We start from the raw sequence: 111,590 nt of genomic DNA, 5'->3' as shown, positions 1-111,590 counted from the left end.
ATCTCGATTGAGCTCGGATGACTGAGATATTGAAGCAGAGGTTGACAGTTGTTATGCATGACTCACTCGAACGGCTTCATGGTAGATGAGGATATGTGATAAGATGCTTCTCGAGATTCCTGCTCAAAATATTATCGGCTGAGATGAACGTGGACGTGGCCCTGCCAATGGGTCGGATATGATTTGATACTGACCCAAATCAAATCCAATAAAAGAGTTTTACTCAGAGAAATTGTTTCAGGCGTACAGACCTAGCTGCGCTGGCTCAACCTACCATACTATGGTCTCTGTCTATATCAGCGTAATGTCGAACCAAATATGGTCTAATTAATGTACAAACATAAGTTTGCTTTATAAATTTTCAAACTAGACTTTAATTGAATGGGTTCTAATTAAGGCACTGTTTGAATGATATCAAAAACCCAGTTTTACCTGTTTAAATTTGAGTTCTGGTGTGTGGTTGTACCAATTTTTTTTTTTGAAAACCAAGTTTTTACCAAAACTAAGTGAAAAAAAAAAAAACTTCCCCTCAAGTTGTAAACTTGGTTTATCGGAAAGGGCTTTTCACCGCTGGCCCCACTCCTTCCCCACCCCTCCTCCACCTCAACAGCGGCCTACCAATGGCCAGGAAGTTTTTTTTTTTTCATGTTAAAGCATTGTTGGTCATTTTCTGACTGGTGGGTGGTCAGAAAATAGCCCAACAATGCCATCCCTTTTTTTTCTAAGATAAAATGGTGGTTGACCATTTTACGGCCAGTCACTGGCTGGGAAATGGCTGGACACCTTTTTTATTTTTTTCATTTGGCCAGCCATTTTCCAGTCAGCCACTGGCCAAATAATGGCCTGACTCTTTATTTTTTATTTTTTATTTTTATACCAAAACTTGGTTTTGGTCATTAAAACACTTTGATACGTACACAACTAGCCTCATGCCGTCCAAGCAGCCCTTTATATTTGCTACACTAAAAAAAACAAGATTTTACTAGATGGGTTTGCACTAGGGGTGGCAATCGGGTCGGGTTGGTGGGTTGGGTTGGCGGGTCAGCATACCTCAACCCGAACCCGACCCGTTTATTAAACGGGTCGGCTGTGGCAAACACGAACCCGACCCGTTTAATAAACGGGTAACCCGACACGACCCGCCAACCCATTAAATAAATGGGTTGGGTCGGGTAAACGGGTTTTCAGGTTGGCTGGTTGACGGATCGGGTTGGCAGGTAGGCAGGTTGGCGGGTCAAGTTGACGGGTCGGGTTGGCGGGTTGACGGGTCGGCAGACGGGTTGGCGGTTGGCGGGTCGGGTCGGGTTGGCGGGTTGACCCACCCGCCTAACCCATTTATTAAATGGGTCAGCCGGGTTGGCGGGTTGGCATACCCCCAACCCAAACCCGACCTGTTTAATAAATGGGTTACGTGGGTCGACCCGTTTATTAATCGGGTTGGCTTAAGCCCAACCCGAACCCGCCTAAGAGTCGGGTTGGAGGGTCGTGTCAGAAATTGCCACCCCTAGTTTGCACTATCTACATTGATATTTGGATCTGATTCTACCTATGATAGGTCCTGTCAAACCTATACATGATACAAACACATTTGACTAGGTGCAAATGGACCAGATATGGCCGGATCATAGTATGTATAAATCCAAATATCAACACAATACAACATATCCCAGTCCAACTCAATTCAGTATAGCAAAGTTGAATAGGATTTTAATCTGATGTGATCGCACTGGATTTCAACAAGAAAAGGGTTAACGACAATGTTTTCCAAATCCTAAACTAGACTAAATCCTACCAAAGCAACTGCAACAGAAGTGGATGCCAAATATATATATATATTTTTAATGACATTCTATCATGCATTCTTTAAATGAAATTATACACTTGTTTTTTTTTCAGATATATGTATTGCTGATGCACAATTTACATGTTTTGCATTAAGCAATTATAAATTGAACAAGGCAACAACTTGTTGTAATACAACGGGGGCCGCCTGCATGGCCAGCGGGGTGGTTGTGAGGTTTTCCTAGCTTTCGTCCAGAGTTCCTCGTGTTAACAAAAAAAAAAACTCACTATACCACTTACACCCAAAATTACTATTTCCGAAGTGTCAAACAATTTTCTAATTTTTTTATAATCAAAATGTATTAAACTCCTTTGTGAAAAAGTAAAAGTTGCATGGTTCTGCTAAAGGCATACCCCTGTCACCTATAAGTTTAGGTTTTAATGCATCCTTCATCTAAAACAAAAAAAAAAGAAAAGAAAGAAAAAAAACAAAAAAGTGCACCCTCTTTTTTTCTATTTTTCTTTATATCACTAAATGGATAGGTAATATTTATGAGCCATGCTTGGTAGTTTTCTCAACTACAAATGTAATAAAAAAAAAGTATTTGTTTGCTATAATAAACTACAAATCGTAGAATAATGTGATACATTAGACAGATCCAACTTGTTTTGATTCATTTGTACCCCTAGATAGGGTTCACATCCGTTCTGGGTAGAACCGGCAACCAAAATAAGCTAAGAGATATTCATGGGAGGAGATTATTTTGGTTGGTTATTGGTTTGCCAAAGATACACCATTTTGATGGAAATTTACATTGTGAATAGTGTATAAGAGGATCATATCCTAAATGGTAGTGGAGGAATTGGTTGGGAGTTCCAATCCACTACAAGAAAAATGCTAATTAGCGACGGAAATTTGTGACAGTTTTTTTTCGTTGCAAATTTGCGATGGATTAGCGAGCGAAAACTATTTGTCGCTAACATTTGAAATATTTGCAAAATTAGCGACGAAAATATCTCTGTCGTTAAATCCGTCGCTAATTAGTGATGAATTAGCGACAACATTTTTTCGTCCCCAAAACACTACAAAAAATGCTATTTAGCGACGAAATTAGAGTTTGAGATATTTTCGTCCCTAATTCATCGCTAATTAGCGACAGATTAGGGACGGAAAAATTCTTTCGCTAATTTCGTCGCTAATTTTCGATTTAAATCGTCTCATCTGAAGCACGAAATTTTTTCTCCCCTCGTTCGAAATTTTTCTTCCCTCTGTTTTTCCCTTCCCCCGTTCGATTTAAATCATCCCCACCTGAGGCGCTTCTCAGGATGCCAGAAGCCTCGCCCTTCCTCTGACGACGCACAGCGACCTCTCGCACCACGGAGGGCAGTTGGAAGAGGGCGTTGAGCGGCCGGCTGAACCACGGCGTGGGCAGGAGCAGGGTGGGCCACTACTTCAAGCTCGAGGAGCGTAGGTCCAGCTTCACCACCGAGATCAGGGCGGGGACGGTCACGTTCCTCACCATGGCCTACATCATCGTCGTTAATGCCAGCATCCTTACTGACTCTAGCGAAACCTGCTCTGTCTCAAATCGCGTGTCGCTCTGCAGCGATCCCTCCATCCTCGTCTCCTCCTGCTCGGGCACCAACGGCACCTCCATCCTCTGCGTCGTCGTCCAGCCCGACGCCTCCTGCAAGTTCTCCCCCGTCAACCCTGGCTACGCCGCCTGCCTTGACCGCTCCTCCCGGTGGTGCCCCTCGCCAGTCTCCACCGCCTGTCCCGCTTCTCCCTCGCTGGATCCCGTCTCCACTATGACCCCTTCTCCCGCCGTGACTGGCTCGCTGCGGAAGAGTGTCCCGACGCCGGAACGCGCTGGTTCTGTGCAAAAACAATTGCTCCCTACCGGAGAACGTGCTAGCAGCAAGCAATTTTTTTTTGATTTTTTTTTTAAATTTAATGATGAATTAGCGACGGATATTATCCATCGCTAATTTAAAATAGCAAAGAACTAGCGATGGATCATATCCGTCGCAAATTAGCGACAAATAAGTTCTGGCACTACTTAGCGTCAAAAAATTCATGATGAAAGTTATCCGACGCTAATCCATCGCTAAACAGTTTAGCGACGGATTAGCATTGGATTAGCGACGAATTTAGGTCATAGCTAATCCACAGGTTTCTAGGTTTATCAATGACTACCCCTCCAATTGGAAGGTAGCAATGATTTTAGTTGGTTAGATTAGGTTGTATTGTGCACAATGGATCCATCGGATATATTAAATCATCATCACATTTTATAGCGATGTACATGGGGCCCCATTTGGTTGACAATTCCCAAATGAGACATGTAGAGAGGAATGAATATAATCGACAAATCGGTTATATAAATATAACCTGAACTATCCTTTGATTGCTAGTGCTGCTTTTTGAGAGGAGAGTATATTGAGGTTCATGGAAATGACATCAATTCCTGAGTGTTCTAAAACAATCTAACGGCCTTTTTAAAATTACACCATGATGTTGCTTTCAAGCATGCATTTTTTTTATTCCAGTTGCTTGCAGATTGTACAACAAGCTGAATACTTGACATGTTTGAATATGGAGCTTTTGATGAGACTATAAATGGTTACAACCTCTAAGTGTTTTTTTTTTTAACTCGAAGAAACTGCACCCAGTACGAAGACCTGGTCGCATTGGCTCAGTCTGGCATGCCTATGGTTGTTGTACATGTACTGTAAAACTTTGAGACTAGGACCCCACCTCTGGGGCTTATGCAGAATGTCGGCTTGTGTAGAGGGGTGATGCTCATAGAAATTGAACCCTGACTGCCCATCTAGCAGTCAAGGCCCCACCCACTATGTGAACTCCCCCTTTGGGGCTACAACCTCTAAGCTTAAAATCATAGATTCCAGCATGCTAATGTACTTTTATTTAAAAAAAACATGCTATTGTACTTCAATGGATATATTCAATCATCATCGTGCATCTCACTTGATGGAGATGTGCATGACTCTCTTTGGCACACAATTCCCAATTGAGACAGTGTTGTGAAGAATGAATATATTGGATAAATCGGGTATATACAATATGACCTGAACTATCTTTTGATTTTTAGTGCTGCTTTTTTAGAGTATATTGAAGTTCATGGAAATGACTGCACATGATCCAAACAATAAGGCCATCTTAGAAGCACAAATACCATGGTGATGTTGCTTTTAAGCATGCATTTTCTTTTTTATTTCAGTTGGTGCAGCTTGTATAACAACATGAATACTTGACAAGTTGACCATGGAGCTCTTGACGCTATTGTAGATGGTTACATCCTCTAATTTTTTTTTATAACCCGAAGAAACCACTCTGTACGAAGACCTGATAGCATTGGCTCGGCCTGCCATGCCTATGGTTGTCTTACTGTGGTGTAAAACTCGGAAGCTAGGACCCTCCCATCTGAGGCCTATGCTGAGTGCCGGCTTGTGTAGAGGGTGATGCTCATGAGAATTGAACCCTGACTGCCCATCTAGCAGTCAAGGCCTCACACAACTATGTGAACCCCTTTGAAGCTACAACCACTAAGCTTAGAATCATAGATTCCAGCAGGATAATGTACTTTGCTTAAGAAAAACACTATTGTACTTCAAAGGCCAACAAAAATGCTCAATTTGTTAGTTATCTGCCACTAGAGGTTGATTTATTGTACTCTAGTTAAACTCAGTTAGGTTTTAGGCTGAATTTTTCTTTCAAAAATCAGGTTTGAAAGCATGGTCCAATGACATTTGACCAAGTTAAAACCTATTTCTGTAAAACCTTCTTTAATTACCTAGATTTTTTATTTTGTGGGTCTGTCGAGTGTGCTCTTTAACCAAGTCTGAACCTCCCATCAACTCATCCTTTTTACTACCGCCTTCTCCATTTCACTAGTCAACCACATTTCAACCCAAAATGACTGAACTGGTATATACCATTAGGGAGGAGCATCACAAGAAAATGGTGCTTTTTCTTTTTTGCACGGCGAAGAAAATGTATTACTCGGACAAAGTCTGCCCCTAACATATCAAGATTAGGCCAGCACCATGATGATGCCAAAGGCAGTTGTTTTTAAGAGAGAGTTCCTTCAATTTTTGCTTATATTGATACTATCTTTAATGATGATGTGAAAATTTGGCATCAAAGACTTGGACACATTAACTTAAAGAAGTTGAAGAAACTTGTTGAATTAAAATTAATACCTAACTTTAATTAATCTTCATTTCATAGATGTGAAACTTGTATTTATGAAAAAAATGATAAGAAAACCCTTCCCATTAATTGTTATTAGAGCATCAAAATTATTATAAATCATACACACTGACATTTGTAGTCCTTTAAAAACTCAAACTCGCAAAGTAATGCAATACTTTATATCTTTTATTGATGTTTTTTTTAGATACAGTTATTATATCTTATAACTTATAAATATGAAGCATTGGACAAATTTAAAGAATATAATCAAAAAGTCGAAAACAAACTTGATAGAAAGATTAAAGTTTTACGGTTTGACCGAGAATGAGAATACACATCAAATGAATTTTCTGAATATTGCAGGGCTAATGAGATTAGACTGCAAATTATAACTCGGATCTTGGCACACATCAACAAAATGGTGTGGCCGAAAGATTTAATAAGACTCTCCTCAATATGGTTAGATGTATGCTATCTAATGCTTTATTACCCAAAGTATTTTGGGGAGAAGCAAGACATACAACAACATATGTTTTAAATAAGGTTCCTTGCAAAGCTATTATCTCTACACCTTATGAATCATTGACAAAAAGAAAACTTAATCTAAGACACCTTCGTAGATAGGGTTCAGTAGCTCATATAAAGGTTATAAAGCAATCAAGAGATAAACTCGATATCAGATCTATAAGATGTATATATATTGGATATCCTAAAGGATCCAAATGCTATAAATTTTATTACCCAGATAAGGGTTTAATCGAAAGCCGGGATGCTATTTCCTTTGAAGATCAAAACATGAAAGAAATTATTTTTGAAATAATTGGAGACGATCCTCTTAATTTGCATTATGATTTTGATGGCTCGCAAGAACCTATAAGTAATGGCGAGCATTTTGCAATCTCTTCATCTTCCTCTCACCATTCTCAGGTTGGGCACAAAAGGTCTAAAGTTGCTCTATCTTACTTAGATGATTATTATGTCTACTTGTCGGAGAAATTGTGTTATGCTTTAGACATGGATGGCATGGAAGATAACTTGTCATATGGTGAGGTAATAAACTCACGTGAGTCAACAGAGTGGGTAAAAGCCATGAACCAGAAAATTGAGTCATTTGAGAAAATTCAAGTATGGGAATTAACTGATTTACTTGAGAAAAGGAAATACATTGGATGTAAATGAATTTTAAAGAAGAAATTCAAGTACGATGGTAGTATTGATAAATTTAAAGCAAGATTAGTTGCTAAGGGTTTTTCTCGAAAAGAATGATTAGATTATGTTGACACATATTTACCTGTGGCAAAATTCACCTCGATAAGGATAATTCTCGCTATTGTAGCTTACTATGACGTAGATTTACATTAAATGGATGTTAAAACTGCTTTTCTTAATGGTGAGCTTAAGAAAATTATTTTTATGAAGCAACCTAAAGGCTATATAATAAAAGGCAAAGAAGATAAAATATATAGGTTGAAAAAATCCCTATATAGACTCAAGAAATTACCATGTCAGTGGTACATAAAGTTTTATAAGGCAGTTACGTCATTAGGGTTTGTAGCAAATAAATTTGTCCAATATGTTTATGTCTGAAAAAGTGGGATTAAATTTGCTATTCTCTCACTATATGTGGATGTCGTTCTTTTGACTAGAAATGACAATGATATGATTGTTAAAACCAAGTCATGATTAAATTTTCAGTTCAAAATGAAAGACATGGAAGAAGCATCCTATGTTTTTTAAATTAAAATTAATCGAAATAAGAACTCAAAGCTTTTAAGTCAAGAAATATATTTAAATCATATATTCAAGAAATTTTAAATGAGTGATTGCAAGCCTGTTAGAACACTTGTGGTAAAAGGTATCAAATTGAGTAAGAATGATAGTCCTCATGATGGACAAGAAAGGCTAGATGTCCCTTATGTACAAGTTGTTAGAAGCATGATGTATGTTATACTATGCACAAGGCCTAATATCAACTTTTTTGTTGGCCCCATTAGTCGCTACCAAAGTAATCCTAGTTGGCCACACTAGCAAGCAGTAAAAATAATATTTCAATATTTAAAATAGACTATAAAGTTGAAATTATGTTTTCAAGCTTATTCTTTAGAATTAATTGAGTATTCCAATGCTGACTTTGCAGGCAATAGAGATGGTAGTAAATCCAATTCTGAATATGTTTTTCTCCTTGAAGGAGGAGCAGTTTCTTGTAAGAAACAAGATTGTGTAGCTCAGGATACTCAGGAAGCTGAATATATTGCATGCAATACAGCTGCCACAATTGTTGTTTGAATAAGCTATTTCATTAATGATTTAAAGCATGATATAACCAACGGGCCAGCCCAAATTTATTGTAATGATCAGACTGCCATCTCTCTTATGAAGAATGGAGCAGCTAATTCTAAAAGCAAATATATAATGATAAAGTACCATTATATTCATGATATAATTGAAAGGAATGAAATCAAAGTCAGTTACTTACCTACATCCTATATTATTGTTGATTCTTTAACAAAAGGCATATTAGAGAAAATATTCTCGAAACATATATTTTGTATGGAATTAAGATATGTCTAACAAAAACATATGTCTGGATGAGAAACTAAAGAATACAACTCATTCTAAGAATGTTAGCAAGTGAAATACTCTAATAGTGAGAGGTAAAATCATGTATCATGATTAGTTTTACATGGTCAAGTGGGAGATGTTGATCATACGTGACCATGTTTCACGCAGAGTCTCACTCGTTGAGGAGAAAGGTGGTTCCACTCTCTCTTCAATGAGTAAAACTGCCCAGAATAGGGCCTTATCCAAAATGAAGCATGTTTCATTTTAGATAAGCTCATAACATGAAACGGTTGCTCACTTTTACGCTAGGTTATCAGATACCCAAGAGGGAGTAAATCCCGAGCTGGTTATCTCTCTTATTTAAAGTGAAAGAGAGCTTAACCCCTCCTTAAGAAGACTGTATACATTATCCTCACGCACATCCATTTTCAATCCATCAAGTGCGAACTTGTCTCTTGACATCAGGACCGAACAAAGCATACCCATGGAGCTGATCCAGAATAGGCACCAATTTATCTGAAGATAGCTGAGAATCAATAATAAAGTTGATATCGGGCTTATGTGCTCGAAGAAAATGTTGCAAATCATGTTGTGTGGGCTTATTCGCCAGCCCTCAGACATTCCATGAAAGGACCTTCATTTGGGTACAATAGGCAGGGGGTAGGTTCACATAAAGGGCCAGCATCCAGCCCATCAGATGTGACATCCATAGTATTTGCCAAAAAATGATCAGGTGAGCAGAGCAGCTCCTCAACAGAACATGGGTCCTCCCTGATAGCAGACCGCTTAGATAGCCGAGGAGGATGGAGAGATCTCTCAAGAAGCTGAAAAGATCAGCCAGTGCAACCCGTTTCCCTCTTCCAGGCTGCTTGTGAGGTTGAGTGGAAAGGCAAGTTCGAGGTCTTGGATCCATGGCCCTTGTGGATTCTCGTTGGGCAAAAAGAGGAATCAGGAATACCTGGAGGGATAGTTTAGGCATGGAAGATGAAAGGAGATGGGTATGGGTTGGTTGTGATGTTAATGGAGTTGGTGTCACCAGAGCCACTGAACATGCTCATGGATTTGGGTTTGGGTTGAGTGACTGCTGGATCGGATCGAGTGTTAGATTGTATGGGTTCAAAGTGTGGGAACGGTTGGGGTTGGTGGTTACCGAATAGAGGGGTGAGTGGGACAGGTGGCAGGAGGGGGGGTAGTGAGTGCTATGTCTGCCATGGACGAAAAAGTGGGCTTACCTGATGGGGACGGTTGTTGACAGGATTCCGGCGGGTCACTAGTGAAAACGCTCACCGTGAGCAGAGGAGTCACTAGACCAGGCTCTGCACCATTATGCGGCGTCACGATCACCACACTAGTGGGAGACTGAATAACTCATGGTTGCGATGCACTCGACTGTTCCATCATTTGCTCACATGGTCGATGACCATCTCCTTTAAATCCAGGCGAGGCTTCTATGTTCATGGCGTTCAGTGGCTGCGAGTGACTAATTTTCGAGTCCATAGAAGGACGTTCATTATCGTGTCGTGTTGATCTGATGATAAAGCCTGGAATCGATTGGCTGGTGCCGAATTGGTGGTCGGGGAGTTAGCTTTGCGGTTTTGCTTGGTCATTCGCACAGAGTTCCCAGCCATCCTCAGATGGCGACTAGGGGTGGCAATCGGGTCGGGTTGGCGGGTCGTGTCGGCGGGTTGGCGGGTCAGCATACCTCAACACGAACCCGACCCGTTTATTAAATGGGTCGGTTGTGGCAAACACGAACCGACCCATTTATTAAATGGGCAACCCGACACGACACGGTTAACCCGTTTAATGAACGGGTCGGGTAAACGGGTTAGCTGGTGGGTTGGGTTCGGGTAAACGGGTTGGCGAGGACGAGGTCGAAGAGGGCGTTCACGGCAAAGGCGACGACGACGGTGGTGGCTACGCTCGAGCCGAGGCCGTTGCCGAGAGGGAGCCCCTTCTCCAGCAAAACCGAGATGCCGACGGATCGAACACCGAGGTCCCAGAGGGCTGTGATCGCTGCGATTCCCGTGCAGTTGTGGAGTGGATCAAGGGTCAGCCTGGGGGTGCCGTGGACGGCGGTGATGTCCTCGTGCGAGTCCTTGTAGAAGTCGGTCTCAGAGGAGCCACCGGCAAAGGCGACGGCGACGGTGGTGGCTGTGCTCGAGCCGAGGCCGTTGCCGAGAGGGAGCCCCTTCTCCAGCAAAACCGAGATGCCGACGGATTGAACACCGAGGTCCCGGAGGGCTGCAATCGCTGCGATCCCCGTGCAGTTGTGGAGTGGGTCAAGGGTGAGCCTGGGGGTGCCGTGGACGGCGGTGATGTCCTTGTGCGAGTCCTTGTAGAAGTCGGTCTCAGGGGAGCTACCGGCAAAGGCGTTGTGGATCAGGTGGTTCTGGCCATGGGGGATGGTCACGCCGCTCACCAGGAGGGTGAGCACGCGGGGGGATCCCAGCGAGTATGGGCTCAGGAACGAGCCGAAGAGCGACCATCCATGGTGGTATACCAATACCACGTATCTTCCGGTGGAAGCAAACGAAAAGGAGCAAAAGCTGCAAATTTACTGCAGTGCAGGCAGAAAAAATTAATGCCATGTCTTCTCGCGGCTTGTTTTAGTGTGTTTTCTTTTTTCTCCCTACATTTTTGGTTAATGGCAGATATGGTCTTGGACTCTTGGTGTTTATTAAACGGGTTGGCGGGTTGGCGGGTTGACATACCCCTAACACGAACCCGACCCGTTTAATAAACAAGTTAAGCGGGTCGACCCGTTTACGACACGAACCCGTTTAAGCCAAACCTGAACCCGCCTAAGAAGCGGGTTGGTGGGTCGTGTAAGAAATTGCCACCCCTAATGGCGACGAAGTTTTATCATCTTTGGCCCGCTTGGGACAGGTTGGAGTGATAAGGTGAGCCACACTCTTTACAAAATTTAACATAGTTCTCATACTCGATAGTTTGCTCTCAGAGTCGCCCTTGTTCAATTTGAATTTTAATACATGGCTTAGGAGTGAAATCCATAGGAACATCGATGCTAATGCGAGTGAAGTGCCCTCGGCTAAGAGGGTGTGTGAAGTGATCAATTTCCACAAGATTACCATTGAGATATTCAGCAATCCCCTTCAAAGAAGTCCATGTTCCAAAGCTCGAACGAGAGATGGGGCAAGCGAACCCAAATGGGGCCACGGTTTTGGGGTTGAAGTTGGCATGCACGGCTTCTAATGGTTAGTCATGAGGGTGTGTCCTCCAACATGCCATCTTTCTCTTAGCAAAACCATCTTCAAGTCTTCTTCATTGGCAACTCGTATAAGAAAGAGGTTGTAAAGCTTTGGATTTTCAAAACAAAACTTTATTCGAATTTCATGGATTTTTTTTATAGCGGAATTTAGAAAAGGCTTTAGCACTAGAAATAGCGATAGTTAGTCGTCGATTTTAGGAGATGCCGAGCAAGTCACAGGTATCTTGTCAATTCCTCATTGTCCACCAAAATATTTCATTTAAGCAAATCAAAACAAGTTATTTATTAAAAACAATATTGTTTGGTAAAACAATACTAGATAAAAATGGGTTTGTAAACGAAATGTCCAACACAATCTAGAGAAACCCTGGATCTTTATGCTTCCTAGCTCTGCATTTCACACCGTAGATTCAATACCTGTATGCCCCATAAAATAGGGGTAAGAACCATTTCTGGTTTAGTAGAAAAGTATTTCAATTCTAACAAGTAAAACATTGTGAAGACATGAAAAACCACTTTGAGGCCGCAGTTGAATTCATCGTAGCTCAAGTTTTCATGACTTAGCATATTAGTATCCCATTAATCGAAGCAAGAGCTACTAAGCCTAGCTTAGCCATGTAGATACAATTTGAGTCTTTCGCCCGGTCAGTCCAATAGTGTACCAAAATCAATACCTTATACAAGTGATGCACGAGTAACACTAACGCACATTCATTCATTCATTCATTCATTCATTCATCGCTATACTTATAGCTAATGCATTATTTTGATAATTACCAGTTCACCCCTTAGTACGCAGAAAAACTTAACTTCAGCATCAAACGAAGCCATTTGAGTATTTATTATGCTATGTATTTTTTTATGCCCAAAGGATTGAGTGGCCATTTTTTGTAGTAGGGCAACAATTTTCATGCTGGAACAAACCCCACTAGGCCATTTCAAATGCACCATTCTAATTTAGCACTGGGGTTGAATCTCTATATCGTAAGGATAACCCGGCATCCTAACCTTCATGTGACTGACAGACCGCCTGAACTCTCTGATTCATAATATAATGTGTCACTCAAGATTGTATCATCATTGTCTGCCTCAATGAGCGTAAAACCTTAAAGGGGTTCAACGACATAATCTTTCTTATTAGGACATTGAGTGTCACATAGGCAATCTAGTGCATTCTGCACAAAAGAAATATGAACCCAACCTCAATCATTTTTTAAAAGCAAGGGTCGGTTCTCGTGAAGTCAGGGACTACCTTTACGTTTTGTTTATATGCATGCAAACATCACTCTTGGCACCTACGGCCTTTACGAGCGCTTCACCCCATGCGGGTGAAAAACTAACTCTTTTACAACAACGCTTATGAGTGTTATTATTGTACAGTGTTTTACAGAGGCATGCATAAACATGGATAACTTTGAATCGACTGCTTGGTGTATTTAGCTACATCGAGCTCTGACCAAACAAGGTGCAACAACCCTTATGTGTATGATGTCCTTAAAAGCAAAAATGGAATGAGCCATCCAGGCATGATTCCAACAATGAGGGCATCATCGTGCCATCCATACTAGCTTAGGTGAGCATTTTGCCAGAAATTTCGGTTGCATCTCCCCTGTTTAATAGTGAAAACATGACGTTCATTTTAGATCAAAGAGTATCTTGTCAAAAATTTTGGTAGAATCTCCCATATTTATCGAGAAAAACATGATGTTCCTTTTATCTTAGAGAGCGTCTTATCAAAAAAATCGACAGCATCTCCCTTGTTTAATGGAAAAATCACTACATTTATTTTTTGATAGATTTGCACTGTTATGCGTACTTTGCATCTTTTATGGTTTATTGGAAGCCTAGGCCTTCATTAGGCTTTATGTTGGTGACTTAGATGTTTACGTAAATGCAATTTTGCTCAAAACCAAAACCTTTTCAATAAGGGTTTATTCGCCAAATAATGTTTTGAATGAGTCGAGACATTTGGAATTGCTTTGGGCGATACAAATCAGTCACCATTTGTACACTTATTATAGTGCAACTATATTTAGTAAAAGCATGAGTTTGTTCACATAACAACGTGATGTCAAAGTAAAGTTCCTAAAATAAGGTCCGATGAATGAAACCATACATTAGGCTAAGTAAAGTGTGTAAGTAGGGCTCGGTGAATGAAACCACGCATCAGGTTAAGTAAATTGTGTAAAACATGAGCCTGTACATATTATAATGCAACAATAAAGTATAGTGTGTAAAATAGGGTTCGGTGAATGAAATCATGCATCAGGTTAAGTAAAATATGTAAAGCAATGTGTATGTATATTTTTACATATAAATAGTAAATAGAGAAGTAATCTCAAAGATACATGCGTGAACACCGAAACAAGCTTGTTGTGCCTTAGAGGACGTAAACCAAGAACTAAGTCCCTATGACACTTAATTTGTCATAAATATCGAGCGATAATCACAAGGGTATACACGTGAACACCAAAGCAAGTTTGCGGTGCTCTAAAGGGTGTGTGTAATAATTGATAATTTTTCTAAAATTTTGTTTGAATATAATATCTAAGGTAATTAATTAATATATTTTGACAACCTATTTTATGATTTTAGATTGCACGATTGCAACCACATCAAAATTTTAAAAAGAATGCATGATATCGTCAAAATCGAGTTCATACACTCGCAAAACATGCCCAACAACCTCAAGGAAAAAATAGTAATGTTAAAGGTCGATGTTGTGAGTTTTGAACACTTGCTTGCATTCGTATTGAAAATCCAAGAAGAACTATTCTGATTTCATCAAAATCGAAGTTGTAATGCACCCTGAACGCTCCAAGCAAGTTTTGGGGGCATAATGGTGATTTTACCAAAATTTTGAGTTAAATTCAAGAATATTTTTTACCCCAAGGTCATAGGCATCGAATCCCATGTTCACGGGCAGTAAACTCTGTTTAAAAACTTTTCATACGTACATACATAAATATATATATATATATATATATATATTATATATATATATATATATTATATAAACTCTTAGTGACATTATTTAAAAAGGGCTTAGTTAATATAACTAAAGGTTAAACCAGTCCAGCTCAGTTAACTGGACTGGTTAGGCCTGAAACCATGGGTTGGATCACACTAGGTCCAAGCAAGGCCCATTTTAGGTCAAACAAGAGAAGCCCATTGTTTTCGGCCTCTTGTTTTTAAGAACTTCACCAGGCATAACATAATGTTCCACTAGGAAGGTTGGCAGCCCCTCCCCCAACCTATATAAGGCCCCCCTCTTCCCCCCCTTCTCGTTCACCAGCTCCCTCTCATACACTCCTCTCACTTCTCTACTTCCTCCCTCGCCCATTTCAGCCTCTCTCCTCTCCCTCACCACCATAGCTAACCCAGCCACCCTCCTTTTTCTTTTATCACCACCATTGGTGGTAGTTGAACCACCATTACCTACAACCACCTAACCTAGCCATCAAACTTGCTCACTAAGTCAACCCAGCCAAACCGAGATCCAGCTCACTTGTTCGCTGCACTCATACTCCTCCCTTCCACGCAACACCGAACTCTTCAAATACGGTTTGCTCTCACACATCGATGGTTCAACTTGGAGGGAAAATTCTCTCAGGATTTTTTTTGTCTATTATCAAAGCACTATACAAGGTAAGCTCTATCAAAATGTGTGTGGATTTTGAATATTTAAATATATTTTAGAAGCATACATGTTTGCTTATATTTAAATTGTTATGCAAGATGTATTTATTTTGTCTCGTGAATATAATATATATATATATACGCATTGAATTTTGAATAAAGTAGTTTTGATATGTGTCATACTTCGAATAAAATAAATATATTTTAAATAAAATAATATGTTTTGGTAAGTATCCTACTTAAAATAAAATAATAGTTTTTGTTCATACCATACTTTGAGGAAAATGATTATATCTCAAATAAAATAATAAAATAGTAGTTCTTGGTATGCATCATACTCTGAATAAAATATTAAAAAGATGTATGCATATATTTTGAATAAGATAACAGTTTTTGCTTATATTCCGTTTTGCGAAGATAAAATATTGGAAGCTTGCATAGAACAATGTGTATCTCTGCTTAGCTCAAGAATAGAGCTATGGGTTCAGAGAACCCAACTGACAATATAATAGTCCATTTCAAATAAAAAAGAAAAAGGAAATGGTTGTAGCTCAAAAGAGGCCAAGGTTTTGGAGACCTTTCTGATACATATTAGTATGTAGGGCATACTTCCGTTCTAAGATTGGTCTATGCATGAGCTTGAAATAAATTAACTCTCAAAGTGCGAAACAAAGCAGTATCTAATAAATAAAACATGCCTATACACAAAACTCAAGATATTGATCCGCAACATTGGCAAAATGCTCGTATATATAGAGCAAGTACTGATTGAGTCAGGTACACATACATAACTCAGTTTATTAGTCAAAAAATAGGTACATGGATTACCAAACCCCATTCTAGCCTACACAGTGTAAGGCACTTAAAATAATCCCTGTAATAAAGATAACTCTTCTGATCCATTTTGTTCTAATCTCTACCTTGGAGAAGGTAGATGGTATAACCTCAAGTGATTCTGTTCTGATTTTTTGGATCGAGGCGTCTTAGTGGTCTCCACTCATGTACATCTACGAAGGTCGGGCTATCCACATGTCCTATGTAATGGATCTCTAACTACTGCAATAGTCCAGGATGCATCCTACTTTCTGTTCTGCCTTAGCGGTGATTCTTTTGATAACGGACCGCCCGCTTTGGGTCCGCTACAGTCAAGTACTCGAGATTAAAACATTCGAGAATAATATACCCCCCCCCCCCAGAAAGCCTCATTTGTTTGTGATGGTCTTCCCCCATATACCAGGGTGGATGGCTAATTATCGAAATAAAGACCCTTTTTAATTACAGTTTGAAATGAAAATATACCCTAATTATGCAAACGATTATGTTTTGTATTCCGTCTTACTTTTCAATAAAAATGTTTTATCTGAATTGACTGAATATGTTTAGTATTCTGAATTACTGAAATTGGTATAGACTTACGAGACTGTCAGAAGTCTGGCCCTTTAATGGGTTTTGTTAAGGTACAAGTCAGTGAATGCAGCGAGGCAGGAGCGACATCGAGGAATTAGTACTCTCCAGAGGATTTAGGGACCAACTTGAGACTTTTGTTCATAATATTTTATATTCCCAAGTTTTGAACTAACTATACATTTTGTTAAAAATGATGTAAATAATATTTTTGTTTTTTACTTTGATAATAACGTTGTCTTATATCACCTCTATGGCTCGTTCAAAATTTTTAAATTCAAACTCGATATTAAATCATCTTTCGTTATCAATATTTAAAAAGATTTTTTTTCAAAAATTTTGGTAAAATTTCAGGGCATTACAGCGTGAATTAAAGACTAGAACCAAATATTGTTTTAAAAAAGTATACGGTAAGGAAAATCCTATCGTACACAATAGTTAATCCAACAAATAACTTGAAAGACAGAGAAGAACAAGCAAACCTACCAAAATTTGGCAATGGTAGTTTAGCGTAGCATGCATGCGTTCTTAAGTCGTGGCTGACACGTCCTTACGACCGCTGCAGTTACAACCAAAAGTGATTCGTGCAGAACTTGTCGACAAAGTGAAACGATGAGGTATAGGTAAAAAATGGATTGGACCTAGCTTAGGTCTAACTGGGTTTGAACATATTTCAAGCAGGGTAGACTAGGAGAGATAAGTTGGACCTAGTCAAGGAAAATATAAAGGAGGTCAAGCTATCAGGGCCAAGAGGTCTTGACCCAATTGGATTCAGTCTAAGTAAGGTGGGCACCTCAAGTGAGCTAAGTCTAGGTCAAGTGGGTCTGACCTATGCTAAGACCAAAAATAAAGAAAGAAAAAAAAAACCAACCTGTAGATCAAGTGGACTTCACTCAGGTGAGCTCAAGCTAGGTCAGACAGGTCTAAGCTCATCTCCAATAGGCTTGATCCATGTTAAAACCAAGAGAAAGAAATGAGAGAGGAAAGGAGAGAGGAGAAAGAGGTTAGAGAGAGAAAGTTGAGAGAGGGGAGGGGAACAATTTTTCTGAAGAAGGTCTCCTCCTATTTATAGCCAAAACTTTAGATTTTGGATATGTGTATGGATTGGATTTGATCCATCTATACCATCTAATCCAGATCCAAACTTAAGGCTAAAGTAACGTAATGACATTATATTCCTATGAGACCTACATAATATTTTCATATGATATTTATATAGGGTCCACAAAATATGTTTGTGAGATATTTATGTGAGGCCTACCAGATATTTTTGTGGAGCTGGCCTATTTTTGAAATTTTGCCAATATTTTTTTGTGAAAAAATTATCATTCTCTTCATCTTGACGAGACAAAGCGAATTGTCTTTGCAAAATTATCTAATTTTGCCCAGAGAGGAAGATATGACTCCCTTACTATTTGAGTGTATACCTCTAAAGATATATACGTCCTTAGCATAATTGACTTTGCAAAAATTTTTAGTTTCCCATTTTTTATTAATATAATAATTTTACATAAAAATACATTTTATTTTTATTCAAAAATTTTACTGAAAATTTACGGATCTTACATAAGTCATTTTCGAATTGCGTAAACCTCAAGTGTGAAAACTTGGACCAATGTTGTTGCAATCTCTAAAAGATAAACTTAAAGTCCAGTCGATTGAACCTGTTGCCACGCGAAAGGCCAGCAATAACGCACCACCGCAATGGCTGAAGCATGCGAGCATATTTGGAAGCCGGGATGAACATCTGACTTCAGTTGGGTCCCGTGGTGATCTTCACATGAGGGGTATCATCCTTAGACAAGGAAGGGTAACCACCTTAGGCAACAATGGAAGCCCAGGAGCGCCTAGACGTTGACATGGATCTGCAGGCCTGAAAGCCGTGACACCCTTATCCGGAGGCAATGACGGGGGAGGGGGTGAGAGGGGTTCATCTCTATCACGGACTTTACTAGAGGTTAATTTACTACTCTTTCAAAACGATGCCCCGGTAAGGTTTTGAGCATCAACTGGGTTTTTCTTTTAAAAAATCAGGTTTGAAAGCAGGTATGGAAAGCATGATTGGATGACATTTAACCAGGTTAAAACCTAATTCTGTAAAATAAAAAGATTAGGCACCATGATGATGCCAAACACAGCTGTTTGAGAGAGAGAAAAAACTATGATGGTCATTTCCCCTGTTATCGTAATTTTTCTTCATGGAATGCTAGACTACTAAAATCTGAAGACTGATCCATTGTTAAATGTACAGATCATTTGATTTGCTAGCCAATATATGTACTGCTTCAATTTCAATTGGGTTGAACAAAGTACACTGCTAACGATTTATCAATAATCCCTTTGCCAATCTCAACAAACGACTGGATTGTTACGTGAGACAAGTCAAATCCAAACCAAGCGCAGATTCTTTAACAAAACCCATGGTACGAAGTCCATACATATATGACTAGTTTGGTTCTTGAAAAGCTAACAATGTTTGGGAGTTGGTATTTGGCAAGAAAACGCCAATTCTGGTTCGCAAAGAAGAGGCGGCATTGTTAAATACATCCAAGTATCTTATATTTAGCAATTCCACTATTTGGCATTTCGTTTGCCAAATATAACTTCCAAACAGAGCCTAAGTACACCTACGCTGGTGTCAGTGAAGGGCTATCAGCAGATAGGATATTTGACCCATCAGAGTGCACCCAAATCCGTGAAATCAACAAGCAGTCAGGTTGGAGTTCAGGTTTGCCTTTTCATCTGTGGACTTGGGACGGTCTGACTGGGTGGCAAGTTGGGATGAAACCGGTTCGGATTTGGGATCAGAAAATACATTGGCGCGTCGGATTTGATCGGATCTGGGACAGCCAAAATTTGCAAAAGCCCCTGAATCGGACCCGTTTGCAACCCTGAAGATAAGCACTGTAAAAACGAAAGGCGCTGTTTGGGGCTGGTAGCTGAGATGGGAGTTGAAGATTTAGGAAGGAGCATAGCAAAACTAGTAAGATGATGGTTATTTGGAAAAATGGTGTTGAAGAGGTAGTTGAGAAAGGAGGTGAGACATCCTCTCATTTGTACTGCACTAAAAGCTAGAACTGCTTACCACTACCTCTAGGAAAGAATGGTAGCTGCTAATTTCAGGAATTGATGCATTCCAATTCAAATCCATGAACTCCCTCTGTCTTCCCAGCTCCCAAAACAGAGCCTTTTTGCTCCAATTCTAGGAAGCCACCAATTATCTTATAAATAAATGGCATCCGCCAAATGTCTTGTAAAGATACGAAAGAAAATGATTGGGAGTGAATTAGACCTTGGAATTATCTTTACAGAAAGACATAGGATTCAGATCACCAACGCTTTTTAGTTTTGGAGATCTTTATTCTGTGTTGAGAACTGAAAGTTTCAAAGAAATTGATAATTATCTCGCTTGTACAGAATCTTGTCGGGGCGGTTTCGCGCATACTTTTATTCGTTTGCTTCAATTCTTTGATGTTAACCATGAAAAGAAAATCCTTGACCACCCAAAACTCTGATTCCCTCTTCCAGAACAGGCTCTCATATCTCAATCATACCGGATTTTAAACAGTTCATCTCTTAAGATTACTGGCAAAAGAGAACACTATTATATTGTATTCAACATCAGGCTATGTACGAGGCATCTACAGAGAAATCAAGACCAAAGCAAACCAACCACAGAGAGAACTCCAAGAGAAAATAACCGGAAAATACGAATCTTTTACAGCGGCGGGACATGGTGACCGTAGAAGTGAGACTCAGAGGGCCCAGCAACTAATCTCGACGGCCTTTTGGAACCGTTCAGCGAGGGAGAGAGTCTCGGGTACGTTGGTGGTAGTTGCGGGCAGTTGGAGAAGGTCACGAACCCACTTGCCAGGCAGTTTCACGCCGAGAGGCTGCTGTTGAGCAATTTCATGGTTATTGGTGGTGGTTGGCTCAGCCTGGAAGGGGCGCTTCCAGTCGCTCCAAAAGCTGAAAACAGAAGACGACGTTGCAGTTGATGGTGCCATTGATGTTCTTGGTCGAAGCTCAAAGAAAAGAAACAGAGCTATATATGAAAGAGAAAGATTGGAGCGCAAGATATCTCCTTTGAGCAAGATTGGTAATGAGACGGATGACCAAATGGGAATGGCGTCGGGGTACTTAAATGAGTTGTGGATTAGGATTAGGACTAAGGAAGTTGATGGGGGTAACCCGCGGCGCTTTTTGGAAACCGTGGGTGGTGGGGGAGCTTTGTTTTAGCTACTTTATATTATTGGGCCGGCCTCTCCGTACATTTTGCATTGGAGCCTGTTTCTTCTTTTTTTTATTTTTTATTTTTTATTTTTTTGGAAGACCAGCTGGGGTTAGGCAGACCCATACCAGATATCTCTTCAGTCCCATGTGGCAGACGGATTCGAACCTGGGCCTTCAGCTTGGCACAGGACCCCGTTTACCACATGGAATACCACTTTTGATTTTTATTTTTCTAAAAAGTTGGAAGACATAAACTATGGGTGACACTGGTTTTATGAATCAATCCATTTTAGAGTCGGTTGGGGGGCATGTGGGCGCCTACTGCATGTGGAAAATTAGGCTTCATCTAGTGCCAAGTTTCCCGTCGGATGTGACCTTGATATTTTCGTGATTGATCCTTGTTTTTATTGGTGCAATCAAACTAATTAAAGCCATTGCTTACGGTTCTTTTTGTTTAGGTAGGCAAGCTGGGGGTTAACCCTTTGGGAGTCTTTTTAAGGTTATGAGTTGACCTATTTGACTAATTAAAAAAAAAAAAGCTTTCTGAAAGGAATCAAACTAAATAAAGCTTTTGCCTTACGTTTTTTTTTTGGGGTTACCTAAGCTGGTGATTAACCCTGTGTGATTCAAACACAGAAACTGGTTTGGTGGGTCGGCTTAAGGGGTTCAAATTGAAGGATGTCAAGAGATCGATGTCTTTAATGTGCGTTTATGTGGCCAAGCTGAAGCTGAAGCCGACGGAAAATATCCTCAGTAGAAATAGGGCATATTCATTGAGTTCTACTTCGAATTTGAGTCAAGAATATATAATTTTTTTGCTGCTATAAAAAGTTTTTTTTTATCATGCCCTTTGTTATGAAAGAAGCTTTCTTTCGTAGGAAACAAGGCCTCTTTGCTAGAAAGAATGAAACAAACAATTCCATTAGAATTAAAATGGGTTCATACTTCCCTCATAGGGAAGCACTTTCTCTCCAAAGTGTCCTTTTTAAAAGAACATCCCTTAGGTGTGAGCGTGCCCCTAAACAAATACTGGAGGACTCCTCCAATTTTTCTTTGATTAGCCAGCATTGACAACGAAATTAACTGGACTAGTGCAACCACAATTGCCTGGGCCAACCAAACTTATTGATGTAAAACCCCAATGTTCCCTTTGTCTACCAGGGAGTACACCCAGCTTCAGCCTCGTGGAAAGGGGACACATACACTTATATTTCAAACTCATGACATCCCTTCAACTTGGTGAAGTTCAGGAGTCACCCCTACCATCTGAGCAGAGCCATCATAGACTCAATTCTTGGTTATTGTAAGAAGGCAAATCACCAATTTCTAAACTATATCTAGCATATTCTTGTAATTCTCTGGTGAAATAAATTTCTAACAAATTGCACCTTGCAATATCTCTTCTGTTAGTGAGATCGCTATTCGGAACAAATATCCTGATAGTATCTAAATGGATTTACAAAAGGCCACATGGTTTGATTGATGAGGACATATATATGATTTTATGCGTATCCGTTCACGTTGGGTGGGCATGTTTATCTAAAACTACTACCACCTTTGACCGTTTGGCATTGGCTATTGAGGGCCAGAAGATTCCTTCCTAAGGATAAAGATCATTCAGTCAGATCCATCTATGTTGGATGAATGTGACCATCCATGAACAGGTGAATTACCTGGCATCGAAAGTGCCTTTATGGACCCCATTTCATTCCAAAAGGCTTTTAGGTGTGAAATGAGTGGGTCCCACGTGCTCAGGTAGAAATGTCTCTTTCTTAAAGAATTTCTCTTGCAATCAAACGTGACCTGTAGTGAATTGGTGGCTCTTGCATTCCATTTATAGATCCTAAAAAAATCAAACGTGACCTGTAGTGTATACTGTGTATTATTGGCCCTTGTATTCCATTTATAGAAATGGGACAGCCATTTCAGAGCCAACTTTTTGGGTGATTTGCATATATGCGCTTAATGTAGGCAAATTTACCTTTGGCTACCGCGGTTCTCAAACATTTAATATAAATGTAGATCTTTTTAAGAAAATACTTATATGATCGTTTCTGTACTTTTACCCTCTGAAATTACTTATTTGCCCTCCCTAGAACATCCAGACCACACCCGGTATGGCCCTTGTTCTCTACCACTAACATGCCTTAAATATGTCAAGGTGCATGTGGATTTAGATATTCAAACATAAAACTACATGGAGATTCATGGCCTTGGACATAAATCATGCCAGGCACATTTAACATCTCATTATTACAAATAAACACACAAGTTTTACATGGATTTAAATACATACAAGCATGAAGAGAGACCTATTTGAAAAATATACAAATGGATGATCGAGCAAACCATTTCTACATATTCTTTATGAACCCATATGCAGCCAAATGTTTGTCACAGCATTCTGCATCCCATGATAAATCTTTTGATATTCCTTCCTTTATCTTCCAAGTCCATCCTACTGGATCATTCACCTTCAAAATGAAACAAAAGAAAGAAAAATGAATTAAAAAAAAAAAAACATGTTTTTGTTGATGTGTTAAACCTGAACAGCTGATATACATAAACATGTGATCCTCAAAAAGGGAGCTAAAGTTATGCTTAAAGAAGTGCACCATATGATCAAGTGCTTGGCCCAGAGACATATCTGCAAAAGAAGAAAAAGTATGCTGCAACAAGTTCAAGCCACCAAACTGATGCCTATGAGGATGCCTGGACAGAATTTAAAAACCGTTGAGAAGACAGTTCCATTTCCTTTGACAAGTAGAATCTTCAATAGCAATTATTACCTCAATCCTTCAACAGTCATGTCAAACAAAACAGGTGCAGCACCATATCTCAGTCCTTTGAGCTGCACATGGAAACAATGGATTATACAATGGCCTACAATCTTTAGGGAATCCTAAACAACCACAAAATTTTCAACTAATTAAAGAAAAGTTCTGCAATTAGAAAATAGTGTAAAGAAAATTATATAATCTGATATCTGAATGGCAAGTCCAGTGTTATGAACAAAAAGGGGTTCAAAACACCAAATGCAAAAGCATGGCTACTGAAAATTTTCCAACCAGAGAATAGTTCAAGGAAAATTATACAATTTCAAGATACCTACATGGCAAATCCAGTATTCTGAGAAAAAATGGATTCAGGTGCAAAAACTAACAACCAGTGATAATAGGATGTAAGCAAATGGAAATTTCTAGATTTGATGATCGGATTAATGTAAACAAAAGGTTGTAGCATGAGCATGTATTGTGGCTTCATACCACAAGAGATGGATTATAAAGGGTATGGAACCATGATATTTGGTATTATTCTTTATGATACCCAGTGTCCTTCATCCTTTGGTCTTTATTGACAAAGTCAACAAAAGCTAGACCTAGCTCTAGAAGTTTGTATGTCTATCTACTATCCCTGGCTGATTATATCCAATAAGTTGTAGGTGCAAATTTTAAAGAGAATAAAGATTCAATGGCCCATATCATGCTAAGATAATCATGGACAAAATAAAGCCTAACTTGTAGTATAGGACTCAAAACATTCTAAATAGGCAATACTAGACATATCAGATTGCTAATTACTCAAAGATTCCCTACCCACTGCATCTTACTGTAATCTTGGGTGGTTGGCTAAAAATACCTGTGCAGAAATTTGACAGTCGGAAATTTCTTTTTCAAATACCAGCCATCAGTTTGTGGGAGGGGAAAGACGATTGTTAGATCTGCAAACTGCAGATGTAACTTTTCCTGAAAGTTAAAATTTTTTAGCCATGGTTTGCCATGATGAATTGGCAGTGGTTTGTTTTTTCAGGAATCCTTGTTTATTTGGATACAAAGAAAATCATCGGTCAACAATTTCTCCATAAATAAACAAACTTCTTAATAATTCACTTGTTATCTAGAGATAAGATATCAGCATTATATCCTCAATATTTTCATCTTGAGCTTCTCAGTTTTTAAATCCTTTTCTTGTAAAAGATGCCTTACTTTTTGTGTTTTTACAGTGTTAGTTATTTTTCTAGCAGGAAGCATGTTTCTATCACCTGAGTGCATTCAAAGTGCCTCTGTGTGTGTGTGCATGCATTTGTCTGTGAGAGAGGGAGTCTTTATTTCTGTGTCTCAAAGGTTTTCTTTCTTTTTTTTGGTCATATATACTGCAGTCTTCTACTCATCATTTTATTATTTCTGCGCTATTTCTATTAATTATGCAGCTCTGCTTGTTTATTCCTCATTGTACAATATTACGGGCACCTTCTGTATGATGAAGGCCAGCAGTTCAAACAATCCTGAAAAATATGAATTATTTTGTAAGAGACTTCTCTGGATCACGACAATCATTCTTTTGTATGATTGGATACAGCTTCATATTTTTGTTTCTTCCCTCTTCCCTCATATTGATTTACCAGCAACTGTAGCTCGGGATCATGGAATGGACACAAGATGATGTCGGAACCAGCCAGTACTAGATGCAAGAAGGGCTCATCGTACTTGTTTATGAATCTCAGTTGTTTCTGCAAGAACAAGAAAATAACCACTTATCCACTGATTGAAGATCGAATTGAACCATAAAATTCAACAATGACTAAATATTGACTTAAATAATATGAAGAATTTCAATGCACAAGATCAAATGCAAAGTGCTTGAACAGACAAAGAAAGTGTCCAAGATCATAGTGAGAAAAATCTCATAGCTACGGTATCCAATATAAGTTGGTCATATACAAAAAAGTACATCGCATACATATAGCATATGCCATAGACCAGTGATTATGTTATGTGACATCTAAAATTTAATAGGTATTTCATAAATACATAATAAATGAATTCAGTCTCACTAAGTTACCCTCTATGGCGGGGTGAGTGGTCCTCCACTCCTTATGATTCAGCCCCAGCATCCATTCCTATCTTCTGGATGGACATTGAGTTCAGTTGCCTCATCCTGCAATTTCTTCAATGGAGACCACTACACAAATGTCCCTCTGAGGTAGGCCAGTCAACAGGAAGGGTATGACATGATTCCAACCTGGATCAGATCCAGCAGGTCCTGAATTTGGTAATAAAGAAATGCCTCCAATTAATTATTCGGGTCAGAACCACAGGTTCCATGTAGTATATTGATCCAGGTATGGTTTATGAAATTTCATACCAGACCCAGTTCTGAGTCCTGACTTGTTCTCTAACTAAGATCCACACATTTTCAATGTAAAAAGTATAAAAATTTAATATTTTCCCTGGACTGGTTTGTGCTATGTTTTACTATATGCTAGAGCCAGTAAGACCTGGACCTAGTACCAGCACTCTTAGAGTCAGATCTCCACTGAGTCCCGTGTAGGTCCAACCATTGACATCCTTACTCTGCAGTGTACAGGAATTGCACAGCACTCATCATCTGCTTAGCTGAGAGATGCCCAGGAATGAGGGGATTACGGTTTGAAAATTAATGGATGTTAGCTTGTTCTTGTTGTCCAAGCTAGTCTGTGAGACAAAATCCAGGGATAGAACTGGTATCAACTAAATATGTTAAGAGTTAAATAGGCACGTTTCAGCTGGTGTCTGGGCTGGGGACCATGGAGTCGGCAAAGCATCATTTGATTCATTTCTAGTATTTGCATCTTAGAAGGACATAAGTGGAAGGTGATTGGTAGTCACAACAGTGAATTATGGTTTGAACCATAGTTAGGGCAGTTCTTGTTAATCGCTTGCTGGAAGGGAATGTCATTGGAAGGGAATATAAAATTCTATGGTTTCAGTCAGTCAGTAGTATATTAGAGGGCAGTTTTGATGCCAAAAAATTCCACCAAAGATTCTTGTAACCCGTAGGCAGTCAATGCTTTTGTCTTTTTAACATTTCTTCACAGGTTCCTCACAATATGGGGTGAGTGATTGCCGCTCCTTCTCAGATTTCTGCCACAAAAGAGAAACTGGTGTGGGAACCATCATCTCAATTCACAGCCAAGGCAGACTGGAATCTAACCCTGAAAAAGGTGATTCCTTTTCCCCTAGCAAATGAATTTGGTCCAAGTCACCTGTACCAGCACTGCGTTAACCATTTGCATGGCAGTTTCCCACAGGTTGCCAACACAAGACAAACTCCATGGTCTGGAATGTTGGCCCCTGGTGCAACGAATCATATTCATAGGTCTCACAAACACTAGTTTGGTGTTTAAACTGCCCATTAGCAAAAACTATCCAGAAAAAGGTAGTACACATGCATCATGGAAATGGCAGCAGTACATAGGCTAAGGTAGGACGCATGCATCATGGAAATAGCAGCAGCACTTAGGCAATTAGCAAGTTCAGGAAATTGCAGAATTGATAGTTGGTGCAATTTCAAGTAATTATAAAAAAATATGAGATAGCATAATAGAAGAATGATAGAAAATAACAATGAAAAGGATATGGAAGCAGTGCCAGAAATATTCAATGCAGTGAGAGAATAAATGTTCCATGTCGTAAATTCAATGGTCCACCTTTCTAAACAAAGGCTATAAATGTCGGTTGTTATCCTCCTCTGCGATTGCAAAGGTAAATTTATTAGTATTGGCTGGATTACAAAAGGTTAAGAAACAGAAGAGAGCCAAACTGGTGGCCGCCAATTCTTAATGAGGTTGGGATGGAATATTGTATCAACTTGGAATCATCCAAGGGGCAATCGATGATGATGTTAAATGTAGGGACAGACTAACATGGTAAATTAAGAGGTACTATCATATATCCACAGGTTTCAAAGGTTCTCACTTAATCATGTACTGAAAGAAAAAAATTTCCTAGCAAGGAGTCTAGACCATTTAGGCATCATTCGTCAATACAGGGTTTCAAGTGGTTCCCAGCTTATCTGACTTGTAAGTTTGCAACATCACTGCAACTTCAATTCCACCCTAATGAATTGGTAAATGCCTGCCTAAACCCAGATTTTCAATCAAAAAATAAGAAAGTTACCATCCTTTAATATATGCATTTATATCATGATAAAAATAATAATTATCCAACCTATGGCATATATTCAATTTGCCATTCCAAGTACCACCTAAAACCAAATGCCATGCTATCAAATGGTAGCATGGTCTGCAAACTGGCTGGGTTGACATCAAATTAACTGGATATAATATGGATTAACCAAGGCATATTAATTTTTTAGTTGGTTGAACTCAAATGAACAAGACTTAAATTGATCTACTTATATAACTCGTTTCATTCAAGGCCTGATAAGGCTTATCATAGACAGATCACAAGTCAATCCATTGGAACATCCACAAACCATTTTCTTAGACATGCTTAGCAAGGAAACTTTTTGGAGAATATAAACAAATTGATTTCTCTTGGAAAAAAACATGGCAAGAACTCTAGGGCAAAATATATACCACATATTATCATGAAATTGAAATTCATATTTATATGTATAAGAGTATCCGGGGCAAACCCAAGCCAAGCCAGCACATGCAGATCCACATCCAAAATATGTGTTCAAACAGTAAACCCAACTTAGGGCATTTATCACCAAAAAGTTTCACAATTATTGTAAAATGTGTAGCTACACATCTAATATTTTGAGATATCCCTCTTCTATATGAATCAGTATCACATGCTAATGTGTTTCTGTCTATGATGAGAACATGACCAGAATATCATCCCTATTGTATCCAGGGACATCTCTCCTTGTGGCTTAAAAGCTATATATTATCTTTTCTTTTTAAATTTATTCCACCAATTATGTTCAACCACTTGCTGCTTGTCTGAAATATTATGTAACCAACATAGGTATCTTCTTAGCTGCCTTACCCAAGGTTGTAAGTATTGTATCGTAACCTATATCGGTTGAGCCCAAAGTTAGATATGTATCATATTGTATTGTAAAAAATCATAAAGTTTTAATAAAAAAATAACAAAATTTTCTAAAAAAATCATAACACGTGAAAAATGATGAATTTCACAAAATACAATCATAAAATCACATATGAATCATTTATGTCTCTATGAGCTGCATAAGACATCATCAAACAATGATGAATTGCATAAGATAAAACTATAATATTACATATCAAAACAATTATGTGCTATGAATGGCATGCATAAGACATCGAACAATAAATAATCAAGATAATACGATATAAACGACAATCTCACAATTATGTGCTATGAATTTCGCTTAAATTTGAAAGTCGAAAATTATACTTTTTCTCACGTTTTGATTGGCTCGTCTCGACCTAGCTGATGAGACCTGAGCCAAGCCCAGACTCAAAAACATCAATCTAATAACGAGGTCCAAACGATTTTTCTCTCAGACTTAGCCAAATTTTCGAAAAATCTGAAAATGACCAAGTGTGAAAATACGCGACATTACATGAATTGAGTAGATTGACTAACAAAAAACAAGTTCATGAAAAGAGAAGGAACCAAGAAAACTTCAGATATATTGAGGGTTTCACAAGGATTGGAATCAAAAGTGATGCAACTTTAGAGATATCCATGAGGGAGCCATCTGCAATGTGAAAGGCACCACAACATGGCCTACAATTAGTTAATATATACTCATTAGACGTCATATGACATGATGCTCTTGAATCTATCAACCAACCAAAACTAATACTAGAGATACCTGCATAAGAACAACCAGAGGTACTAGAAGGTATAGCTGAACTAGATGAAGCTGATAGAAAGAGATGTTAGACTTGAAAAGAAGTCGTCATTGGGTCTTGGACCCAAACCCGACCAGATTCATGCATCGGATCGGGTCAAGATCCAATCTCTGTACAGTGTATTTTAAAAGTTTATTAGAGGGTATTTTCGTACCCTAGTATTGTACATTAAATATATAATCAATTGAATGGGAGACGCAGCTAATCTGACGTCTTTTTCCCTACAGACTCTTCTCCCAACATCTCTTCTCTTCTCTCTCTTGCAGAAGTCAGCGTGAAGGCTCATTTCTGACATGGTATCAAAGCAGTAAATTTCTGGGTGTGAAATCTCGTACTCTATTCTTTGTTTCCAGTCCTCATCTCCTCGTTCTTGTCAGCGAGTGTAGAACCGACAGAACAACACCATTTCCTGGCGTGAAGAGCAGTCTGAAATACCGATCTCTTCTCTACGTCGACAGTCTGCTCCATCAACGTGAAGTGTCGACCTCTTCTCCTCGTCGACAGTCTACTCCATCATCGTGAAGTCGTCGCCAGCGTGAAGTCTGCAGGACTTATCTTCAGCGACAGAATCTCTTATTTCTGTCAAGTTATTCTAACGTGAATCTGAAACTCATCCTACTGTCATCTTTAATTTCTTGTTTTGTTTCTGTTAAATTACTGTTGTCATTTTATACATTATGTGTTTTCACGCTAAAGCTGAACCGAGTTCTGCCATATTATTTTCTCTCACGTGACCTGCATCACGTCAGTCTAAACAAGGCCGAACCAAGTCTATTTCTCCATTCACCTTTCATATCTGAACATCGTTTCAGATTCACCTTTTCCTATACACAGTTCTGAAGTCATACCTTTAATCTTTTATTTTCATTCCTATCTGAATATCTGAATATTATCTTTTTCCTGACCAAAGTTAAACAAAATATCCCCATTCTAAACATTACTTTCTCTGTCCAAATCTTCTCCCAAGCATTCAAATGGATTCACATCATCCACAGTCAGGACTTTCTTCCAATTTCCTTGAACAATTAGTCTCTGAAAAACTGAATAATACCAACTTTTTAACTTGGAAGAGACAAATTATTTCATTTATAAAGAGTCAGGATCTCTCTGGCCATCTGGATGGATCAGTCACACCTCCTCCAGAATTCACTTAGCAGGAAAGAACGGACGATAAAGGGGCGCAATCTATTGTTCTTCTCAAGAATCCCGAATATGTCACTTGGATGAAAAAGGATCAATCGTTAGTGGCATATATCACTTCAACTCTCTCAGAGGAGGTTCTTGTAGCCATTCCTGATGACTGTTCGGCCAAAGAGCTGTGGGATAAGCTAGTTCAAACATATTCACAGATATCTGAGGCGAGAATCATGTTTCTCAAACGAGAATTTCAAATGCTGAAGAAAGACTCCATGTCTATTATGGAATATCTGAACAAAATGAAAGGTATCACGGATCAGCTGGCTATTGTGGGGTGTCTCGTCAGTGAAAAGGATAAGGTACAACAAACCTTGAGTGGGCTGCGACCAGAGTATCATGTCATGACGACGACTTTATTATGTTTACCAAAACTTGTGAAGTTTGAAGATCTTCGCGCGAAATTGCTGCAATATGAAATGACTCTGAAAGGATCTTCTGAAGATCTTCATGGACATCCAGGAACCCAAGATGTGCTCGCCACGGAAATGACTTATGGTAGAGGTCGAGGAAGTTTCTTTCGAGGAAAGGGAGGCCCAGCGAGAAATGTTTTTGGAGGCCGTGGTATACTTCCAACGCCCAATGTACAAGGACAAAGGCTCATTCCCACATGTTTTCTATGCAATAAGAAAGGACATATTAAAGCAAACTACTGGTTCAACCCTCAAAACAAAGGAAAAGGTCCACAAGCAGAAGCTAGGAAGGATGGAGAAGTAAAAGAGTTGTTGTTGGCAGCATTGGCAGACTTGAATATGAAGCAAAATGATAAAGGCATTTGGTACGTCGACTCCAGAGCAGCTACCCATGTCACGGGTGATGCGGGTAAACTCTTGACTCTTACTCCTTATGTTGGTAAGAATAGCATAGTCACGGGAGATGGCTCTCATCATTCTATCTCACATATTGGAAATGCCATTATATTCATGTCAAAATCTTCTCTTAATCTTTCAAATGTTATTCATGCTCCTAATATTCAGAAGAACATTGTTTCTGTCTCAAAACTTGTTGATGATGTTAATGCTTCAGTTGAATTTACTCTCTCTTTTGTCTATGTTAAGGATCTTCGCACGAGGAAGACATTCGCTGAAGAAAAAAGATGGGGCAACATGTACATTTTTCAAGAAGATTCTTCCTTTGTTCGGTCTGACTATTCATCCTTGAAGCCTCACTAACATCAACTTCATGTTTCTTCTGAGTCTGTGTTTGCCATTTCTGAATGTAATAAGCCAAGACTTTGGCATAGTCGTCTCGGCCATTGTGGTCGTCATTTTATTGAAAAACTTGACTCGAATAATCTCATTCCTAAGTCCAGTTTGAGTTCGGAAGTCATTGATATGAAGTGTTCTAGTTGCCATTTATGTAAGAGTCATGTTTTGTCATTCAATTCTATTAATAAGAGAGCTTCAAGGCCCTTTGAGGTCATCTGTTCTGATGTCTGGGGTCCTGCCCCAATTACTTCTTTTTCTGGCAGTAAATATCACCTTATTTTCATTGATAGTTACTCTCACTATATTTGGATATTTTTCATGAAACACAAATCAGAAGTTTTTGAATTGTTTAGGAAATTTCATTCCTTTGTTCAGAATCATTTCTCTACCAACATTCTCAATTTTCAGTATGATGGAGGAGGTGAATTCTCCTCGAGTGACTTTGTTAATTTTCTTCAACATAATGGGATAAAGAGAAGAGTGTCTTGCCTACATACACCTCAACAAAATGGGATTGCTGAGAAGAAGCATCGACATATTGTTGAGAGTGTAATGAGCATGATGCACGGGAGCAATCTTCCTGTAGCATTATGGACTGAAGCTTTTCATTCCACAGTTCATGTGATAAATCGACTGCCAATGACCATTTTAGAAAATAAGTCACCATATTTCTCTCTATTTGGCATACAGTCTGATTATCATGAATTACGTGTGTTTGGGTCTATTTGCTATGCTCACATTGACAGCTCTTTGAGACATAAGTTTCAAGAAGACTACAAAGGATATAAGTGCTATGATCCTTTGACTAAGCGCGTCAAAATATCGAGAGATGTAGTTTTTGATGAAATGAACTTCGATGATCGGCCGCCTAATTCAAACCTCCATGTTTCTCATTCAAGTCCTAGCGTTGAGGTATACCATCCATGGTTAAATTCTGAACTCTTCTCCAGTGCTAAAGAAGACTGCCCAGTAAACTGCAGTCAGAAGGAGATACATGAAGAATCAGCAAGTGAAGTTCAAACGGAAGAGATTGTTACTCAAGACTTGGAGCCAACAAGGTATAAGGGCGTTGTATACACCCGGCGAGAGAAAGAGCCCTCATCCATCACTTGTACAGGTTCGGATCCTCCTGATCCTGCTTCTCAGATGATGGATATCAGAAGATCCTCACAGATTCGACATCCGCTTGACAGGTGGGTAAGTTATAAAAAAAATTCATTGGATTTTCAGTTATTTTTGACATCCATAAGTAAAGAGGATGGGCCTTTCATGTTCTATCAAGTTGCAAGTTCTAGAAGGGTTGAAGCAATGAATGAAGAAATGAAAGCCTTACATGAATGTGGGACATGGGAGATTGTGCCTAGACCACCAAACAGAAATGTCGTTGGGTCAAAATGGGTATACAAGATAAAATATAAACCAAATGGGAGCATCGAAAGATAGCCAGATTAGTAGCCAAGGGATTCACACAAGAACAAGGACAAGACTTTGATGAAACCTTCAGTCATGTAGTAAAGATGGGGACTATTCGCATTGTGCTGAGTCTAGCCAATGAACATGAATGGACATTGAGTAATTTGGATGTTAAAAATGCATTTCTACACGAGGACTTAAAAGAAGAAGTCTATATGGAACAACCCACTGGGTATGCAGAACGAGACACCAAGCAGTATGGATGCAAGCTAAAGAGGGCACTATATGGATTAAAACAAGCTTCTCGTTCTTGGTTCAACAGTTTTTCACTAGAGATACAAAAGCATGGCTTCTCTCGATCCTTTCTTGATCACTCGTTATTCATTCACAATGAACAAGGCGTCACTACTCTTTTGTTGATATATGTAGATGACATCATCATCACAGGAAACTGCAAAGATCACATTGAGAAGGTAAAGAAGTTACTAAATCAGAGATTCAAAATAAAAGATTTGGGAGAGTTGCGATATTTCCTTGGGGTGGAAGTTGATAAAAGATATGATACACTTACACTTACTCAACACAAATACACGTTGGACATTCTCAGCAGGGCAGGCATGACAGATTGTAAGCCATTAGCAACTCCAAGTGTCATTCATCAGAAACTGAGTTCTAGAGAAGGGGATGTATATGGAGATCCCACTAAGTATCGTAGCATAGTTGGCATGCTACAATATTTGACTTTTACTAGACCTGACATAGTGTATTCGGTTAATCAGGTGTCTCAGTTTATGCATGAACCTCATATGTCACATATGGAGGCAGTCAAAAGGATACTTCGTTATCTGAAAGGTACATTTGGTGATGGCCTGGTATATAAGAAAAGAGAATTAGATCCAAGCGAGGGTCATGAGATCATCATTTATGCTGATGCTGATTGGGCAGGTGATCCAGATGAACGTCGATCAGTATTTGGTTATTGTAGCTTCATTAGACCGAACCTGGTATCTTGGAGCAGTAGAAAACAAAAGGCGGTTGCTAGGTCGAGCACTGAGGCTGAATACAAATCGATGGTTGCTGCCACTGCTAAGGCTACATGGATAAGACATCTTCTAATAGAAATGAGAGAATCGATTGCTCGATCACTGTTACTGTGTGACAATCAAAGTGCCATCAATATGTCCTTCAATCCTATCCATCATAGTCGAGCAAAGCATATTGAGATAGATCAACACTTTATTAAGAAAAAGGTTGAAGAAAAGGAGATTGAGCCCATGTTTGTGCGAACTGAAGAACAAGTTGCGGACATTTTCACAAAAGGGTTGACAAAGGACAAATTTTGGTTTCTGAAAGACAAGTTGTTCATGGTCCAGGACCATGCACAACTTAAGGGAGGCTGAAAAGAAGTCGTCATTGGGTCTTGGACCCAAACCCGACTCGATTCATGTATCGGATCAGGTCAAGATCCAATCTCTGTACAGTGTATTTTAAAAGTTTATTAGAGGGTATTTTCGTACCCTAGAATTATACATTAAATATATAATCAATTGAATGAGAGACGCAACCGATCTGATGTCTTTTTCCCTACAGACTCTTCTCCCAACATCTCTTCTCTTCTCTCTCTTGCAGAAGTCAACGTGAAGGCTCTTTTCTGACAAGACTTGCTGCATCAGTTAATCAAGCCTAGAGGCCACAGAAGCTTGAACATCAAAATTGGAGGTAGAGACAACTGTAGGTATTTTTCTCATCCTCCTTCCCTATGATCTTTTCACCACCATTTATACTAGAGGTCATACTAGACATCGCAACACTTCTACCCATCTTTACATTCTTCCTCTTTAATGTTGAACAAGACTTTTTCATGTGCCCCATTTCCTTGCAATAGTTACATTGCACACCACACATATCAATCTTGGGTGCCCAACCCTTGGGCCCGCCATAGCTACTCAACTGCTTAGATGCAACCATAATTGAATCACCAGTAGGATATAACTGAAGAGACTTCATTTTAGTCTCTTCCACAATAAGCTCAGAAAGAGCATGAGTGATAGGGGGGAGGAATGTCCTGTGAATTATGAAACATCTCAAATTATCGAATTCAGGACGAAGTCCCATAAGGAACTCTATCACCCTCACGGTTTCCTTGGCCTGAATTTCTACATCCATGTAGGCCTTACAATCCTTACATTTATCGCACTTCTTGTTGCTCTCAATCAAGGCCAATAAATCCCACGATAGCTGCATCTCAAAGTGGTAGTCCTCAATAGATTTGCTTCCTTGTCTCAAGGACCTCAAGTCTTGCATTAATTAGTACTGTCGGGCCCATTTTTCTTGCATATATACCTACTTCAAATAGGGGTGTCAATGGACCTGGTTTACCAGGACCCGACCCGAACCAAACCCTATAGGGTCCGGGTATGGTGATAAATAAGAAGACTCGATTAAGACCCAGGTCCAGACCCGAAGGTCCGATTAATACATGGACTCGGGTATAGTTCGTGAAATTTTATACCAGACCAGGACCTGACATAAGTTCCGATTAAGACCCGCAATTTTTCAATGTAAAAATGATAAAAATATGGTTTTACCAGGTATGGTCCCGGTTTAGTTCATGTAGTTCTTATCGGGTTCGGGTATGGTTTTTCTTACAGTGGACCCGATTAGACCTAGGTCCGAACCTGATACCATACCCGAAAATCTGGTCCAAGTCTGGTTCCACCTGGGTTCGAACCAAACCCGACCCTTTGACACCCTTAGCTTCAAATAGCCTCATGCACCTTTGGCTTCTTAAAACTTAGAGATATTCATCACAATCCTAGGCTCTACTGAACCAAGAATCCATGACTTCACCTTTAGCATTATTCATCTTCCATTCTTTCATTGAAGTATCATAATTCGCATCACCAACATTGGGCTTCATGTTAGTCCCATCAAGCGGGGTTAGAATCTCCCTTCTCTATCTACCACCAACTCTGAGACTACAAGGCTGCAAAAAATACCAAACCACAACAACAATACCAACAATGCTGCAAAAGAAACCAATACAGCCCAATAAACAAGCCACAAGAGTTGCACACACAACCTTTCAATGCAACCCACACTACTTACCGATATACAAAGAGTCACCAAAATCTGTTAACAATGCACACCCGCAAAAGCTATCAAGGGAACTGATTTTGCAGATAAATGTGTACAACCAAATACTAATGCAAACCAAGCAGTCGACAATCAATATATACTTCAACAGGTTATCAACAATAGAGAAACCCCAAGAAATTCACCAAAAGTCCTTCAAATCCTCACAAATAGCACCCAAATACAGTCCATCAGGTTTCCAACCCAAAAACTGTGAAAGTATCCTTGATAAGATAGTAGAATCAAGATCTCAATATTCTTGATGACAATCACGTGCACATAAGCACAACAAGAACACATAGAACACTTGTGCACAAAAGCACAATACAAAAACACTCAAATGCTCAAAAGCATACAAAATGAACATTAAAATCTCATAGAAATCACTATTTGGCTTTGACCCAAAGCCTTACTTTTACAAAGGGGAAAGCCCCTGTATATACACACAAGAGGCCTTGGGGGGGCCAACATATAGCTGTTGGAGCCCCTCCAATGGTCACAATTGTGACCGTTGGAAGGGCCCAACAGCTATATGGTTGGGCCCCCAAGGTTTAGTCAAAAAGTCAAAAAACAAAAAAACAAAAAATACAAAGAATAAAAAATGTAAAATTTACATACATGTGAATATGCGCAAAAAATAGGAAATACCTAAACTACCCCTACAGCTAATAAATGAGGAAATACATATTTTATATATATAAAAAGTAAATACATATACATATATATAATATATGTATATGTAGTACCTTTTATCTATATAAAATATATATTGGATTACAAGATTGAGATACATATTTTAACAAAAACGACCAAAATGAACTTATTCTTGATGATCAGAACCCACAAAAACACGAGTGACCAGAATATGCAAATCTGGTCACCCGAGTATCCACGTCCCAGAAATTCTTCAAAAAATCAGCAAAAATCCAAATGGAGGCAGATGATCTTGATTCTTGATTCTACAGGCTTCTAAAATCTAGATGTAGCAGATTTTTGCCTCCACTGATCGAAATCAATCCATCCGTACAGTTCTTGCTGATGTCATCATCGATGCACGAACTCCGATGCAGTGGAGAAGAGAGAGAGAGAGAGAGAGGGGGGGGGGGACTTCATAAAAGAATTAGAGAATACAACATATAGGGGACGTCCCCTTAGGGTTACACAAGAAGACAAACAATGGACTATAATCCCTATGGCTATGTTACAAAAATACCCCTCTATAATAAACATATGGACAAAATTAAGAGGGCAGCATACACACACTTGCAATATGAATATTACATTCCTTAACATGCCGTTTTCATGAAATACAAGCAAACCATCAGCCAAATGGTACATCGACCCCGTACAAGAATCTTTGGAAAAAATAATCTTGAGCTATTAATCAGCTCATCAGACTTATCATAGGGATTTTACTGATTAATCTTGAGATTTATATGGCCCTTCAATATTGTCAGTAGGATATACATCCTTTAGGTGGCTTGTTGCAGTTATCAGAAGGTAGAGAATTTTTGGCCTCTCGAGTTTCTTCATGAGATTATCAATCATTATATGCAGATTCCCCCATTAGAAATAATGGAGGAATTTATCAGTCCAAATGAATTTTGGGTATTCTTAATATATATATATATATATATATATATATATATATATATATATATATATATATATATATATATATATATATAATCTGTATTGTATTAGTTTGCCCAACAGGGGCATTTTAGTCTTTTTACATGTAATTATAGTTGTTTATTAGAAACAACTATATTTTTCTTTTTCTTCATTTTTCTTATTTTTTTCCTCTCTTTTTTTCATGTCATTGAGGGGCCCACTCCATAGAGTCGTTGGGGCCCCAACAGTCATAAATATGACTGTTGGGAGCTCCCCATCGTCTGTACGAAGGGAGCTCCCAATGGCCTCCCTTTTGTTTTGTTGTATATAAATAGGGGAGGTGTTCCCCTTATTTTTCTCAATGCTTTCAAGCATATTATTAATAAAAATCCTATTCTTTTACTTGTTGTGTTGCTCCTTGTTGGCACTTTGTATTGTCCCATAGTGGACTTTTGCTTAAACACTTTTGTGTTTGTACTGTGACTTTGTAATTGTTCACTCTTGGACTTGTATGTGTTTTTGCACTTTGTTCTTGTAATTCTGCATACTTTATTACAGGTATATCGGCCCTTCAAATCTTTGGTGGAAATGTTAATTGGATTTTTAAATAAATTTTTAAAAATTTCAACTAGTTTGAACTTGTACTGCATTTGAAAAATAGGTTTCATAATCAATTTAAAGTTGCAAAGTGATTTAAAATAAGTTCATCAGATTATCATCAACATTTTTAATCAACATATCCGAATCATCAAAACTCTAATTATTAAAGTTGTAATTAGTTACTGGGCATTGTAAATCATAGTTGTTTATTATAACTTAAGAGTGAAATTTTGGACTAGCAAGGATTTTGAAAGACGCATATAAGAAACTTTGACGAGGATACATTGGCAAGAAAATAAAGTGTCCTATCTTGCAACTGCATTATCAATCTATTAATTTTATCTTTTGAATGAATTGTAATAAAAATTGAGCTATTGAATAGAGTTGTATGTTATGCTCTCTAAAGTTCATACTCTTGATTTTCTTTAAAGTTTTCATGGGTCTATTTGATTCATAAAGACCCCAAAACAGACATAAACAACTCAATAGTCACACCCATTTTTTCCACATTTTTCTTAGTTTCAAATTTGTTGATCAATTCCCAACTTCTTTATATGAGTTATATTTGGTCCAACACTTTTAATGTGTTCTCTGTGTCTATAAATTGCTTCCTTGCTTGTTTCTTTCAACACACGTTATGCATCATAAAAATTTATATCTTTCAAAGTCCTTCAAATCATCGGATTCACCAGTCAAATCCTTACAATTTTCTTCTTCTAAGAATAGAAGAAAATGTATTTACCTGGTTACCCATGTAAAACCCGAGATTTTTATTAGAAAATATTTCAAATTATTCAAGTTGGGCCTAGATCCATATTTCGGATCTAGGACCCATAAAGGGGGTAATTAGGGTTATTTGGTTTAAATCTTGAATTAATAATAATAATAACACTAAATAAATAAAAAAATTTAAGTTTTTAAAATGTATCCGAGGATCCACAGTGGATCCATTTGGATCCACAGTGGATCCATTTGGATCCACTTGTGGATCCATATTATTTTGGGGGCCGGGTTACGGGTCCCGGGTTCGGACCCGAGCCCCACCCCATGTCAACCCTTTTAAGAGAAAAGGGCAACCCGATAAGGGTTGCCCGAAACTCCCGTAACAAAAAAGGAAAGGGGGGAAGGGGGGGTTACGCAGGGCGTAACCGACCTTTCCCCCCATCTCGGCGTGAAGAAGGGGAGGGGTCTTGCCCGATAAGAGGGAGTGGAGAGGGGACCCTCTTCACTCAGCCTCATCTCTATCCCTCGCCTCTCTCTCCACTCAGTCCCTCAATCTCCCTCTCCCTGTCTGCGTGCGCGCACCGGAGAAAGAAGAGGTCGCCGGAAAAAGCTGCGGCAACCCGCAGCCACCAGTAGCCACCAACAGCCACCAAAGTCTTCCAGCAAGCTCCCTTCTTCACGGCAGCCGCGGGGAGCAACACCAGCCGTCTGTGCCTGCACGTCTCGAGCCTCCGATCGCCGAAAAAGTCTTCTCGAGGTACGGTTCTTCTTCGAACCTGGGTGAGGAATCGAACCAGGGTTCGATTCCATACGTTGATTTGGGGGTTTTCTTGATAAACCCTAAATACCCAAATCAAATTGATTTGGGGGTTTTCTTGATAAACCCTAAATACCCAAATCAAATTGATTTGGGGGTTTTCTTAATATGCCCTAAATATTGAAATCGGAAAACAATAATCGTATATGCTTATGAAAACAGTAATCGTATATGCTTATAAAAAAAAAATGTGTTGTTTCATGTTGCAGGCCACTAGTGCATGGGTAGGAGGCGACAGGCCCAGCCGACCCAGTCGGCTGGGTGCTGTGTTAGCAGGGCCCCAGCCGACCCAGTCGGCTGGATGCTCTACATCTGGTGGGTCGGGCCATAGCAGGCCCAGCCGACCCAGTCGGCTGGGTGCTGGCCTGTGACTCGTATGAAAAAAAAAAAACTGATTGTTTGCTAATTGGGACTTTAAATGAAAACTCTATGGCCCGATCCATTCCTTTAGAAAGAAAGAAATTTTCTGTGCAAGTTAATGAGCCACCCTAGTTTTTGCTCATGTTTGAAGTCTGTACATTTGTTTGGCTTCTGCTCTTGCTGTTTCCATTTGGGGCATCAAGCCTCAGAAATCTATTTCAATTTTTGTCTTGCCATATCATACTGTGATGCGCCAAATAGAAGAACAGAATTAGTAGATACACATAGCCGACCTCCACTCTTTTGTACAGTCCCCCATCCATACTCGGCATATCATGTAAACAGTACATATTTGTATCATTAGTTCACTGAATTGTTGTTTGTTGCAAGTTCTTATTGAAAGTTCGACGATTTCAGTAATGTGTTCTAAGTTATCCATTTACAGAAGTATTGGTTATTCACACTGATATTTCAGGTTATTCATTAACGAAATCGTGAATGGGTTCATTAGTATTTTTCTGTTAGGCAATCTATTGGCATAAAATGAATAAAATGAAGCATGACTAACTAGTTATACTTGTTAGTAATCATTAATGGGTCAGTTGAATATCCTGGTTTATGTTAAATTTTGGTTTAGTCATGTTATGTTCTATGAACATGATTGAGTTTCATCAGTCTGTGTTCTGAAAGTTTATGTTGAATTGAGTTTTGGTTTGAGAATGTGCAATTTGATGAATTTAAGTAAATTGAGTTGTTCTAAAGTAGCTCATGCTGGTTCTTGAGTGGGGTTAAGCTCAAAGTTGGTAAGATGTAGCGTGGTATCATTGCAACATAACCTGAAAATTTTCAGTTGTGTATAATAGTGCTCAGGTTACACTGTTTAGGGAGGATGGATACATGAAACTGAAATTATACGTATGGAATGTATCTTGCTTGTAGGTCTCTAGCTGGACATTATATTTCTGTCTAGAGTCCATGTGTTATTTCAAAGCTTGGGTATTGGATTGCATGGAAACACTTGTCGTGGAGGTTTATGTTTTCATTTGACTGTTATGGTTATGGTACTCATGGGGGTGAGCATGATTCAGTTATTAATAATTCTTCTTGAACCTGTACGCTTGATTATTGTGTGAATTGGTACATGTACACTCACACACTTAAAGAAACCATGAATTTGGTTAAATATGTGATGTAGGTAACACACACATATTGAAAATGCACATGAATGAATTATGACATGCATATGTTTGGGTTTATATTTGCACGAATATATATGCTTTTGACATTTTTGCTTAGTGTTATAAAGGAAACACTGTTTTGGTTTTGTGATGTGATGCGTCGATGGCCTATTGGCCCATCATCGGCCTGGAGAGCCGTGGGTTTGGTTTCTTTCACATATGTTTCTAAATGCATCACTTGGCACATTACTACACTGTTCTAGTGGTGGATACGGGCTGGAGTCCCGAATGGGTCCCCGCAAGGGAGGATGCGGATTTTTCACTTTACTTTTGCATATTGTGTTGCAAACTTAAAGAATAGAATTAAATAAAAATATAATGAATAAGAACAGTGTAATTTACATTCTGAGATATCTCATCTGAAGTATGAGAATCTTGGATATCCGGTCTTGGGGAGACTGTGAGGATACAAAAACTCCGTGTGCGTTGTTGCCCCTGAACCCGATATTGAGGTTCTTCTCCTGGCCACGGTTTTAGGGAGAGCCCGCCACTTTACCCGGGAGTGGTGTGTTAGTCACAGCTGTGAGTTTATGGTACCAAGGAAGTGGCACTTATGGGCGTGGGGTGTCCCTCGTGTCCCCGACATTAGATGTGGAGGTCTAATGTTCCGATGGATGGTGTTGTTTCCTGATATCGGTCGAGGGCTAAGTTGGAACCCAGTAATAAAATACAAATTGTGTGTTAAGCTACCCTGGGAACCTACTTGACCTCGGGGTTTGTACCCGTTTGGTGTATCTGCGGGCCACGGTAATTAAAAAGAGGAACTTAAAGATGTGTGCATTTAATAGGGCATGCATATGGAAAGATGAAACTTAATTGAAAGATAACAGAAGAAATCATGCATTGCACATAATCATGCATTTTTCTGTTATGCATTAGATCATGCATGTTTGAATCATTCTTGATATTATGACATCATTTGGTGGTAGCATATGATTTATTTTGTGAAATCATGCTGAAAGGTTTGATCATTTAGTTATTGATATTGGACACTGCTTTACTATTCCTGACTGGTGAGCACATGCAATTGTTGGTAGTTATAGATAATTGAATGTTGCAAAATTTTATATCTGCACTCGCTCAAATCACTGCATGAAATTTTATCCATGTTCTTTCTCTTACCTGGTTTCTTTAGAAGTAGTTGTGCTCAGAATTTCGGTTCTGAAACCCTACTTTGTTGGTTTTTCACAGGAAATGGTGAACAGTGAAGTTGGACATTGCATCTGGGGATGGATGAGTTATACTTGGGCTTGTCGGCTTCAGTAGAGGACTTAGTGGCTCTATCTTTTGTCTTTTAGTTATTTTAATTTCTGCAATTGTTACTTTACTTTCAGTTGAAGAAAACCTTGTCTTTGAAATTTTCTTACTCATTAATAAAAGAGTTTTAGTTGGTTGATATGAATGATAATTGCAACTTCGTTTGTGGTGGATGGGCTATCCAATGGAAAGTGGAACTGTGAGGACCCCAGATCTCTGGGAAGTTTTCCGCAACTCTAAATATATATATATATATATATATATATATATATTCCGCATTTTTCAAAGGTAGGAGTTGGGGTCGTTACAACCCAAGTACTTTTACAATCCAAAACTATCTAAAATATAAGGAAAGCACAGGTTTTTCATTGCTTATTCACTTTTTTTGTAATGTTGAAAACTGATATGAAGCCTAAAACGCTTCAACAACCACCCTAAAAGTGATTAGAGTAACTGCAAGGAATGGAGCTCCTTTGAAAATTAAATATAAATAATATGGTCAGCTTTGCATTTGATGGTAATGCAGGATTAAGCATTTCTTTTTTTCCTCTCCATTATACTATGTCAGTTCTAACTCCCATCAATGTTTTGTGTGAATGATGCCACCCACAATTCATACAGGTTCCACATGGTATGCTTCCATGTGCCATAGCCTATGAGCCTTACCTAATTCCTCAAAAGGCTCAAAAGCACATCACTTGGCTTTGAGAGGTTTCTCATAAAGACAATCTGAAAACATTAAAGCAGATGAAAGCTACTTTGACCCAGATCATGCATCAAGGGCTTCAACCAAATTCAGCTACCTATCTACAAGTCAGTGAGTGGAGATAATGGTATGCTTTTGGTTGGACTATGATCTTAAAATAAATGAATGCAAAATCCTAATCGTCAACAAGGACATGAGGGTTTACCTTATATTCATTTTGAAGAACCTTTAATGCAGCTTCAAAGCCCGAGGTTTCACTGGAACCCATGATGACAAACTGCAATTCATGGATCACTATAGAAATTGTAATCGCAAAATATTGAACCAGCCATATATTAAAATATTAAATAATTGATAATGAGGATGGACAACCTGAGCTCCCTTTCCTGTTGCAAGCCAAACTGCAGCTTTTAGATTCTGGAAATCAAGATCTGAAATTTTGGTGCATATGTATGCAATCTGCTAGGTGTCCAAGCATGTGGAGAAGAAACAAGCGAAGGTAAAGTGAAGAAAAAAATAATTAGAACTAGAAGTGTCATGCAATATCTGAAAATAAAGAATATAAGCAAACAAATTTTCAAGTTTCAGTGTTGTGATACAAATGCATATTCATCAATCTTTCCTCAATGAATGCAGTGAACTATATATATATATATATATATATATATATATATATATATATATATATATATATATATATATATATATCAGTGTTGTACGTATCGTACGATACGGCACGATATGTATCGTTACTTTTTGGTTTTGCGATATGATACACACTCGTATGTGTGTATCATACCCATATTGGGTGTATTGCACGATACACTCCTGTATTGTGCCGTATCGTACAATACAAGGCATATCGTATGATACGACATCGGCGCACTTAAAAAGACCCAAAAGTTGTCTTTTTTTATTTTGGGTTTTAAAAGCCTCTTGAAGCCGACTTCTCCATATTCTAGAGGTTGTTAGAAGGGAACCCATGCACCCTAGGAGTTGTGATACACTATCGGTGCACTTAAAAAGACCCAAAAGTTGTCTTTTTTTATTTTGGGTTTTAAAGGCCTCTTGAAGGCCAACTTCTCCATTATTCTAGAGGTTGTTAGAAGGGAACCCACGCACCCTAGGAGCTGTAAGATCAATTTGGGGGGTCGATTCGCGTGCAAGGGAGAGAGCTTTTGCAATTTTCTCAATAGTGCATTTTCACCCATTTTTTCACTCAAGGAAGCGAGTAAAGGTAAAAAATATCTATTTTTTTCTTGTTATTGAGTGTTTTTTGGAGAAGATGGCATCGGAAGATCCAGCATGGCAATGGGGCACTTAAGTAACGAGTAAAAACTGATTAAAAATCAAGTGCAATTATTGTCAAATTTCTTTTTTAGGTCGTATCTATCAGTTGAAGCATCATTTATCCGAGACACATCATAATGTGCAAGCATGCACGTCAAGGAAATTGCCGAATATCGTAAAATGGCAATGCCAACGATTACTTGATGATCTGAGAGGAAAAAGACAAGAAAGAGAGATGAATTAAGTAGAAATGGGGTATGTGGAGCCCTGAAAGGATGTGTATTACGAAGATGAGCTCCCTACTTCTGATCCTACATCTCATAGCATAGGATTAGAAGTAGGAAGTTTTGTAGCAAAGGAGAAAGGTGTGGTTGGTGCCCGTAGTAGTGTCGTCACAGGCACAAAAAGAAGATGAGGGAGTTCTTCGAGATGAGGTAGAGCTAAAGGCTCTATTATGAGCTTTTTCCTTACTAGGACTGCTCCTGTGATGCAGTCCGACATTCGTACTGCTATAATTCCTCATCATTTAGTCGAGCAAGCAGATGTCACGGTTGGAAGATGGTTCTATAATGCATGCATTCCTTTCAATGCGGCAAATTTCTTTCATTTTCAGGTCATGGCAAATGTCATAACCAGTATCGGGCCTAAATACAAAATGCCTTTATATACTGCTTTAAAAGAAAAAGTTTTAGATGCTAATATGAAAGAAGTGAAGGCATATTATGATGAGATGAGGCAGTCATGGAGAGAAACTAAGTGTAGCATCATGGCAGATGGGTGGACAGACAGAAAGTCAAGGACCATAATAAATTCTTTTGTTTATTACCCCAAATGAACTATGTTTTTGAAGTCAATTGATCTGTGTGATACGCCCAAGACAACAAATGTATTGCTCAGAGTTTTTGATCAAGTTGTGCAAGAGGTTGAACCTCAAAATATTGTACAATTCATTACTGATAATGCAGCAAATTATAAAGAAGCAGGCAAAGAATTGGCAAAAAAATTTGGGTCATTCTTTTGGACCCAGTGTGTTGCCCATTGTATAAACCTCATGCTTGAGGACATCAGCAGCATAGATGAGGTACAACAAACAAATGAATGCTGCCAAGAAATTGCTAAATTTATTTACAATCATGCATGGGTTTTTAGCCTAATGAAAGTACACTGATGGTGTCGAGTTGATTTATAGTGCAGTTACTAGATTTGCTACGAATTTTTTGGCAATGCAAAGTTTAGTAAAGAATAGAGCTGCATTAAAAAATTTATTTTCATAAGATATGTGAAATGCATATCCCCATGCACAAAAAAGAAAGCTCAAAGAAATTTTAGATATTGTATTTAGAAGTGAATTATCAAATTTATGCATGAAGTTGTTGAGAATAACTATACCCTTAGTGAAGGTGCTTCGATTGGTTGACAGTGAAGACAGACCAGTTATGGGTTATCTCTATGAGGCTATTGAAGATAATTTGAAGGGGAAGAAAAAACTGTACACACCTATATGGAAGATCATTGATCATAAGTAGATTAGGCAACTTCATCAACCTCTTCATGTTGCAACATATTATTTAAATTATGCATTTAGATACTCTTTTATGTATAAAATAGATAAAAAAGTCAACAAGGGACTTTTGAATTGCATCGAAAGGTTAAACCCTGATTATAGCATTCAAAATCAAATTCATAAGAAAATGAAAACTTATGATAATGCATTGTATGATATGGGGAGACCTACAGCAGTGCGAAATCGTGCCACAATGTATCTAGGTAATTTATTTTGTCTATTTCATATTGTTATTGTCGTATTAATTTGTCGTTGCCTCTTATTTGTTATTGTCTTATTTATTTCTCATTTTCTTGTTTTTTCAGACATGTGGTGAACCAAGTTTAGAAGTGATATTCAAAATTTGAGAGCTTTTGCCATTCGCGTTCTTAGTCAAACATGTAGTGCAAGTGAATGCGAGAGAAACTGGAGTGTCTTTAAGCAAATCAATACAAAAAAAATAGATTAAAGTACAAAAGACTCAATGACCTCGTCTACGTTTGCTACAACTTATGACTGAGGTAGAGGTATATAAAATTATAAAGTTTATTTGTCATTTTCATGTGTTTATTTAAAGTTTTTTTATATCATTCAAAACCCAACTAATTTTAATTTTTTTCATGTCATCTTTTTAGGCAAATCGAAAAGTTATCATCAAGGTGGCACAAAGAGCAATTCGATCCCAACAGTTTAAAACATTTTGATGAATTTAATGCATGGGTTGGAAAAGAATGGACTCTTTTAAATGAAGAGGACATTTAATGGATCAACGTACAAGGAGCACAAGAGGTAGATGATGATGACCTCACGTATCTTGAAAATGATGTAGATGTCGAAGGAGGAGAAGAAGAAGATAATAATGATGAAGAAGATGATTATAATTATTGAGGTTTTATGTAATATGTTTTAGAAAAACTTGGTTATTTAACACTTAATTGTTCATAAACTTGGTTATTTTGTTTATGTAATATAAAAGTTTGAGTTTTGTGACATGTTCTTAATTGCAAGATATTTAATATTTTGTGTTGTTCTTATGAGATATGCATGCAATATTATCTATGATTCTATATTAGTTGATGTTTGATAATGTCTTATGTGGCTTATAGAGACATAAATGCTTCATATATGATTTTATGATTGTATACTGTGCAATTCATCTTTGTTTGTGATATGATTTTTTTAGAACTTTTTCTGATTTTTCTTTGTTTTTTTGGATTTTTTTTAAATTTTTTTATTTTTTTTTTAATTTACGATACAGTGTTATTATGCTATGGGCCTGACCGATACGGGTAACGATATGATACTTACAACCTTGATATATATATATATAGAGAGAGAGAGAGAGATGCTACAATAGTTTGCACCTACAAACAACTCATCAAAACCCTTTTTTATTTTTGGGGTAAATCTGACCACATAGATGTGATCTACATGATCCTTTTAGTAGGGATTAGCTTTTAGATCACCGGAATCCGAAATGTGTACAGGTTTTTCCAGTGATGCAAAAATCAAAGGTCATAAACACACCAAACATGTTTTCTTGGTCAAAAGAAGCATGATCCAAGGGTTGATCCTTATCAAATCAATATTCTGGGGATAGATTTAGTCAAAAACAACTTGCATTGTGAGATCCCAACAAGATTGTAGGTACAAAAGATTGCAGAAAATGCATATATATATATATATATGGCCTCTAATAATAGATAAACTCATATTAGGGTAATTCAGAAATAAATCTAAATTACAAGAGAACTACAGAGTGCCACTCATGTAGAATGACTCAAATGTAAATAATTTGCCAGCCAAAGAAGTGAACAGTACCTTGTGAACAGTAAAAGAACCATGATACCTGAACTATCAAAACTCACCTCTTCAAGACACTGAGAAGTCCATCATTTAAGCTAAGATGTCTTTTGAAAGAGTTGATTTTAAGTCATCACTAACAAATTAGTAGATCTGGGACATGATTGTTTAATTGTTCTTTCTTAGTCTCTTTAAGAAAACCTGGATCCACATGTCTGAGGCATCTCATGTGCCTTATGTACATAGAATGACTCCTGTCCAAATGATATAATTTGAGAGAAAAACTTTAATGTTCACATTTGGAAAAGGTGATATTAACAGACCCAGATGACAAAAATTGATTCCATTGATTTTTTGTAGGAGGGTGAAAATGGGGATCAAAACTAAAAATAAAGGAAAGTCAAGAATAAAATACAATAAGCAGACCAAATGCAGGACTCCAATTGAAAAAAACAAGACAAACAAACTTAAAGTTACGTCTGAATTTTGAAATAAGATGCCAGCAATTTTAGAGATGACATGCTGCTGCCCTTCCCTTTTTCACTTTTTCTATTTGGTGGGAAAGGGAGGGTAGAAGCGGCAGATACCAATTTTCAATGAGATTAATATGATTTCATTGTCTAGTAACAGCTGACCAAAAATTGATGATAGCATAAAAACCAAAAGGGACATGAACAAAAAAGCATATGACATTAAAAGGGTGATTCATATGTGATTAACAATATGGGAGAATCAGATTTGTACTAGTAGACAAGAATAGTGAAAACAAAGAAAAAGAAACAGTAAGAAAGGAAAAGAAGAATAAGATAGACAATGGAGGAATAATGACAGCCTGAACTCATTACATACGTTTTGTTATAAAGAAAGGCATTTTCATGTGATTCATTGAGGGTTAGTTCTATTAGAACATCAAACCTTTTTCTCCACAATGTCAACCATGCAACCCCAGCAATATTAAGTAATGCATCCCAAAAGTATGTTTTAAAGAAACGAAGTGGAAAATTATTTATAAACGATTAGTCAAAGCTCTTACAACAGCAGTAGAAGCATTTTCAGGAATTCCAAGGTGCTTCCTTAGTGCAGTCCTGCAAGTGGCTTTCCCCTTAAGATCTTCTGATGAATACCTTGCTGGAAGAAATTTGTCCGTTGATGGATCCCATTCATTTGCATCAATTCCATAAGGGGCAACAAGCAACTTTTCCCTAACATCAAACAAACAAGATACAACACAAAGACACTGAAAACAAATCCATTGTTTAGATTGCTTAGATGTGAAATTCTAAATTTATGAATGGAAAATATTTCACTCACTTGTGGATGGTCAGTGTTGACTCTAACCCATATCCCATGCTTCGAATTATGTTCTCTTTTGAATGAATGGACGATAATATCATCACTTTGTTTGAATATACTATTCCACCCTGAATATGCAAAGCAGCAAAAGTTGTGCTCAAATCAGCAAGACTCTTTAAAGAAGAGCAAAAGAAGAAATGTACAACAAAATATTTTGAGAAGATAATATTTATGTTCTCCATCTTATGGATTTTCAATTCTAAGACACCTGAAGAAGCTACCTTTATAACTCAGTGATTAACATATCCCAAACAAATGCCAGCATCTATGTCACACGAACTCTTCTAACAGGGCACCGCACCCGCGTCGCACCCGCACCCAGGCGGGTGCAACACTTGGACACAGCTTCCTTTGTGTTAGGTGAAGTCAACCACACTAAGGTCCATTTCTATCCAAAAGTAGATTCAGTTAACCCTAATAAAGTCTATTTTTATCTATATTATATATATACATAAATGCACACAAATACACATAGTGTTAACTTAAAACTGTTAAAAATTATATATATATATATATATATCCTCCTCGCACCCAAGTTTTTTTAAAGTGCCGCAGCGTTGCATCCGCACCCGTACCCGCACCCGCACCTATGTGGCATACGCCAGCATCATAGTGACTAATATCAACATTGTTTTGGAAGAAAAAATGCGATATACTGCTGAAATTTTTAAAACTGCCATTTGACATGATATTTTCAAAATATCGTGTTAATATCGTTTATATCAACATATCACAATTTTATCATGGTATTTATGTTTTTAACAGGAGTTTTTATTAAAAAAAAGAATCATGTATTTAAGATCCATTAAGTAACGAGAATAATTTTTAGGCAAATTAAATGCCACTTTAGTATCATTGATCACTAATTTAATTATCTCTCTCTTTCTGTTACTATTTACTCATACAAGCTCTCTCTTATGCATTAAAAACAAGAAATGCTTTCAAAAATCATACTTTGGAAAGTGGCAACAATTAAGGGAAGAAAGCATTTTTCAAAAATCAACCTTCGAAAGTTTATCTTAAAATTGAGTTTTGAAATAAAGACTTTAATATGGCATCAAGGTTTTATATAATATTACTTTATATATTTTTTATTTTAATTACTCTATTTTTAGCTGAGATATTTCCCAAAAATGTGAGAAAATTTAAAAAAAATCGCACAAGAAAAACAAAGGTGATAAATTCCCGTTATAAACTTTTGTCAATTTGATGTGTTACATTGGCGATAATATCTTTTTTTTTCTTTAACACTCCTACAATTCCTATCTAAAAGCTATGGAGCTAAGGTTGTTAAATCTAGTATTTTTTTTATTATGCTCATACTGAACAAAAATAGATGTTCCTCACTATCAAAGTGCAAAAATATCAATTTTGGACTTCCATGGAAATATATACGTGCAGGAATTTTCATCATAGCTTCGTTGACATGTTCTCACCAAAATTGAGCAAAATATCTATTGTTAAGTTGTTAGTTGTTAGTTGTTATTTGATATTTGAATTGGTTTTTGTTGGTTCTTGAGTTTTAAGTTTTATATATATATATATATAGGGGAATGAAAACCTACTCAATAGAAAACCTCTCAAACCTACCCAATAAGAAACATTTGTCAGATTTTTGGTGTTTTTTCAAAATTCCGACCTTACAGATGTGATCTATGTGCTTGTTTTTATAGGAATCAGTTCTTGGAGCATTTGATTCCGATGCATGGATATGTTTTTATAAGGTTTCAAAAATCAATGGCCTACAATTTCATAAATTTTTGAGGCTCCAAATACCATTTTTTCTATTCAAAATGCATGTTCCAAGTGTCGATTTCTAGTAAATAAATCATGCTGAACACATCTGAAATGTTAGAATTTCTAAAAAACACAGAAAATCCGATAAATGTTTCTTATTGGGTAGGTATGGGAGGTTTTCTATTGGGTAGGTTTTCATATCCTTATATATATATATATATGTGCGTGTGTGTGTGTGTAAGGTTGTAAGTATCGTATCATTACCCGTATCGGTTGGGCCCAAAGTAACACCGTATCGTATCGTAAATTTTTAATAAAAAATCCAAAAAATCTAGAAAAATCAGAAAATTTTATCATAAATTATAAAAAAATCATATCACATAAAACAATGATGAATTGTACAAAATACAACCATAAATTCACATACGAAGGCAACTACATAATTTAAATTAATAACAAACATGATAAGTGATAACTGACAATATAAATAAAAGACAACTACATAATTCAAAATGTAGAGAACTCGGCCTTCAAGAGGCCTTTTAAACCCAAAATGAAAAAAAGACAACTTTCGGCCTTTTTTAAGTGTGTCGACACTGTATCGTATGATACATATAGTATAGTACGATACAGTACGATACATGGGTGTATCGTACGATACACCCGATACGGATACGCGAATGTGTATCGTATCGCAAAACACAAAAGTAATGATTTGTATTATACAATGCAGTACGATATGTACAACTATGCATGTATGTATGTATGCATGTATGTATGTGTGTGTATGGGTAATGTTTTAGTAATGGCGCCATTCGGCACAAACACCTTTGGATACCCTATGCGAAAGTTGTTTTGATCCAATCCAACCTCATAGATGGATCCAACATGTTCGAAATAGTGGGAACCGACATTTGGATCATGTTTTTTCGATGAAAAAACATGATTTTATGAGCCGGGAAAGTATAGGCTGTTGATTTTTTAAGCCTTATAAAATCCTATCTACATGTTATAATCAGATTATTCAACAACCGATTCCCACTAAGTGAAACATGTCGATCACATTTGTAAGGTCAGATTTATGAAAAACAACCAAAAAATGAAAAAACTAAAAATGGGAGGCATTTGTAGGTAATGGTGACAGTAGCACATAAAGGCTATATATATATATATATATATATATATATATATATATATATATATATATATATATATATATAGAGAGAGAGAGAGAGAGAGAGAGAGAGAGGACTGATTCTGTATACTCGAGTATACAATGGGGGTAATACACTCTAAGGTCCCACCCATCCGATGCCCATTTTCCTTGGGAATGGTTTCACTAAGGCGATTAATTGGCACTGTCAACTCGGCGATTGAATACCAATTACCACAAAAAAAACAAAAATTAGACTCTGACCCATCTGCTAGCCTCTTGTCACATCTTTTCTAGTCAGACTGACTCATTCACATCTTCCAATTTTTAAACAACAGATATTGCTCCTCCCATATTTTTCTTCCCACCATTTTTTTGTGTGAAGACCTATTCGAGTGGGGCGGTCTTGGTAATTCTGCTAAGCCTAATTGTTATCATTTGCAACACACCTCAATCCATAATGGATGATTTGGGTTTGAGAAGAATGATCTTGCCAGCCATATTCTTTGATCAAATTATGTCCAGATCAAACAAAAGGGATACAAAAGGTCTTAACTCTAGATCAGAGGAGTTCAGTTGAGCACTTGAGCTCGTGGATTCGATAGTGGCAGGGCCTCAGGCTAGAAGCGGAGACTGCCCACAACAAGTAGTCGAGGTTCTTGCAGAAACCATTGCAGGCATCATAGTGGATTAGGTGGAGGGAAGCAGGCGAGTTGGTTAGGGGCCGAGGAAGCACACATGTGACGAGACGGGTTTAAGGTGGCAGTGACGTGGGGCAATGCGCACCAGGATCAGCTCCCAGCACTCCTCTAGTTGCTCTGAGTTGGGCCAATGCCCACTCCTCTCCTATCCACTTAACCTGCGGTTGGGGTTCTGGGATCAGTGTTACTGGGAAGGAGGATCAACATCAGTGGTGTAGGAAAATTTCATGTTTGGGATACTTTAGTTAAAAATGAGACAGTTATTTGCTGCTTCAAGTTTCAGATTGAATAATAAGAGACTTCAGCGTCAATTTTAATGTACATAATGTTATACTCAAATGTTTTTTTATATAATTTTTCATTTATGTGTATTCAAGGGTGGTCTTTTCTCTTTTTTCTTGGTATCATTATTTAGTTGACGTGTCTTTTGGTTGCTTGAGATGGCATGGCATCTTGATGTACCGATTATGGGTTTGGACAAAGGCTTGTTATTGTTTGATTAAATGTTAGAAGTTTGGGAAGGTGGGAAGAGTTGAAATAACTCAAGTTTTCCTTTTTTCTTTAGAGTACATCGATCAAAATAAACCTAATATTCTTGAATTACCAAAGTCAATCTGCAGATATTAGGGTTTGAGCCGCTGGCAATGTATCTTATCAAGCCAAGTGACTAGGCTTTCCTGATTTATTAGACTTGAATAAAAATGAGAAATGAGATATATTTCCAAAAACTTTTATAAGAAATGATTCATTTCTTAGTTGCATTAACGCACTGCGTCATAGCAATAAAAATGAACACAAATACTAAAGAATGGGCCATGGCAAACTACACAAAGTAACAAATAGGGCTCAATCTGACTTGGTCATTTGAATTGGTTAAAATGAAAACTAGCTGTCAATGGATGAGGGTACAAACTGTTCCATATTCAACAAACCACCTCCTCCTCCACAAGAACAATAAATTAAAGATGAACATACAAAATCAGGTGTTCACACTGACATTCCTGTATGAATTGTTTCTCATGTCCCTTTTTTATTATTATGCAGACAACAGCTACACAAACTTGAGCCTGGAGTTTGCATATTTGCTCTTTTGATTGATGGTGATCACTTATAGCATCAGGAATACTAAAGTCTAAAGTCCACTTTGATATTGATGATTTCTTGATAGATAAAATACGTTGAACCATATGTTACTTTTATTATATTTACAAGTGAATTGATTTACAAGGTTTTGTAAGAAAAAACAATATTTATTAAGCACCTAGTGAAACAAACTCATTCACATGATCTGATCGAAAATGAAAAATATAAGCCTCTTTTTTTGTCAATTCGCACCACAACCCACTTTACTTGCTTAATTCATAACAAAATCAAACTTGGAGAGTTTCCAAGACCCATTAATCAGGAACTTCAAATTTTAAAATATACTAACATGTACAAACAAATCCTTGAAACCAGAAACCTATTATGATCACATGAGCATGACCAGATTCTCGGGGCCACAGGTGCACAACACAGGGACTCTTTGCTTCAGTTATGAGTCTTATGACAATCAGCTTTAGCGGAGCAGGTTCTTCTTCCCTTCTGGGAAACTCAGCAAAGTCACTATATGTGGGTTTTTAACCAAGTCACATGAACCTACCCCAAAAGCTCAACGTCGCAAGGTCTACCCAAAATCATATTTTTTTCTCAAAATCAATGCAATAATCCACAAGCTTGATTTACAGCAAACCACCAACTCGAGAAAACCACAAAACTGCAGAAGATGGAAAGAGATCAAGAGGGAAAAGATTGAGCATCACCTGCAAGTTCGATGCTGGGACCACATATATGGAGATCCAAAGTGGGTGGGCCTTGGACAGCAGAAACCAGGGCTCCCTGGACCGGGTCTGACAAGGAAGAAGCAGTGATGAAAGGGGGGTCTCGTTGCAATCAGGCGCATCACCTTCATTTACTTTTTAAGGCCATGATCGATGTGGCAAAAAGAGTTGAGGATGGCAATGGCGATCAAGCATGGCCACGATGATGGGAATCGATGATAGGAATCGCAAATTGAGAGAAACAATGGGTGATTTTGAGAAAGAGGTGAGAGAGCATAGGAGAGGAGGAGGAGGAAAGGGATCTGAGAGACCATGTAGTGGAGAATCCAGTAGAGCTTTGAAAGTGGATTTGCATTTATGCGTAGGGGCCACGGAAACTCGCAATACATGTCAGAAGGAATGGCAAGAAAATAGAAAGGAAGAAGAAAGCGTGTAATTGGGGTAAAGTCGGTAGGACTGCCAAGGAGAACGGGTGTCGATTAACTAGGCACATCTCGTATCACAAAAAATAGATAAATCGGATGGTAGAGACTCTCGAGTGTACACGACATTTTCTCATATATATACACACACACACACACACCTGTACCTGCATTTTTTTAAATTTCCATGTCGCACCCTCCGTATTTGTACTTGAACCCAAATCCGTACCCCTACCTATGCGACTTAGGAATGGAGAAATAGAAATCATAAAGCCAAACCACGTAGTTGGGGCAAGGCTTGATGACAATGACAACTAATCTTTGATGCTACAATCAAACAAAAGAGCAAGAACAATCACTGGAAGAGTTGGCAGAAATATACCTTCAAAATATTAACTAGATGTAGATTTGTGTTATCCTGCAAACGATCAGAGCGATGAAGTTTCAGCGGATCTAATCCAACTAAAGCTAGTTTTCTCGGTAGCTCTGAACACTGTGTCAATAGCCATGGATGGTTTATTATACTCATCATTATCATGAAAAATCTCTGTTATGAAGAATAAGAGGGAAATGAACTATATACTACCCTTGCCTGTGATTGGAACCCATGGCATGTTAACAGTATTCGAGTACTTTCAAGTCCCTACAAAACATAAACTCACTCTGCAATTTTTATATTCAGGATTTTAATCAAGAACTTATTTGTAAAAGAATGAAGCTCACCATTGGGTACACACTGAGGAAACAAATATTATATTGTTTGCTAAAAAGAAAATACAGGTAAATATCTCATTGCACTCACTGGTGATAAATAATTAAATGAAAGCAAATGACAAAATCACCAAGAAAGGATACATCATAAATTATCAGAAATGAGAAATGCCATGACAAAGCAACTCGTTGAAGTGTATAAAACACAAAGAATCAGGAAAGTGTGAATACTTAAAAACTATGCAAAGGATGGAGCCAGGATCAGGTGCCATCACATGGCACACTTTGAGTGTGCCTCTGCACCTGGCATCCCTCCATCTTTGGCTGACAGTCTGTCAGTTGTGGGGCCCAAAAGCAGATGGAGGGCAGCCAGGTGCAGAGAAACACTCAAAGTGTGACATGTGATGGCACCTGATCCTGGCTCCAAAGGATGCCTCATCTTAAAACTAATACTATCCACACAGGTTAAAATGTCCAGAGCATGTGACTTTCGTTCACACCATGCATTCAATTAGGGTTCAATAGCTTAATCCAAGAGATAGATTAGATTCTGTTATCATCCGCTCCAATCCATACAAAAAATATAGAAGGAATTAGTAAAAAGAACAGATTATGACACTAGAGTTTATATGAGAATTAATGACAGCAAGACAAGTCAGTTTATAGACACATAAATTTTATTGGTCAACCAACTACAAGACAAGGGGTTTCTTTCAAAAAAAACTACGAGACAATGGCAATAAATTTCATCCGTGAAGGTATGCACCATAATAGCATCAATACATGGCATGCCACGAGAGTTAAGTGCATCCCGCTGTGAAGTTTGACACTGGCAAATTTGTTAAATTGTATATACATATAATATATATATATATATCACCAAACCTCTCACTGCTCTTAGATTTCACTTCTTTTTATGCAAACTTTCGGTCATTCTGCCGTAAGTTTGAGGGAGAGTCTTAAAGTGTATATATATATATATATCTAATATATGTGTATCTATATGTATACATATCAATGTATGTATATGTATTATATACATATGTGTATATATATGTATATGTACATATATTTATATTTTCTTTGTTGTAAATATTTTTCTTTTATTTTTTATTTTTTTATTTTTGGAGAAGTATATGATAGCAAAGAAGGAAGCTAAAAAAGTTGTTCGAAACGCGAGGGCTAAGGTATATAAGGAGGTTTATGACAAGTTGGATACCAAAGAAGGCGAGAAGGATATTTATAGGCTTGCAAAGATGAGAGATAGGAAATCGAAGGATTTGGGTATGGTTAGATGTATCAAAGATGAAACGCAAAGGGTTTTAGTCAAAGATGAGGAGATTAAGGAGAGATGGAAAGATTATTTTGATAAGCTATTTAATGATAGTCATGCTCAAGATCTTGGAGACTTCTCCATTCCTTTTCATGAGATAAATCGTGACTTCATGCGCAAGATTCAAAAGAAAGAAATTGCAGAGGCTTTGAAGAAAATGAAATCAAGAAGGGCAGTTGGCCCAGATGGTATACCTATCGAGGCTTGGAAATGCTTGGGAGAGAAAGGTTTAGAATGGTTGACAAATCTTTTTAACTTGATTTGGCAAACAAATAAGATGCCTAATGAGTGGAGGAAGAGTACTTTGGTGCCTTTATATAAGAATAAGGGTGATATACAAGATTGCACAAACTATCGTGGTATAAAACTCATGAGTCATACTATGAAACTTTGGGAGAGGGTGATTGAGTCTAGGTTGAGGAAGGTTGTCATGATATCGGAGAATCAATTTGATTTTATGCCTGGAAGATCAACTATGGAAGCTATACATCTTCTTAGACAACTTATTGAAAGATATAGAGAGAGGAACAAAGATTTGCATATGGTTTTTATTGATTTAGAGAAGGCATACGATAGAGTACCTAGGGACGTTCTCTGGTGGACAATGATGAAGAAAGGTGTTTCTCTCAAGTACATTAGTATAATTAAAGATATGTATGAAGGAGTAGTAACCAATGTCCGCACTTGTGGAGGGGTGACAACCAATTTTTCGATAACGGTTGGGTTAAATCAAGGATCTGCTTTAAGCCCTTTCCTATTTGCGATAGTGATGGATGAGCTTACGAGATCAATTCAAGAAAATGTACCGTGGTGTATGTTGTTTGCTGATGATATTGTTTTGATTGATGAGTCTAGAGCTGGGGTTAATGCTAAGTTAGAATTATGGAGACAGACATTGGAAGCTAGAGGTTTTAAGTTGAGTAAGAGTAAGACTGAATATATGGAATGTCGGTTTAGTAAGCAACGAAGTAGTGATGGGAGTATAGTGAAGCTTGGTGAGCAAGATATACCGGTGAATGATTATTTCAAATATTTGGGATCCATCATTCAAAAGTATAGAGAAATTGATGGAGATGTAAATCATAGGATAAAGGTTGGGTGGATGAAATGGAAAAGTGCTACTGGAGTGCTGTGCGATCGTAGAATCCCATTGGGGTTGAAGGGAAAGTTTTATAGGACGACTATTAGACCCGCTTTACTATATGGTACGGAATGTTGGGCTGCCAAAAGACATCATATTCAAAAAATGAGTGTAGCTGAGATGCGGATGCTTAGATGGATGTGTGGAAATACAATAAAAGATAAGATTTGGAACGAGGAGATACGTAAGAAGGTAGGTGTTGCACCCATTGAAAATAAGATGCGAGAGAATCGTTTACGGTGGTTTGGACATATTCGGCGAAGGCCTAATGATGCTCCAGTTAGAAGGTTGGAGAAATGGGAAAATATATTAGTTAAAAGAGGTCGGGGTAGGCCTAGGAAGACTTGGATGGAGATGATAGGAAAGGATATGAATGCTTTGAACCTCACCGAGGACATGGCGTTGGATAGAAATGATTGGAGGAAAAGGATTCATGTGGAAGACCCAAAATGAATTTCTTTTTTGGTTCATATCGCTGACCCCAATTGTTTTGGGATGAAGGCGTAGTTGTTGTTGTTGTTGTTGTTGTTTTTTTATTTTTATTTTTTGACTAGTCAACCTAAAGTTGAATAGTTTGACTAGCCGTTCCAACGGCTACAAATAGAGATGTTGGACTAGCTCCAATGTCTCTTTGGCTCTCCATGATGTATATAAAAAGGGGTGAAACCCCTCATTTGATGCAATGCTTCTTGCATTTTGGGTTGTCAATAAAATATAATTTTTTTACATTTTGATCCTTGTGTGTGTGCCCCTTGTGCGTTTTGTGAGTGTGCCCTTAGTAGCCACCTTTTGTGCTTGTCCATTTGGATCTTTGGTGGACACTTTGTTCGTAATTAAAGACTCTTGTTTCATTACAAAATTAACATTACTAGATAATTAAAATCAATAGGAGAGTCCACACTCCACACAATCAGGAAATGATATAAAATTGCACGTAAGATTACCATCAAATAAATCAGATAATTAGGGCATGCTGCCCTTCTCTCCAATATCCAGAATGATATTATTGTCAGAAAACTTTAAACCATGAAACTTGTGTCAGTACCCAAAGAGTCAGTTACCATGTGCTGCAACTGAAAATGAGATTCATGTCAGAAAGCCATTATTTCTTCCCATGTAAAGGAGAGACATTTAACAGTTGATGTTTTGGAGATCTTCTGCAACTTTGATTGGTCATTGTCTGGGAATGTACACAGATTTTTTCATAACTATTTTTTAGGTATATCTTGGGTGGAGAAACTGGAAATATGTATTCATCACTTCTTGTTTGCATGTGTTGGAATGTCATCTTATTGCAAATCAATCACACTAGGACTTCTTTTTCAAACAAATATTGGTAAAATGATAGACAAAGTTGTCTTCCAGCACAACAATTGACAAACTTAAAAGATTTCCAAAAATTTGAAGAAAATTTTCTTAGAATTGCTTTGGTCCCTTATAGCCAGTGTTTCCTTCACATGCCTATTCTTTGCAACCACAACTTTCATTATGAAGTTCACCAGTTTTATGAATGGAAGACTGCCTACAATGCAAAATGTCACTGAACGAATAATAAGGTCAAAAAGCATAAAAAAACTGCTAATTTAAAGAATAAGACTTAAATGTCTTAAGCACAAAATGTTTTGACCTATGTCACATTGGGTGCGGATGTGGGTACGGGTGAGAGTAAGGCGATACGGCACTATATATATATATATATATATATATATATATATATATATATATATATATATATATATATATATATATATATATATATATATATATATATATATATATATATATATATATATATATACATATATATAGAGAGAGAGAGAGAGAAATGGGTAAGTTCTAAATGAATATGCTAGAGAGAGAGAGAGTAATGGGTACGTGCTAAATGAAATATGCTAAATGAGTTTTTCAGGGTTTTTTCATTTTATTTTTTAAATTCTGACCGTACAGATGTGATCTATGTACTTGATTTTATAGGGATCAGCTCTTGAAGTGTTCGATTTTGACACATGGGTGGGTTTTTATAACATTAAAAAAATCAACGATCCAAAAATTGTGTAAATTTTTGAGGCTCCAAATATCATTTTTTCATCGAAAACACATGATCCAGGTGTGGATTCCTCGTAAATCAACCATGCCCAACACATTTATGGGGCCAGAACTACGAAAAAAACACTGAAATAGCAGAAAACCCATATATATATATATATATATATATATATATATGACAGACCTGGCTCCTACTGATTCAAACCTGGGTTTACTTTGACCCAGGTCTGAATCCGACTGAGTCAAAGCAATCCCAACAGACCTAAATCCAATTCAGACCTAGGTCTGCTTTGACGCAAGACTGAGTCTGACTTGGGTCAGAATAGGTCCAGGTCCAATTCAGATCTGGGTTGATTTGACCCAAGTCTGAATCAGACTTGGGTCTAAACAGATCCAGGTCAATCAGACCTGACACCTGAGTCTAACCCGGTTAACACCTGGCTGCTTGCTTGCACCAAGTATGTAAACCTATAAAAAAAATAAGAAAAAGAGAAAAAAGGAAAGAAAAAGGGGAAAAGGGGAGAGAGAGAGAGAGAGAGAAAGTCTCGATGTGTAGGCAACAGAGGAGTAAAAAGAGGAGATGGAGGAGGGGCGGAAAAAGAGAAGCAAAAGGGAGAAGGAAGTAATGGAGGAGGAAGACGACCCCAGCCTCTCTCTCTCTCTCTCTCTCTCTCTCTCTCTCTCTCTCTCTCTCTCTCTCTCTCTCTCTCTCTCGTGTTTTCCGCACCGTGTGCCGTGTGCGGCACCCGCACCCGCGTCGACACAGGTGCAAGGGCCCTTTTGTAGAGTCCCTGTGACATAGGTTTTGACTCATTATAGTAGTCTATGAACTTCTTCCTTTTACATTTCCCACCACTACCAATTACCTCCACTCCATGTTCCAGATATGTCTCCCCATTCAGGTGCTGTGAATTTCCTAATTTTCACTACAGCCCTGCTTAAGGCCAGCATTTGTTCTACACTGAACTGCAATGATTTTAAACAATAACAGTGTATTATCAAGTTTTAACCAAGAAGAGTTGGATAACCCTATTAGGTTATGGTTTCAGTCAATTGAGTCAATGAATACTTCTGGGCACACTTCAAGGGAGCCACACAAAAGACTATTTCACAATTACAACTGCAACTGTAAACTTCTGAAATACCCTTTTCTGGTGATGCTTGTGTAAGTTTTTTGCTTCCCTCAAGAATTAAAGCTTTTAAACTAAAAAACATATTTTTCAGCTATGCACACACATGCATTGAGTGTATAGGACTGGAAAAGTACTCTTCCAGTTTCCTGTCATGGTGATGCAAGAAACCAGTGAGGTACACTCCATCCTACAACCAATATCTCACGCTGTCATGGAAAAGTGGCAGTAGAATGTTTCTTTTTTTTTCCTTTGCATGGATACCTTTAGTACCAAACTTTGGGTCGATTTAGTCCTTGTTGACCAAATAAATCTCTCCTTTTGACTGGCAAATCCCAATATGACTTACCTGTAAACTGGTAAAGTGGGTGCCATCCATGGTAGATGACACTACCATACACATATACATCTTTTATTTTTATATATATACTTATTTGTTTATATTATATATTTATATTCTTATTTGTGTATCTTGTTTTGGACTATTGAATGAATGTCCTTAATTACCTAGCATGGATATTGGCAGGAGTTCATGGAAACTGATCTATGGGCTCATGAAACTGCACATTTAACATGGAGGGAGAAACTGGTGGATATTGTACAGGCAAGATGTAATGAAACACAAACAAAGGCTCCAGAGAGCAATACAGTCACAATAAAACAGCCACAAAGACAATACACCAAGAGCCACTAAAGGCTAATACAAGAGCACAATAGCATTCACAAGTACAAGTCACTAATGGGCACACAAAATAGCATAAAAAATATACTTTTTATTATTGAAAATGTTTAGAAAAAGCATACCAAAGAATGGGTTAGAGACTCAAATTTATACAAGAAATAGAGAGAGGAAGAGAGGCCAACCTAGACGTTGGGAGCTCCCAACAGCTAGATGGCCAATGAGCAAAATTCCCTTGAGAAAGGGAAAATATACAAAAAATAAACAAAAAAGAAAATAAATAAATAAAACTATATACAAGCTATATATACACAAACATATTAAGTGTATATACATATCATCTATGTCACATGGGTGCGGGTGTGGCACTTTCAAAAACTTGGGTGCGGAGGTGCGGCAATATATATATATCATTTATGCAGGGGAGGGGTCGAGCCCCCTCCCTGTTGGCAGGGGAGGGGCCGAACCCCTCCCTGCGCTCTCTGTGTGCAGGGGAGGGGCCGAACCCTCCCCTGAAATCAGAGGGAGCAGGGAGGGGGGCTCGGCCCCTCCCCTGCCGACCCAACAAGAGAGCGAGAGAGAGCGAGGGGGGGAAGGATTGGGAAAATATCAGAAGAAGGAAGGGGACGAGGGAGAGGTTACCTGAGAGGAGAGAAGGAGGTGGCTCCGGGCGTCGTCGGGGTTGCGGGTGGGGTTGACGCCGGTGATCGCCGGAGGTCTGCGACGAGGGAGAGGAGGAGGTGGCGTCGGGCTCCCCTGAGAGACGTCGGGAGGAGAGGAGGCGAGCGAGAGAGCAGAGCTGCACGGGAGAGGAGAGGATTAGGGCAAAATTTTGCCCTAATCCACTTTCGCAGCCCTTTTGATTGGGCAAACAAAAAACAATTATGTTCAAAAATTGGACGAAAATGACCTTGGGTGCGGTCAACGAACCCAGGGTCGTGTTGACCGCATCGGGTGCCGCACGTGCACCCGCGTTGCGTCGCGTCGACGCGGGTGCGGCACCTGCTTTGCCGAATCCGTGTGACTTAGCATATCATACTCACATGTATTGTTAAAGGCAATTTCTTAGCGAGGGTATTTCTTGGAGAGATTTTCAAAAGTTGATAAATCTTGGGAAAATCTTGTGAATTTAAAAAATTGAAAAAATATAAATGACAACAAAAAAGCTAAGAAAACAATAAGTTTTGCATTATTTTTATTTTAAAAATATAAAGAAACATGTTTTAAAGGTTTTAAAATATAAAAGAAACAAAAAAATAGGAAATGCAAACTTAAAATTAAAAAATCTCAAAAAATATCGTGATATTATCGCCATCGCGATATTTTGTTTCTGGCGATATTTTGAAAATATCGTGATATATTCTCGATATTATCAGTTACCTTGAAATAGTTGATAATATCGCAATATTTGCAAAATATCGGCGATAGCGGTGATAGTGATACATATATAATATATAATACACATATACTTATGTATATATATACGAAAAATACATAGAGCACATCATATTTTAACACAAGATTGGTTGGTTTCGCTCACCTTTTTTAAGGTTCACTACTTACCTGCAACTTTTTTTATTACTTCTGCATCAGGCTTGGTTAAGATGACTATTTATTTGAAAAATGAAGACGTTGTATTAGAGAAAAACATCACATTTTATCATTCGATGGAGGAGGTAAACTTTTTAAGTACAATATATCTCATATCCGATCTGTACAGAAAGTGTCTTATATTACATACATACATAATATATATATTGTACTACTCGATAATTTTTCGAGCATTTTGCTCAAAAGATAAATATAAAATGAAATGGATGTTTTTTATGACCTATTTTGTAATTTTAGATTACACGGTTGTGACCGCATTGAAATTTTGTAAAGAACGCAAGTGATTTCATCAAAAACAGAGCTCGTACACTCGCAAAACATGCCCGACAACTCCAAGGGCAAAATCATAATTTTTAAGATCTATTTTATAAGTTTTGAACACATTGTTGCATTCGTATCAAAATTTTAAGGAAGACGAACTTGATTTCGTCGAAATCGAGTTCATACGAGCCCGAAACATGTTTTACAAGAATAAGGGCATATTGGTAATTTTACCTGAGAAAAGGCATAACCGGAATATGTGCAATATATAGGAGTATTTTCTGGGAAAAAAAATTTAACAAGATTATAATATATATATATATATATAAATATATATTTATATATATTTGATAAAACAAAATGGTTTTTAGAATAAAGGTTGGTTTTCTAACTAATAGTTAAAAAGTAACTAACCTAAACTAACAAACTTGGTATGTGGGAACTGAATCTGGATCTGAACCTGATTCAGATCCAACTCCTACACCACCATCGCACCTTGTTTCAGCCCCTAGTTTTAAAACTTATAACAATTGTTAGAGACAACATAACACTTGTTGTGTTTCCTCTTTCACGTGAATGGGTAGGGGTTGCTACCTGGCAACACCCTACCACCCTTCCACTACTATATAAAGCCCTTTCCTCCCTTTGTTTTCAGCCATCACCAAAGCCCTCTTGAACTCAACGAGTTCACTCCACTCCCCTCTTTCTACCTTCTTCTTTAGCCTCCCCTCTAACCACCATTACTGGTGGCTATTCCAGCCCCCAGCCACCCCCTGCCTTTTCTTTTCTTCTCCATTGTTGGGGGCTGCACCTAGCTGCCACCACCCTTAGCCCTCTACCCATTAGAGCTCACCGGTTTGCACCCTCACCCGGCCTGCACCTTACCGAACTCGCCTCCCTTCTCGCACCAGTTCAGCTCAACCTGCTACCTCGTCGATTCTGCTATCCACCTAGCTCAGACCCTCCTCCTGACGTCATTCGGTTCCTTGTCAACCCATCTGACCCGGTGTTGTTCGGGTGTGCCCAGACCGAACACACCTAGCTCTGTTGCACCGAATCCCCTTGCTCGGTCCAGTCCTGCTACCTTGTGCACCCGAGCCCACCTGGTCCGTCTGCACCCCCCTTGCGCCCTGCTCAGTCTAGGCCACCGACCTAGCCGAGCCTAGCTAGGTCCTCACCCGGTTCAGGGCTGACCTAGCCCAGTCCAGTTAAGGCCCTTACCTGGTTGGGTACGGTTAGCCCCACTGACCTGATTCCCTTTTGTTAACCAGTCCCATTGGGCGACTTGATTCAGTGGAACCACGACCCTCACCTCCTCAACCCGGTTCGATTCCACCAAACTCTTCAAGTACGGTTTGCTCTCACACATCGGAAGTTCAACTTGGAGGAAAAATTCCCCCGAGAATTTTGGGAATTTTTCCATCTCTTATCAAAGCACTATACGAGGTAAGCTCTATCGCCACATGCATGTGAATTTCGAATATTTAAATATATTTTGGAAGTGTACATGTTCGCTTATATTCAAATTATTACGCATGACGTATTCGTTTTGTCTCACGAATACTATATATATATATATATATATATATATATATATATATATATATATATATATATATATAGGGTACTTCAAATAAAATAACTTATATATATACGCATTGGATTTCAAATAAAGTAGTTATTGGATATGTATCATACTTTGAATAAAATGAGTGTATTTCAAATAAAATAATAAGTTTTGGTACGTATCTTACTTGGAATAAAAATAATCGTATTTCAAATAAAATAATAGTTTTGGTATATACCATACTTTGAGGAAAATGATTATATTTCAAATAAAATAAATAGTTGTTGCGTACATCCCTTCTGAATAAAATAATGTGTATCAAACCTCGAATAAAATAATAGTTTTGATACAAATCATTCTCTAAATCATATAGGCATATGCATGATGTTTCGAATATAATAGTAGTTTTTGTACACATCACACTCTGAATAAAATATTATAAATATGCATCCATCATACTTTGAATAAAATAATATTTTTTTCTTACATTTTCGCAAGTATTCATAGAACAATGTGCATCTCTGCTTAGCTCAAGAATAGAGTTCTAGGTTCAGAGAACCCTAACTAAGAACAAAATAATCTGCACTGAAAATAGTTACAGCCCAAAAGAAGCCAAGGTTCTTAGAGACCTTTCTGGTATCACAAGTACACAGTAGTGTGTAGGGCATACTTCCATTCTGAATTTGGCTCGTGTGCAAGAACAAAATAACCAAACTCTCAAAGTGTGAAACAAAGCACTATCTAATAAATAAAACATGCCTACATACAAAACTTAAGATACTGATCTGCCACATTCGCGAAGTGCTCGTATATACAAAGCAAGTACTGATTGGGTAGGGTACACATACAGGACTCTGGTTATTACCCTAAAAACGGGTACTTGAGTTATTGAACCCCATTCTAGCCTATACAGTGTAAGGCACATAAAATAATCCTTGTAATAAAGATAACCCTTCTGAACCCATTCAGTTCTGATCTCTACCTTAGAGAAGGTAGATGGTATAACCTCGAGTAATTCTGTTTTGATTTTGAGAGCGAGGCATCCCAGTGGTCTATACTCACTCGTAAGTCCTCGAAGGTCGGGGCTATCCACGTGTCTTATGTATATCCCCAATAGTCCAGGATACATCCTACTTTTTGTTCTGCCTTAGCAGTGATTCTCCCGGTCATGAACCACCCGCTTTGGGTCTGCTACAGTTAAGTACCTGGGTTTAAAACATCTGAGAATAATATACCCTCGGAATGCTTCAGTTGTCAGTGATTGTTTTCCCCCACGTACCAGGGTGGATGATTAATTATCGAAACAAAGACCTTTTGAATCACAGTTTGAAATGAAAATATGATCTAATTATGCAAACAGTTATGTTTTGTATTATGCATTACCTTTCGATGAAAATGCTTTATCTAAATTGTCTGAATACGTCTAATATTCTGAATTACTGAAATTAGTATAAGCTTACCAGACAATCAGAAGTCTAACCCTTTAATGGATTTTTGTTCAGGTAAAGGTCAGTGAGTGCAGCGGGGCAGGAGTGGCATCAAGGACTAGCACTCTCCGGAGGATCCAGGGCCCAGCTTGGGACTTTTTGGTTTATAATATTTTGTGCTCTCAAGTTTTGAATCTTCTATATATTTTTTCAAGAATGATGTAAATAATGTTTTGGTTGTACTCTGATAAAAGCTTTGTGTTACCTCACCCTTGTGGTTTGCTCAAAATTATCAAAACCATACTCAACATTAAATCGTTTTCCGCTGTCAACATTCAAAAAGAAAAATTTTCAAAATTTTGGGGTGTCACATATATATATAACGTATAGATGATATTTGGTGCATATAGTTGTACCATAATCTCCAATAAAAAATCATGGTTGCGAGCTTTAGACAATCAATCTGGCCTCACAGATGTGTTTGACATGGTTCACTTGTTAGAAAGTGCACATTGGACCTAGTATTTACATAGTAAAAATATGATTTTCTATTTGTGAATTTTTGGAGCATTGTATCCCATTGATCTTTGAAGCACTTAAAAGTCATGCTTACACAACATAACCAAACTATTCAAAATAAACCACGTAGATAATATCCATAAGCTGATCCTGAAAAAAAAAAGGGGGGGGGGGATGCTGATTGAAATGAATACCCTCTAAAGTAGTGGCATTTTTTAAGACAGGTAAATGCTTTTAGAAGTAAGATTAAAATAGGTAAATGATTTAAGAAGTAATTTCCCAACGGCTATGAAAAAGTAATTATATCCACTTTTTAGGGTGTTGTGGTCATTTTGATCAGTTGATTGTTGCTAACATTATTATAAAGAGTTTAGTGGTAGATTAAACCTATATGTGTGTGTAAATGTATACGCATACTTCAACATCCAATGACTAGTTCCAACCTACCTCTTTTTCGGTCAATTCAATGTTAGCATGGTGCAAGTCAACTGTTGTGGCGTAGCGTAGCGATCCACCAAAAACTGAAGCTAGGCGTAAGCCTCATAATTTTTTTTCTTTAACTTTGAAAAAACTTTTAAAAATATCTACAAATACAACTAAATAATAGAAATGTTTTGTTTATAAAGTAACAATCAATAAGAAACAGAAAATTGCAAATAAATAATGAAATTAACATTTTTTCTTCTTCTTCTACAGAAAAATGCAAATATAAATAGTCTTCTTTCTTTTTTTCTTTTTTTCTTTTTTTCTTTTTTTCTTTTTTTCTTTTTTTCTTTTTTTCTTTTTTTCTTTTTTTCTTTTTTCTTTTTTTCCTTTTTTCCTTTTTTCCTTTTTTCTGTTTTTTCTTTTTTTCTTTCTTTTTCTTTCTTTCTTCCTTCCTTCCTTCTTTCCTTTTCTTTCTTTCTTTCTTTCTTTTTTTTTCCTTTCTTGTCTTTTATTTCTTTCTTTTCTTTCTTTTTTTTTCTTTGTTGCGCTATTTACCTGTGCCTCAAGGCGAGGCGCGCTATTTGCACCTTGAGGTGCGTTTTTGATAACTATGGATGATACCAACTTCATGGTTTTTAATTTCACCATTACCAGAAACTTCTAGGGTTTATGGATTAAATGATAAAAGTAGTTTGAGTGTGTTGCTTAACAATCACCATGAACAATTTGTTGAAGCATCATTAAAAACAGTAAGTAACAAAGCTCTGCCCATTTGTAAATCATGCCAGGATGAATAAGACCGGCAATTGCAACTATAGATTTGTAAATGGCTGGAACTACTCCCTCTTAGATGTTAGTATACAAACAAAAGAGATGAACAGAACTAGAATTATAACTCACCTAGAAGAGAAAGCTAGATAAGTTATACCTGATTGACGAATATGTCCCAGAAAAGTGGTGCAACTATAGCAGTTTGCCAATTGTGTATGTGCAGCACATCAGGCTGTTTTCTTGACTTCACTATGTAATCGAGAGAAGCACGTGAAAAATAGATGAATCTGAAACATTATTGCAAGGGCTTAGTAAGAACAGAACCAAGAGAAAGACAAGAAGAACAAACAATGAAGGCATGCATAGAAGAGTAAAATGCATTCTTACAAACACAAATAGCTACTTCAAAAAGCAAGAAACTGAACTTGGATCTTTTCCATGAGCGAAACTTTCAGCAAAATACCGACAGTGGCAAACACATAAAGAACAAAATAATTTCACAACAAGAATTTGGAAAGAAATGATGTAGTAGCATTACTTATCACTTGCTTAATAAAGGAACAGCAGAGATAGCAAGAAACTTGGCAACTCATCCTGCCTTAAAATATTTCCAAGTCCGCATTCTGGATATGTCAGGCCAACTCAATTGAGCCCCTAAGTGACTCATGCTTCTCAACAAATGGCTCAAGCAACCCCACTCAAGTTGTTCAAGTTGTTTCTTATCTTTGTATAATCTACGAGAATCAGCAAGTTGCTGACAGAGACATTCAGACAAGAAGTCCAGATAATTTGGTAGAAACTCATTGGAAGGCTTCCAAATTATTGTTTTCCCAAGCAAAACACAAATACCATCTCCAAAGTAACAAAAATGTGAAAGAAAACCATAAATATTTTGATAAAGAGAAGAAAGGATAGACCTGGATACCAAACAAGGTTCAAGTAATCCAGGTAAGTGTTCAAACAATTCTATGAGAATGACCATCCAAGTGTCTCAAGATTTGTTACAAGAGAAATATATAGTATGTATACAAGAGCCCTCTAACCAATTAGAGAAACAAGATAAGAAGTTTCAAAAGTATTTGAGAAGAGCTAAGGAGATGGTCATATTCAAGTCAAGCACAAGAATAAAAAAACCATTAAAGACATTATTGGCAATGAACAAATGAACAAATCTTAATACAATTGGTACATTAAGGAGGCTCACATATCAAACATCACATTGATAGATGGGCATCTTATGAGAAATTCCCACATGATCAAAAAATTTTCTTAATGAGGCCATGAAAGATTATGAGTCTACTGCATATGCTACAGCTACCAAAGATACGAGATGGGTGCACGCATGACTGAGAAGATAGAGGCAATGTTGTTAAAATTGGTCTGAATCAGCTGATTCAAATTGAATCACCCCAATGATGATTCAAAAGGGGCTGATTCACAAACCGATTCAATTGTTTTTTTAATATTTTTTAAGAAGGTTAAGAGAATTGTTCAATATTTTTTATTGTTTAATGACGTGTCATCTGATGGTAAAAAATTGTTGATTCACAAACAATTTGATTCAATTCGATTCTTAGGTCTTTTTAAGAAACCGATTCACCCAGTGAACTGATTTTAACAACATTGAATAGAGGTAGTCTATTATAACAAGACATGGAAAACTGTACCTAGACATAGAAACAACAATGCAGTTGGCCACAAATGGTGAAATCAAATATAAATATGATGGCAGCAATCTGTGATTAATGTTCCCTGAACTTTGGATTCCATTCACTTGATTTCTTCAATGCAATAAAAAAGAAATTGGCAACGAATTTCATAAACATATGCACAGACCGTTCCAAATCGTCAGGATAGCCATAAATAGCACCACGGGAGAAAAATGCAACATGGTTTTGGGGTTCAATGAAAGTTACTGGAATGCCACAGACAACCCTGCAGTTGCACATAAATTGAAAAAATCAGCAAGATATGTTATATAGGTTAAATGCAAAGACCACATGATCACGAGACTCATTTAGTTTAAAGCATGATAACCAATATTGGCACTAGTATTGCCTCAGCAGAAATATTCTGAGGAAAATATATTCAAAGTTAAAAGCAAAAAGTTTCAAAGCTCAAAATTTATTGATTTTTTTCAATAATGTAAAATTGTAAACTAATGAATTAAACTAAGCTGTTTTGAATTGGAGAAAAGGGAAAATATAATTGCATATTTGACATTTTATGATGCAGTGACAATTGCGGAAATTTCCAAAATCTCACCACGCATTTCCTTTAACACATTATTATAAAATTGTGAAAAGATAATGTGAGCTTTTTACTGCTTTAAATTGGATGTATCAAAATTTTGTTTTTATGCATGCTGCTATACAGTCCATTTCAAAAAGAACAACAACAAACTCAAAAAAAAAGTAAACAGCATCTCACCCTGTCCAAATTATGTTCTCATGCCAATGACCGCCAAAATAAGAATAAACTCCAGCTTCAATTTTGCGCAATGCATGCACCTCATCAAGGTTCAAGATTGAATATCTGATTATAATGAAGATACCATGAATTAGATTAGCTTAGCTCAGGGAAACACATGCTTCCAATAGAAGCATATGTTAAAATATCAACACAGCCCCAAAGAAAGTATTATGTTAAAATATCAACATATAAAGACAAGTTTACATACACATACATGTACATGTATATATGTCTATGTGTGTGAGTCACACACACACACAGAGGTTCCAAAACAGATTGTGCACTTGTTTCCTTCTTTTATTTTCTTTTTCTTTTACTTTTTCTTCTTTTTTTGTTTTACATACTTGGGCAATATGATCTCCACCAAGTTTCCCTTTCTTTGAAGTGCAAGAGATAACCCTGTTATGTACGATGCCAATGATCCAAAGGAAGCAATTGGTGTCATTTCTGTGCAAATGTGCACTATGTGTAAACCTTTCCTGCATTTCAAGGAGAACAGCAGACATGAGCATAGTGTATAATAAGAAGAAAGAAAATCCTTAAGAAACAAATGCATTCAGATATATAAAGCCAGCATAAGCACAATGAAATTACAGACTTTATTCCCACGTATATACCACTTCCTCACAACAAATCCTCTGAATTAGTTATCAGAAAGTATTATATACATGGAGATGAAGTCTGTAATTTCCAGATGCAAATAGCAAATTAAGATCAGCATACCTAAAATTGTCAAGTCTAGGTGAATCTTGTTAGAGATATCATGCAGTTTAACATAAGGGTACTTCCATTCAAGTTATGACATATCAATGACATTTGTGTTATTTCTCTTGTTAGCATCTACGACTGGGTGAATCTTGTTAGAGATATCACGCAGTTCAACATAAGGGTACTTCAGTTCAAGTTATATCAACGGCATTTGTGCTATTTCTCTTATATTTTGAAAATCCATCCATAATAGCATATTATTATAATACTTGCTGTTTGTAATGATTTTTGTAAGACACCCTGATTAAGGTATTACTTCAGTCATTCAACTTATGACATCATCAATGGCACTTTTGTTTTTTCTCGTGTTTTGGAATGCCAACCATAATAGCATATTATTGTAATACTTGCTGTTTGTAATGCTGTTTGTAAGCTTTGTCACATGGATACTCCATTTTGGCCCATGTATCGCATCCACTTATATACTAGTCATATTGACAACTTCATGATAATGGCTGTATCCCATATCTGCAGCCGTATCCATATGACAGTTTGCAAGGCACCCTGATTAAGGTATTCATACATTAATGAAGAGATTAAGGTGTGGCTTCAAACTAAGAGAATAAAGAGACTATATGTGACTGCCCCTTCTCATCTCAACTCTCTCACACAACCTCAAAGGTGGTACCAGATTTCATGACATGAGAAGGCCTAAGCTAACCCTCTTCCTATAGAGATGTATAAACAGAAGTATGTTATTCCTGGTAATAGTGGTTATCCATACAAAATCAAAGTAGCAATCACAATAAAAAAATATGCAAACATGTCCACACTGTTAAAGCATATAAAGGTGTGTGTCATGATAACTCTAAATATTGCTTGAATAACCATCAAACCTCACGAAATTGGGCTAGTTTCAAACCATATGGCGCATTAATGAAAAGGAATTTAGCAGATGATTATCCAAACAACATACTTAAAGTTAATACACCTCTTCATGAAATTCTCTATTGAGAATGTTGTGCCTTACTTTCATCTATTTGTATGAAAAATTAGAATAATCTGTCAATAAATCAAGATATAAAGAAATTTTCAACCTTACAAAAAATAGTTCAATATATTTACCTTCTGTTGCTCTCCAAAAAGTTACGAAGATTTGACAGTAACTCTTGATCATTTTTTTTTCTCGTATCATACAAAGCATCTATTACAACCAACTTGTTCTCCATTATGAACCTTCTCAAATCTGATGCTTCACCTGAGTCCACAATACCCGAAACGACCATTGAATCGATTCGGAGCATTAGTTCACTAAAAACCGGTGACTTGTCTGCCATGGAAATGAAACGCATGTTGTTCCCAGGAGAGTTGAATCCATCTAATAAAAAGAAACCATTAATCTCTTGACAAAGCAATGGCCTCAGTTCAACCATGAAATAGCTGAAAAAAAAATGTTCCCAAGTTTCAAAAAAGGAAAAAATTGAACAAAACACGGAATTCTTGGGTTTAGAGAATAAAAGCACCACTTATCTTGGGGCTGGTGGACATTTTCCTGATTAATGAGTACACAGGGGAACTGATACTTTTAGCTAAAAGGAGAGAAAAAGTGGGATCATCCTAATCCTAGTTAGCCTTATTTACCACGGTAGGAGTGGAAGTTTTCTCTCCATTTCTTTCCTCTTGCCAAAACCCTAGTCCAAAGTAATTGAAATTTTGTCATGCCCCATCCAGTCTGCAAAAGTAGCACAAAGGTGGCTGTGTGCTGTTGCTGCATTACTTGAGTTGGTGGAGCTCTTGCACACACCTCTAGTAGATGTTAACAAGTTAACCATGAACTTTTACCCTTTGCAAATTTCAAAACAATGTAGTGGCCCCTTAGTCCGTATATTAATTGTCACTACCAAATATAAGTAACTTAACAAAAAGAGTACGACATTCTGACAATTCTACTTTAAAAATATAAGGAACCTTAAAAATTTGCCTATGATATTTTACAATTCATGTAAGAGACCAACACAGCATTTTCAAACTTGCTGGGGGAAAATATAGATCTATGCATATAAGCCAAACTAATAGATTTTTCATTTTTGGTGCTCTATTAGCACCAGTCCTGCTTAGAGAAAAGAAGAAGGTTGCATCAAGTGGCAACTTGCCATATAATTTTTACCTTAGTAAAATGAGTTCTGAGAGAACTATCACTAATGCCAAAACATTTTTCTTAAGTAGGTGCTGCACTGAAACTTGATCGCAATAAGAAGCATACAAATATGCAGAACAAGGCACTACAAGAAAAATCCTACAGTGAAACACGGTCCTAGTGAAGTGCAGACGGCATCCAGATAAGCAAAATGCAACAGCAAAAACTGGCAATAGGGCATAGGATACAGAGTTCTCATATTCATATGACGAGTGTAAGAAAAGAATCTATCCAGAAGATACAAAAGCTAGTGCAGAAAATTTGTTCATTAACAAGAAATGGTGCTTAATTAGAGGCCACGTTGAGGAATGGAAGAAAAAATTTAGTTATACCTAATAAAAACAAAATGAAAAAGAGAAAACTAAAGATCCAGAAAATAGATTCCAGTTTACTATGTAAGAACAAAAAATTCAAGAAATGCAATAGTTGTGTTGCAAAATAAGGTTCTGGACATTCAAAGAACTAGGATTATTAGATTATCTTACATAAAGAGATCTCTAGCATTCTTAGTGCATATTACCACAAACAAGATTAAGTAGATGAGTTGGACAGGAACTTTGACAATTAATGAAAGTCGTACAGCATAGTCATAGGCGGACTTTTAAGTGAATGTATAAAATGGTGAAAAGCATACTTGAAAGAATACAAAAAGGATATGAACATAAAGATAGAAATGTGAAAATTACGAACACTATATCGTAGAAAAATGGACTTAGACACAAAATAGGTAGATGACAAGAACTAGCAACATTTAAGAATTGTAGGTTAAATACCAAGAAACTGCACTGCTATGTGACGCAAAATATTAATTCTATAAGCATATTGATAAATAGATGATAAGAAGAGAAACCAAGAAAGGCCCAATGATTCGGTGGTGGGACCTTAAAGGTGATAAAGTAGAATATTTGAGAAAATTACTCAAGATATGCAGCAATTTTCTATATAGAATGACACTGGTCATGAACTTGAAAATGTGGCCACGAGACATGATCAAGTGACCCAACAAGCATAATGAACCTCAAGAACAATATCAAAAAACTGCTTTTCCGCCAATGCTAAACAAGCAACAATTTCTTGAAACGAATCATAGTAGCATCCAAGCCACAACCACTATCTCATAAACGGTCACAACTTCGGATGCAAAAACTGGAAGCCGGACTTACCTGCCTCCAACTCTTTTACTCTAGCACTAAGCGACTCGTTTTTCTTCTTAATACCGTTCAGCTCTTCCTCGGCCTTAAGACGCAGCTTGTTCAGGTACAATATGTCTACAAAACAAAAACAAAATATCAACACATAATAGAACAATATTGATAACAGATACTGAAAACTAGATTCCTCTTACTCTGCTGAGCATCCTTGAAGAGCTTCCATATGTCGGAACTCTTCGATTCGAATTCTCCGCTTTTCGGCGCAACAGATTCCTTCTAAAATCCGGAATTCAAAACAGTTAACGAAAAAATCGAACCCAAAAAGGAGGGGGGGGGGGGGGGAGAAGATGGTGATATCGTGCTTACCGCGGTTGTGCGATCGTCATTGCCTTCGATTCTGACATGGACAATGATGCAAGATTCAGTTAGGGATTTAGAACATGGGGGGAGGAGAAAAAAGTGCGGAAAGAGATAGTCTGATACAAGAAATCGATCAATGAGAATGAAAAAGAAGAAGTTGGGCTCTTACTTTGCGAAGCAGAATGCGCGAGATTTGAGCACTCCCCTGTTGGTTTCCCAAACAGAGAAGGTCCGAGAAGGAGAGGTGATGCAGGGGGTAAGTAGAACCCCCATTAACGCTGAGTTGCAACGTCAGGCAGAGGCGAAGAGACCGCGCGCGCACAGAGCGAGAGGGTTGTGTGTGCGCGAGTTATGCGGAGGATGAAGGACAGCGTTGGAATCACGGGAGGCGCGAGGTGATGACGTCAGCTGCGAGGGGCGGTTTGGTTGTCTTGGCGTTTTTGACGAACCCCGTCTTACTTAGCGACACCCTATCGATTACGAGGGTAGAACGGGTGCAATGTGATTGTACACCTACTATGTGCTGTTGCACCTGATCACCCACCATCTGACGGATCAGGTGTAACTGCTGCGGTTGAGAATGCACAGAGAAAATATAAGGATAGAAAGAACCAGTAATTGGGGAGACATCCTCAATTACCGGACTCGAGGATAATGTCATTTTGAAGAGCACGAGATTGATAGCAACCTGACCTAACATAAAGTTAAAATTGGATATAGATATCCCTGTTAGATAAATGGGTATGCTGATCCACATAGGTGTATGAAAAATAAGGGTTAGGAGCCAGGAGAATTTAGTCTTTTGCAAATAAAAAGGTCAATAAAGGCAATTTAGAGCATATACAAAGGCAAAAAAAGCACATTTACATGCCTATCGTGTTCTCAGGGGCATATGGGTCCTTCTTCTGGGATGGCATCACTTTAGGGGTAAAATAGGGAAAAAAATCTATGAGATAAGGATAGCCAGCTTGGGTCCTTTATTTTTTGTTAAAGTTGTCTTCTCGTAGAGGCAAAAACATCTATTGAAGAAACAGGGCAATGAAAAAATTAGGTATTGGGTGATTTGTACTCTTATGGAGTACAAAAGAGACTTGACATGTATATAGAAATGGAACCTACTATGTAGTTAAGAGTATAGGTGGCTGACATATTTCACTAAAAAATGTAGCATCAATTTGCATAAGTCGAGAATGCTATATTAAAATAAGAAGCAACAAGCATATACAATGACAGGAAGAAAAGATGTTGCTTTAAGAAAGGTTGAAGAAGTAATGTTCAAAATCTTGTTTCACATCCAAAAAGTAGTGAAAAAGTGCAAGGAGTCATTAACATCTGAATCTTTAGTAATTACTAACATGCATGCTCGGCTGGAGGAAGCATGAAACATAACCACCTACAATTATGAGATGGAGGGGGAAATGTGAACATTGTGAGGATGGAAAGGGCAAAGAAGGAATCTCATAAAGAAAATAGTGGTAAGACTGATGAGAAGGAGATTGTGGAGTAAATAGAAGAACTGCCTCTAGAAAATGAAGAGGCTGATGAGAGGAAAAAGAAGGAACCTCATCAAATTGAGAAGTCGAAGGGTGAGGTGGGGAGTGAGGGTGTGGTCGGTCAAAGAGTAGAGTATGTTTTCCATTAAAAGGATAAGGTTGAGGTGGACAAGGTGAAGCATCCTTAAGGGGTTGAGGTGGAGAGGGTGGAAAAAGATCCTAAAGGGGGCTAAGATGAAGAGGGCAGAGAAGGATTAGGTGGAAGGTCATCTCTTAGAGGAGGAAGTGCATGCTCTAAGGAAAAGGTCATAGCGACAAAGCAGGTTTAGTACTCGTGGACATGTACTTCCTTAATTTGTTAGTGTATGCATTATATTTTTAATAAGTTTGCAATCAATTTCAATGTTATAGTCAATTATTGATTAAATTGTCATATATGTATGTGTGAAACATGCTTGTAAGATAACTAGTTTGAATGTTAAAATTCAATGATTAAATTATAATATAGGTCTGTGAAACATGTTTGTATGATAATGAATTTAAATATTGTAATTCAGTGATTAAATTGTGATACATGTTTGTAAGATAACAATTTGAATATCATAATTCAATGAATAAATTGTGATGCATGTGTATATATGTGAAGTGTCTTTGTAAGATAACCAGTTTGAATATTCCAAATCAATGATTACATTATAATATATGTGTGCAATTATAAAACATATTTGTAAGATAACTAGTTTGAATATTGCAATTCAATGATTAAATTGTGATGTGTGTATATCCAATATCCAACCTGGTTATTGTACAAGCACACACATATACACACATCACAATATTGCAATTCATAGATGAATCAATCACATCTATTAAAATAAATCAATTTGAGTGTTATATTAAATAATTAAATTATGATATGTGATTGATTTCATGCAAATTTTATTATAATTATAGAATATGCAACCACTAAACGCAAATGATTCAATGAGCGTTATGTATTGGTTATACTAGTTCCAAGCATATAAATGATTTTTAACACTATCGAAGAATAATGATGACTAACTAGATTTAATGCACTTATGGCGATTCTTGAAGGTTTCACCATGAAACATTATTCATAGTCTCATAGATTTTATGATACATATGTAGAATCCAACAACAAATATGTTTTAGTTCTCAAAAATTGAGATGGCCATCACCTTGAAAGACGCAACATACATCACATGATTGAAGTGCCATAGAGAGCTAGTGAATGCACATTGGTATATGGATTTCAAGTATCAATGTCAAGTTTATTAGGAGCACATGTATACAAGTTTAAGTCATATGAAGAATGAAAGAAAAAGTTCATCGGCATGTTGTTTTTGTTGGAGGTATGAATATTGATTCACTAATTTGATTAGATTTATATGAAAATATGATTTTGTTATCTCTATATACCGGTTTATGTATTAATTCATGTATAGATCTTTGTAGGTTTGGATACAAGATCACATATCCATTGAAAGACTCCTTAGATGTCATCAAGTCCTAGGTTTTCATGTATTGTTATGTAAAGTAGGTCAAACAAAGAAAAAAACTTAAATAAAGAGGAAAATAAAGAGGGAATTAATGGAAGATTGATAAGGGTTCTTTGCAATATAAAGTTTTATGTGTTGACCGAAGCACTTGTAACTATACGTGAAAGAAATTATATTTTTATAAATAATTCAATATAGAATTCTGACCATGAATGAAACTTTATTATGTAGGTAATGTAGTGCCCATGCGAAAAAAATTGTTGATGATAAATAGGATATGGTTGTCTATGCCACAAATATTGCGAAGGATATTTAGTTGTACAACATAAATGCAGTTGATGCCAAATGGTCAGTCGAGTGGTCTGATAGTTTCACTATACTCAACCACAACCTCGTGACCCTTCTTGTGTTAGCATAAGTATCTCGTACTATTTGAAGGATTAGTCGAATGTGTAATATCTTTTGTTTCTACACTTAGTTATATTCAGAGACTATTGAAATTTTGGCTAAGTGTTATAGAAATATAGGTAGAACCCTTGGTATTAGGATGTGATATTTGAGTTTGGGCTTGGCTCAGGTCTCATCAGCAAGATCTAATTGATCCAATTAAAAGGTTATAAAAACTTTTATTTTCAACCTTTAAAACCAAGCAAAATTCGAGTTAAATTCAAGCAAAAATTTAAATATATATCATTAGATGCGCCTCAAAATTTTGAGTTCAATGGTAGTTGATTTTTTTGAATTTGGGTTACGGTTGACTCGAAAATCGTATTTTTTTCAAAAAAGGCCTGTCTCGATGGAACCGAGATTGGGTTGGATCAGACTAGATCCAATCCATATAATCTAAGTTAATATGGATCTGGACTCAGTCCAAGACCCATATTAACTAGGAGCTGGTCCAACTTAGGATCCATATGGATTTTGGACATGGATGTAGACCTTGGATCTGAATCCCTATCCAAAATCCAAATCCAACGAAATTAAAGTTGTAAAATCAGTATAAAAATTTAAACTGGAGACATTCAATGTTAAAAAGACTCCGAGAGTGATAAGGCACTCTCTAATTTTTTTTGGATAATTATTAATTAATTAATTTAATATTAAAATTAATAAATTCCAAAAATTATTGGACGAGCGCAACTAGAGTTTCTAGAGAGGGCGCCACCCTCTAGAATAGTCCATGGTTGCCATGAGATAAAAATAAATAAAAAGAAAGTAAGTTAACAAATAAGATAACAAAGGAAAAAGGAAAGAGTTGGAAAAGTAAAAAAAAAATCTAGAGAGATTAGGAAAAAGAGTTCGAGATAGACTCTCATATGAGAAGCTCTATCTCTAACCCACAATAGAACTCCTTGGGGGTAGGGGCACTCTCTAGCGGCATCTCCCCATTATAAAAACTTAAAAAAAAAGAAAGAAAGAAAGAGAGAAAGAGGAAAAGAATTAGAGAGGAGGAGGAAAAGAGAAAAGAAGGAAAATAAAAAGATGCAGAGAAAGGAGGAGATCCACCTTCTTCTCTAGGCATTCAACAATTTTTTTCGGTATTTCTCGATTTCTAAACAAAGTATGGATTTTTTTATTTAAATGGGGAAAAGGAGCCTAAATCGAATTTAGGTGATGTTTTTGAAGGAATTCATAAAATCTGATTTGGTTTCCTATGCTTGAGTTATGAAAAATTGGTATAATCATAGCTATTTATGTGTATTTCAAATTTAGAATTTATTACATGGTATGAGCATACTTTATATTTGATCGACACACACACACAAATCGTGTATGCGGCAACATCCTATATATATATATATATATATATATATATATATATATATATATATATATATATATATATATATGAGAATGTTGGATAGTTTCATAAACTGTTATAGCCCAGCCGATCGACAGTCGGCTAGACAACTTTAAAATCTATTAAGCCTAGTCGATAATCTATCAAGCCTTGCCGATGGCACCGACTGGGTAGATTAAAAAAAAAGTGAGATTCTGATTAAGCCCAGTTGAACTACAGATCGGTTGGGCAAATCTTAATGATAATAGGCCCAGCCGACTACATCGGCTGGGCAGCTGCATAAACTGCCAAAGCCTAGCTGATTGTATCATTTGGGCCGAATCAGAATCCGATTATTAAAAAAGACTGGTACAATGTGGGCACTATATATTGTTTTATGATACAACCTCAGCTGAACTACTGGTCAGTTGACTAATGATTTCCTGAAAAAGCCCAGCCAACTGCAGGTCGGTTGGGCAGTGTTATGTGTTGGTAAAGCTCCACCCGACTTGCAGCTCGGTTATGCAGTTTCAAATAAAATAAAAACTGGGCAGTCTTTATGCCCTACTGAACCTAGCTGGCCTGTTGTTCAGCTAGGCAGGTTCAAAAACATTTATGGGCAGTTTCAAAAGAAAATAGAGAGGGTATCTATGTATACATACCCGTGTTGGATTTGCAGATTTGTATATATTCATACAAGTTAAATATGCTAACTTGTATGTTTATGTATGTTCATGATTTAATACTCATGTTTATGCATGTAAATGTCCAGAATTTAATATGTCAAATACTCATGGTTATGTCCAAATTTACATATGCCAAATGCTCATGTTTATGTCCAGATTTGCATATGTTAAAAGTTCAGACTTTATACATGTTTAATGCATAGATTTATACATGTGTAATATGCAGATTTGTGTGTATGTTCATGTCTAGTTTATGCATGTTATGACTTGACTGTTATGCATGTTTTCAGATGAGCATTGGAATATTTTCATGTGACTACCAGTGTTGTCTCGCGTGCGGCCAACATGACTTTAACTTGGTAAGGACGTGTTGTACCCCGAGCTTGCCCGAAATGGTAGAAATAGTCGTTGATTTCACATGCTTATGAAATTTAATATGTTTTTTTACGTATATATGTTGTAATGAAACGTGAATTCTGAAATTTTTATTGTTGTTGCACTAGCATGATCACATGCATGTTTGCATATTATGCATGAGATAAACCATGAAAATAAAGATGTATTATGCAAGTATGTGTTCATATGCATGTGTGATTTATTTGTTCATATATATTCAAATCGAGTGTTAATTAATATGCATTTGTAGACATGTTTGGATAATTGTGTGATCACATGTTCACTGTGATTTTTGCATAAAGTGCATCAATTGTCAAATGCGAACCACTAAATGCTATGTGGGTCACGAGCATGTGTTGCTCTATTTTTTGTTATATGCATCGCAAAAATCAATTTGATATTTATTGAATTTTTAAATTAATTGCATTGTTCCATATTGTAACGGATAGACATTGCCGCAAAAGGGATAGACATAGGATAGATCCTAGAATTAAGTGGTGGGCACTGAAAGGAGCTAAACAAGGAATGTTTGTAGAGCAGGTAGTTAAGGAAGTTGATTGGTGTCTCGAGGAGGATTCAGAATCAATGTGGAATAAGATAGCGGGTGGTATGAGAAAAGTAGCTAAGGAGGTATTGGGTGAGTCTAAAGGCGGTGCACTACTAGGTAAGGATACATCATGGTGGAACGAGGATGTCAAATTAGCTATTAAGGTTAAAAGAGAGTGTTATAGAAATCTAAGTAAGAGTCGTGATAATGAGAATTTGGAGAAGTATATGATAGCAAAGAAGGAAGCTAAAAAAGTTGTTCGAAACGCGAGGGCTAAGGTATATAAGGAGGTTTATGACAAGTTGGATACCAAAGAAGGCGAGAAGGATATTTATAGGCTTGCAAAGATGAGAGATAGGAAATCGAAGGATTTGGGTATGGTTAGATGTATCAAAGATGAAACGCAAAGGGTTTTAGTCAAAGATGAGGAGATTAAGGAGAGATGGAAAGATTATTTTGATAAGCTATTTAATGATAGTCATGCTCAAGATTTTGGAGACTTCTCCATTCCTTTTCATGAGATAAATCGTGACTTCATGCGCAAGATTCAAAAGAAAGAAATTGCAGAGGATTTGAAGAAAATGAAATCAAGAAGGGCAGTTGGCCCAGATGGTATACCTATCGAGGCTTGGAAATGCTTGGGAGAGAAAGGTTTAGAATGGTTGACAAATCTTTTTAACTTGATTTGGCGAACAAATAAGATGCCTAATGAGTGGAGGAAGAGTACTTTGGTGCCTTTATATAAGAATAAGGGTGATATACAAGATTGCACAAACTATCGTGGTATAAAATTCATGAGTCATACTATGAAACTTTGGGAGAGGGTGATTGAGTCTAGGTTGAGGAAGGTTGTCATGATATCGGAGAATCAATTTGGTTTTATGCCTGGAAGATCAACTATGGAAGCTATACATCTTCTTAGACAACTTATTGAAAGATATAGAGAGAGGAACAAAGATTTGCATATGGTTTTTATTGATTTAGAGAAGGCATACGATAGAGTACCTAGGGACATTCTCTGGTGGACAATGATGAAGAAAGGTGTTTCTCTCAAGTACATTAGTATAATTAAAGATATGTATGAAGGAGTAGTAACCAATGTCCGCACTTGTGGAGGGGTGACAACCAATTTTCCGATAACGGTTGGGTTACATCAAGGATCTGCTTTAAGCCCTTTCCTATTTGCGATAGTGATGGATGAGCTTACGAGATCAATTCAAGAAAATGTACCGTGGTGTATGTTGTTTGCTGATGATATTGTTTTGATTGATGAGTCTAGAGCTGGGGTTAATGCTAAGTTAGAATTATGGAGACCGACATTGGAAGCTAGAGGTTTTAAGTTGAGTAAGAGTAAGACTGAATATATGAAATGTCGGTTTAGTAAGCAACGAAGTAGTGATGGGAGTGTAGTGAAGCTTGGTGAGCAAGATATACCGGTGAATGATTATTTCAAATATTTGGGATCCATCATTCAAAAGTATGGAGAAATTGATGGGGATGTAAATCATAGGATAAAGGTTGGGTGGATGAAATGGAAAAGTGCTACTGGAGTGCTGTGCGATCGTAGAATCCCATTGGGGTTCAAGGGAAAGTTTTATAGGACGACTATTAGACCCGCTTTACTATATAGTACGGAATGTTGGGCTGCCAAAAGACATCATATTCAAAAAATGAGTGTAGCTGAGATGCGGATGCTTAGATGGATGTGTGGAAATACAATAAAAGATAAGATTCGGAACGAGGAGATACGTAAGAAGGTAGGTGTTGCACCCATTGAAAATAAGATGCGAGAGAATCGTTTATGGTGGTTTGGACATATTCGGCGAAGGCCTAATGATGCTCCAGTTAGAAGGTTGGAGAAATGGGAAAATATATTAGTTAAAAGAGGTCGGGGTAGGCCTAGGAAGACTTGGATGGAGATGATAGGAAAGGATATGAATGCTTTGAACCTCACCGAGGACATGGCGTTGGATAGAAATGATTGGAGGAAAAGGATTCATGTGGAAGACCCAAAATGAATTTCTTTTTTGGTTCATATCGCTGACCCCAATTGTTTTGGGATGAAGGCGTAGTTGTTGTTGTTGTTTGTTGTTGTTCCATATTGTAACGGTCTAAGGTCCCGTGTTGTGTTTTGCATATTGAATTGCAAAACAAATGTTATTGTTGTGTTTTGCATGTTGATTTGCAAAATGAATATTCATGTTGGATTTTGCATGTTGATTTACAAAATGAATATTGTGAAATGAATATTCTTTTGATAAAAAGATAAAAAAAGAAAAACAGTGTAATTAATACTTATTCATGAATGCTCTTTCTACAGTGTGAGAATTCTGAACTTTGGTTTTGAGGAACCGTGAGGATACTAAAACTCTGTGTGCGATTGTGCTCTTAAACCCAACTAAGTGGTTCACCTCCCGACCATGATTTTAGGGAGATTCTGTCACTTTGCTTGGAGGTGATGTGTAAACACAACTGTTGTTATTGATATACCAAGAAAGTGACATTAATGGATGCTGATTTTCCTAGTGTCCTCATACTAGATGTTGAATTCTAATATTCTGATATATGATGTTGATTCCTGATATCGATCGAGGGCTAAATGTGGAACCTAATAATAAAATACAAATTGTATTAAGCTACAACTATGAACCTAACTTGAACTTCGGGAATGTATTGTTCTCATTTTGAGTATCTGTAGGTTTTAATGAAAAGTGAAATAAAAAATTATGTACATTTAATAGGAACATACATACAAAAGAAAACTTTGATAATAAGATAATAAGTTACTCATGCATGTACATCGATATCATGTATGTTTTCTGTTATGCATTTGATCATGTATTTTTACCTGTTCTTTTACATATGATATATTGTTGTTCCATGATAGTTGCTCTCTAATATAAGAATGGTTATTTAAATATTGGCATTATTGTAGTTGTATTCCTCTAAAAAGGTTGCATGAATTTGATTTATGTTCTTCTTGCTTATTTGAATTATTAGAGAAATTCGTACGCAGGATCTATTATTCTGACATCATATATTATATGTTTTTCACAGCCTCTGAAGCCCAGTGATGAGACCAGCTACTATAGGGAGCTACAAGGACTACGTGATTGCTTTAACATTTTATTTTGATATTGAGTGACTTTATTTGATATTCATTTGCTTATTTTTTCCAAACTTTAATTATTAATGAATAAAGATATTTGGTTTGGTTGATGGTTAGTATAAGATCCCTTGTGACGTGGATTGTAGTTATGTCTGTATGGCCCCGGGTCTCTGGGTTTCTTTTCACAATTGTTTAAAAGAAAAAAATTGACTTTTCAACGAGTATGAGTTGAGGTCGTTACAGAACGATACTATTACGTAGCATATATTCGCCAAGAGAATGTAGCTGCTCACAACGAGCAATTGCTAAGTAGTTTTAACACCAGGAGGGACAGTGAGATGGTAATGTACTTATATATATATATATATATATATATATATATATATATATACTTTGATTTTTTCATGCATGTATTGATTACCAATTAACTTTGTCTAAAATTACTTTTATTAAAAATTTATTATCTCGTATATATATACTTTGATGGCGATGATGATGATGGTGGTGGTACGATAAGTCTCATAAATTGAGTTTTGTTATTTCAATGTATAAGAGAATCTCAGTTTCGCTAGCAAAAAACATGTTTCGTTGAAACTTTTGAGTTTTACTAGATCATGTTTTAATGGAACGGTAAAATCGTCATAAATACCCTCAAAATCAGCAAAATTTGAGTTCATGAGATCCAAGACATCATCTAGCTACATTGTGAAATACCATTATTCTCATGGGTAGTAAGGTTATTTTTTGGCATTATATTTAGATAAGATATATTCTTGTTAACTAAACTAATATCTTATTATATATTATCTATATAATACAATTTTTTTGCATGTTATTATGTAATATAGTAACAAACAATTTTGAAATACATATCTAAAGTTTAGGCAATAATAAAAACATGCACGCACTAAGTTTTGAATTTCACTAAAATTATACCTAAAATTTTACTAAGTTAATAGAAAACCTGTTTCTGCCAGTTTAATTTGCGCCATCACTAAATCAAGTTGAGTTAATAGGATAAAGTCACTGATTTACCCTCAAATCAAGTTTTGTTATTCCAAAAAAAAGTTAGAAAATACACCGGCAGTTTTGTGATAATAAAAAATAGCACACCTTTATCAGGAATTTTGACGGAAGCATTTCACACTGGACTCTTTTAATTAACCATGGAAAAGTTTAGGTGTTCTTTTGACAATATAAAAAACTTAGGTGCCTTTTGTAGGTCTCACCCCAGGTTGTTTTTGAAAATTTCCATACATTGATAATTTTTTTTTGAGAGAAACACTATATTGATATATAATGTAGTCAATGTATTACGTATTAGTACAATAGTAAGATGTAAAATATTATTATAGTAATTATAATATATGACAATATTAGAGACATAAATATTACATGTTACTAATTAACTATTAGCTGTTGTTTAAATACTATTTTAGTGTACTTTATGGTATTATTGGAGTTAGTTAAATAGATATACTCGTATCCAAGTTGCGACCAAGTTTAACCACATATATTTTATTCATATCCATAACTATTACCATTGATTAAAATGCAAAGTATTATTATGTATTAATTAGATATTGCTTTATTAATACATAATTAGCTTATATAATAATATTAGGTAGTATTTTTAAATATTATTACCTTGCATATTAATATACGATAATATATTATTGTAAAATGTAGTCAATATATTACATCTCATTCTAATATCATATTTTACAATGAACATATATATTATTAATATATATTTATGATTTTGTTATATATAATAATAATACCACATGTTTTTTTCAGACTGATGCTCTGAAGAAGCAACTCTATTGATCAGGTACTGAAGTTGTGGACCTATCCAATGCGTTCAGGTTAAATTTGTAGTAGTATAAAATGGTGGGGTTTATATATTAGTGGTGACCTTGAGTTTGGGTAGAAAACGACTCGGGGAGGGTGTACCTTCCAGACCCAAACTAGACCCCAGGTCTATTAAGATGTAGTCTGATTGGATTGGTGTAACTGGTTTGGAGTGATCAACCCCAAGGCGAAACCTGGTGAAGGCACATTAATTGAGACTTGAGAGAGAGAGAGGAACGTAGGGGTGTGAACTTGTTGGGTTTGGTTCGGACCAGGTCTGATCAAACCCAGATTAAACTTGAGATGCTTGTTCCAAGTCCATGTATAGGTTCAATAGGACCCACCATAAGAGAAACCATAGTCGAATCCTGTAAGGATTACATGAACCAAACCTAGTAAAAAAATACTTTTTTTTACATTGAAAATTTCTGGATCTTACTTAAAACTTGGATCAAGCCTCGATCTAGTACAAAATTTTACAAACCATACTCGGCTCCATATATTAATCAGACCCTCTGAGTTTGACCTATACTCTAATTGGACCTCCTTATTTATCACCAAACCCTGACCCTATAAGGTATGGTACAAGTCGGGTCAAGGTCCAATCAAATACACCACATGCTAAACCGTACCAAGATCCTATGTGAATTACATTAAAAAATAATAAAAAAATCATATTATACGATAACAATGATGTGTTTCCTTAAAAAACTTATATTTTTTTAAAACCTGCTCAATGTTCAAAATCGCAAATGTTCATTATTAAAAGGACCATTTTAACCTTCACATGGGTGAATTTTCTCCCAAATATGTCCAAGTATTGCATTCAAGATCTGTGACATACTTTGCCTCTACTTTTTTGACAAAAAAACTGAAGGATTATAGAAAAACATAGAAAAGAATAAAAAAACTAGACATAAATATATTTTCAACAACACATGATTCACTGCAAAACTATGAATGGGCATTGCGATATAGCTCAACTACGTCCCTAAAACAAAAGATGAACATGTGTGGTCACACCAATCTCGATTATCCTATGCTATTTTTTAGATACGCCGAAAATAATAAAAAGGATAAAGACAAATTAAGGTGTTATCTTTCCAACATCACCATGATCACCTTGAACTGATGATTTGATGGGAAGACACTGAAAGATAGAGTCTTTAATTATTCCAATATACATAGCATGTTTTTTTTCTGGTTTTGAAACTAAAAAATGAGAACCCTAGAAGGGTTTTCAGTTATGACTCTAACAAAGAAAGTTACAAGCTTATGTCTTAACTTTTAAACGATAATAAAAACGCAGATTTTCTCCTAAATATGAGAATTTCTTTCCAAATATGTGAATTTTCTCTCAAATATATGTATTTTCTCCTAAATGTGTTCTTCCACCAAAATATGTGAATTTTCTTCTAAATATGTGGTTTTCTTTTGAAATATATGAATTTTTTCTTAGATATTTAAAATTTTCTTAGATATTTGAGAGAAAAACCATATATTTAGAAGGAAATTCACATATTTGGGAGTAAATTTTTAAAAAAAAATGCATATTTAGGAAGAAATTCACATATTTCAAAGGAAAATATATCTAGGAGAGAATTCACACATTTTGGAGGAAGAACACATTTAGGAGAAAATCTGTATATTTGGGAGAAAATTCACATATTTGGGAGAAAAATCTCATACTTAGGAGAAAATTTACATATTTAGGAGCAAAATTGCATATTTTAAGAGAAAATTTGCATATTTGGGTAAAAATTGCATAGGCATTTATAGGAGAAAATTCACATGTTTAGGAAAAAAATTCACATATATAGTAGAAAATTCACATATTTAATTAAAAAATTTTATATTTAAGATAAAATTTGTATATATAGGAGAAATTCACATATTTAGGAGGAAGTTGACAAATTTAAGAGAAAATTCATATATCTACATATTTTCTGTATTAGTTTATGTTCTTAATATCTCTATGATTTGACGTAAAAAACCTATAATTTGTGGTCATTGAAAAGATGAGACATAGACCTCTAACTTATATGTTTTGTTCAAAACCACAAACTCCTTTAGGGTTTTTATTTTTTAGTTCTAAATCGGGAAAAGAAACATGTTATGATAACCAATTAATATATCTTTGAGAGGACATTTCTCTCCAGTCGCTCATCATATCAAGGTGATATTGGTGGTGTTGAAAAGCATACACCTTATTTTGTCTTTGTCATTTTTATTGATTTTTAGAATTTCAGTGCATGTGGCTAAAGAAATAGTATAGAATAATCAAGATTTGTGCGCATGTTCATTTCCTCTTTTATGAACGTTGTTAGGGTTGTATTTCAATGCCTGTTTATTGTTATTCAGTGAATTAGGTATCGCTAAAAAGATATTTATGCCTAGTTTCTTTGTTATTTTTTGTATTTTTTTAGAATCTTTCATTTTCTTGGTCAAGAGTCTATGGCAAAGTCTATCACAGATCATAAATATAATACTTGGCCACATATTTGAGATAAAATTTGTATATCCGAAGAAAATTCGCCAATGCAAAGGTTAAAATGGTTATTTTAACATTAGACATTTACGGTTTTGGACATTGAGTAAATTTGAAAAAATTATAGGTTTTTTTGAGAAACACATCATCTTTGTCATATAGTACAATCATTTTTCATTCAAAAATTGTGAATCATAGTCAAAACATGAGTCAAGCTGAGTCTGGTATGAAACTTTGCAAACCTTGGCTGACTCTATATTGATTGAACCCATTGAGTCAGACTTGGATTATAATCGGATCTCCTAGTTTGTCACCAAACCTTGACCCTATAGGGTTAGGTGCAGGTAGGGACCTCATCAAATTGGACCTACCATAGAAGAATCCATACCCGAATCATATTCAGTAAAATAATATTTTCTTTTATCTTTTTTACATTGAAAATTTATGGATTTTAGTCAGAACTATTGTCAGACTTGGGTCTGGAACAAAATTTCAAAAAGCATACCCAATTCCATATATTAATGGACTCTTTAAGTTTGACATGGATTCTAATTGGACCTCCTTGTTTGTGACCAAACCTTGACCCTATAGGGTTTGATACAGGCCAGTCTGGGTTTTGTAACAAAATTTTCCCTTTCTTTATCTTTCATTTAACCTATATAGAAAACAAACAGGTATGACCCCATATGTGACTCGAGTTGGACACGCATATTCAAAAAACCCAAAATCAAGATACGATCACACGGTTGTTTTGAATATTTTACTCAATAAAAAAATTATATCTTTGATGTTTTAATTTTTCTAAAATATTATTGAAAAATAATAAAATAATGTTTAAAATATAAAATACATATTTGGCTGTCATGATCGTGTCTCGCGACATGCCCCTAAATGGCGTGTCATCATAGCATAGCATTTGAGAGAGAGAGAGAGATTGATTGGTGCACATTTTTAAAGCGGTGAACGAATAACTTTTTTTTTTGGACGGAAAAAGCTGGGCTTAGGCAGACCCCTACCAGTTATACAACGTCCCAACCATTTGGGGTTCGAACTTGAAACGTCCCAACACAAGGTGACGTAGGTTTCTCTTTTTGTTTCTTACCATTTATACCATATTGGCGCTGGCCATCATGGTACATCATGACCAACCATCTTCTCTATTGCTATTTACTAATGAGATGTTCAGCTCAGAGCACGAGGACAGCAAATGGTGTGCGCCCTAGAAGGAGAAAGTAAGAAAACCATTACTTCCCGTCAATTTTGCATGCGGTCAACAAGAATTTCATACATTAAATGGTGTATACATGGGTATCTTTGGTAGTTTAAAATAATAGAAAACTGCGATACCATGGATTTTTCCACCCAAGTAGGAAAACAAGGGGCTTTAGCTATTTATTTATTTGTTTTGTTATCCGTAGGCTCTTTCCATTGATTTAGGATATCAGACCTGAAAATAGAAAACGGGCAAAGGAAAAGAACCAGTGAACAACTTTGTTTTGTTCATAGATGCGTGGATGGAAAAGAGATGGTTAAAAACGTTAACCATTAATCAGGGAAGCTTATGAGCCTATCTCAGATAAGACCAACAAACACTTTCAATTGATCCCGATCAAACACGCCTGCTCCACGGAATACATTATATAGCCTAAAAGGCATGAACAAAGTTCAACACCTTTGTATATAATAATCTAAATCAAATCAGATTTAAACCAAAAGCATTGACATGCATGACAATAATCGTCCTCACCGATTTTGTCTACTCAACGAAGTACTTGGAAGTTGGAAGCCCTTACTATTCCTGAAAACTGAAACAAAAACAAACAAACATTCAAAATGAAGAAGGCTCCGCCACACGAGAGCATTAGGCGTCGGCCACTGCGATTCTGCCAGCCACCTGATCAAGGTCACGCTGCCCGCTAGATGTGATTCGCCTTCCCCTGTCAAAAGACCACATGGAGAACCTGTTAAGGAATAACTAAGGAATTTTAAGTTATAAGTGTTGAGCCACGTTTGGTGCACCCATTAAGCCCAACTCGCTTTTCCCTTGAACAGAAAAATTAAATTCATGCACCTATTTTCCGCAAAGCCAGCAGTTGAATCCAACAAACTTTTGAATATTTCATTTAAACAAGGGAAATGCGGGGAGGCAGGGCTGGACCAACTTGCCCAACCTGCTTCTTTTCTGTTTCCAAAACACAACCAAAGGAGTAGTGCTTTCTAACCCTTTTGGATCAAGTTCAACGATGTTCATCTTCTCCAACTGCTGGAGAATGTGACGAGCAATAGACCCACTGCTTTTGCAGAAGTGAGGTGGACGGCACCCATTCCTTTTGCGCCCACCATAGATCTTCTGGAAGCCACCAACACCAATGCCTTGCCTAAGGTAGATCTTCCTTGCCATAGATGCTACAACAAATAAAAAAGAAACAAAACATAATATAAAATAACAATTATATGGTGTACATATATGCTAAGATGTGCATATCAAATACTTCCCATGAGCGTGTGTGTGAGAGAGAGGCCATTACCAGCTCTGACATAATACCAATCAGGATCATAGGGTGCGAGCTCCTTGAAAGTTGCAGTCTTCACAATATCAGTCCAGTGTGGCAGTTCAATCTGGTGAAAAGAGAGGTCATAAGTTCAAGCATCATTGCAATGGGTAGACCTTTTTGCCTTTCAAAAAAAAAATCTGGTCAAAACCAATAATGGTATAGAACAAGATTAAGCTATCAAAACAAAAAGACAAGATAATAGCTGTTCAATTTCCTGTTCTAGATTCTTTAAGTTAATGGCATTAACAGCTTCTCAGTGTGATGATTGTAGATGTTTATTCACCTAGACACTTGCATATTTTCTGCATATGTCTAGCCTCATCCAAGGCCAACTTTTTAGATCACGTATCAGTCTGGAACATGACTAAGATGATTTGCAGCATAGGCCTTTTTGGAGCTTACAAAAGCGATGGCGCACCAGAAAGTTTTTCACCCATTATTCACTCACGCACAGGCTACAAAGGAAAGACAATCTGAAGGAAAGGATCAGCGATAAACATGGGATACATGTAATTGACCATGCAGTAGCCAGTACTGTGCGAGCATCAAGTTAGACTAGCTTATCTCATACCAGATTAGGAACAGTTTGTTCTACATTCTTCTCTGTAGAGAAGTCCAAAAACATCTCCAGTTTCCAAATCATGGGTTCTCTTTTTCCTTTAGTCCACGTATTAATCCACACCTGGCATCTAACATGAATTTATTCTTTTAAGTTGCACCACTCTACAAGAATAACTTCCAGCCTACCTTGTGAACACCTTGAGTGGATCACTTTCAAGGTACTCTACTCCACCACATTCTAAATGAGACACTTTTTTGAGGTCCAATTCATATGAAATACTGCAAAACCTAATTTAGAACATGAAATAGGAATTTTTGACATTACAATACATTTTACATTTTGTTCCTTTTCCATGTTCTCACAACTACTAGGAATCAGAAGGTAAGCCTAAGTAAGGCGATCTACAACATCCAGTACCTATAATCACAAATAAACTTTAATCACATATATACTATATAGGGGCATGACGTAATAATAACTAAAACAAATTGAAACTAGTATGACTGCGCATCTCAGGCTAGGCTCAGAGAAAGCTATACTTTTAATTAATTCATAATATCTTAGATGCAAATTGAGAGTAAGATGCAATCTAAAATCCAAATGGGCCAAGGTAATAGATCAATATATGTAGATCCAAAATTCAATTTATGACAGACTTTTCAAAATCAAGAACTCATCAAGATGATGGTGTATTTGTTGAATCTTGAACTTCACAGGGTTATTTGACAAATTATTCGACATCTTAAAAATTGAGCTGAGCAAAATCCTGTTTCTCTAGTACCAAATTCATGCAGGTTGTAGGAAGGGCATCCCTGAAGTTCACAAATCTGAGACCAAAACCCAACCACGAAAATTCAAATGTCAGAAATAACTGAAAATAATGAATTTATTGCACAAAAAACTGCAAAATAACAAAAAAAAATAACAATAATAATAATGTGCTTCATAAAAAAAGACCATAGCCTCCTCTCTTGAAACCTGTAAATCCACATTTCTATGACATTGTAAGAGCGCGGCGCGGGGGGGGGGGGGGGCAGAATTAGAAGTAGAGAACAAAAAAGAAGAAGTAATAAGAGAACAGAAAAAGAAGACGATGCCACAAGAGAGGAGATCAATCATCAATGATTTCACTCTTCTCTCTAAACAATATATTACATGTGAAGTGTTGGGGTAGAATTCTGAGGACAGAGTTACCCTTAGGAAAAGAAACCAAAAAACAAAACCTATACATGAAAAAGACAAAATTGTCATCCTACAAAGCTAGATATGATATGCATGCCCTTTAATACCCTCCACCCCTCAACTATTTATAGGCATCTTAATTCTGCTACACTCTCTAGTCTTGGAGCACACACTCGAAGATGGTGGTGTAGCTGATGGGTTTGTCAGATCGACCTCAGCCCTACCAGACAACTGACCAAACTTTTTGATAGCCACGGAGAACATGTAGGTGCTCCGGGAGCACCTTATCATTATTATAGAGAGTGGGGGGAGGGGTAGGAAAATCCATCTGTCCAGACATGTCAACACAGGTACGTTGGGTCAGATGGCGTGTCCGTGTGACATAAGCAGTAGACTAGAAAAGTGGTAGGCAGCTACCACTTACTCTATATTGTATACATAGTAATGATACGGTGCTCCTGGAGTAAGCTGCATGTATATTTAAGATGCATTACCGCCGTTGGATCTCAAAAAATCCAAAAGCTATTAAAAGGGAGTAGGTGCTCCACATTGTTATTATAAAGAGAGGGTGTAGGAAAATCCATCCAGAATTACCAAAGTTACCTACAGTCAAATTATAGATAATTTTAGAGTTACAACAAGAGAGCGAGAGAGATTTTAGACTAAATTAGTTATTTAAAAAATGGCCAAATTAGAAAATAATGGATAATTTTAAAAATTACCAAATGTCAATATCTAATAAGCATGGGATTCAATTTGCTAAAAGAACATATACATAATGAAGAACGTAGGTTTATTAATTATTATTATTACATAGGGATTCCATTTCTTCGGTTAGGAAAGAGGAGATTTTTAAGTCTGAGAGAGAGGGAACACTTACTCTCTTTTGGTTATGATGACTAAATAGAGGTTCTTTTGCTATGCAATAAGGAACACATAATAGGCATTATATACTTTTCCTTTTTCTTAAATCATATATATTTTGAATTTGGTTTGGATCCTACGATAAACCTCTTCTTTATTGCTCCGTCCATGAGAACGGGCCGTTGATCTGCACGAACAATTACAGCAATCGATAAAATTCCACAGCTTTCAAGAGAATAAACTTGGCAACGACAAAAACATAAAACATGAATAAAAAAAACTACATCAGATGTCCTTCAGCAAAAGGGTACACCGAAAAAAACCTCAACCTTCATGTTAAATAAGTTGTGTGCCAGCATCAGAATATCTGCATGTTTCTTCCAGTAAACCTTAAACCTTCCTATCTCCCATTCACCATTGACCATTAAACAAAACAACTTGGCACCAACATAAAAAATGGAGCTATGAATCAAAACCTATGCGACTAAATTTAGGATCGAAGCGAGTAAGCAAACAAAAATAAGCCAAAAGAAAAAAGGACAATCGCGCAGGTTAAAGAAAAACGAAGGAAAAGAAAATTCCACTTCCCAAGAAGGAAACGTGCCACGGAATACAACTATGCGCTCACCATCAAAATCCAAGTACGAACAGTAGCTACAAAGGAATCACGACCCGTTTCAATCGAACAAAATCATTTTAGCATCGCAACCAACCACATCGAGCAGTTTGCTTTGATCAGAAACGTCGAATCCAAACAACGAAAAACCTTAAAAGAAATCCACTAGATCCACTCTAATCTCAAGAACAAAGAAAACAAATCATTTAAACAACACGATCCATGACATAATCAATATTTCTTCAGACAGAGAGAGAGAGACGATACCTTGCCGGAGCGTTTGAGGTGGGAGGCGTAGGCCTTCACAAAGTCGTGTGGGGAGACATCCTTTACCGCCCTCGCGGTCGCCATTGGCTGCCGCCTCTCTGGTTGCTGTGGCAGACTCTCTCTCTCCGCTTTCCAAGGGGACGCTAGGGTTTTGCACCTTACCTATTAAAAGGACTTGGAGAAAGCGGGTCTTCATATGGGTCGGCTAAATTTTGAGCGGATACGAGATCTAGTAAAAGATTAAGCCAGATTTTGGATTCGCATCCGATTTGCATCTCATGGTGTAGCTTTCAATCTAGTTATGACACGAGACACTGTGGTACTGGATGCACCGAAAATGTGTAAAATACTATTGATTTTTAGGTGACAATGCAGAAAATATCGGGTTAAGCCCGGTTAGGAATCAGATCCGTCATTCTGAACAAAATCCAAGTAGAGACCCTCTGGGTTTGTTCCGGATCTAACACTCATTCAATATATGAATATGGCTCTGACACGAGCCTGAATTCCAAAACATTTGCATATCACTACCAAAACTGTTTCCACTCATATGTAGAGGTGGGCACTGGCCCCGGCCCCGCCCGCCATGGGCATATTTGGCCCTGGCCTGGCCCGAACTGGGGCTTTGGCCCAGCCCGGCCTGAAGCGGGCTAATAAGAACTGGGCTGCAGGCCCACACATTATATATCTTATATACATGATATAAATAATACATTATATATAACATAATATATCTTATATAATAAGCCCTGCCCGGCCCGATTAGGCCCATGGGCCTAACTGACAGAGGGTTTGATGGCTTGGATAAGTTTCTTCACAAGGTCTCAGCTCATATGGTAGGAGGTGCTTGTGAATGTCACCAAATTGATGAGATATCACAAGTTTGAAACCACAGGTGGCATCTCTTGCCGCAAGGTTTTGAAGCTGGGTGTACTCTTCAATGAGCAAGGGGACCTCAAGGATTTTACCCACCCTTGGACTATCCAAAAAAAAGGTCACATTAGACACTCTTTTTTTGAAGGATATTAAATAATTTTTTTTACTATTACAATATATTGATTAAAAAAGTTTTGTGCCTTGTGTTATTTCACTAAGAAAAGTTTGAATTGGAAAGTTCCCCAATCAAGTGTCCATGTATCCTGTTAGCAGGAATTAACCCAGCAATTTTTTTCCATGCACAAACAAACAAGCAAAAAAAATTCTGTTTTGTTTCCAGCTTGTTTTTCTCATGCTACACAAACAAGCGAGAAAAACTTCTCATACCAAAACTTCTCATAGGCAAAACTTTTTTTTCTGAGTTTTTCTCTCTCACCGTCCTGATAGCATAAAACTCCAAGGGCTTACTCACCCATGGAGAGTCACCAGGCTTCTGTTTGGGGTATTACGGAGTATAATTATCACACGTCCCAAATGGTCAAATATTGAGGTTGGGATGAGTCGGGTACCCAAGACATAACCGACCCACATCGTTGCACTTAATGCTTCACTCGAACTACCAACGCCTTACACTATCATATACGCCATTGAGAGTTTCACCAGGCAAACAAGAGAAACCACATAACCCCAAAAAAGTATTGATTTTCATCTTCAACATATAAATCCAACTTAAAGGACCACTCATGCGGCCACATTTTTACTTTATCATACAACACAATTTCCGGACAATTGTGCAAGAGATTGATGAAACGTTACAATTTCAGAAATAATCCACAAACACGACACAACTACTTCAGATTTAACAAGCCTGTTCTACGAAATACAATATAAACGAAGTCAAAAAGATCAAAAGAGTTCATCTCCTTATATAACAAAATCAAATCAGATTTAAACCAAAAATCATGAACACGCATGACCAAAATCGTCCTCAATGTTTTTTCATACTTAACCAAGGACCTAGAAGCTTACCATTACTACTAAACTGAAGCCTAACTGAAAAAATGAAACATTCAATGAAAGCAGAACAATACGCGGAGACCCCTGTTCTACCAGCCACCTGATCAAGGTCACGCTGCCCACTGGACGTAATTCTCCTTCCCCTGTCAACAGAGCACATGGAAAATTGGAAACCCCGTTAAGACAAAGATTAGAGAATTCCTAAGTTAGATCTGTTTGGGGAAGTATTGAACCATGTTTGGTGCAACAATTATGCCCAACTCGCTTTTCTCTTGAGCAGGAAAAGATCAACAAGAAATTACAAGCTCTACTTTTCTGCAAAGACAGTCATAGAACCCAACAAACTTTTGAATGATCTAAGGCACATTTCACCGAAAGGCACCCCATCCCCCCCAACAGGAAATTCCTTCTAGAGAGCAGTGGGTGTGACACATTTCATACGAGATCTGTGGTTGCGTCCCCACTAACTGTTTCCCATAGGGTGTTTGTATCATCCCCTGCGGGAAACAGGGCCACTTTCATATGAAGCGGGACAGAAACAAATACGCCCTTACAGTTTAAATAGGGAAAAGCGGGGGTAAGCAGGGCTGAATCAACTTGCCAGCCTGCATCTTCTCTGATTTCAAAAGAGGTAAGGCTTTCTAACCCTTTTGGTTCAAGTTCAATGATGTTCATCTTCTCCAACTGCTGGAGAATGTGCCGAGCAATAGACCCGCTGCTCTTGCAGAAGTGAGGTGGACGACACCCATTCCTTTTCCGTCCACCATAGATCTTCTGGAAGCCACCAACACCGATTCCTTGTCTAAGGTAGATCTTCCTTGCCATAGATGCTAAAACAAACAGTAAAGAAGCAAAGCATAAGACAAAAACTAACAATTACATGGTGCATATATGCTCACATATGCAATCAAATACTTTAATTGGCTCTGTGCTTCTCTGAATGCACACACACACAGATGCTATACCAGCTCTGACATAGTACCAATCAGGATCATAGGGTGCAAGCTCCTTGAAGGTTGCAGTCTTCACAATATCCGTCCAGTGTGGCAGTTCAATCTGGTCAAAAGCAACAATGACATAAAAGAAGAGTACCTATCATATAAAAAACATGACATAATCGGCGTTCAATTATCTGTTCTAGATTCCAATTCAAATTACTGATATAAAAAAATCCTCTACAAAATTTGAAGTCTGATGATTGTAGCTGTTTCTAATTTGAATTTATTCTTTTAAGCTGCACCACTCTACAAGAATAGCTTTCAGCCAATCTCCTCGACACCTTGAGCGGATCACTTTCAATGAACACTAATCCATCACATTGCAAATGTAACATTTTTTTTTATCAATATACAACACTTAAGCTCCATTTCATATGAAATACTGCTAAATCTATATTCTAGAACATGAAATAACCTTTTCGTATTACACAATGCCTTTTGCATTTTGTTCCTCTTCCATACTTTCACGACTATTCAGAAGGACCAGATAGGTAAGCCTTAGTAAACATTCTAGAACGTCCAGTACCTATACTCACAAATAGACTTTAATTTGACATATATAGGGGGCATGATGAAATTATGACTAGAACAAATTGAAACTAACTGGTATGGCGGAATCTAAGGTTAGGTCAAAGAATCACACTCTTTTAATTAATGCTTGATATATTAATGCAGATCGAGAGTCGGATGCAATCTAAATTCCAAATGGTTCAAGTTTAATAGGTCCATACATGTGGATCTAGGGTCTAATTCATGAGAGGCTTATCAAACAATTAGGGGGCCTATCAGAATTAAGAGATCTCTCACCTATAAAGAGGAGATGTAATAACCAGAAAAAAAATTTATCATCAAGGACCCGGGTCGAATCTGGATCCGACCCGGATCCAAGCCCCGTGAGAGGACGGCTATTGGTAGGCCATAAAGGCCTACCCAGCGACGCTCGCTCCCCCTTCTTTCTGCTTATAAATGAAGCAGGCGGGAGGGGGGGAGCATCAAATGCTCTCCCCTCCGTGACACCTCTCTTCCCCCTCTCGGCTCCCCCGATTTCCCTCTTCCTCTGTCTCCCCCTCCTCGCCGTCGCCGACACCCGCTACCCACCTCCGTCCGGCACCGTCCAGGTGAGTCTCCCTCTCCCTTGTCTTCCTGTTTCCCACATGAGAGGGGGGAAGCGAACCCCTCCGCCTACGGCCACGGCAGGAGGGTTTCGCCCCCCCTGTCTTGCGATTTCCGGAGGGGGCGAGCCCCCTGCCTTTTGGTATTTTTTGGCAGGGGGTTTCGCCCCCTTGCCTTGTGCTTTTGGCAGGGGGGTTCGCCCCCTGCCTTGTGCTTTCCGGCATGGGGCGAGCCCCCTACCCTCTTGTGTTTTCCGGCAGGGGGCGAGCCCCCTGCCTTCTTGGGTTTTCTGGCAGAGGGTTTCATCCCCTCCCTTGTATCTTCCGGCAGGGGGCGAGCCCCCTTGCCTTATATTTTTCTGGCAGGGGGCGAGCCCCCTGCCTTGTGTTTCTGCAGGGGGTTTCTCCCCCTGCCTTGTGTTTTCCGGCAGGGGGCGAGCCCCCCCCCCCCTGCCTTAGGCCTTCCGGCAGAAGGCGAGCCCCTGCCTTATGTTCTCAGGCAGGGGGCGAGCCCCTGCCTTCCTTTGTCTTCCCAACAGGGCCCGAGCCCCCTACCTTCTTATGCATTGCGGTAGGGGGTTTCGTCCCCCTGCCTTGAGTTTTCGGGCAAGGGGGGAGAGGCTACCCTCCCTATTTACTCCCTTCCCACACCTCTCTTCCTCTCACTCGCCTCTTCTTTCTCCTCCCGCACTCTCTGTCTCCCTATCCCTCTCGAACCCTTGCTCGACAACGGAAAAACTGAGGTCGGCGGACTCACCTCTCGCATCAACAACCTCTTTCTCTCTCTCTCTGTCTTCTCCTACCCTCTGTCTCTCGCTCCTCTCTCGATTTGTCGCTCGACGGTGGAGCAATCGACACCGACGACCTCCCCAACCGCGACAATCTATCCTCCTATTCGCCGGAACAGGTAGGATCTTACAGTTGTTTTTCTTCTATGGTGTGTCGTGGGTTTGAGCTTGAGGTGTGGGGTGCTGTAAATCTCCAAATCATGGGAAAGGTTTTAATGGCTGCCATAAACCCCAAATCGGCAGATTTAGGAGTTTCGGCTGCTATGGACCCAAATAAAAAAAAGGGGGAAAAGAGGGGAAATTCTGCTGGGCATGCTTAGGTAATCCGACTTAGTAGGTTTATATGAATGCATGTTGTGCTTATCAAATTTTACTCATGTTTCAAGCTCTTTGGATCCAATAAGGGTAATCAGTCATATTTATAGCATTGGTTAAAATGTGAAATTTTGGGTCTTAGTATCTTCATCAGCCATCTTACCGTTTATCATAAAATGAAATTTCTGTTGGATGTCGATTTTCTGGTAGGAACATCGAATTTTGTTTGAATTAGTTATTATTATTACTTTCTTGGTTGTAGCAGCACCATGTGGTAAAAAAGGCAGCATATTGATTATCTTATGTTGTGTTGATGCAAAACAAAAATTATGTTTGTCGACTTTCATGAAATCATGATTTTCTTCCATTACGCTATGGCTTATTCCTTCTCAGTTGCAAAGGAAAACACAAAGCAAAAATGCTTCTTTAGGTCTGTTTGTTGATGTGTGGTTTCACTGTAACACTTAAGATTCATATTTTTAATGAGATAGTACAATATTTGAGACCTCTAGACTGAAAATTTATGCACAAATTCATAGACTCAAACGATTAAGCTAGAATATACATCAGCAAGCATATGCGTGCGTAGGTCAAAGACTCTTCTCAAATTTGGCTGAAGATGATGAAATATAACAACTAAATCAATAAACAAAGTACTCTGAATCCTGAAACTAGAAAACTACCAATGTTGGAGTTTGCATGGTAGGATATACCTAGCTAATTTAATGGGCCATGGATCTTACAAAATGTACTAGATGTGCCTGTATTGTGATATACATCAAAATGTTATGTTTTTGCATGTTGTATATAAAGACAACGTATGTTAGTTTCGACAAATTGTAAACATTTCAAGATATTTATGAGATGCCTGCTTCGCCTTTGTAAACATTTTTGTAAACAGTATGCATGAAAATTTTAATCTAGTATTAATGAATTATCAATAGTGGGTTTGTGAATGTGGCAATTATCATTTTATTAAATTTTATATCTCCATTGATCCTTATAAAGGGCGGAGCTAAGTTAATGATGATTCATGTCAAAGAGTTTTAACGACTCTTTTAGTTTGAGTGAACCATGGTAGTGATAGATGAATAAGGATAATTTTCCCTTATGTGTAATTGTTATGGTTTAATGTTGGCATGTGAATCGCCAAGCCTGATACTTGAAGGTTTCACCATGGGTCTCGAGTTTAAGAGGTTAATACCCACATAAATATTGATTTTTGCTCAACTGATTTAAAGGTATCGGGGCATCGGTGCTTGCCGATTTAAAGGTATCGAAGCACTCTGGGTAATAACGATAACACTGATGAGAAACTTAAATTTAAATTCTACGGGCTGACTGATTTAAAGGTACCGGGGCAACCGTGCTTGACTGGACCTACTACTGTGGTAGTAGGAGATAGTTGGGAAAATGCCCATGTACTTTGGGTAATTTAAATAAATGAAAAGATTAACCCACTCAGATTCGGGCTTACCTTGGAGAGGGTAGGTGGTACAAAACTCTGGGGACATGTGTTTAATTGTTCTGAGCGAAAATGACTTGTTGGTCCGCAGTCCTCGGAGTTGGGAGACCCGGACTACCAATGTGTCCTAGGTGGTAGCGCTTTGTTCTTCCCCAGAAGTTAGGAATGCATCCTGTTTTGGTTTTGGCCTTTGAGAGGTTCTCTCGGTCACTGGCCGCTCCCTTAGGATTTTCAGTTTCAGTTAGAATATTCAGGTTAATAAAACACCCATGAATAATGAACTCTCGAATGTTCTCTTCTAAAATGGTTGCTTTGGCTCGCATGTACCCACGGGATAATTAAAGATAAACATTTGAATTAGATCATCTTAGGTATCACATGTGAGTAGGTAGTGTCAGAATTACAATTGTACACATAAATAATTATTTTTGACATATGGCATTTAATTTTAACAGGCAATAAAATATGCGGTTATGAGATGATTTAATTCTGATAATACTGTTACCTGCTAGTTAGCTTCTTATAAATTGTTGACTGTCATAGCGTAGATGTTTACTTTTCTTTATATATGTTGAAAATCACATACGGTACCCACATCACATACTTGACACATGATATACCTACAAAAAAAAATTCAGTAATTCTTACTTAGACAGTTGTAGTCTAATTCCTATCAATTTATCATTTTTCAGGCGAAGAATAGAACATCATGAGTGACTGCGGGATGAAGTGTTGATCGAGATGTTTGGTTTATTGTTTTCTCGGGACATCTCAGATTAAATTTCAATCTATTAAAATTCTTGTTACTTGGAAACTCTGGTGTCATTATTTATTTAGAATAAAATCAATGTTGTTGCTTGAACACTCCTGTAATGCGTCTGAATGCTTAACCAAATGAAATAGTTGTTTTCGATGTTATAAAAAAAAGTTCCTAAAAAATTTGGGTTAAAAATTTCGGGGCGTTACAAGCCACATGTCTCATGACTTATTACAATTCTCATTCTTCTCTCTTAATCAAGGATTTATATGGTTATAAAATCTATCCCGAACCATGAGTAGACAGCAAAAATCCCCACTGTCTAGTTCTTTCGATCTTGGCAAGAACCGGCAAAAGAGTTCCATAATTGGCATCCAATTAGTACACAACCAGAAATGAAATAAATACATTAGGCATATAATCTATATAATTAGATCAATGAAACAACTGCATGCTTTCAGTTCCAACTTTTGCAAATTAACAATGAGGATATATAATTGGTGCAAACATTAAAACTGAAAAAATGAGCACAATTGTGAAACCAAAAACAGATCATAAAGAACCAAACAACATTCCCTACACTTGTTTATGTTCTGTATGTCTGTGTGATGATGCCTACATCCAGCTGCAACATCTGATCCCATCCATTCACTGTTATTAGCTTCTATAACCTCTCCAATGGCAGTAGCCTTCGTTTGTAATGGAAGCCTTCGGAATAAATCGATTCAAGCACAATATCCATCCCAAGTTCCATGTCACAAATGAAATATAAACGGATTCACTAATGATGATTACACAAGATCACAGACCACATATCCTGCCTTCCAAAAATTTTGCAGGAAAACAGAAATCACACATAAAAAACTAGAGAAATCAAAGGTCATGACAAGGGAACCAAATCTCAAGTTAGAAAGAAGTGCTTTGCATTTCTAGTGCCTAGAGATTTAACACTAGATGTCAATTAAAGATGAGAAAAGAGATCAAAGTCTGGCATCCAGAGGAGATCACCAATCATAGAGTATATTGACATCTTTTTTCTTTTGATTACAAGGTATTAATGGGTGTTAGGTGGACAACCAAAAAACACTAGTAAATGCTGGGGTATTACAACAATATGAAGTGTCATGAAGGATGGCCAAGATATATGACACCAACATATATTCTAGCACACAATAACACTGATATTGGTTCCAACACCACATGGAAATAATACTTGGATGAACACCAGAGAATTCTGTTCTTTTGAACCAATACCATAAGAACTATAAGCATGCACTGATAAAATACTGATACTCCCCAACAGCCTCAAATAAATTTCATCATATAATATTATCAGTAAAAAATTGGCCAACACCTTGCCAAACTTTGTAAAAGAGAATATCAATTAAGGGTTTAAAATGTTAATAATAATTGCATACCATTCATAGAACACATTAAACCAATCAATATGCATTGTTAAGGCAAAAAGGAAGGTATGCAAATCCTTGAAGAGAGAGAGAGAGAGAGAGAGAGAGAGAGAGAGAGAGAGCATATCCACCTAGCTCTGATTGATAGGTTGAAAGCAGTCGACCACCAATATTTACCAACTCTTCGAACTTGGTGACCCTGTCATAAGTCTATTATTTAGGATAACTCAGGAAAAAAAAACTCTTACGAAAAAAGTTCTGCTAGAATAGGCAAACATGATTTTACAAAGGATGCCTGAACAATGAAATAAGGAGGGTTAGTGAAGAATTTCTAAAACTGCAGTAAAAAATGAAATCAATGGTCACGCTTACAGATCCTTATAATTCAAGAAGTTAAGGAGATAACTTGATCAGAGTCGATGCATCAAAGACAAGTGCATTTGAACAAATTTCTGTAAAAGCTACAGATTCCAGTATACTAAGTTACTAACATGATTATAATGGTTACAGAAATTTTATCTTCTTTAACATGAACAGTTGCACGCAAACAAAAACTAGAATCTTTTGTAAAAAAAACTTTTTCCTCATGAATTTTAAGGGGAGAAAAGAATGAGTTATGAAATCCGTATAAAAGGATAGGCTTATATTTTACAACAATATATAATGACATGGCTTATAATTTATAACAACAATTTTACATAACGGACATGAATAAAGAGGAGATCGCTAATTGGTTATTGCTTCCATGGAGAAGCTGAATGTCAATTATTATTAAATCAAACAAATAATTTGGACAAACTGGAAAATCACAATCTACAGATTACAACTTAATTTTTAACCGCTGCATAAGTGTCCAGATAATGAACAACATTCAAGAGTTACAAAATGATTTAGTGGAATAGAGTTTGATTTTCCACCAGGAACATCTTTAACCTAAACTTCTGGCACTGAAACATGTCCTTGGATGAATGCTTTGCAATGCAATTTTCCAATGAACCTACAATGCTAGAAGGTCACTAGCAAAGCATTATCAAGGAGGATGAACATGTGACTTTAAACTCGGAAACTATGATAACAAACTTACAAAAAAAAAAGAAACATTGTAAAAAAGGAGAAAGCAAATCATTATGCACCTCCTCATGAAATCTAGAAAGATATCATGCGCCTTCTTGTCAGAACCAAATAAGATTGTATGCCCATTGCAGTCCATGCCACTGATGGTATTAGAAAAAACTCCTGAAATTTTACATAATAATAAAGTTATTTCAGATTCAAAGAAATAACAAACTAAGATGTAGAATACTATCTATCATGCCAAACACATTCCAGCAGTTAGATCCAAGAAAACAGCAAATTGACTATAAAATGATATGTAAATGAAGTGAGATGACACAAAGCCCCTTTAGACCAGCTCCAGGTTTGCCCGTGCCAAGCATCCACATTTTCTCATTCTTCTCACACTTTGGCTCTCTAACAAATTAACACATTCAGATGAACCTAGAAATATATGATCCGTAAGTAACTAAACTAAAATAAAAGGTGTTGAAATACAGAAATCCCAAATAAGAAAACACCATGTTCCCTGTCACAAAAGAAAAAATTGAATTGTTTACTCAGATAACAGCAGATCAACATTGATCTGTGATCAGAAATTAATCAAAGAGGTAAGTGAAATAACTAACATGTTTATAGCATAGTTGAAAAGGAAAATCAACAGAAACATGGTGGTAGCGTGCATGCCTCTGTGTATTTTAAATCTGAAAAATCTAATGATATCTAATCCTGCAGGAGTAGAATTATAACATGTCAAAATATCATAATGACTCTTCTTGAACAGTGACCCTCCGGTTGGGATGCAGGGGATGCACAGTGGTTTAAATGGAAGAAGAGATATTTCAGGATAAATTCAACCAAGTGACTCCTTGGAACCACTTTCTATACTACTTATAAATGAGCAATGAGAGGGCATTGGTTGACAAAAATACACAGACGTTTTAAGATTTTCAAAATGACAGTGATTTTGGGGTAGTTATCATGTCTTTTTCGAACTTTTTCATGATTGTTTTTTGTTTTAGGGTTCATTACCCCCGTCACGGACATGGTAGCTTCGTAAAAACTTTGGGTTTTAAGACTGTTTCAATCTTTTTCCTTTTTGCCCCCCACCACATACTCTGTTTTCCACTCTTTCTGGCTGGACAGTGGACACCACCATGGATGATCAATAGGGAAGTAGGACCACGGTCAGATCATACTGCGATAAACACCCTAAAACAGCAACAGCCGGTTCAAACTTCAAACATGAGCCTCTTTGGGCATTGCCCAGAAAATCGTGTGTTTGAGCTTGATCTCATATTGTGAGGGTTTCACACCCTTTTCCATGGGTGAAAGTGCAAGATCACCGGCTTTGTTGAAGGGTTTAACTTTCAATTGTCTTTTGCCAGTAGATTTCTCCCTGATGTCCCTTAAAATTGTTATCTCTTGAGGATTGGTCATGGTTTTGGAGTCCTATTGTGATTTAGTGCTCTGATTCTGATAGTTTTTCGTGGTGCAGATCCCTCAAGTCTCTCGACTCAAACGTGGGCCAGGACCTCTTTATCTTTGTTTTGAGAGAGAAGGCTATGGCGGTACTGCTCGCTGCAAGGGTATCAAGAGTAGAAAACCAGGACACCATCGTTGCTGCCACCATCGGAATGCTGGCAGACCCCAAAGAGGGTGCATTTGGAAAAGTCTTTTTGCTTTGCTTTTGGATTCTTCCAACTTTTTTCTCATTTTTGTTGATCAAATCAAAACAACCACCATGGTTGAAATCATGAAGTGCTGATGTGGTATTTGAAGTATCTACTGGGATTAACAATATGTTTATACTTGGGTTAGGTTTCTTCTTTCAAAGCATATATTTTCCTATTTGGTTAAACCTCTGTATAACTACCAGTTCTAAGAAGGTTTCTATGTTTTTGTGTATTTTCCTTTTTTCACAGACGTCTAGCACCTTAAAGTAGTTACTCATACAACATTAGCTTGATGTACCTTTCTATACATGTTTCTTAAAAGAATACTAAAATGTTTCTATCATTTGTTTTGATGTTGATGCTTAGATTGAGGTTTTTTTCAGATATTTGATACGTCAGTAATGGTGGGTGCACTTCAAATTGGGTGGTTTGATGAAGCTACATGATTTATAAAAGGCTGGTTCCTACAAGAATAGATTCATTTGCTATGCTGAATGCTATTTTCATGTGTTGATCTCATTCTTTTCTTTTGATTTTTCTAAACATATAGCATGTTAACAATGCTGGATACACCGCAAAATTGGTGTCCTGATGGAGTTAAAATGGCCATACCAGAACCATCGGTTGAAGCTTCTACAATGTCACTCTGTTCTTTAAGCATTATATGTGTGTGGACCATGCGGTTATTACCGATTATCATAATTATAAACTCTTCATTTTCTCAGTTGTCTCTGAATCTGGGTTGTTCTTGCTTTGGTAGCTGAGATATTAATGACATTAAATTTCCTTTGTAATACATGTTCAGATAATATGTTTTTCTCAGCTTCTCTTACTTTAACTATGTAATGAAATATTTTGTACTTTGAGGCTTTTAATTGTTTATGATGTTTGACAATTCAGATGTTTGCTTGTAACAGTTGACAATAATTGCTTTTGCATGGATGTGTGTGTTTATAGTTTGTTTTCAAGGTCTATTATTTTTCACCGTCCTTTAGGACGGGCCGTTAAGCTAGTTTAAGTAACGGAGGCAAGAGGGATGGAGTGCGGTGCATCCACTGCCATCAAACAACTATTTAATAGCTCAATTTTTGTATCTTTTTCTTATTTTACGGAATCTGGTTCAGAGTACAGGTTACAACTCCACCCGCAAGATAAAAACCAGCAAAACAAGAAACAACGACGAAGATTATCATTTACCTGGTGACGATCGTCGGCGGCACGTTGCAGTTCGTTGAGCAGGTAGCGTCAATGCTTGCGCTTCCGACTCCTCGAACCCCCAGATGCAATGGGGCGAGCACATCACGGTGAACGAGAAACCCTAAAACGGGATCGACAAAGAAGGCATTGGAATCCTGTGGAGATAAAGATGGCGATCTCTTCCTCCCGCTCCCTCCACCGCCGACTCTCTCTCTCCAACGCCAGGAATTCAGCGGTAAATTCCCTTTTATAGGGCCGAGTTCGGGTTGGAGCTGTAAGGGTCCGTGGGCCCGAGCAAAACAAGGTTTCAGCTACGGATGCAAACGGATTGAACACGGGTCATGGTTGGCCTGAGTCCGATTAAGTTTTTCAAAGAACAAGCATGAATCAGAGTTCGGGTCTGAGCTTACTCCGACTTAGAGAGCTAATCCATGCCCAAATTTTAAAGGGTGATACTGGTTCCGGTAAAAAAGTTTGGTAACATGAGTTTTACATTAAACAATGCAAATGGATCAGATCAGATCCATATCTGAACACATATCTGCCCAGAATCACCTATCTGAATCCATAAAAAAAGTCTGATCATACAAGTCTAAATCCAATCTTAATAAGTTTTCCTATGGCTCGTCCTTGGCGAGGTAAACCCTGGGTGGGGTCACTTACACCCAAGCTCTTACGGAGCCCACCAGTTAAAGCCACCTGAGCACCTCGTGAGAGTCGAATATGGGATAAAAGGATGAGCACCACTGCCACTTAAGCGATCATATATAAAATGGAAGATGGGCACAATAATATGTACTAGATGGTACACATTTTTTTTAAGGTTTTAACTTTATTATATTACTAATGTGAGTTTTCACTTTGGTCCGAAGGTTGGTCGAACTTCTAAAAGCTTCAGACCAAACATACAATTAATTATTCTAAATTTTGTTCAGTATTTTCATCTTGTTACGATGAAAAAAAAATGACAGAAATGAGATAACTTCAATCATGATAATACATTTCAGTATACCACGTTTAAAAACAATATTCTCGGTTAAAATATTTATCAAGTTTTCTGGTGACAATTTTAAAATATCTGGATATCTGTTTCATATTATCAAGTTTTCTAACAACAAATTTAAGATATCATGATATCCTTTTTTTACCAAACTACGCTTTCTAGTTCTATTCTCTGTCTTCCAAAAAAAGCATTAGGGTTACCAGGATTAGGTCTACTTGTTAACTCCGAGTCAGGTTGACACATCAAAAACCTGCCCAAACAAAGTAAGCGATAGGATTCTGGGTTTATGTAGTTCTCTCCTCCCCGCTACAACAGCTGCCGAAAGACTGAGAAGATGGCCAACTCTTTGCTGAAGAAGGCGGGCTTCGAGAAACGATGCACAAAGAAACTCAAGAATTCTCGTGGCGATCAAAGCATCTCTCTCTGAAGGGAGGATAGGGTTTATTGACCTATGAAATTTGACCATAAAACAAGTCCCCTGACTAGAGTTATAAGTAGATTTGTTAAAAAACAACCATGTCAACAGGAATGTGTAAATCAAATGACTTTTTCAAGATATTTGAATCATCAGTTAGAGCAAGGGGTCAAATCAAAATGAGCCACAAATTTCAAACTATGAGTACAAAAATAGCGATAACAACAACAATGAGCTTTTCATGTTACAGACACCATAAACAATACATACATTTGTTGCCCTCTGAGAAAATTTTAACAACGAAGGAGTTAATCTTTCAAAACTTATTCTGAAGAGGGTAAAAATATCACGACCCTGTTATGGCATTAATCCAAAGAAAGAAGCACCTCCTTTGCAAATTTCTTATCCAGGCCTTGCCGAAATTTAAGATACCCTTTCTGGTATTCTTCCTTCTTCAACAACAGGCAATCCTTTCTTGATAGGAATAACAACAATAACCATTATACTTTCTTGATAGGATGGTGAGCTGAGCACGGGCTTGCTCGTTAGAGATGGCTGTATTCCTTCTATTCCTTCACCACCTCTCTCTATCGGCTCGGCTCACTTGGATAGCATGTATAGAATTTATGTATTATACATGTTACAAAAAGCATGATAGCTCAACTGGTTGGATGAATATACTTGTATCCACCAAGTCAGGGTTTCTGCTTTCTTGGCTCAGGCAAATACGCGCTGACCTTAGCTTGGCTTGCACGAGCCATTTGACCAGTCTGAACAGCACCTGACTATAAATGAGCCAACCCCAAACCAAATGTCTCGATCGATTATCCTTAAGACCCAATAGGTTGAGCCATTATGAGAACTATGTAAGATACTGGTCCAAGTTGTGCTAATCCAATTAGGCCAGCCTGACTTCATTTTACCCTTTGTCAACCGTACTGGCCTATCGCCTGCTTTGATTAATAAAACATTATGAAAATCGTGATCAAAGTTCTAGATAACTGCCTTAAGGGGGCTTGGCTTAGTGGGGTGAAAACTTTGATAAATTCAAAGTTAAGGGTTTATCATAGAGGGAAGAGGTAGATTATGATGATACATATTCTCTAGTTGCAAAATTTGCATTCATAGAGATAATTTAACTATTGTAGCATATTATGATTTATATCTATATCATATGGACGTAAAAATTGCATTATATAAACAAATTTATTTTTATGATACAATCAGAGAGGCATGTTGTTACGAGTCAAGAAGATAAGATGTATAGGTTGAAAAAACTTATGTACAAACTTA

At 37.3% G+C, this 111,590-nt stretch overlaps 3 protein-coding genes across 6 annotated transcripts; all 3 read right to left on the bottom strand.

The window, feature by feature from the left end:
* Positions 1 to 23,228: 23,228 nt before the first annotated feature.
* On the bottom strand, positions 23,229 to 76,735 carry LOC149835407 (UDP-Glycosyltransferase superfamily protein). 4 transcript variants are annotated; one of them, XM_090008478.1, is made up of 19 exons: positions 76,470 to 76,735; positions 76,307 to 76,337; positions 76,135 to 76,216; positions 75,953 to 76,057; positions 73,718 to 73,970; positions 72,229 to 72,363; positions 71,843 to 71,947; positions 71,249 to 71,347; positions 69,570 to 69,699; positions 56,377 to 56,433; positions 56,173 to 56,283; positions 49,916 to 50,025; positions 49,638 to 49,806; positions 44,341 to 44,427; positions 44,174 to 44,245; positions 25,471 to 25,578; positions 23,858 to 23,919; positions 23,684 to 23,780; positions 23,229 to 23,542 (listed from the first exon to the last, which is right to left on the bottom strand). In XM_090008478.1, the coding sequence occupies exons 1-19, from the start codon at positions 76,571 to 76,573 to the stop codon at positions 23,423 to 23,425; spliced, it is 2,037 nt and encodes a 678-aa protein (XP_089864604.1). In that variant the 5' UTR covers positions 76,574 to 76,735; the 3' UTR covers positions 23,229 to 23,422. The 4 variants fall into 4 exon arrangements, with proteins under 4 accessions (XP_089864604.1, XP_089864605.1, XP_089864606.1 ...); XM_090008479.1 differs by having other exon boundaries at positions 56,383 to 56,433; positions 76,470 to 76,734; XM_090008480.1 differs by lacking the exons at positions 44,174 to 44,245; positions 44,341 to 44,427 and having other exon boundaries at positions 76,470 to 76,733.
* A 15,015-nt stretch (positions 76,736 to 91,750) lies between these two features.
* Positions 91,751 to 96,367, bottom strand: LOC149835406 (small ribosomal subunit protein eS19z-like). The gene is made up of 4 exons (XM_090008477.1): positions 96,220 to 96,367; positions 92,702 to 92,792; positions 92,396 to 92,579; positions 91,751 to 92,110 (listed from the first exon to the last, which is right to left on the bottom strand). The coding sequence occupies exons 1-4, from the start codon at positions 96,301 to 96,303 to the stop codon at positions 92,035 to 92,037; spliced, it is 435 nt and encodes a 144-aa protein (XP_089864603.1). The 5' UTR covers positions 96,304 to 96,367; the 3' UTR covers positions 91,751 to 92,034.
* A 398-nt stretch (positions 96,368 to 96,765) lies between these two features.
* On the bottom strand, positions 96,766 to 110,798 carry LOC149835405 (small ribosomal subunit protein eS19z-like). The gene is made up of 5 exons (XM_090009580.1): positions 110,730 to 110,798; positions 99,078 to 99,204; positions 98,759 to 98,942; positions 98,125 to 98,255; positions 96,766 to 96,884 (listed from the first exon to the last, which is right to left on the bottom strand). Exons 1-5 carry the CDS (start codon positions 110,796 to 110,798, stop codon positions 96,766 to 96,768), a joined length of 630 nt encoding a protein of 209 aa, XP_089865706.1.
* Positions 110,799 to 111,590: the final 792 nt, after the last annotated feature.

Source organism: Nuphar pumila, chromosome 6 (genome assembly GCF_984573655.1).
Source record: "Nuphar pumila chromosome 6, dmNupPumi1.hap1.1, whole genome shotgun sequence".
NCBI classification, from domain to species: Eukaryota; Viridiplantae; Streptophyta; class Magnoliopsida; order Nymphaeales; family Nymphaeaceae; genus Nuphar; species Nuphar pumila.
This window is presented reverse-complemented; position numbering and strand designations above follow the sequence as displayed.

Excerpts from the sequence above, each read along its gene's own strand:
- LOC149835407 (XM_090008478.1), bottom strand. The coding sequence starts at position 76,573 with ATGGGGGTTCTACTTACCCCCTGCATCACCTCTCCTTCTCGGACCTTC. Across the intron at positions 44,428-49,637 it reads AAAATGCTTCTACTGCTGTT|ATTGCATACATATGCACCAA; the intron begins GTAAGAGCTTTG and ends GACACCTAGCAG. Across the intron at positions 25,579-44,173 it reads TTCTTCAAAATGAATATAAG|AAACAACTGAGATTCATAAA; the intron begins GTAAACCCTCAT and ends TTGTTCTTGCAG.
- LOC149835405 (XM_090009580.1), bottom strand. The coding sequence starts at position 110,798 with ATGGTTATTGTTGTTATTCCTATCAAGAAAGGATTGCCTGTTGTTGAA. Across the intron at positions 98,943-99,077 it reads TTGGTACTATGTCAGAGCTG|CATCTATGGCAAGGAAGATC; the intron begins GTATAGCATCTG and ends TGTTTGTTTTAG. Across the intron at positions 96,885-98,124 it reads GCTTCAGTTTAGTAGTAATG|CCCAGTTCTTATTAGCCCGC; the intron begins GTAAGCTTCTAG and ends GTGGGCCTGCAG.
- LOC149835406 (XM_090008477.1), bottom strand. The coding sequence starts at position 96,303 with ATGGCGACCGCGAGGGCGGTAAAGGATGTCTCCCCACACGACTTTGTG. Across the intron at positions 92,793-96,219 it reads ACCTCAAACGCTCCGGCAAG|ATTGAACTGCCACACTGGAC; the intron begins GTATCGTCTCTC and ends TCTTTTCACCAG. Across the intron at positions 92,580-92,701 it reads TTGGTATTATGTCAGAGCTG|CATCTATGGCAAGGAAGATC; the intron begins GTAATGGCCTCT and ends TATTTGTTGTAG.